Raw genomic sequence first — 144179 nt, 5'->3', positions numbered from 1 at the left:
AAGCAAACATCTCATAGCTGGGATTCACAGTAGGTAGCCTTATGCAGAACCTGAGCTTTTGAGTATCTTCAATGTTTACTCTTTTAAAAAATCTGTGGCTATGAGGGACAATTACCCACTCTATTATACCAACACATAGTAGCTCCATTAGTAAGCAAAATTACACTTCAAGATAAGAAAACAAACAAACAAACAAACAACTTTCTGTAATGTTAAGACAAAATCAAAACCAAACAGATAGAGTGGACTGAGAATTAGCCTTATATCTTTACTGTTGACAGCATGTTGTGTGTTGTTATTTTCCTAATCCAGCAAAAAATAAAAAAATACCTTCTATATAAAGGATCTCTCCCTCTGGTTACATGCATATGAGTTACATATCGCTCATTTAGGCTTCCTGAGATTTTCTTCTCAATGGCACTGGTACATAGCTGTGTTTTTACGCTTTGCTGGTTTATTTGGCTTTCCATTCATATGGTTTGAACTACCTGGCTCCTTTTCAGACTCAGAAGCCCTGCTGCTAACATGATACAGCAAGTTTACAATGCTCCAAATAAACATAATAGAGCTGGGAATTACATGCTCTCTTCCTCAAATAAAACCCCACCTCAGAATGGCCCTTCATTCACTCTCCCTCGCAGGCACATAGACACAACTGCACACAGTTAAGGCTCCTTACATAAAGTCAGCTAACTAAATAATTTGGCCCTTAAAGCACAAAGAAATTCTGCTTTCTTATAATCTTCTCTTTGCTGATTCCAGCATGTATGCAGTCTTTCAAGGTGCTCTGTGTTACCATGTTCTAGCGCTACTCTGCAGACCCCACCTGTTCCCAGCAGTTCCTTTGGTCAAATACATATACATAGATGTATATATACATGAAATCTCAGGGGACAATTACTTCCTCTCCCTGTCTGCCCTGGCTCAACCCACAAGAACACACCGTGTCTTCACAGAGCACAACACGGACTCTCCAGGACTATCCCACCCTGACTCACCATTCACATCATGTTCTTCTCCCAGATCCAGCACGTATTTAAAGGCAGAAGGACCTCCAACGCACCTAACCTATTTCTTCCCACCTCTCTTCCCCAGATACACTTGATGGTCCTCCACTGAAGGGTAGTATTCACTCTATGCTTCTTTTTCACCATTGATGCCAGGTAAATAAAAAAGAAAGGCAGCAGAGGGGAGAAAAAAATTGAGAGAGAAAAATGTAGTAACAGGCGGATCTAAAAAACACCGATTCACACCAATTTTCTCCACCTTCCGAGATTTAGATATTCATATACACATGATGCTCAAACACTGCTTGAAGTGTGTTGCACAAATACTGGAACAAACAGGGGCAGAAACGTTCAGGAACTAACCTGCTTTCATGATTCTGTACCATTTGGTTTTACTCTGGTCAGTAATATGATCAACATATAGAACTCTGAAAAAGTTGGATGGCATAATAATGTAACAACAATGGACTAACTTGTGAGCAATGGATAATTTAAACAATGTAAAACTTTTTAATCTCAGGAAAAAAGGTTTTAAACTAGAGCTGAATAAGGTCTTTCTTTAATATAAATAAGTTCCCAGTGGAAGTCGTAAGTGATTCGTGATTTCGTGTTGGTTTCAGTATGCCATTTTGACACTTTCACCATATGTCATCATTTATCACAAAATTAAATATAATTATAGATGAAACTCACATTTGCTTAAAGAGGAATTACAAAAAAAGGAAGAGGGACAACTTGGGTACCTTTACAATCTAATGTACTACAGGGAGGTTTACAAAGACTATGAAAAGAAAAAATACAGTTTTTAAAAAATGAGATTTTTTTATTACTGTAGTTACTTTCTTAAGTAGGTTTGTTTTTTCCATGACCAGAATGGAAAAACTAAGTTTCCACTAAGTCTAAAAATTTAAACACACAAAGACTGGGAAATGACAGAGCTAAGATCATTCCTTGAAAAGGTTTTTTTGTAGTTACATATTTTCTGGTTTTCTGAGCAAATAAAAATCTCTAGAATTGGATCATACAGCCTTGCATTGCCAAGACTGGTTATCCGCCAAACTAGGATCATTTGTTCCACTGCACTAATTACTACCATGCAAGCATATGAAGCAACTGATGGCAGCGGCAGGTTATCGTCCCCTAGGTCTATCGGAACTGGAGCAGAATGAGGCAGAACAGAGAGGTGAAGGCAGCCGAATCCTGCCCGAAGCCCCCGCAGCTGCCCCTGTCCCTGCTGCACAGACCCCATGGCACGGTAGTCAGGTCATTCCAAGCGGACACAGAGCAGGTGACACAAGCTGTGTTCCCCACATTGGGCTCCAAGCCTGGCACCATACAGCCCGATAGCCCAACAACAGGATCAGTCACTCCTACTAAAGACAACAGAAACTCTTTTGAACGAGCTCCATATAACACTAAGTGTTCTGAAAAATCTGGGATTGCAAACTGACTAGCCAAAATTGGTGAATTTTATTCCTTTTTTTTGCATCAGTTTTCCATCAGAATGTGGCTAATGCCATGTTTTACCTTACCCAGCTGCTGCAAGTGCTCAGGTATAACAGCAGCAAGCAACAGAGAGAAACTAATAAGAAAATTATTAATTTTGTCTTCAGTGGAAAATTATAGCATCTGTAGTTCCCCACATGTTTCTTCTTGCAGCTCTTGAATCACCAGTGACACTGGCTTTCCTCCAGACCCTCTCCCGGTCACTGTGACCCAACCACCACATGTGGCTCCCTGGTGACACCAAACAGGTCCCTGCGCACCCATGGGTGAATCCTGTCAGGCCCCATGGACTTCCGTCTGTCCAGTTTAAGTGCTACTAACCCCATTCTCCACCAAAGGTAAGTCTTTCTTGCTCCAGATGTTTAGGTTGTAAACAGCCTGATGAAAGAACTGCTTCCTGATAATCATATCTTGTGCTAATGCTGAATAAATGATGCATCGTTACAGCTAAAATCAACACGTGTTTGGGATGTTCTCACTGCTGCAACGGTACCACGACCTGCCCGAGGGAGCCAGCCTTTTAGCTCAGAAGACAAATGTCTGTGATGATGTTTGCCAGATTTCACAGCTGTATTTCATAAACGGGAAAAAGAAAAAAAATACTATTATTCCCACATCTTATTTATTATATTGCTCTTGTTGTTGTTGCAACATCTATGAATTTTATTAGGGATGAGAATCCCACTGCTCTAAGCATATATAATGCTATGAATTACCAGAAGTCTTAAGCATATGTCATATATTCAGTGAAAAAAAATAACTGATCCAAAGAACTCACAATTCACAGGTTAGAAGAGGAATGACAAATGTATTCAACTATAAGCAGGAAAAAGCAAGTCATATGAGAATTACAACAGTATTCATTTCTTCACAGGTATAAAAAAAATAGTTATTAAACTACTAAGAAAATACAGGAGAATAAGGAGTTCAGGAAAAACGAGAGACATACATTGGAAAAAATGGTTTGGCAAAAAAACCTTAAATGGCTGACAGGTGAGATGGAATTGAGGGGAAAAAGAAGGTTTGGTACACTAGATAAAGAAAATGTTTGTTGCATAGAAGACAAATATTTTTCAGATATAAATTTACTGCTGCCTCACACAGACCTTTCCTCTAATTATGATGATAAATAGATGACGTGAAAACAGGTAGCCAGAGAAAATATTTTATATAAGCTTCATACCCAGAAAACATTCAATCTAACGTTTCCTCTGAAATTCATTCTTGTTTTCTCTTCCATTTAGTTTCTTGGTCACATATTTTAAAGGCTGTTGTCACAACCGTGTTGATATTGGCAGCTTTACAGCTACAAGACCAGAAGCACTGGGGGAGTCAGGCCTGCGGTCCCAGGAGCGAAGGGAACCAGGGGCTGCTGACGGCAGCGCTCCCCATCACCCCGACACAGAGGTCATTACAGCCTTGGGGACAACCAGCCTTCTGGGGAATGGGGCTGGTGTGACACTGCGAATTGTACAAGTTGTGAACATAAGAACATTGGACATCTTGGTAAGAAAAAAGGCTACTAGGTCAACCACACCGATCGCTTTCGGTTCCTCTTGATTCTGTCATTTTCTGTTTTTCAACATCTATCTCAATATTCCTTTCTTCAGAAACAAATAAGCTTCTCTACATATTTTGCAGTATTTGCTTAATTTCTAAAGCCACTCTGCTTGTGTATTCCCACTTGTAGGCAAGAATCTGCTCAGAATTCTTTTGTCTTTTTTAGAATTCTCCCGTTTCTTGTGCTCCTTCCTGGTACCCACGTGTATTTTACCAATTCCTTTCATACTTCAGGAGTTATTGACTCAAATATTCATCCTGCCCCAGCTTAAGTGGAAATCATGTGAGCCATGTAGTCTCCGAGAAATACCTGCCCTCTGCACAGTAAAGCAAAGAAAAATTCAAACAGGATATTGAACATTAAAAACAGACTCCAAACATGCCATGCTCATTGATGCAGACTGCATACTTGAACACTGTGCTTCGTTCTGCCTTTCTCATCTAAAGAAGAGTACAGTGGAGAAACATATAACCCCAGAAAGGGCAATATGTTATGAGAACCCTGTTAATTCCTATTAGATTGTGGGAGTAATAGTGCATTCATTTCAGAGAGGAGATGGAAAAGACAGACCATGAGGGGTATGTTATTAAAAGTAGTGAGCAATGGCAATAAATTAAAAAAAAACCCTTTTGTATATCTTCATACTCAGTCCAAGGACAGGGGTATATTCCATAATGTTAAAATAGTTTTACAATGAATTAAAAGAAACTTGGAAAATAATATATCTATAATTGTCTCATTAATTAGCAGAGACCAGTGGAGCAGTCAAGACGGTGGCATTATTGTGCAGGCACCACACAAGTGGAGAGCATCAGAGAGCACTTGCCAGGAACACTGCGAGTCTGGAGAGAGGGAGCAGACAAAAGGCAGCCGGGGGAGCGAGCACACACACAGACAAAGTGCGATCACCATCTGGGTCCATTTAGGGGTGGCTCGCTACAGATGAATGAACTAACCGGGAGAAAGAGTAGCAAGACCGGACACTGAAAGAGATGAAAAGAGGACCGGGCAGAGCAGGAAAAAAGGCAAGCGCAAGCGTGGAGCTAAGCTGATGCAAAGAGTCTGTGCGGGAGCTGGGGGCTGTGAACACCCAGCGACAGCCACAGGCAGGCCACTGCTTGGCCGCTTCACAGCTGCTTCTACTGCCGGCAGCCTCCAACTCCTCCGCATTCCTCTCGGCCAGTTTGGGGCACTGGTTTCAGGGCACCAGCTGGGTCCCAGCACCCCCACGGTCAAAGGGCCTCCCAGGCAGGCTACTGAGTGCAACAGTGCCAGGACAGGGGTGACTGCCCTGTGGCAGCACTCACGGCCCTCAGTTCTGCATGTAAAACCTACACACAGCTTATATCTGCCCAGTTAACCTCTGCAGTTTACTGCAGCTAGATGAAGGGATTTTAACAGGTAAAAGGGACTATAGTTTAATGTGAGAGTGAAAAATGTCACATCACGTTATAGCAACTAGCACTAACAGTTGTCCCTGTGTTGTTTTTTAATAATTAAAAATTGTTCCAGGATAAAAGTGTGAGGGAGGTCATTTGATTCAATTAAAAAATACAGGCTTTTTTAGGCATGTAAACACTTAGTTCCTTAAGATTAAATCATAAGAGGCCAGTATCCAAAAGTGGTTACCAGAGTGGTTTGCACATTAATCTGGCCAGTTATAATGATTCCTATAATTTGTTTTGCAAAGTCAAAATGAACTTTTACAAATGACCAGAGAATCAGCAAAGCTCACCGCTATGTTTGGCAGATGTTAAACGTAGTGCTTCATTTATTCTATATCGCCTCCATCTTCCAATATGACTCATTAAATCTTCTTTCCTGTTTGTACTCCTCCTTTACACCATGAGGACTTTGATTGTTACATATAGTAAAATACTGTACAATTTCTTCATCACTCTATTAGCCTCTGAGAAAACCACTTATGCATAGAACAAGGGAATTAGCATTCAATAACTCTAATATTCTGAGTTCCTGCAGGTAGTATATTGAGTCATCAGCATAAATAAAGGTATTTTGGTCCCCTTCATAGTAGTCTCAGTAGACAGGTCTAATTTACAGGCTTTTTTTTTTTTAATTGTGAGTAGCTTCATCAATGAAATGGCAAACAAGCCCAGCTGGTGATTCCCCTTTTCTTCGTTGGTCTACTTCCATTAATCTCTGTATTACAGAGGAGTGGAGAAGTCTGGACAGAAAGCAGTAGAACGGTTTTCAACTAACACACCTACAATGATTTTGCTTTGGACCCTGGAACAGTTATCAATCTGTCCCCCTATGACTGCATGTCCAGTTATGAAGACCCATTAACCTTTGTGCTAAGTGACTTAGGTCCATTGGCAATCAGCATGGTGAGAAAGCATCCTGGGAATGCCTCTGACACATCACAGCCAAGTTAATGTTCCATTTAAGCTGCTTATCTGAAATCCAAACTGTGGATGTGATGAAGGGATTCAAGACCAGAGAAGGCATGAGCATACCCAAGCATGTCGACAGCTAACCAGCTTCTAGTACTAGTAACCACAGCCAAGGAAATGTTTAAGAAAGAAATGTGAAACACAATACTAATAATAGGCTGATCAATATTAACTCACATGCTGTTTGACTTGCTGGATGAATCTCTTCCTTTAGACTGTAACAGGAAAACCTAATTCCTAACTTTTTTTTTTGGAATATGTAGCAGTGATCTGTGCGCACAAGTCATGCAGCAGGATCACATCTGGAATGTCACATCACATGGATGGACAAAAGCCTGTGATTTTGTCCCGCAGACAGTGCTGATAGGGAAGTGGGGCAAAATTTAGCAGTAGTTCTTTGCATGATGATCCCAGTGTGATCCAGAGACCTACTTCAGACCACATCTTAAAGCATTGCAGATTTCAAGCTGTTCTCAATCCACTTATGAGAAATGAAACCAACGTGTTTTTCTGTGTAGTTTGGTCCAGTTTCTTCATGTGTGGCCAGCTATCTTTACTTTTTGTGGTGGTCTTCTAATGGAGAAAGCAATATTTAAAGAAATAATGTTAATCTTTGTTTTTCTAAACCAAACACCTGACATGCTACCAAAGAAAGAAGAAAACTAAGAAGACAAAAAAGAGTTTGAACTGATTATATTTCATGTGGTGGTTCTCCTTGGTACTTCAGAATAAAATTAATACAACCACATGGCAGATTTGTATTATACAAAACAATGTAAAACAACGATAATTGGAAAACTAAAATGCCAAACAAGTTTCTGCTCTTTCTGAACCTATCCATGCATACAGTGATAAGACAAGGGTTAATGGCTTTTCACTGAAAGAAGGTAGATTTAGATTAGATATAAGGAAGAAATTCTTCCCCATGAGGGTGATGAGGCACTGGAACAGGCTGCCCAGAGAAGCTGTGGGTGCCCCATCCCTGGAAGTGTTCAAGGCCAGGCTGGATGGGGCTTTGAGTAACCTGGTTGAGTGGAAGGTGTCCCTGCTCATGGCAGAGGAGTTGGAACTAGATGATCTTTAAGGTCTTTTCCAATCCAAACCATTCTATGAATCTTTGATTCTATTATAAAAACTTAAGTCTGGCAAATGTTCTACAAAAATAACAAGACATGTCTAACAATAGAAATTATATATTGGAACAAACATTACAATTGTATAAATATCTCCTGATCACTCCATGATCACCAGGCCATGGCCACCTGCCTAAGAACAATCAATACCATTAGAGAATGAGTGACATATTAGACTTTATAAACTATGTGTAACACAGTAAATGAAAATAAAATGCACTCCAGGTTAGTAAAACAGATATCCGTAACTCTACTCGGACTGAGTGTCATGCTCAGGGAATTCCTTTGGTGACTTCCCTGACTGCCACATGAATCAGTTTCTCATCTCATTCAACACTATTTTACATACAGGAATGTGCCTCTCTCCTCTACAGCTTACAGCTAAGACAAATATATGGCATTGGCCATCCACTTTTACAAGGTGAGTCCAAAATGCCTTAGAGCTTAGAGAGCAAAAATCTAGACAGCTGAACATTGAAAATATTGCCCTAATTACTTTAGGAATGAAACTCACTTCATATTTTAATAACCAAAGACTAAGTCTCTGACAATTATTTCTTTATAAATGACCTATAACTAATATGTTTTAACATGGAATATGAATATCAAAAGATTTATAAGGTAAATCAAAGTTGCAGCCAAAACACATGAAGCAGCACCAGACTTTTCACAGCTCTCTGCAAGTTCTAGAACTTTTCTTGTGCTTTTTTTCCTTGTTTCTTCCATTCAGATAACACAAACATTCTGCTCAGAACCCAACTCAGAGCTGACGACAAATCCTACATCTGAGTGGTTCTAGAAAGTATCCCCAGCTCCCAGTGTCTCCTGGCAGCAGCAGCTTTCCGTGTGTCTGGCTGCAGCACTGTTCTTCTCGCTTTGATACAGGTCATTACGCTGGGTCTCCTGTTGGAACTATCACTGAAATGGCAGCCCCCAGGGATTGTGCTGCTGTCAAATTCACATCAGAGGAGTGAAAAAACACATTTTCAGATCTTTTAAAAAGCTGCTTTTAAACTCCTTGTTCAAATATAGATTCTCATTACGGTCCTGATCCTGTACACTGAGTGTGTCGAGACGGAATCCAATAACAAGATTGCAGCTTAAATTCATTTTCCTGCAGGCACTCAATATTCCCTCTGAATATCCCTGCAATAATAGCACTTTGCATACATATTCCACATTTCATCCGAGGAATTCAAATGGGTGTTATAAACATCCAGGGACACATCCTGTTCTCCCTGCAGCAGTTAGAGCCTCCCCAGCTGCACATCTCCTAACACGCAGAGTAAAGAGGGCACTAATCTGTGGAGTGAGGCACTCGGCGTGACCTTGCACAATGAGGTGGAAAACAGAAACCCCTGCCAATAAAACAGAAGCTGTGGGAGTTCATGCAATTTTGGATCTGCAGAATAAGAGCTGCCAACCTGTTTTTATGAAAATGATTTCTTTTGCCACTCAGACCTCCTTCTGGGCCTGTCTATGCATATCCAGGACTGTCACAGACCCCAGCTCTTCTGCCCATGCCCCAGGCTGGCCAGACACAAAGCAGCTTTGGTCAGGGCTTAATTAGCTCAAGCAGAAGATGGTGCTAACCCAGCCCTGAGAGTGGTGGGCCAGAGCCAGCTGACGTCCGGTCAGCCAGGACAGCAAACAGAACCAGCCTGACCACACGGGCCAGGACTTGTGCTCAACGTGCAAGATGTGATTCACCGTCAAAGTACTACGTATAGATTATATGCTCATTATGTAGACTAAAAAACCAGTATCACAGATGTTAAAAGAAAACCCAGTGCTGACAGTGAGAGATCTGAGTATAGAATGCAATATGTGAATACTGCTCTGTGGGTGGATATTTGCTAATAATGATCACCATAGTCTAATGATTAATAACCACCTGAACTCCAGGCCCATTTTTTTTTATCAAGTGCTACAGAGACTGCTCCCTTCCGAAAAAAAAGGCTGGGTTTTGCACTGCTCCATGTGACTTCTAAGCAGCAAGGTGGGAACAGCAGGCAGATTTACAAGGTTTCTCAAAACTGGTGTCTGTCAGCAGAGAAAGGGTTCCTTTGTGCAGCCTGTACAACTCCTGGCTGGCTAACTCAATGCCTACAGCTTAGTGCTGCATAAAAGTTTTGCTGCTAATTGCCTCCCCATTTCAGCTAATTCTTTGCTACATGAGCTAACCGGGTGTGGAGCCAATTTTCACAGCTTCCAGGGTTTTACATGGCTTTCCACGCTGCAGAGCTACAAACTATCCTTTAATTGAATTAAACACTTAATTGTGCTCATGAATGTGGAAAGAATACACCCTCCCCACTAAGAAATAGGAATAAATATTGATCTGTAAGCTTGAAACCTCCTTATTCCCAATTTAGTAACAATGCTTATAATTTTGAAATTTATTTGATTGCCAGGGGTTTTCTTGTTGTCGTTGAAGAGATTTTGAGTAGCAGCTTTTGTCTGGGGCCTAGAAAGATACAAATAACTAATTGGTTTTCCATAATTTATTTTCAGTAAGTATTAAGAGGGTAATACGCAGATTTCAAAATATGTCATTTGAGTTGTATGACAGTTATTGTATCATGCTACCAGTGTGGTTACACAAAATGATACAATTAATTATGTATTGAGTATGCACATCATCATAAGCTGTTACTCAAAAGTCATATTAAAGCGAGGTTACTCTTTCCTTTCAGTGCTGCTGTATCGAGTTTGTAATACATCCCAGAACCTTACCCCAAGCAGAGATAATAAGGACATGGACACACACACACACACACACACACAAGCACACACACACAAGCAGAAATAATGTGAATGAAAGAGGCACAGTGGAAATAAGTTCATTCTTCTTCCCACTGTTTTTCGCCTTATTATTCTTTGTCAGGAAAAAGAAGTGAGAAAAACTTGAAATAAAAATCCTACAAAAGATCTCATAAAATTTCACACCAGTGAAGAAAATATTATTGCAAAGTAAAGAAAGAGAGGTGGAGGGATAAGGGGGAAAATTAATGAGACTTTTAAGGACTAATAGTATAAAAAAATCTCATTTATATGAAGCATTAAAGTCAGCCTGAATTATTATGAGAAACTCTCCTTGTGCCTTCAGGTGATTTACAATGTCTCTATAGTCCATACCAAAAGTTCTGGATGCTTTGTGTCAGAATCATATGCATTGATGAAGCACAAATTTGAGAAGACAGGCAAAAGAGGTCTATGTGACTAGGGACTTATAATGGTCCATAGGGCCTTTCACCTTTATGTTACTGGTTCAAATCCAGACTAGCTAAAGTAATGGCTAAAAATTGTCAAGGTCTGAGAGCTGTTCAGTGGCCTATGTGAAATGAATGATCTTCAGCCAGCTCCCTGTGGACTAGCAGTTAAATCACAACTCTTCCTCCTGCCTATTTTTTAGGGTGCGTCTTTAACAAAGAGGTGGGGGAAAAAGCCATGGGAACAGTATCTGCAGTCTACCTTCTCTGCAAGCAGCTAATACCAGAAGCTTAGGGCACTTAAACTTACCATTACTGAACAGCAATTTGTATTGCATTAGCACCAGTGGACCTTGACTGCTGTCAGCGTGAGCTGTAAGCATACAAAAAGATATGACTCCCTCTTCAAAAGGGTAGAAAATAAGCATATGAGAAAGGACAGAGGGACAGAATCAACTTTATGGATTGTATTTATGCTTAAGTACAACGCTCTGCTCTAGCCACGCCAGGCTGAATGGAAGCCTTCAGCACAGCCTTCCTGCCAGCGCTCCAGTTCCAAAACACTACCCTATGCTTAGACTATTTCAGAGATATCAGCAAGTGGTTTTACAAAGCCTAACAAAGCCAGGGCATTTTCCTGTCTTTGTTATAGCAATGTATATCAGCACATCGCTGGTATGATTATAAGGAATTCTACTACAGGGTTTTGAAATAGTTTCTCAAGACTATTTGAGGAAGGGGTGTCAAACTCATTTTCACCAGGAGCCACATCAGCCTCGTGGTCTCCTTCAAAGGGCCATATGTAATTTTTGGACTTAATAAATATAACTACTCTTACACTTATACAGTCCTCAAATTACATTCGGCCCTTTGAAGGCAACCACGAGGCTGATGTGACACCCCCCCCCCCCCCCCCCCCCCAGTGAAAATGAGTTTGACACCCCTGATTTAAGGTCTTGGAAATGGACCTTATTCATGGAAATCTCCAATGTCTGTCTGTGTTAAGATGCAACGGGATTGCAGCTCCACTGCTCTGCAGAACCGGACCAGAGAATCTGCAGATCAGCACAGCCTCACGTGAGCACCTTTGCTCTGAAACACATAAACCTGTAAAATCTCAGTGCCAGATGAGGCGACAACATCCAAGTCAGAGGAAGGCCCCTAATAAAGGGCACATTAGGAGAGCTAAAAGAAAAAAATCCCATAAAACCACAAATAAGTCTGATGAGTTTTAATTAAAGTCAGTGGATAAAAGTAATATAAAAAAATAATAATCTGGAGGCTTATAAAACTGAATGCAAGAGAAATGTCCATTTATTTAATATTTTGGATTTGCTTTGTGGTTGTTTTATCCCTCAACCCACACTGCCTTTGTCATTGCTCATATGTTTTCGGGCATTTTTGTGAGAAAAAAAAAAAACTGTAAAAGACTTAAAAATTATGCTAAGGGAATGAATACATACATAGTCTTTCTATTCTCATTGTATCTCAAATGGTCAGAGGTTTTTTGAAATGAAAAAGCTTTTCAAAATAAAAACAGGTTGGAAAGTGACTTCATGGTCCATCTCTTTATCCTTACTCGCTCCTGTCTTTCATGCAGCCAACTGTCTGTCCCAGGAATCAATACACATATGCTTAGACCACAATACAATTAAATTTTTTCTAGGCATTTACTTATGTTTCAGCAGCTCCATTGACTTCTAAGCTTGGAAACATTTTACATTTTTTACTATATTACTGGCATAAATGTTGACTTTGCTAAGCTTATTTTTCAGCCTCAGAAACATATTTAATCTTGTGATGAAGAGAAACCACACCAGGTGAACAGAATGCACATTTTACGGATCCTATTTGCCTTATGAGGAAAGTGAATTTTTACTACAGATTTAATGTGGCAACATGAATCCAGAGTTACATCATTTACTATTGTCTGTCAAAATACAGAAACCCAAAGCAAAGGATCCATTCTTAGTTTCTTCTGTTGTGCAACTATGTATGGTAACACCAACCTAAATTCAGAGATACGAGACATCGTGGATAAACAATATAGCAGTGACATAAATTTTAAATGCTGAGTGCAGCAGAAAGGCAACAATGAACTTAAAAAATAAAACTGTATTTGGTTACTTACTATGAAGCGGATTTCCTGAGATTAGTTTGTTTACTGCAGCTTTTCCACCTTTTACCCCAATTGCACCATATTCACATATACTTCAAGAATACACACATCATGCCATGTCCTTAGAATGTATGCTGTAATACACTGTGTAGATACACCATAAGAGAATCTCAACATATTTATCATAGAATCATAGAATCATTTGGGTTGGAAAAGACCTTTAAGATCATTGATTCCAACCATAAACCTAACACTGCCAAGTCCACCTCTAAACCATGTTCCTAAGCAACCACATCTACACGTCGTTCAAATATTAATACCTCCAGGGATGGTAACTCAATCGCTTACCCGGGTAAACATAAAACATATTGCAGGGAAAGATATGAATCAGCCAAAAACATCTCCTGCCTCACAGAATCACAGAATGTTAGGGATTGGAAGGGACCTTGAAAGAACATTTAGTCCAATCCCCCTGCTGGAGCAGGAACACCTAGATGAGGTTACACAGGAAGGCATCCAGGTGGGTTTTGAATGTCTCCAGAGAAGGAGACTCCACAACCCCCCTGGGCAGCCTGTTCCAGTATTCTGTTACCCTTACTGAGAAGTTGTTTCTTCTCCCTCTATGAAATGAGTGTAACACTCAAACTAAGAATTATGTGAAAATAAAAGGAAAAAAAATCCAAACACGTGGAAGTATGTGAGAACTGTTGAATCCCACAGCTATTCCAGGTCTGATTCAGTGAGATGCCAAGTACTCGGTGAAGACAACATTCAGGTAAGCCAGGTGTTATTCTGTGTTCTTACCAGAACACTCAGAATTTTGTATTCTTAGGTTATAAGCATCTTGGGACTACAAGATTACAGAGCTATAAATTATTAACATGGAACACCTAGATGTCCAGTCTCTTCTATCACTTTAACTGTCACACAAAGGACTGAAGTACTCAGCTGGAGACAACATCCCACAATCAGCTACTACGGCACCCAAGACCTTTTCATCCAATGTAACAGATGAGCAACTGGACCCATCTAATCACTTGGATTTATTTATATTTAAATGCTCACACTAAGACCAAGATAGAAATACTATGCTCCCTCATATCATGATCTCTGGAAACTTGTAGACGGGTGACCAAAGAGAACAGTACCTCATCTAAATGAGGGGGGTCTTCTCTCAACAAAGCCTAGGGGACTTTAAACTCTGAAGAGCTGCTGAAACAGAATAAAGTGACACACTTCCATGCTCCACCACGCTGAGATATTGTACCATTCTTACAATTCATTTCAGAGTCTTCATTCCCTACAGTATTAAGTGTGCGTTGTAACTCAAGAAAAAAAAATCACATTTCAAAATCACAGCAGAAGACAAAGGTTGTACTGACCTGTGACAATGTACACACAATGAAATGTTTCATGATTAACTAATCCATTACAGCCATGGTAAGTTGCAAGAGTTCAACAACTGCACCCTGAAATTAGCTGAGTTGACAGCAATTCAATTTTTTCTTCCATCCAAAATATTTAAAAGAAGCTCCAGATTTGCTGGTATGGGATTAAGAACCACATCTTAGATGTGTTATGAAGAAAGGAATCTGAACTATTTACATAGCCTTGATAGGAAGATCTGAAGAGGCCTGAATCAAAAGTAACATCTGTATTACTGGTCTCACAGACAAGAGGGTGACTGAGAAAACAAACAGTAAAGAAAATCTCAGAGGGAAGCCCTTTTTTAATCATGCCCATTTTGAGCTGCTATTATAATGTCTGGAGTACAGATATAAATCTGAGTCAGCAGCACCGAGATGTTAGTTGTATTTATTTGTGGATAGGACTGTAGAGGTGATGTGTAAAAGGAGACCAGAGATGGATCAAAAGTAAAACTCCTTAGGGTTTTGGCAGAAGCCAGATCAGGATGCTTCAAAGGATGAACGAGAGGAACAATTAAGAATTTAGGAGGAAAAAAAGTAAAGAATTGAGCCAAAGATACAAGGTATGATGAGATTTAATGAGATTGAAACTGACAGTGTGAGAGGAGTATGAAGAACTGGCTAAGAGAGAATCATTAGGTAATTTGATGAGAGGGGTTTTAGCTAACAAGAAGGTCAGAAGCCAGTTTGAAGAGGTTTATAATAGCACTGAAGATCAGATGCTTTTAATACAACAGAATGTGAATATGTACCTAGCAGAAGTGATCTTGGAGCAACAGCAGGAAGCAACAGAGGGGAAATGAAGTCAGGATGGTTTTCTAAGGATTAGGAACATTAATGAAGACTAATACACTCTTGAATTACAAAAGAAAGGAGATAGAGAGACATGGTCAAGAGAAAATCAGGAGAAAATGACAGCAGGTGTAAGAGAGGTAAGTAAATAGGGTAAAAAGGGATCACTGGGAAAATACAAGATTTAGAGAAGATTAAGAGATGAGGAGCATCTGCATCAAAAGACTGGTAGAATGCAGCATATCTAGCTAGCTGTATAAAAACAAACAAAAAAAATCAGAATGAGGGTGGAACAAGGTACACAGAAAGACAGAGTCTTGTGGAATCTGGAGCCTCCACCTTTGGAGACATTCAAAGCAATACAAGGCTCCAAGCAACCTGATCTACCTTGGAAGCTGACTCTGCTTTGGGCAAGAAGATGGACTAGATGACCTTCAGAGATCTGTTCCAACCTGAATTACTGGGTGATTCTGTATGAGAAGGACAGAGAGTTAAGCTGGAGAGATGGAATAATCATTTCACAGTTCACTAGTTTGGGTGCATGTGAAGAAATCACCAGGATTTTAATATGGCTTGAGGTACAACATGGGCCCTTAGGAAAGGAGTTTCAAAGGTACTTCCACATCCAAAAAATGTATTAAGAATCTAGTGCACTTTTGAGGAGTGCTTATATCTATGTCTCAGCAATGAGATGAGATGAGATGAGATTTCCTATAGAAGAAAGCTTAGCAGTTCAAGCCCTTTATAAAATCCCAGTCAGTACCGTACATATCTTAAAGAATGTGAAATCTTAGAAATCTGACCTCAGGATATCAAGATAAGTGGATCCAAACTGAAAACTAAAAGAAACAGAAGGAAAAACTAAACAAAAATAACAATTTAATAGCTATAGTTCATATAAAAATTCACTCAACTCATGCTTTAATGACTAATAATTAGTAAGAGAAATATAAATAGGTTGGAATCCTTTTACCATATTTGGACCAGAAGTCTGTGTTTTTTAAAGTATTATAGAATTTCTTTTATGAACTTGAAATATTCTTACCGACCACACCAAAATTTCAGAGTCCATTGGACCTCTGGAAGAGAGTAAATAGGCTAACAACATGTGATCTAGGGAAATCTTTCCTCAAAATTAGATTAACTTACTATTTTACATTAGAGAGATGTACTATGGGCCATGTGGGTAGATAAAAATTCCAGACTCTATCAGGATTTTGGAAGATCATGAGAAAGGAACTGTGACAGGGGCTATAACAGAATGTTAGATTTTGGGTTAGTTAACACTATTCTTCTTCCAAGGTGAGAACAGATGCAGGAGAAGACCTGAATTTCTAAAGGCATTTTTGCTAGTAAATTATACCTTACATATATGTGCTCCCAACCAAAATACACATTCTGAAGTTTCAATGTCAGGTGGATAGAAGTGTAAAACAGAGACACAGATTCCTGACTATACAGAAGAGAGTAAGGATCGCATTTTCACTGTAGGATCTTTTCTGCAGCAACATTCATACAGTTCAGAGCAGCTTAGGGGTTGCTCTCATCTCTTCCAACTGCTCACAACTGTCACAGAACTATTGTTGCTTGGTCATACAATAATGAGCACATTCCCTACCAATTATTAACAGTAGGTAAATGCAGGAAAAATCGTGACTGGAAGTGACTTTGTGCATTCCAGTGAATATCTGGCTGGAATATCATCTGCTCTTCTTGTAATTGAAAAGTCCAGTTCTTTTCAAAACATTTTAAAAAATCAAAATAAAAGCACCATTTTTAATGTTTAGCAACTACAGGTAGAGGTAGAGTATCAGCAAGTTTTACTGCTGAATATTCAAAAATATATATTCCTCAGAGCTACCTTGTAAAATAAAAAGGTCCCTGAGTAATAAAACAACGAAAACTAAGTGGCACATGATCTTAAACAAATGGCATACTACACATTCTGTATCAAAAACACAATCAAAGCTGCTTAAGCTGCTTATTTAGGTAACAAAAGGCTGATTTTCTAATGTTAACATGTTATGCCTTTAATAACTCAAGAATCAGTGCATGATTCCAGCCATCCAAGGAACTCCTTCTCACCAAATCATAGTAAGAAGAAAGGCAAGTATTGCATGAAAAATGCTTTTAGTAGAACACAGGCCTTCTGGCTGAAGATAGCACCTCATTTGTATCAATGTGTATTTCATTTTACTTTCCCCAACTCTAGCTTGGTTTGTGCTCAAGTACTCATTATGCATCACTCAAACAGAAACAAAACCAATAAGAATGTTACACATCATTAGGGAGTGTAAACTCAGTTATGAGGGACAAAGTCCCAAGCATCCTAAAGCTGCACTGAGAATTGGAAATAGATTTCCGGTTTTCAGTTTTCAGGAAATGAAAGAGCTTTCTGATCTTAGATATCCTTGATATTGACAGAGCAGTCACTGTGGGACTACACACATAAATAAGGCTGTAGAATCAGGGCCATCATTCTTAATTTAAAAACATCGCTTTCCAGACTCAGACCAAATAAGCAGAAAATTTGGTATGTTTTTGATTAAAAATGTAGAAGTACGAACTAAAACATATCTGTCAGCACAAAAATATTCTGTAAAAGAAAATTTCTATTTGAATGCAATAAAATCTCTTTCTCTAGTAATTAGACTCTATTTCAAAGAATCAGACAATGTCATCATTGCGCCACATGTGAAATTCTGCAGCCACAAAAGGTTCTTTTATGCCTCTTCATTTAATACACAGGTTTGTACAAACCTAGTGGGAGGACAGCATTTACAAGCTCCATGAAAACTTGTTACATTTCTGCGCTGATCATAATTCCTAGTTCACATCTACATTTTAAGCCATAATTTGCCAAGTATGGCCAGCATGAGGCTATGTCTCATTTTACTGAACTGTGTGTGAAGTATACTGATTTTGCATGCCTGTGTCTACTTTGTGTAGAGAAAATATTTCAGTCTTGGTTGTTATTTTTCTGAGAGCCCATTTTCTTGACCACCAGATCACATCAGCTGGGATCTACAAAATTCCTGCCTCCTGGAGAAGGAAGGGATCGATGCTGTTTGCCTTTGTTGCCTGGTGTGAGCTAGCACAGATAGGTCCTCAGCTCTACAAAATTGCTCTGAGCTATTTATCATGCCAGGTTAGCCAATATTTAAGATCAGTGTGAACTGGGAACTGCACAATGTGCTCAAAGCTGAGTGAGGTGGTGGTAGCTGTCAAGGCTATAATTGATCTAGGCTTTACATACTTTTAGTCACAGGAAAATATGTGCTTTGACAACACATAAACCTAAGCCATTATCCTTTGTGTGAACTAGTATCTGGCCATACTTCTATGTAGGTCATGAAGCAAGAAAAAGTATTTGACTCTCTTCCACAGTGGTTGAATTCTGCTGTTTGAACAATTTGTCCCCAGATGACAGATGGATATTCCCATGATAGAACTAACTTGGAAATAGTTTTAGAACACCTCAGCACAGACAGCTATGGAATATGTCCCTAAATACATGCACACACCTGAGTGACGAAGCAGTGAGGGCACAGTAATATCGAGCTCACATCTGCCTTGGGCTACTCCAGCTATGAAGACAAGCAGGACAGCATCAGCATAATGAGTACAGGCATGGTCAGGGCACAGCTCAGGTCCTCTCTCTTACAACTAGGCTGTTCTTAACTCCACAGGTAATTCCTCCTGAGTTAAGAACATGTCATTCAGATCAAAGAGCTACTTCGCACAACTCAGAGACACCTGCTGTGAAAACAGATGTATACACCTTCATCTCCAGAGAGTAGTTATATATTTGTACTATATTTGACTGTTATTTCCATTCATCTTCTCACCGGTATATATGCTCTCGATGACATCATCACCTTCATGCAGCCCAAAAGTCTCTCTGCACTGACTTGGGGTACATAGGTTAAAGGAGAAGGAAACTGCTGCACACAAAGTAAAGGGCTGCAGGAAATCATACTTAAAGTAAAAGGGCAAGAGAGAAGAATTTTGAAGGAACAGAAGCAGTAGTTAAATATGAGCAGTAGCAAGTAGCTGTGAGAAGTTCAAAGGTAATAAAAACCATGAGAGCATGAGTGTCACTTGAGGGGAGGACAAGAAAACAATGGTCAGAACTGTGCAAGTCAAGGGAAGGTTTGGAAAAATTCAGTTGCTTTAGGTTTAAAATTTCCCAGTCCATTAAGGACAGTGCTCATAACAGACATACTAACAATGACAGTATTCACACAATACTACACTAGTGGAGTGTAATCTATGTCTCTTCTTTCTGTGGTGTCTTTGAGGTAGCTATTTTAATATGTGCGAGACAGTGTTATTCTCATTTTATTAATAAGGAACTGCATTACAGAAAGAAAAGAACAGCCAGAACAAAAGAGGAAACTGAACACAAGTCTCCCATATTTATTCTAATCTATCTAACCATCATTACTGTCTTGGTCCAAATCCAATATTCTTGCCCTCATTTAAAATATTGCCCATAGACTCCATTATAAAGCTTAGGCTGTAGTGGCATCTTTTTCCCAAACCTCTTATTGATCATGTGCTCTTCCAAGTCCCTTGCCAGGAAAAGAATGAGGAACCAAGATGACAAAGCAAAGTGCAGTAGAGTGAAAGAGCCAGAAGCAGTGGAAGAAGAGAGAAGTATTGTGAGGCTTCCAAGAAATCGCACATTTTGAAAAAGCATGGAAATTAAATGCAATAATTAATCAATGCAAAGTGCATACTTCCCAGTACTACCTAGTTTCCTTTCACGTGGAATACTGCTTTTGCAAGAAAAAATTAGCTCAGTCCCCCTGTAGCTGGCTACAATTTCTAGAAATGTTTCAAAAGTGATGCAAAGCTTTACAAGTTATGGAGGACAGAAGTAAATCCACCACCTTCTTACATTTTAAATTCCAAGAATAAATAATGATTAGGCCATCTTTAGCTACAGAACAATACAGGAGTATGCAGATAAAATTATCCAGCCTATGTTAAGCAAGATATGATACTGGCTAAACCAGTGATCTCTTCTGGTTTCAAACTTTATACAAGTCTGCAGTAAGTAAACTGAAGTAAGTATATTGCACTCTACCATTTCCATATATTGGTATTGCAGCAGTTTTCTGCACAGGCTTCATCCAGCCTATTACATTACATTAACAGCCTGTTGAGAGACAAAGAGATTAACCTGCCCAGCTGTTACTGGGATGCATAGAGAGGTGCATCTGTAGCTCAACCAGCAGGTCTCATTCAGTACTGAAGTCTGTGGTTGCATCCATGCAACATCCCAAAGGTCTGGTTTCTTCCAGCAGAATCTGTCTAGTTTCAAGACTGATGATCAGACAAAGTGTGATCAGCAATGGAGAGAAGAAGCAGATATGCCTAAGTAGAAACGGACATGGTAAATATCTAGCAGGACTATAAAAGCTGGCTTGGAAAAGGGTCAGGTCTTGAAGACCAGTCATGGGTGCATCACTTCTTTTTCCCATATTTAGATTCAAGACGAAATTTTGAGCAAAACAAAATGAAACTCATGCAACGTGGTCCTAGAGTGAACAGAGGCTCTGCTCTTAAATTTACAACAAAACTTACCTGAAGAGAGTTCTGATCAGGGGGGAGAGTTCTGATCTGTCCAAGGGAAAATGAAGTGGCAGAGAGGAAAGAGAAAGGAAGAGCCAACATTTAACGGTAGCATTTGGAAGAGGCAAGCAAAGAGACAGGTGATGGATGGTTGGAAGCATAGAAATGGAAGAAAAAGAGCTTGATAATGGAGATCTGGCTGGAGAGCCAGTGGAAATGAGGACATAAAAAAGCCTGGGAATCCAGCCCTGGAGGAATGAGGGATGAAGACGTACAGACACTGACTTTAGAAAGGCACTGGAGATGAGGAGGTGAAGAACAAGTACTTGGGCTATGCTTGGGGTAAAAAAGAAGAGCAACACAGGACAAGAAGTCAGTGGGGCAGAGAAAACTAGAGCTTCTGATACGGACAGAGGATTGAGTTATACTCAGCGTTACAACAGACAGAGAAAAAAGGGGTAGAAGAGGTCATTGAGAATTTAGCAGAGAATCAATAATGACTAAAAAACCCTTTTGGGACTTCCGGGAACCAAATTTCAGTTTCTCAAGATTCCTGTGCCTGTCAACAAATATCTGTGGAGTCTGATGGTAATGAAATAGTATCTTGTATCTTATTCCTGCAGCAGAGGTTTTCACAGAGTATTATTCCATGCCATGTTCTTTAATAGAAGAACGATACAACATGGTGTAGGGGATTTTAAGGTTCAAAGCATCTCATAATTCAGATGGGGTTTAAGATACTCCTATAGGTTTCCAGTTTTAAAATGGTAAGTCTGTACTCTTCATCTTTCCCTTTGTCTGTCTCTCTCTTTCTTACACAGACACATTTATAAAATGACTTTTTAATATGACTAAATCAAGGATAAAGATGTCAGAAGTGCCAGGTTGCCTATATAACCTAATTTTTCCCCATCTTGTGAATGGGCATTATGATGGAGACTAATGGCATGACTCATATACCATTTTTCCCAGAATACACCTGCATCATACAGTGCACAAGATGGCCTTGCTGTAAGGATGAAGCAGTACTGTGTTCTGAAGAAGGTTCACTTGGTGAAGAATTTTGAAGAAATGCACTGAAAAATGGGACAGTACTGCAAGATGAGAAGGAATGCTTAAATTAATTGGATGTCAGAAAGTAGGATTCTATCTTTTCTTGCCGTAAAGTTCCTATGGTAGCATTACCAACCATTTTTTTTACGAGTGGTCACTGAAATTATATTCTTCATTTCCTATGACTCACTGACATGAGGCATTTGAATGTGCAGAAGTGACGAATGCACAGAGACATGGCTGGAAACAGGAAGACCTGAGCTGGAGAAGTTCTGCATCACAGGAAGGAGCCGAGCTGTTTGGACCAAAGCACGTCAGGCTGCTCTTGTGGATTAGTGGCACCTTTTGAACACAGTTCCTCTGGGCCATTGATCCCCAGCCACAAAACAGAAGTCACGTTGTCTTCCCATCTCAGAGGCTGGCAGTAAAGCAAATTTAATGTTTGTTCATCACTTAGATGCTATAGTGATGATCACTAGGAAAATCCCAAAAGGAAATTAATAATAATTAATAATTCTGTCATAAGGGCTTAAATACTCTGTAGTAAACAAGGTATGGGGCTGCACACTAAACAATGTCAAGAAAACAAAATATTGAACAGCTGCTCATTAAGTGACTATCATACATTCTGTGAGCTGAATGAGGAAAAGGTCTTGCAAAAAAAACAATGTGTGATCACGTAATTAAAGACGTTTTCATGATGCATATGCATGTGGGAAACTAAATTAACTTGCCCTAACAAAGTTAATTCTGGCATGCAGTAGCTTTTGAGTGTTTGGGCTATTTAATGTAGATTTGCAATATATAATATGAAATAACTGAAGATCTTGCTGAGATTTGATTAAAAGATATATATTAACCACCTGTAGTTCAAAACAGAATTTACTTTTGATTATTGGAAATACAATATTGGAATGAGGTATAACAACTGGAATACCAGAATGACTATTTCATTACCAATTATTCCTATTTTCTACAAAGGTTTGGATACATATTTTAGCCAAAATTTTCCTTTAGCATCATAAATAGCAAAAGAGGCAGGTTACAGTATAGGTACCATCCTTTATGAATGTGGTACACTACAGCACAGTAGTTCCTGCTGCCTACCATTGTCATTTGAATTAATTAAATACATGAGTTCAACAAGAAATTTATGACTGGTTCACACAAATAAAGAGTATATTCAGCTTCCATTAACTTCAATATGTTTCTCAGGACCCTGGAAAGTCAGTCTGCTGATAAATATATAAAAGGGAGGTGAAAAACGGTCAGCTTCAGTGAATGCCCATCAGCACAGAGTAAGAGAATTCCCCTATGGGCTCTGTATAAGACACTGGAATCCATCCTAAGGGAGACATTTGTCCCTTTCTACAAATTCTCCAAGCCTTCGCACCAAAGGGTACTTCACTGAGTCTTCATTATTGTGCTTGTTACTGGGCTCAAAATTCGAGCAGCCATGTAAGACTGTACATAACTACAGGAAAAAAAACACTGTCCCATTCTTGTTGACGGAAAGTAAATGCAGATCCTTTCTGGTGGCCATTCCCTTATTATACAACTTTCTTCTTTACATCAATGTTAAGTTTTATGTGGTAATATTCCCTGAAAAGAATCAGTGAATTAATCTCTATAAAAGAATTTTTAAAAATCATGTAGATTCTATCTGACCCTGAGGGGTTTTCCTGTAAGAATTAGCCATTGACTTTTTGCAACTCATCAACTGCTCTTTAAGAAAGCACAGCTTCTTTGAACTTAGTAAAATTGATTTAAATATCAGATATTTATAAATATTCATAGAGTTAGAAGGAAATAACCAGAAATACAAGCTCACATTTAATAGATTTCATTAAATACTTCAAGAAATTATTTACTTAACCCAGTTCAGTTTTCAGACAGTTTGGACACAATTTCCACAGCAACTTCTGTTCCTACCCTTAGATGTCCAATTTTACCTAACATTTTCTAAAATCTGAATTTTAATTCAAATACTTTTTAAGTTCATTGTCCTATAAAATCTAGAAGTCCTCTCTAACAAAAGGAACTATTAATAAAATATTTTTTAGAACGTAAAGGACAGGATAGATTGGTTGCATTACTTTCCTCTATATATAGCTTACACCACTCCAGACAAATCAGAGATTGCAAAAGGGTGATATTACAAAAAGGAAAGCTGAAGATTAAATTTAGACATGTACATGCTAGCACTGTCAAAACTTGCAATGTAGTCACTGAGTATCTAGTCAGCAAAGTCAGTGCAGCCTAGAAAGAGATTCAGCAGAGCAGTCACATACTGTCCCAACTCCATGTACTAAGAAGGGAGTAAGACACCTGCATGTAGACACCACTGTTTTGGCATCTTAACCTTGAAGAAAACACCACATCAAATTTTGAAACCAAGCCATTTGTTACACAGATGACTGGGAAAAAGATGCTGACACAGTCAGTAGGACCCTAAGAGATGTGGAGCCAAAACATGTATTTTTATCAGCCCTGTTCAAATACATAACAGATTAAGCCAAATCAAACCTTCACCTCCTCTTTTTCATGTGGATGACAGGTTTTGTAAAAACCACAGATTCCTTGTGTACATATGTGTAGATATATCTGTATATCGGATTAATTAAGTGGCTTCCATTTGAAATATTCAGTCATTTATGAATGACTGCATCTCTTATATCAGCATAATGAATCAGAGATCATTACTTGTTCTACAAGTTCATTCCTTGCTTTCATTTGCTCTCAAAGATACGACCCATCACATTTCTAATACATGGCTACATATTTAAGGTAACATCTCAGTTTTAAAAGACGCTTGCTGGTGCGTTTTGGCTTTTTTTTGCAGTGTGCGCTGCCTGGCCCACCATGGCTCAAAGGAAGAGCAACAAGATTGGTGAAGGGACTTGAACACAAGACCTATGGGGAGAGGCTGAGGGAGCTGGGCTTGTTTAGTCTGGAGAAGAGGAGGCTTAGCGGTGACCTCATCACTCTCTGTAACTATCTGAAGGGAAGTTATAGCCAGGTGGGGATTGGTCTCTTCTCCCAGGCAGTCAGCAATAGGACAAGGGGGCATGGGCTTAAACTCTGCCAGGGGAAATTTAGGCTGGATATTAGAAAGAAATTCTTTACAGAGAGAGTGGTCAGGCATTGGAACGGCCTGCCCAGGGAGGTGGTGGACTCGCTGTCCCTGGGGGTTTTTAAACTGAGATTGGACATGGCACTTAGTGCCATGATCTAGTAAACAGACTAGAGTTGGACCAAGGGTTGGACTCGATGATCTCTGAGGTCTTTTCCAACCCAGTTGATTCTGTGATTCTGTGAATTGCGCGCCTTGCTGATGACTAGACAGACTAGATGCAAGATTTTGCTTTTCTAATCTTTTCTGTAAAGAACACTGTCATTTTGTACAGAGCCAGCTCAGTGGGTACTTCAAAACATGCACTGTATACACATGTTCATAAACTTTGGAATGTTAAGTTCCTGTCTCTCCTGCATCATTTACCATACCTTAACTCTTAAACGTTGGATTCCTTGGCTATGCATTCATAATCAAATTTTATGAGAAAGTGCTTGTTACCATGGAAATATTTTTTCACCCTGAAAATTTTAGCACATGGGCATTTCTTTGGGTGTCTACAAACTATAGGACTCATCATTCCTCTGTCATAATTACTAACCTTTATTTCTTAGCAACTTGTACATATCTTACAAAATACACATTCAGCAGCAGATTAGCAAAGGGCTACAATGGCAGGAAGATTTCAAATTTAAATACAATATTTAAAAGGCAAATAAAGTTGCACACCTGTTTTTTTAAATCCTTGTCACCCCTGCCATTGTAGTTCAATTACATCCATAAATTGTATTGCATTTATCTTATTTTACCTACTAAACACACAGTACTGACTATTTCAATGAGTCTGACAATGTCGCAATGCATTTTGCAAGCTCAGGTTCACTTAGCACAGTTCTAGGATCACTGTCTTTAAAGTTAAATGCAATTCTTTAACACAGCCATTTAGATTTTTACCTATAGCAAATTCTTTACGGGCTGATCAAACAAACATGTTCTGTAGCTGTAAATTTACTTTTACCTTTAATAGTAAGATAAACCGATTTTACAACACTTAGAAAGCAATTTTTATTGCTGTTTACATATTTGAAGCTACTATAAATGAAGACAGCTGAATACTCTAACTCTGAAAGACAGGGAAAATGAGGTAGAGATATTTAGTAGACATTTGCATGTGATTCAATTTGATTTCATGTTTTCCTCTGCGGAATCCATGGTGGTTCTGCTCTCAGTTACTTTCAAAAAACATGCTATCTAAGTGGCAAAATACAGACTTTGCCCAAAAAGCACCTTTACCTCAACACAGCTCATCTGCTGCAGAGCAGAAATTAGTACACTGGTCTTTTAACTTTAAATTTCTCGCTCAATCTCAGACAGTTCTACAGACTGTATTTCTAAAGCCTGAGGGGTTTTTGCATTTATTTACTGAAGTACATTTGAGATTATTTTTGGCATCTTTACACTGGGTCATGAAACAGCATGTTTTGGCACCTGCTAGCCTCACTAGCAATCTGCTTACTCCCGGCTGTCATCCCTGCGCTACTCCTGGGTACGCATCTGACAAAAGTCTTGCAGGTTTGCTGGGATCTGGAGTTTTGCAAACAATGGGAGAAGAGCAGCATATGAAGAACCTGCAATGGTGTTCAAGTGTTTTAGATGGGTCTTTATTTGTTGATTTTGTATTTTAAATCTATAATAAACAATGTTCTTTGTTCCTGTATGTTTCATTTTATTGCTTATAGGTGATACTTGAAGCGAACATAACCAATATAAAGCAGAGATCCTTTCTATTAACACCTGAAAATATTCATCAAGGTGACCTCATCTATGTGTTCCTAGATGGCAGGGGGATTGGACTAGATGATCTTTCAAGGTCCCTTCCAATCCCTAACATTCTGTGAATCTGTGACTTCCAGGTATATTGCAATAAGCACCCAATGTACTGGGAAATTTAGTGAAACTCTGGCACTTACAGTAATAATTATGATGAGGAAAAAAATAGATTAGTCTACCAGCCCAAATTAATTGCATATCTTCACTTCTCTGTCTACTTGCAGAGATTTCAGATTGAGAAAAAAAGTATCCGGTTCTGAAAAGGTTTACAAGGACCAATCAAAGCCATAGTGAGATCCTGTACATATAGAATATTAGCAGAGACTAAACCAAAATATGTCAGTGTGGAACCGGTGGAATAACTGATGATGTATATAAATTACCTACTCACACAATGAAGTCTATTCAGTCTTCACACCTTAAAATACCAAGTAGGAGAAGGTAGGGTGTAATACTTTTAAAAAAAAATCACCTCATGACTATGACTATGAAAATGCACCCCGGTGCAGTGAAACCAGGATCTCTGAAGGAAAAGGTGCAAACAGAACAGTAGGATATTTTCCTCTGACTTTGAGCTCTGACTTAGTTCCTATAGAGTTCATTTCACTTAACTTTAGATATCTGCAATGTATCATCAATATCTAAGCTGATCCCTATGTTTCCTTTATTCTTATGGAAAATGCTGTTCTACAGTCTGATTCATCTGACCTATTTAGATGTCTACCTTGCGAAGAGATGAATCATGTCCTAAAAGTGTCTGTTTCTCTCCATTGACTATAAAGGCAGTCTAGCCAAAGACAATTTAGAAATAAAAGACATCTACATTGGGACAGATAAATCTCACCCTAGAAGCGATGAAAGGGAGCACAACAAGAGTGAATACTATTTTCAGCAATATTCAACCTCTGTACGATTTTGGAAGAGAAATCCATCCACAAGGTCATCTGGGGACAATACTCCTGTGAGCTGCTGAGCAATGCCGGTCTCTGTCCCACAGCACAGTGGAACAGATCTCTCTTGAAACGCGCAGGCTGGCCTTGGAACGCTAGCGTGTAATCCCCCTGTATCTTTCCAAAAATGTGCTTGGAAGAATAGAAAGAACTTTCAGAGTACCCTTTTTCCTTTAAATTTTGTTTGCAATACCATTAATGAGGACACACTACAGAGTCATAAACTGTATTTGTGTACGGAAAGGACTGTTGAGCTTGTGAGAATCTACACAGGCTTTGTCCTCCCGCCATGCTTTTAAAAACCTTTTTAAAAACAGCTTCTTGTTATAGCTTTGACTGGCTAAAATCATGTACCTTCTGTTGACTTCACCTACTTATTGGATAACATTCTTTGTAGCTTTTATCAAGCATACTCCTTTCCTTGGCATTCTTCAGTGCACTGAAGATGTTTGTATTGCTCTATAAATGTACTTCTGCACCTCTCTTGTCTCAATGTATGAAAGTCTTGTGTTTTTTTTTTCTTTTGTATGTAGGCTTTTTAATAAAAGCTTTATTTCTACTGTATAAAAAGCACATTCCTGACCTAAGTCAACCCTGATCCAAACCTTATTCGATCAATGAAGTCTTTTTCTTAACTCCACTTGGCTTTGACATTACTGTTCTGTGCCTTCCTTGGCTTCAGAAGTATTTCAGTTAGACATAGGAGCTAAGCAATGCATAGTCATTAGTCTGAAGTGGAATAAAGCAAAATGTGCATATGTGCTTAGATTATTTTTGCCTACCCAAATTTACAACCCAATATTCATAAAGACAATAGAAGCATTTAAGATCACATAACAAAGCTAAAAACTGGAAATCGGTCAAAATAAAGCTACATGACAAGCTTTCTTCATAAAATGCTAGAGTAGTAGAAAAAGAGGGATTCAGCCTTAAGAAGCTGTAATGATGCAGGAAAATTATTTTTAACTCCTCTAATCCAGTTACTCCAACACTTCCTAAGTGTTTGATAGAAACGTTATCAGCTCTGTCATAATCAGATTTCTCTCAAAAACCATCTTTACTTATTTTGTGTTTTCCCCTTGATATGGGATTGGGATTTTCACATGTAGCTGCCAGTGCAGTGAGGAGAGACCATGCCATTTGATAGTGGGTTTAATTTGATTCTATATCCCAAATAATTTTCAGGACTATTTAGGGATCAGGTATTCTGGCAGGCTGAGCTATATACCTAATAAAACACAAGAATATTTTTTTTATTCCTAATTCTTGTTGGTGATATGACCATGCCCTGACAATTTTAGCTTTAACATAACTGTTCTCTTCACCATGCTAACAGCAGCAGCAGCCTGTGATCAATCACAGTCAGCTGGGCCACGCAATATAAGCAACCAAGCCTGTTCAGAGGAACAGAGATGCTGCCTAGAAACTGCAATTTAAAGAGCCTCCTGCCTCATTTTTGAAGCTATTTAAGTCTGGAGAGAGACAAAGAGAAAAAAGCACAATTTTATGTGATGATTTCTACTACTTAAATTTACAGTGGTAATTTATGAACTGTAAATTTAGCAACATGTGACATCTTGATTGATGAACTTTGCTTTTTTAGAAAATCATATTAGGAAGACTTACACTGCCAAGAGCTAACATGAACTTGCCATCATGACAGTGTATTTATAATATGCTGTCCAAACAAACATAAGGCATTATTTTGCTCTCTCCATCCCTGTCATTCCATCGATACCCTGGTGTAAGGCAGTATGATAGAGAAGCATGGAGAATTCATTTCAGCTAATGAGGGAAGCTAAGATTTCTGACTACTCAGTTATTTAAGCGGGGTAAATAAGATACCGGAAACATGACAGGACACTTGATTCTGCTTGAAAAGCTGAGAAAATACAGTCAAAATCACTGATCCTTAGGTACTACTGAATTTTGCTCAATACTTAGCTAAGTGTCTTGCAGCAAGTTTGTGGAATAGACAAAAACTGAACTCATCTTTCCCAGCTCTAAGCTAATTCTCTAATTAATGGACCAGATTTTTCTCATTCCCCGAGGCACTGTAGAACAAGCAGGAAGAATATAAAGCTGGCTAAGATGAATGTTGTATATCAGGGATTCCTACACTGCCTAATTAGGGTTGCTTTACTGTGTCTTTTCAGCATGGTGGCAGTGCAAACTGGATAAAGCAGCAGAGATAAAATGCCTTAAAATCCCTAATCTATGACATAGTCTCTGTGGGTCTGCATCCTCTAAGGAAGCAGAGCATCCCTTGAAGATGTCAAATAAGGATACTAAAAAACGCTTAAGATTCTGTACCTTTGATTGGGTCCATCACATATTACAAGATGGAGCTTAATATCTGGTCCAGAATGATTTGTCATCAGCTGAAGTGAGCAATTCTCAGAAAGATCATTCACATATAGAACACAGCTTACATGAGGTTTTCAGGGGTCACTTCCTAAGCTTCAAACTGATTTACTCATCTATAGTATGTACAACTGTTTGCATGTCAGCCATGTCAGGTATCTGGAATGTAAAGATAATAATTAACAAAATGTATGTATCTGACATTCCTCTGCAGATATAAGATCAAGTTTTAAATAAATGTTAAGCAGGCAAAAAGAAAATAGCAAAAATCACACCAGCAGGGTTCAGTCTGCAAGGTTATGCCCTTGCAGAAACGCAGGAGTCGATAGACTGTGTGAAGTTCTATTTGTAAATTATCAAATGTAATGAAGGTAAATATTTCAATTCAGACTCTGGGGCTGTTGGTAACTGCTTATGAGTTATCTCTCTCTCTCTTTGTGTTGGGGCAGAATTGATTTTGGTTTTTTCCCCCTAGGCCAGCAGCTCCTTAATTGTCTTGTTCTGTGGAAGGCTCTACAACAGAAAGACCCTCTTGTGAATTCACTTAATTTTCTTATGTACACTCCCTCACATCTCAAACTTTAAAATTATTTTATTTAGCAGCCCACCAGAACAGACTACACAGATTTCTGAGGATTCTAAATGACAGGGCAAGAAGTTCTATGACCTCAACCTGTCCAGCTAAGAATCCCTTTAATCATGCCTTGTATATTCTTATCCCACCCTCACAGATTGTTTTACTGCTTTCTTCTTCTCATGCTTACACTTCAAATTACTGTTGCTTTCCACTGTGTCTCATCAACTCATTGCAGTCAACTGGGTAAAAATAAATCAGAGGTAAGTTTTCTTCTATATCTAATCTAAATTTTCCCTACAATAACTTAATTACTATGCAATGGAATTAACTATTCATTCTTCACCTTATTGTAGTATAGAATCCTGAGTCTAACTACATTTATAACTGCTGTCCATCACTATCAATAGAACCAAGTCAGTAGACCAATATATTGTATATGCGTCTCTATCCTATAAGTTATTCAGCTTTTAGCTGAACATTTTCCTGGGTTTCTTTTGAGAAGTGCAACCTATGACTATTATCAGAGTTTATTCCCCTAATGAAATCTGTATTCTAATGTTGTTTTGGGAAAACATAAGGGATATCCAATAAAATAATAGAACAATTGCATCTCGCTAAACTAGTTAATAAAGGTCTGTAAAAAATGGCTTCCCAACATCTGCTCCACATAGAACCTGATACCAGCCTTTTGCATTTCTGGGTAATGCATAGGTTTTCCAAGTAAGAATTCAGTAAAAGAAATAGGATGTAAAAAAACTCTGTGATGAACACCAAGGCAACACCATCTATTTTCTCTATATTCCATATACATGGAATGCAGACATAACCAGCATTTTGCACAAGTTTGCAAGCAATGCTTAAGAAAAATGCATTCTTCGAAACTGGAATCGGTTTTATCATTACCAGCCTCTGAATTCAGTTCATCCACATTTTGTACACTTGCACGCTTAGTTCATACACTCATTCGTTTTTCATATCAGCATATGATAATTACAGTGATTGCCTGGAGGTAGGAGGACACTAGGGGAAGCCATACTCTATGGATAAATATATATACAAAGAAACAAATAGCAAGTGTTCCAACCTATCCATCCTGCACAGCTGACACTACTGTTATAGTTTAATGAAATGAAACTTCCTATTTATTTACAATTAACTAGTACTATCTTTCTGATTTCTCAGTAAAAATAATTCCACTGCATCCAGGTCCAAAAGGATTCAGGCATTCATTCGAGCTCTGTGTAACTGCAGCAGGAAGAACTAATATATGCACCATCTAATTTAACTGCAAGTGACTCTTTTAGCATGAAGTGTCGGTTTAAAGATAATGTACAGCAGAAGTCTTAGCTGCATCCCACAAGTCAGGCAGCACCAGGCAGATAAGATCACAGTGGTTACCAGCAGTAGCAAATGGGAAAAGCACTACAGGAAATGAGCTCTTCTCAATAATCTCAAGAGAGTGCTATATTTAGGTCAATTGTACCTGAAATTGTTTGGTGGGGTAATTGCTCTTTGGTCCAGACTCCGCTCTCTGAGCGTATCAGAGTGCCTGTAGGTCCACTGGATTGGATTCACCAATTTTCTTCCAGATTCATTTTCTAAAAGAGAAAAAAAAAAAGAAAACAACAACAAAAAACTTTACTAAAGGACAGCAAGCTTACCAGGAACCAAGAAAATCACTAACATGTTAATTTAGATTTTAAAAACAGGCTTTAAATAAATGCAAATAATACAAAAAATTGTTCCAATAGCCAAATTATTTCCTCCATTTTCTAGAACAGAATTTTATTCAATTTTTCAGACTTTGTATTTGGTCTTGCAAAGACTTTCCATATCTGTTAAATATCTAAGGTGATTTAGAGCAATCCTTTTGCTTTTGCTGATCAGTTAATAATCAATGGAAAATTAGAACGGGTTTTAAATCCTATGATGCATCCCAGTGTAGCATTATTCAGGTTTTAATCTGAGTTGAGTCCTTGTCTGATTCTTGTTAAATAATTTAAGATGTTTTATGCACGTATTCAGAGGAACGCGATAAATTCAGTTTTAGGAATCCAATCTAATGAGCCACATACTGACCCTTTACAGCAGTTAGTTGGATTCATACAGGCATCAGAAAACAGCACCTAGTCCTTCTGTCTTACGATTTCTTAGAAGAAATACAATATTCTGCTTTGATAGCACAACGTCTCCAGCAGTACTATTCCTTCTTCACATTAAAGAGTCAGTATTAATAGGATGAATTTTAAAGTAAGGAAGAGCCTTCTCTAGCAGCTATTCAGCATGTGTTTACCTTCTACACAGACAGATACAGCATCGTATTTGTAGTCATTACTCAGTGCTTGTGATTAGTGTCTACCATAATTAAAGAAAATGTCATGTTGTAACTACAATGTTGAAGAACAGAAATTTACTTTTCATTTTTTAAAAATTACAAAGGGAATAAGATACTCTGCTGAAACTTGCAGTAGGTGCATCAGTTATTTGCGCTATTGTTTTTTGTGCAGAACTTCAAATTCAAAGATACTCATTAAACTGAGTAGATGGCAATAACAGACAAAGTGTTAATGGGGCAGCAGTGGAGTGTGTCAGGAAAATGAAGAGACCCTGAGGGGCTCACCATGCTGTTTATGCTCAGCTAAATTCAGTAGCATTACCATAAATCCTCTAAAAGATACTGTACTCAATTTCTTATATGCTACTTATCAGGGAAGGAGATATTCTATAAGATTAGAAAATGGAAACAAAAATATGATTAAAAACTATTTTATAATAAACAAACCATTTGCATGTGAATACACTAAGCAGTATTCTGTCATTACATTTTTTTTCAATTTCGTAAAAACAAAGAGAGGGTATTTCAATCTTCAAAATAGTATGTGAATCTAAGTGAAAACTTCTGAAATTTTACACAGGAACAGAACCTTTTAACAAAAGAATCATCATTTATTTCACAAAATTATTGTAGAATTTAAGCATCAGATTTCAATATCAATTTCTCATATGCATACTTCAACTGGCTAAAACACAATTACACATAAACCAAATAACTTCTCACAAGAGCCCAAAATTCTTGATCTCTAGGGTTTTTTTTTTTTTTTAATTAATTCTAAAATGGAATTCTGAGGGATTAAAATAATCTTAGAAGATATACTAAACCATTAATTCCTGTAATTTGCCACTTAAAACAAAGTATCTTCTGTGCAGTTCTGCGTGCACTTTCATGGTCACCTTTACGTTCCTCTACTCTTTGATGTTGGAAAAAAACTTTTCCTATGTAAGGACAGATTTATTGTTAACAAGAAAACGGCATTAACACACTGCGTAACTTCAATTATAGACTCAGCTGCAGGTAAGAAATAATTATTTACACAACAAAGCTACCAACAAAACTGTAAAATGCTTCACATAGCCTATTTTTCTGTTTGTGTTTAAACGCTGGGTTGATATTTACGGTTCAGGAGCTGGGCGCACAGCCTGCCCGCGGCGCCGGGGTTCAGCACCACGGATAGCGACTCTGGCCCCGCCCCCGCCCCGCCCCCAGCCTCGCTCTGCACAAGCCACAAACTCTTCCTAATAGCCATGAAGTTACGGTTTTCAAAATGAAAAGGGTTCGTTTCTCGAGGTAGTGTAAATATATGCATGTGCTCTGTAGATCCTAATTTACTGCTGAATTCAAACTACTTACAGCTTTGGATTATTGCAGACAATAAGCATTAACAGGTCTGAAAATGCATCAGTTGTTAACACACATGAAGACAAAGCTAAAGGGCTGACACTGCTGGTTTCCACTGCATGCTCCTGACCCTCCGTTTTGACTCTGAAAATTTGCTACCCAACAACACCCTTGTGCTTGCGAGGAATCCTGCTCTGCACGCACAAACCAAGTCTCCACATGTGCAGTACCCGGTCAGAGACTTGCCTCAATATCAGCATGGAAAATGTGCATGCAGTCACAGGCAAATTGCTTACCCCTGAGAACGCTGGAAAAATAAAGCCCCCCTAGTTTTCCATTTAAATTCTGCTAATGGTAAAAATGGTCTGTTTCAAGAACCCAAATAAAAAAAAATCAGTTACCCTTGCAGAAGTAGAAACACAGGGTACTTGTAAGAGGCTAATGTGGAGACTCTCCTTACAGCTCAGCACCTAAGAAAAGCCTATTTAAAAGACAGATTAAATACAAGGCCTCTGAGATGCCCTAAGCAATGCACTTAATATGAGAATGGCAAAAGCATCTGGAATAGATACTTCATCCTTACAAGCGGTAGACATTTTAGTAGAAGCCAAGAAAATTCCCACAAAAAGTTTAAATTCCAACTGATGCAGACAACCAGCAATTCCCACAAAGGTCATAAAGAGCTCCCAGTTGTTATTGCCCCTGAAGGTACAGAAGAAAAACTGAACCTGTGAAATAAAATCACAAGGAAGCATCCAGCCCTCCCTCACTCTCACGTGGACACTGCCTGCCTTTAAGCAGCTGTGCCCTTCCTCTAGTCCAAGTATTTCAACAGGAGTGGCTACGTGACCTGTTTCTTGCAGTAGTTTAATTTGCTTTACTGTTTTTTCAGGAAAGGATGAAATAATTACAACCATTTCCAACAGTCAGATAATTTTTTAAAACTGATTTTAAGAACTGACTTATCATCTACAAGGTATTTGTGATTATGGACAGATTTTAGCAGATCACAGTTGTGTGCATTTACAGACACTAAAGTCATGCTTCTGATTATTCAGAATAATGTGTGCATAAAAATACAGTGGGCTTAGTCCTGCTTCTGCTGGCATTAGGTAGACTTTGATCACACTTTTCAATTGAAAGAATATATAAAACCAACCTGTAGAACCAAACATTAAATCAAAGGTCAAGAAATATGAAGACAAAAATTAAGTTAAAAAACATTAGTTGAATAACAAAATACTTTTTCAGTCAGAATCTGAAATTCTGAATGCAACTGTGAAAACAGAGAACTTAAGGTGAAAAAATGTTTTCCCTATCATTACATATTTGATGTATTACCTCCTCCCATCAACAACGCATTTAAAACTACAAAGAAGTGTAAACGTTTGTGAGCCTTTACATTAACTTTTATGTAAATCCACCAATAAACAGTCTCATAAAATCCTGCTTTGAGATAAATGGTTCCTAGACTTACAAAACACTACTATCTATAAATGAAAAAGGATAATTAAGAAAAAGTCTTCTGAACTATAAAAATATAGCAAAATAAATGGCCTTCATCAGAGGAAAAAGTTGGCACTTAGTACTCTCAGAAAATCTTTGAATATGAGCATGGAAAGAAACAATCTATGAGCATCCTTATTAAAACTGGATGTCATGTTTTCTGATGTCAAGTGTAGCTTAGGTAGGATTAATGGTTCAAAGAATCAGTCGCTGTCAAATACGAATTTAAAACTAATGAGGAAAATACACAACTGGCACTGAGAGGAGTTTTTGAAAAGGCTGCACACATTCCTCAAACAGGGCATAGATGGTCATCTCCTGACTGTGAGACACATGGGAGAAAGTGGGAAACAGGGCACTAACACCTGAGTGAAACACCTGTGGACTTTCCTGATTGCTGAAGGCAATGAGGACGGTGAAAACACAAGAAAAGTCTTTGCAGCATCACTTGTGGCTCTTCCAAAGTGAGCAATGTGTCCAGTGCCAGGATAACATCGAATTTGAAAACTGCCTTAAGTAGGAGGATGGCACCCCAACAGGACTGGATGAGTCAGACATTGTCCTTTATCCCACATCTTAAAACCCTACTACAAAGCAAATTATCCTCAGAGAAAGGCTGTTACATTAAAAGCTGCTGATTTGGAGGCATTTGAAAAGCCAACAAATACCTTTTTGTGTTCAGATTGAACTCCTCAATATCGTGTTACCCAGAGAGCCAGAGCAGAAGACAATCAGGCAGGTAATCAAAACAGCTTGCCAATGATTAAGTGAAGTATAGGGCAGACAACTGATTTGCCTTTCTGCATCTTTCCTCCTGTTTTCTGAAGCAAACCAGAGGTAGTGATAGCATCTTAAATACAAATAACTAGATAAATGGAAGAGTAAAATAAGTAGCACTAACCCACAGATTATAGAGCTATACACTAGACACTGCAGACAATCAACTATACACGGCAAGAGTTATTAGCAGATCTAGTTTTACCTTCCTACACTGGCAATGGCTGGAGAAGAATTTCATTCTAAGTGATGTGGCAGAGGCATGTGCTACTGATGTGCAGACCATGCCAGATTTTGGGCAGAGCTCTTTACACAGTCTCTTGTGCACGAAGGTTGGAACTACCTAAGGGCTACAGGTGAAAGTGCCAAGCACCCTCTGCTTCCTCTGTGGACTGCGGTCCAATTTTGCCACCTGTTGTCACAAGTTAGAGTTTTTATTCTCTCACCTTTAACCCTTAACTGAAGTTATTTACCAGCAAGATCATCTTTTGAATAAAATGAAAGTAAAAGTTAAATACCCGGTGTACTATAGCATAAAGAAGCATGGAAGTAGCCTTCTCAGTACAAAAAAAAAGAAAGTAAGCCATAGAGCCTGGTCCAGGAAATGCACTACATTTGCACATCAGTTCCACTTCTTTTGTCTAAGTTTGATGGTGACTTAAAAGGTTCTACGATGTTCCTGAGCAATGTTTAAAAACAAAATTGTCACACATCTTTAAAGCCTAAAGAGCAAAGATGTATACATATCAAAAACAGACAGATGGGGAAATAGTTACTGATCTGTATCTTTTATACACCTATCTACTCAAAAATGAAAAAGGAAAGAAGGAAGCCTTACTACTATTTTGCCATATGCAAACCAGCTTGATTGATTGAACAGAGATTTTTTTAAATACATTACTCTGCTGAAATCTGTTTTACTGTTGTCAGAACAGAAAGGAGGCGTGTGGGGAGATCCTCTTTCCTTGTCACACCCTATCACCCAACAGCTGTCATTCTGAAACTGCAAGTTCTTACGCCCTTTGACCAACACATATTGATATATTCCAAGAGATTCCTCTTTAAAATAGCAATTTATATGAAGATACTTAATGTTAAGATTCTCAGAACCAAAGATATGTGTAACTGAACTAAATGCCAAAGAAAGTCTATGTTAGTGCAACACTTATTTCAAAAAATTGAATATGGAAATTAAAGCATTGAGTTTGTTTTGCAGTAAGTCATATTGCACATAAGTGTATTAGTAGTGAATATATGAGCAATATTCTTTTCAGCATGTTTATAGTACATTATACAAGCTAATGCTCAAGTACTACTCTGTACCTGAAAATTACCATCATGTATACTCCATTGCAATGATTTACATCACAGAAAGTATCACTGAGAATGAATCTTGCTGTTGATTAGTACGGCATTCAAAAGGATTTGTTTGAAATACAAATAATTGATCTTTTAGTGACACTTGACAAAAAGAAAAGTATAAATAATGTTTACAAATTAGTCTGTATTTACAATTATATTTAGAGGAAGATCAGAAAATGAAAAATAATATTCACTACTAGTTATTCCTTGCCCTTCAATTATTTTGTCATTTCAAAGACAGCCAAATCAAAAACTGAAACAATATGTCATCATTCAAACACTAAGAATAACTGTGTGTAAGTGTAAACATAAAGGGTAACTCTCCTCCAAGGATGACATTTGTCTGCATGAACAACTGGAAAATACTTGAGAAGAATTAATATGGTCCTACTGATTGTATTTCTTTGTAAATTATTTGTAAACAGGTTAGAGCACTAAATTAATCCCAAACTGCATTTATAGTAAAAATGTAGGCATGGCTGTTACTCTCTTACTTTAAAGCATTTTATGGTTTCAGACTATTTCTCAAGTGATGTCAGCTTGGAAGCCCAATCTTCTTTCCTCCCTGTATTTCCCTAGTGCTGTCAGGTAAGAGAAAAACAACTGCTATGACTACTTAAAGCAGTGCACCAAATGCAAAGCTGGGGTATACCACGGTTAGGTGGAGACAGAAGACAACTGCTACAGAACAACCCAACATACAACCTCTAATAGCAAATGAACAGGAAAGCAAAATATGCTTATGAACATAAGTGTGGAGAGCACAAAGCCTTGGTGTCCACTCATGCAGGTATAGGAGACCTCAAATGGGTGACAGGATATTTGTAGGGTAAGTTCATAGAATCAGAGAATCATAGAACAGTTTGAGTTGGAAGGGACCTACTTCAACCCCCCTGCCATGAGCAGGGACATCTTCAACTAGATCAGGTTGCTCAGAGCCCTGTCCAGCCTGGCCTTGAATGTCTCCAGGGATGGGGCACCTACCACCTCTCTGGGCAACGTGGGACAGTGTTTCACCACCCACATTGTAAAAAATGTCTTCCTCATGTCTACTCTGAATCTTCTGTCTTTTAGTTTAAAATCATTACCCCTTGTCCTGTCACAACGGGTCCTGCTAAAAAGTCTGTCCCCATCTTTCTTGTAGGCCCCTTTTAAGTACTGAAAGGCCACAGTAAGGTCTCCCCAGAGCCTTTTGTTCTCCAGGATGAACAACCCCAACTCTCTCAGCCTGTCCTCACAGGAGATATGTTCCAGCCCTCTGATCATTTTTGTGGCCTCCTCTGGACCCTCTCCAACAGGTCCATGTCTTTCCTCTACTGAGGGCTCCTCCAGGTGGGGTCTCACCAGCACAGAGCAGAGGGGCAGAATCAGCATCCTCAACCTGCTGCCCACACTCCTTTTGATGCAGCCCAAGGTACAATTGGCCTTCTGGGCTGCAAGTGCACATTGCCGGCTCATGTCCAATCTTTCATGCACCAGTGCCCCCAAGTCCTTCTCCACAGGGCTGCTCTATATCCCTTCACTCCCCCAGCCTGTATGGGGGTTGCCCCAACCCACGTGCAGGACCTTCACTTGGTCTTGTTGAGTCTCACAAAGTTAACATGGGTCCACTTCTTGAGCTTGTCTAGGCCCCTCTGGTTGTCATCCCATCCCTCAGCTGTGTCATGTGCACCTCTCAGCTTGGTGTCATCCACAAACCTGCTGAGCATGCACTCAATCCCACTGTCTGTGTCACTGACGAAAATATTAAACAGTACTGGTCCCAGTATGGACCCCGGAGGGACACCACTTGTTACCGGTGTCCATCCAGACATTGTGCCATTGACCACTACTCTCTGGGTGCATCCATCCAGCCAGTGCACCCATCGAATCCATACCTCACCAGTTTAGAGAGAAGGATGTTGAGGGGGACCCCATCTACAACAGAATGATTTCTAATTGTGTCAAAAGTAGAAAACTAAGTTCGGGTGTTGTACCAGCTACAATGTGAGCTACGTATCAAAGAGCTCAACCAGCAGATCTATAGAGCAAATGTAGAGCATTCTGGAATGAAAGAATAATTTGCAGATGCAGACACACAGGTGCACAACTTGTCCTCAAAGGTACACAAAAGAAACCATTAATAAAATTAGGTATCTTTAGAAACCTAATATATTACAGCATGCTTCACATCAGTGCTATCCAATATGTATGAAAAGAGAAAGTAAAAACACTTGACTAGCAGGTAAAATAGGCATTGAATAAATAACTTATGGATTAACAGATACTGCAAAGTAACACAAGCTGAAGTTCTCTTTAGATTTTTAAAAAGATTTCTGATAAGGCCATAGCAAATAGAGGTGCTGCTTTACAAGAAAATACAGGAATACTTCCATTTATAAATGAAAGAAGGAAATTTCCATCTGTTCATCATCTCCCTTGAATAATAGAAGATCTACTCACATACACTCATTGCAGTGTCCAAGAACTTTAAGTTTCTCAGTGGAAACAAGTAATTGTTGATGACTGACTGCAATGGCTGGAAAATCATGATACAGGAGGAGATAACGTAACATGCTATGTGGTGCCAGAGAATGTAATGGCCTTTACAGTGGGCACAGAAGCAGCGCAGTCAGGTAAGACACTCTTCCCTTTACTGTAAAATTGTTTGAGACTTAAGAAAGAGAGAGAGAAAAGGAAAAATATTTCAGAATAGTCAATGGTGTCACGCAATAGCCTGAGCTGTGTGTGATACACAGTCAGCTCCCTGCCACATGCCAAAAGTCATCTCACAATGAGCCTGAAAATACAGTATGAGACGGGCATCCTCTTTCCCACAGATGTGAAGGGCAGAAGGCAGTAGAAAAGACAGGTGAAACTAAGAGCAGGTGCTGAGATGCTGAAGACCATGTTCGTATTGTCAAGCAAAAGATACAAAGCAAAGTAAGGAGACAAGTGAGACGGAAAGAGGAGGGAAGAGAACAAGGTGTCTGAGTGTTGAGTCACTGAGGCACATAGGAGAAGTTTGATAAAAAGACGACAGAAAAGCAAGCATGAATGGCTGTTAGAGAAAACTAAAGCAGATCTTATTAACTTCCTTGTTGAGAAAGTTAATGAGATGTGTGTATAAGAGGTGAAGGTTACAAACAGGATAACAGAAGGATTATTAAAATAAGCTGAAGCTTTCAACTAAGTACCAGAGGTAGTGGCAAGAAGGTCACAGGAATGCCAGTTGAACATTTTTCATGACTTGCAATATTTTAACTTTTACAATAAAGTATTAAGGTGGTTCTCACCATTACAGCTGCTGTGTTAGATACTATCAAAAAATGGCCTACAAAATGTAATATTTGATTACCATGCCCAGTATATCTCAGACCGTCAACATAATTAAGGTAATGGTATCAGGCAGCTTCTTCTCTTCACCTCAGCAAGTTTCAAAAGCTTGTATTCACTGCCATATTTCACTCTTCTAATTCATGGCTGTTGCTTTCATCCTTTTCCTCATAGTTTATTGTTTTGCAACAAACTCACAAAATAGTTAAAATTTTTCATGGTTTTCTCAGCATGTTGTGCTTTGATCTAGGTCTCACTTCCACAAAGGCAATAATTTTGCATGACTAAGGACACAGAGGATGACAACCTGTCCTTTTTCTACTCCAAGCCCGGGACAGGTATAGGTTGTTTTGTTACAGGCACTGAAAGACAATGGCAGGTTCCCATCTTGGGGCTGAGTTGCCACTCAAATTTCAATGTAAAAGAGGGTCTGATTAAAGAAGCACACACTGAGAGCAGGAATTCACCTCAGAAGGCTGCCATAATGCACAGGGTCCCTAAAGTTTCACAGAATCACAGAATCATAGAATGTTAGTGATTGGAAGGGACCTCAAAAGATCATCTAGTCCAATCCCCCTGCTGGAGCAGAATCACCTAGATGAGGTTACACAGGAAGACATCCAGGTGGGTTTTGAATGTCTCCAGAGAATGAAACTCTACAACCTCCCTGGGCAGCCTGTTCCAGTGTCTGTCACCCTCACTGAGAAGAAGTGTATTCTCAAATTTAAGTGGAACCTTTTGTGTTCCAGTTTGAACTCATTAACCCCTGTCCTATCATTGGTTGTCACCAAAAAGAGCCTGGCTCCATCCTCGTGACACTCACCCTTTATATATCTCTAAACATTAATGAGGTCACCACTCACTCTCCTCTTCCCCAAGCTATAGAGACCCAGCTCCCTCAGCCTTTCCTCATAAGGGAGATGCTCCACTCCCTTAATCATCTTTGTTGCCCTGCGCTGGACTCTCGCCAGCAATTCCCTGTCCTTGAATCGTAATGTAGGATGTGGTACAAATGGTGGAAAATAATATATATTTTTATGCCTACACTAATACATAATTTTTTTCTATTAATATTATTGCCCTTTTTGTGAAGGTTTTCAATTATGTTTGAATAAGAATTCTGAGTAAACACTTTCTGAAAGTGATCAGCTGCATACATGCAGGATTGATGTATCACAGTATGTTCGGGATTGGAAGGGACCTCAAAAGATCATCTGCAAGAGGAGTATCAGAAGGTGCAAAGGTATCCGGCTGTGCCTCAGCTGCCTAGTAATAACTGTAAGAGATGTAATGAAGAACTACAGGCTTCTGTCCCCAATTCCTGAACCTTAGACCTTAAGTGTGATTCATTTCACAGCTTCAAAAGACAAGTGTCTCTCTGAGACCCAAATTCTCAAAAGTTTTTAACTGCCTAAGACTTCTGAGGATCACAACCTGAATGTGTTAAGTGAGTCTCCAAGGAACACTTAAGATTAAGAGCAGAACACTGTTACTGGAGCTATATTAGGAGATCTGCTATGTACAACTAAAACCAAGATGTATTTACAACAGGCTCCATCTTGTTTTCATTCAAGTCAACAAAAAAAAATCCTTTCTGCAAATGGCAGCAGCATAACATCCATAAATTTAGATAAGACACTTTAAAGGTCTCCCCCTGTGCTACCCAATTACCTGAGGACTATGGTATAAATTAAAAGAACTGTCACCAGTTTAGATTGATTCTCGCCTTGTTGCCATTTATTAGTATTGATATAGAGATCTATTACTGAAATGAGGGTAAGTTAGGCCCTAAAACAACAGGCAGTTCAGCGTCATCAGCTTAGACCTCAGATTTTTTTTCTGTGTATTTTAAATAATCAGCATTAGTCTGAATCTAGTATTCATTGCAGAAACTCAAAGGACTTCTCACCTAACTTTTCCTAGGGGTTAATCAATAAGTCTAATAAAAAACCCCTTGCAACCTTCAGCCATTCAGTTCCTCAGGAGTTTCAGTAATATCAAATGCTAGGAGAAAAGACTCCCTACTTGCAACAATTAAGAAACTTCAAGAAATATTAAAAGCTACGTGCAGGTTGGTGCAAATGGAATTGCTGTTTTTGCGTTGTTGAAATTTACCATTTGATATTGGAATACATTCTTAAATAAATGTGGTTATGTTACACATCATTTTAATGTCCTTTTCTTACTTTTTTTTTGCTACTGACTTATTACTTGCTTTTTATTTAATATTTATTTTAGACTATGGAAATTATGTTAGACAAAAAGCAAGTTTGAGTTACTTTCTTATTCAAGTTCAAAACGGGTCGTAAATTAGCGGAGAAAACACAACATCAACAACACATTTGGCTGGGGAACTGCTGATGAACATACAGGTGCAGTGGTGGTTCAAGAAGTTTTGCAAAGAATTCAAGAGCCTTGAAGATGAGGAGTGTAGTGGCGGCCACTGGAAGTTGAAAACAACCAAATGAGACCAGTTGTCAAATCTGGTCCTCTTACAACTACATGAGCAATTGCCAAAGAACTCAACATTGACCGTTCTATGGCCATTCAGCATTTGAAGCAAATTGGAAAGGTGAAAAAGCTCCATAAGTGGGTGCCTTATGAGCTGACTGAAAATCAAAGAAATTCTTGTTTTAAGGTGTTGTCTTCTCTTATTCTGTGCAACAACAACAGCAAACCATTCTTGATTAGGTTGTGACGTGCGACGAAAAATTGATTTTGTACAACAATTGGTGATGTCAGTGGCTGGACAGAGAAGAGCCTACAAAGCTCTTCCCAAAGCCAAACTTGCACCAAAAAAAGGTCACGGTCACTGTTTGGTGGTCTGCTGCTGCTCTGATCCACTACAGCATTCTGAATCCCGGCAAAATCATTCTATGCGAGAAGTATGCTCAGCCAATTGAAGAGATGCACCAAAAACTGCAACACTTACAGCCAACATTGGCCCAATTCTTCTCCACGACGACGCCTGACTGCACATCACACAGCCAACACTTCAAAAGTTGAACAAATCGGGCTACAAAGTTTTGTCTCATCCACCTTATTCACCTGACCTCTCGCCACCCAACTACCACTTCCTCAAGCATCTCGACACCTTTTTACAAGGAGAATGCTTTCACAACCAGCAGGATGCAGAAAATGCTTTTCAAGAGTTCGTCAGCTCCTGAAGCACAGATTTTTATGCTACAGGAATAAACTTATTTCTCATTGGCAAAAATGTGTTGACGGTAATGGTTCCTGTATTGATTAACAAAGATGTGTTTGGGCCTAGTTATAATGATTTTAAATCCGGTGTCTAAAACCGTGATTACTTTTGCACCAACATAATATTTCATCTTGCCATCCAGAGAGCAGTGTAAAAATATGTCTGAGTCACAGCAGCTATGAATCTTCAGGTGCAAAGGTTGGTGACAGCCTAAACAGTTGTGACTAAAGAAGGTCAGCAGGATTCAATCAATGTTTCTGTTGGTTCGGGTGTTGGGAAAGACACAACCACAGCAACAACCTACAGGACAAGAGAGAAGAGAAGCACCAGGGGCTCAGATGTGAAAATGGTGAATACAAGACAGGCACAAAGACTGTCAGATGGAGAGGAAAAGGCAGAAGTACTAAGGCAGAGGGAAAGAAAGATTACTCATATCATGGCATATGTTGCCTATAATGCAAAATTTCAGTGTGCAATTCTTATTTACAACACGTGAAATACCCTTCATTGAAATTTGTGATCTTGTCAAAAGTCATTAATGTTTTCTTTCTAAAGATCTGATTTATAATTGCAGAAGTATATTTGCATTGTAGAAACCTTTGTATTTCAAATGTACATACATTTTCATTTAAAATAAACAAAATGTGTTGTAAGCCAAAAGGCTGAGATAATAAGAGGATTTATATAAAAACCAAGCATACATTTTCATCAATAGGTTTCGTGAAACTGCTGACAATTTTTAAGCAGTTGAAAGCTTAGGGAAATGTAAAAATGTGAATACAAATAAGAAAACAAATTTCCATCTCCTTTGCTGAGGTTCCTATTCAAACAAATAAAAAATTACAAGAAAACATGCAAAAAAAAAAAAGTGCTAATGAACTTCAATAACTGTACCTAATCACAGAATCTAGTCAGGAACAGGCCGCTACCATAAGGTAAGACAGGTTGCAGACCGTAGTCCTTTATGTAAAAGCAAATGTCAAAAGAAAAGCTCTGATATTTGGTTGTGGGCTCCCACTTTTCACTTAGGCATTTCCTAAATCCATGTTTGATGAGCTTCTCCAGCTATAAATTCTGTAAATTCCCTCTGGAGCAGTGCAGAGTGTGCTTCATGAAAATGTCATCTGCCAGCGCTGCAATTACTCACACTCCAGCAATCATGTGCACAATACAGAATGGGTCGAATTCAGGTGAGAACGAGAACCAGCAATCAAGCCTCTGGAATTGAGAACAAAGCCATTTTCTTTCATTTGCCATCAACACAACCATCAAGGCCTTAATTACAAGGCAAGTGTCAAGCCTGGCTGCTGAAAGGCTTATTATTATACAGCTCAGCTTCAAATCAGTTTTGTATTGATGAACTGCAAAAACGAGGAAGCCAGCTTAGCCCCACAAGAAAAGAAACAGGGACTCACTGATTATGTGATTGGCAGAGAAAAACAAGGACATTCAAAAATACATTTTTAGACAGTAAAAGAATTAGTGAACAGCACACCTAAAACCTTACTGTAAACATATTTTCTATCTCAATAGCAAATCTGGGTGGTCTGATAATTCAAAGGACACTTTCCTTTATCCACAGAAGACACTGCAAAAAGACTCTCTTTAGGTCATGCATTCTGTTTTTCAGACAGTGATGCATATCTGAGCGCTCTCATTGCCGCCTTACGTCTGTCTATACCTTGAACATAGAGATACTAAGTGAACTGCACATGTATTCACAAGCCCTCTCCCAACAATTAGCTATTCACGTTAGATTAGTTGTCTTCATATTGAGCAGCAGCTGAGAAATCATCGTTTAGTAAGCAACAGGGTTTATTTACGTTGCTAGTACCACATTATAACTAAAAGTCAAATGCCTTCCCTTTTACCATTTTCTATGTAAGACCTTTAAGCATGACATTAAGGAAGCAACTGTTACAACAAGGCCTGAATTTGGAACTGGCTGTTGACATAATATAGTGTTACTGTCATCAAACAAGTGTTAAATCTTGTTTTGTCCTTTTGTTATTTAAACTCATATTCTGACTTGGCCTCCTCAAGTCTTGCGTGACTGGAGAAATATGTGCTTAATTCACTGGTCTGCCTTTTTGATATCTAAGATGAACAGGCGCATGTGTAGCGGGTAGGAAACCATTTAGGTCAATGAACATTTTACCATCAATTTTATGCATTTTACCAAAAACTATGACAGATCATAGCTCTTTCTTTACCCACTGTTGCATCCATTAGATACACAACACAAACTCATTTTTCCTCTTGCAACACACCACATCCTGAAAATTTCAATGGCTCACGCTTCAGGAGGATGTTAGAGAATTTGAAATCAATGGCATGAGAAAACAACGATAAAAATTAAGAAGATGAGGGGACATGACAGCAACATTCACATCCCTATTTTGTCATTCAGTTTCACAGGTTATAAGCTGGATTTATTTCCATGTGATACAGTTATTATATACAATACATACAAAAATCAAATACTCAAAAGTTAGGAAATAACAGAAAGGTAATATCTGCTGAAAAACTATCCAGTATATTTTACGGGGCGGGGGGGGGGTGAATGCAGAATAAAAATTGTGGAGATTTTAAGGGGGAAGACTTCCGGGCCCTGGGTTTGAAACATATTCAGGTAATTTCAATGGAGGTTAGGCAATTTTACTGTATCTGCTTGTACTTGCATATTTAGACACCTATTTTTTAACTTTTCAGTTTCCATTGAAGACAAAGAACTGAATTACTAATTCCCATTTTGCCATTTAAATACTCTAGATACAGGAATAGTGTAGAAAACTCTTAAAAGAGCTGCATTAATTTCATTTTTTCTCACTATTATTTTTATTATTTGTATTTATATAACTCCTTCCTTTCAAGGAATTTTAAAAGTCCACATGATTTGCTTCAAACAAGTGCCACCCCTTTCACTTACGAACAGGTCTCTCTCTCTTTGTAGCTCTGTTTATGTTTCTAAATCATAAGATACATTATTGTACCACAAATATGCATACAAACAACACTTCTCTTAGTCTTCTCTTATTTAGAAATAATGAGTAAAACAATGCATTACATCCTCAATGCGAAAAAGTGAAGAAGAAACTTTTAAACTTGTATTGTGTTGAGTGACGCTTAATATAGAGAATAACCAAGTATCAAGGATTGCACGTATAAGACAATAACCTTAAAGCATTGTGAAATGCACACAAACTGAAAGATTACTGAAAAATATCGTTCCCATATATTGTTAAAAAATACATGCTTAGGTATCCAGATCAGAAGACTGATGTACTATGTGTGAAATCTAAAAGTAAAAAATCAAAGTATTTAAAAAATTGTTGGAGGTAGCACTGGTAGCTATGTGAAGAACTCTGAGGTACCTAAAGACTAAGATAAATGGAATTGGTACCAGTGGCTTACAGAAGCTTACTGGCACAGTTTGATGTTCTTAATGTGGTTAGACTGCAGTAGCTTAAATCCTTGGTTAGGTAAGGACGGAACAAAGGCATTTCAGCAAAAAACATGGTCAACATTTGTTGTCTGGAAAAACGGTTGTGTCTCGTGCTCTGTATACTCAAGACACCCAGACACCTTATGGCAGAATAGAATGGGTCCTAAGAATAAAATGAAAAGTAAAATGGATACTGGCAACAGATTCTTATGTGGAACCTATCTCCAAATATCTTTTCAAAGCAAAAAATATTCATAATAATGGAGATTAATTACAGGACAAAGTTAAGATTTTTCTCAAGGAAACCCTTTAAGAAAGCAAATTAAAATTTACACGTGTAGCCAAGTGATTTAGGAGCCTACATTGTTTTCCTTCAAATGAATTGGAGGTCTTAGAAAGAGCAGGGTAGACTACATCCATACACTGAATTGCTGTGATTTCAGAAATATTCTGGTTTTGAGAGACTAATATGACAGGACAGCAAAAAAATAAAGGAGCAATATAGAAAGTTAATGTAACAGTGTTACTTATGTTCTCATATATTTACTATCACATGCCTTTCTTTTCTCTACAGACGTCTCCCCTCATTTCAGAGCTCCTGTTTTCTCCCACTTTGTCCTCAACAAACAAGAGCAGAGTTTTCTTCAGAAGTAATAGACTTCTGTTCTGTGCATATGTTGAGGGAATTACATGAGATAAATGTATTTATATTCCACACAATTTGGGGGATTCTTCATATATATTTGCCATTAAACATGTGCCTAAGAACCTTGTTAGACTGATAGGACGCTAACCACTACCTTCTGACCTCTGCCAATACAAGACTAGTTCTCTCTCACATCCAACATACAAAAGATTTTTTCCCAATAACATTACCTAAATACTGCCTCATAAAACAATTGCCACCCTTAGAAAATGAGTAAATGGAAGTAGTTCTCCAGCTACACAGTACAGTGGAAGAACAATGAACAAAACAAACCAACCCAACCTTTTTTTTTAAAAAAAAAAATAGTACTTTTCGTATGAATCAACATATTTTTAAACTTAGAAAGAACCAGAAAGAGTTGGGGTGGGAAGGAAAAAGGAAATCTTTTATATGTAATTTGAGGATACCACCTACAAAAAAAAAGGAATACTGCTTGCCCACATTAAAATTGCCACTATAGCAGAAAAAAATGTGTTTACATTGAAAAGGACAGTTGCTGTTCTAAAAATAACTTTTGTGAAAGTGTTGTTTATAATTATTGCAACAGTGTATTCCTACAATTAGGACTGCACCAACAACCACTTGGCAGGCAGCAGGAAATCATACTGAATATAGAGGAGCTGCAAGCCAACACCTCTCCTGAGCCAAGGGCTGTATAAAATTGAGTGAGCTATTGACATTCCTAAACTTGAGTTTTATCATGTATTGTGTATCTGAATAAAGGAAAAAGCTTTTTTTTTTTCCTTTAACTTATACAGCAAGACACATGAAAATGGAAAAGAAAATAAAAAAAAAAAAAAAAAAGGAGGATTAACTCTTAATTGTTTCCCAAAGTTTCCAAAAAAGTCTAAGAGAATTTTGGAGTCCACAAAGCAGATGGACTCAGGATGAAAGGAGAAAATAAACAGAACTAGAAATGTGTTACTTTCATTTGTTTGAAGGCCTTAACACAGATTTTTATTCTAAAAGCTCGTGATTATCATATGTGGCTTGTTACTCCGACTGCCTCAGTTTTGCATATTCAGTCAAAGACTTTATTACTGAGTTTCTGAGATAACTATGGGCTGCTACCATTCAAAGACACTTTTACGATTTCTTATGGTGGACATCAAAGGTTACCCATTGCTTTGGATAGTCTCAGTCATTCTGTACCCTCTAGTCCTTAGACACAAATGGGCAGCGAAGATTCATCTAAACAGGATGTTCTGGAGAAGATCCTGATGCCATCACTTAGGTAATGGCATTACCTAGATGGGGCAATGCTATCACTTCAGAGAAATTTTAAGGTAAAAATTCAGCAACGTGACTGACATACTCAGATTTCTAAATTAACCACCAGACTCATTCAGTCAAATTTCTCTCATAATTTTTAATAAGGATTTTATGGCCCAATTACAACTTTACATGGTAGAGCTCAAAAGGAGTTCTCATTCCAAGGGTCATAATTTCAGTGTGTAATTACTGCACGGACCAGAAAGGTTTCTATCAGATGGAGGTGTTTATGAAATAAGTTTACCATCTACCTCTGTACATACAAGACTTGGGTTTCTCTTTATAAAAAGCCTGAAATGTAAAGCAAAATACATCTACATCTTTTTCTCCACTCTGACTCTTAAATGCTGCAAATTAAGGATGGAGCACCCATCACATCTTAAAATCAGACAACATTTTAGGTCTTTCTTTGAGTATCACAACACAGTGTATAGTAATTTAACATACTCAGTTATTTAAAAAGGGAAAATAATAAACAATAACTATGGAGCTGCATAAGAAAGAAACAGTCATGTACCTTTTGAGCAGGTGGTACTAGATGAACTTTTAATAATATTTAATTTTGACATCATTATGATTATGGAAGTATTTCTCAAATAGGAAAATCCCACAATCTATGTTTAGAATACCTAAACTTGGGATAAATCCAATGGAGTTAGGAATTTCTGGGCCCCTCATCCCTGAGTAAAACTAACATCCCAGAGGACAAAGGCTGATGTAACTAAGCTCTTTTTTCTGCAGTCTATTCTCTCATCTCATGCCAACTTTGTTTTCAGACTTTTACAGCTAGATAACAGGAAAGAATTCAAAAACCTGCAAAGGCTGAAAAGCTCTTCAAAGATCATTACTTGCGCTCTTTAACAAAGGAAGATAAAGAACTGAATACATAGCCATAACTTTATATGGACATAAAGTAAGCATTTTCCCTTGTGTTCTCTGAAATCGATATTGGCCAATTTCCCAGCTTTTCAAATCTATTACTTCATAGGTTACTATCATCTATTCATGTTACATATATCTTTCTTCTTTATTAAATCATTCTCTTGACTCAGACATCTGCATAAACAGAACTGCACAGAAAAAAAACCATACGAGTTCATGTTAAGTGCAACATGTAGGTTCACATTTATGTACACTGTCAAACAGCAGAATATAGGCAACTTTCAGGCTTTGTGTCTGAAAGAAATGTCTCTCTCAGACTTCTAATGTACATTATTGGAGGTAGAATTGCTATTATGCTAACCTAAGGCATATAATTTCATAATAATTCCAGCTATATACATATATTTTCTACTTCGTACTCTGGAAAAATGAGAACCTCTTTTGTCATTGCTGTTTTTCAGGAACACCCATTCCTGTATCTTTTTTTCTACAGTAAGTGACATGTGCCTAAGTCCAAAAGCATTTTCAGTGTAAACTACTTCTTACCAACAGAGTTCATCCTTACTACTGTTCAATTTTTAATTCTTCACCCTTTACAAGGTGCAAAAATATCTGACAGGAAAAAATAATAAAAATAATATTTAGTTTTGACATTATGATGATTATGGAATTATTTCTCAAATAGGAAAATCCCACAATCTATGTTTGGAATACCTAAACTTGGGATAAATCCAGTGGATGTTAGGAATTTCTGGCCCACTCATCTCTGAAAGCTACTTCTTCCTTGATCTTTCCTGGTTGATTCCTGGCTCCATCCAACTGCACTGTTCCAAACCAGTGGCAGCCCTGACAGCACATGACTGGAGACTGGAAATACAACATATAGATCAAATGGCACATCAGCAGTAAAGTCAGGAACTGGCAGCACAGAGAGTAGAAAGCAAGGGAACACTAGGAAGCGTGCCTGTGGCAGGCCTTACCAGAAGGGTGTTACTCTCCGTGTACAGTATAGTTGTTCAATTACTCATACCTTAATCCTTAAAGACAGAAAATTTTGGTAGTCCATTATGAGGATGACACATGGAACTCATCTAATCTTTATCCAAAAAGAAATCGCAAAATGGCAAACATTTTCTAATCAGGAGGAAGCACTGAAACACATTTTCTTTACTCATAGAACAACATTTTGTGAAAAAAAGGATACAACTAGATTCTTTTGACAGAAAGTAAGCATCTTCAGTACATAGGAATTATCAGTAACCCTGTCTGCATAGAGGAATTACTTCTTTGACTTTACCATGGTTAAATTTAACTTTGCTGTTCTTCATCCAGCTGCTGAACTCTTGCTAGCAGAACTGATGAAAGAATGAGAAAGTCTCCTGTAATGTGCTATGATCAGCAGGTTTCCTGGAGACAAACTGATGGCTCTTGCCAGAGGAGGTACCACCAAATATCACAAGATGTGTTCTTGCTAAGAAGACTGGTTTAGGAATCTGGTATATGACGGAGAGCACAGACTACTGAACTGTGAATTTCTATGGAACAGCTTGCTAGCTGAGGCAGATTAGCCTCTGACTAATTCTAAGCAAATATTTTGATTTGACAAGCCATTTTTTCCTTGACTTGGTCAACAAAGCAGTAATTTTTCTGTTATAAAATCTAGATAGAAGCTTCCAGAGCAGTTCTACTTGTAAGTCGTCGTAGTGACAGTGAGCAGCATCTATGCAAAAATTAGATATATGCATCCTTTTTTACAGTGGATATTAGTCCAAGGAGCCTTCTGAAGATACGGGTAGAGAAGGAAAACATAATAAGGAAAACTGAAGCAGCTGTGAACCCTCTGGAGTGACAGCAATGGTTGTTTCAGGTAAGAATGTCACCTGTGCACCAAATGTTTTTAGCCTATGTCGAGAGCTACCACCGTCACCGACCAAACTGTAGAAAAAAAATTGTGTTTGCTCATTTAACGCTTCTGAAGTCCCTATTTAATAATTTTCTCAATTAAGTGTTCCTCTGGCTAAATCAGAGGTAATAACTTAGTACTTCTTTGCCTACTGTGATGTGATATCATTCAGCACACCACTAATCTTGGATGAGGTTACCTGCCGGGAATGATGTGTCAGAGTCATCTCTGATGTTGTAATATCACTCCCCACAGTAGGGACTTCATGAGGTGAAACCTTGGGGAACAATCTCAAAACCATTGTGGCTCCCTGCAGGTAACCTCAACTCTTTTTAAAAGCAGAGACAGGTTGCCTATTTAATCTTTATGGAATTCTCTAATCCTAACATTTCCCTTAATATTTACTTATTTTTACAAGCTCACTTTTTTTTTACAGGATCAGTAAATCACAGAGACATTCAGGATGAAAGGGACCTCCAGAGGTCTCTAGTCCACCCCGCTCTATGGAAGGTCAATATCGAATCCAGACCAGGTTGCTTGGGGTTTTGTTCAGCTGAATCTTGAAAACCTTCCATGATGGACATCCACAGCTTCTCTGGGCAACCTGTTCCAGTGCCAGTTTTCCCCTTTTTTTCTTTTAACATTCACATACATAAAGCTGAGACTTGCATCAAGTTCAGCAATCTGTGATCAAGACTTTGTCTGCCCACTTCAATAAACATTTCGCTTTTTTCTTTTTTTCTTTTTTCTTTTTTTTTTAATATCTAGAAAATTATTTGAACGATTACTTTTCCATCAGGATTTCATGATAATGTAGACAACAATGTTGGGATATACACAACTGTCACAATATATTACCTTCATTTGTTGGGTATTTTGAGGAATACAAGTAACTGGAACTTCTGGAACCAGTTAAACAACAAATTCCAGAGTAAGAGAATGAAGTAACTTAATTTATTCCAGTTTCAGTACACTTTTTGTTTACTTCTGACTTGATGTAATAGAAGTAAAGCATACACTAATACTGGAATAACACTAATTACCTGATTGTTACTATTATTAGAATTTCAAAAGGTCTCCTGGCAGAGTTTAATACTACTTTACTGCCTGCACTATCAAAACTGATTAAATCTATCATATTATACATTTAGCAATGGAATCATTTGTTGAGAAATGAAAAAAAAAGGATCAGCTCATTAGTCTGATTCAGCTTCTTTTACTGTCAATGAAAAGGTATCATGAAAGATGACTCAGTAACTATAGCAGATCGAACATTTCAGACACTAATGTAGGAGAAAATCTTACATCAGACTGCAAACTGGATGAAGTCCATCATGGCAGAGCCAGGATTTCACCCAAAATACTGTTTTCCTGGCTGTTTTTTTTATTGTCTGGTAAATAAATGTAACTACTTCAATGCACTAACCCCACCTCAATCCCTATCAAATGTTTTAGTGTGTTTTCATGTTTTCTTCTTTCACTAGGCAATTCTCCATGCATAAACCTCAGGTAGGTTTAAGTTTCCAGCTGTTAATAGTAAATCTATAAAAACTAACGTGTATGAAAATGGAAAGTGGTTTCTGTGGAGCAGCTGTAAACCTTTTGGAAAGTCTCTTATACTCTGATTTTGGCCATTACATTTCCTGTCTAGAATGTGCTTTAGAATAATTCACTGGGACACTGGGCTGCTGGGTTGGAGAGGAAGGTTACAGCAAACAGCTGGCCTACATTTAAAGGTTTTTATAGGCATCCTGGTTTTGTGCATCTTAAGTAGTTTCTGAATACATTCTGAAATGTTGTGAAGTGCTTTGGCAACCATTCAGGAGTCAACGAAAATAAACCTACCTCATTTTCATTGGAAAGAAACTATGAAGCCAGATTTAGCGAAAAAAAAAATACGACTTGATGAATCAAATTGAAATAAAACCCTTATGTCTGAGGAAACACCTCTCCACATAGTTATTTGTAGTTGCAGGTAGCAAATTCTCCTGCCCAAATTACAAGCTTTCTTGTCCAAATGGTGAGTGCAAATTTTAGAGTTCAGCAGAATCCAAGTGGTTTACTGGTTACCCCTGCTCAGAACTGAACTTCATCCTCCTGTGGAACATGCATTCAGTCAAAGCACTGTCAGTGACTGCTCATAAAGAAACACGCTCAAGACTGAGCAAAGCCCATTCAATGCAGTTCTAATCTGCACCTGCAGTTGACTATACCCTTAAAGCGTAAAACCCCATCATCTTTCCCTGGACTACGGATTAGAATGATCTCTGAGGAAGCTACACTGGAACACAGATGGCAAGAGCTCTCCTAAGACCAGACACTGCCTTGGTTTCTTCTTAATTGATTCTATCTGCTGATGTATTGTGCTTAAAACAAACAAACAAACAAAAACACGAAGAAAGCTACCCTCAACAATCTGTCCTTTTATTTTTTTAACCCCCAAGTCCAATAAAACAAACACTTTTTGTTTTCTCTTTAAAGTATGTCTTCAATTTCAGGCTAAACATCTCATATAAATAATGCTTGATCACTATTTTTCTAATTGTTAGAATTTTTTGAAAGTACTTTCATTGTTAAAAACATGTGAAGGGAAAAATGAAATCCCTGTTTCTAGTGATTTTTACTAATTAACAGAGTTGGGAGCTAAAACTTTCCTCCTAGCCCTAACAGCATTAGAGCATCATGCATGACACTATCTCAGTAAACAAGAGTAGCTTTTACTTGCAATGCACTGGAAGTCACTAGCCAGATGAAGTAAATCTGAGGGCTGTTTTTTCATTAGTTTCACTACCATGAGTCCTCAGGGTAAATTTTGTGCCCAGACTGAATATGATGTGGGGCTGAACAAACAGATATCATGCACGTAACTCCCTGTTTGATGTGGGGTTTACATACATGTATATGGATATGCTTCCCGCTTTTGTTCAGTATGATGCTGACAGAATCTAAAGATGAACAGCAAGCTTGTATAATTTAAAAGTGTTCTTTTAAATAAAGCAAAGCTTTGAGTTCATTTTTGGAAGTGTTTTTGCTGTTTAATAACTGGCAGGTAGAACTTGGCATAAAAACAGTCACAATAATTTATTTTTAATTACCACTAACCTCAGCAAGCCTGTTTTCCTTTGTGCCCATCCCCAGCAGCACAGTGAGAGCTCACATCCCGACGTGACATACAGGCCATCACGGAGCCCAGATGCCAAGCGGCTGAAAATATTCATCCAGCAGCAGCATGTGGCCCCTTGGTGGGCTCCACAGGCAGTGAAGCTGACAGCTCTGCACTTGCCTGTGGGTCTGTCATGTAGTGAGGCTGTGAGCTGACCTGACTTATTCTACTCACTGCCATTTTTCTTTGACTTATCTTTGATCCTGAGATATTTGCATATCGTTACGTGCTTGAGAAAAAGTTCCTCTGAAAATCTCTTACGAGCCCTCTGTGTTTGTGCATTCTTAAAGTAGGAGGTGATATTGCCCAAACACAGAGTTAGGATGCACATTACTTGTGATGTTGTCACGAGATAACCCTTCTCATCACTTGCATAACACATCCTAAGGTTAATAGAAATGGATACGCAATACTCTGAGAAATCACACGAGATCTAATAGCAGCCCTATTAGCGGCACAAGACATGACTGCAGGTAGCTTTCAAGATGCACATTAATGTATTCATGTGTTAGTCTCTTGAAAAGGCTGACTTTACTTTCTACCCTGATTACCATATGCATTAGCAAAGGTCTCCAGCACAGCCGAGTGCCAAGCAGGAAGAGTTGGCACGCTGCACGGTTGGAAGGAGGGGAGGAGAGCACATAAGAGAAAGAATGCGAGCTACCCAGCGTGGTAGGAACAGGGACTGGGAGAAAAATAGAAGAGACCAAATGATGATGAATCAAGTTCAAGGAGCATTACTGACAAGCCCAGCTCTTAACAATTCATCTAGCCTCCACAAACCATTCATTCCTAGGTAGGGGGCAGTTCCTATTACCTTTAAGAAAAATGAGTATTGTTGTTTCTTGACTCCCTGCTTCTTTCCTGGAAGTTATTTGTCCCTAAGGATCTCCTATTATAATGCATTTTGTGACAATAAAACAATGACCCTCTTTTTCTTCCCTAATTATATCTATTTGTAACTTCCAAATGTTATCAGGCTCTACAGCAATTTTTACTGTGAGGTTTCATTTTTTAACGCCAGAAGAGGTAACATGCCAATTCACTCAAAATCAAATTCAATTCTTGTTAAATCTGGAAGCAATTACCCCTAAAAGACAAAGGTGTTTTGATTTTTAACTGTTTTGGCACACAAAATGTTATAGGCTCCATTGCAAATCGTAGAACAGGTTCAAAAAGAGAACTTTTCTAGATTCTTCTATTCAGCAGTACCAAAGTTAGCCCCAGGAGAGACCTAACAAAACTTCAAACAACTTAACTGTAGCTATGGTTTGTCAAATAACTAATTGCAAGCCACGAAGTGTCTCCCTTCTTAAAGCAAATGCTGACGTGATTTGCTGAACCTTGCCCCATAGGGACAATGATAAACTACACCTGTGTCAAAATAAATCCTGTTGAGTATGTAAATACACAGATTTCTATTGGAAGGCGAAACAGAAACTGGAAATTGCAGAGTTCAGCTTGTCCAAGCTGACAAAACCTTGATGGCACTGCTCCTCCAGCATTTCTGGACGCTGCGCTCCAGCTCTCGTGGCACATGAGTCCGAGGCACAGGAAAGCAGGAGCCTGTTGTTCCTGCAGCCCTTCTGGGCTCTGCCTATCGTGACAGTCTGCCTGGGATGCTGGAAGGTAACACATAGTAAAAATTCATGTTTGTACATATGGTGTGGGACATGGAATAAAAGTGACTGACTTGCTTCCTTATTTGGACTAAATATTAATTGTCCAGAATGAAAAATGTGGGTCAAATCTTGGAGAGACTTTTTATTTTATTATGATTTGGGAGTCAATTTATGGAATGATCCACCTGCTTAGATTTCTGGCTCTAATATATTGATTTATGTCAACAATCGCTTAGTGCCTGGCAAACCTGGTTCAGGATTGCTTTAATTGCATGTTATAAGGTGCAAATGAATATTTTCACAGAATCGCATAATGTCAGGGACTGGAAGGGACCTCGAAAGATCATCTAGTCTAATCTGCCTGCCGGAGCAGGAACACCTAGATGAGGTTACACAGGAAGGTGTCCAGGTGGGATTTGAATGTCTCCAGAGTAGGAGACTCCACAACCCCCCTGGGCAGCCTGTTCCAGTGCTCTATCACCCTCACTGAGAAGAAGTTTCTTCTCAAATTTAAGTGGAACCTCTTGTGTTCCAGTTTGAACCCATTACCCCTTATCATACCATTGGCTGTCACTGAGAAGAGCCTGGCTCCATCCTCGTGACACTCACCCTTTATATATTTGTAAACATTAATGAGGTCACCCCTCAGTCTCCTCCAAGCTGAAGAGACCCAGCTCCCTCAGCCTTTCCCCATAAGGGAGATGTTTCACTCCCTTAATCATCTTTGTAATTTTCATATGCTGCAGCTGAAACTTTTGGGACTGACAACTTTACACATAGTTTAAAGTATTTAAAATAAATAAATAAATAAATAGCTACCATTCAGCAATCTGTAAAGCTTACTTGCTTTCTTGTCAAGTATCCTACAGCCAAAAGGACAGCTACCTCTACGTGGCACTGAAGCTACAAAAAAATTTTTAAGAAACCCCAACCATTCATGATCTTTAAATTACACATATCTTACTATATCAGGTTTTAGTGTAAAATATGTGCCCTTCGTGAAGGAGAGTAAAAGTTTCTTCCTATATCTTTTATACAATAGCTGAAATTTTACTATTCTTAATACATGTTAAATATATCAAAGAAAATTTTCAGAAGCGACATTTTATTTTATAATCTAACTCTGGTTAGCCCAGGAAACAGAATTTCAGGTCTTAATACTGGATCTCTTATCAATATAATACTTCCACATCAGATATGAGCTTATAATTGCATTTCTGTTTAATTAACTAACACACACAGTACTTTGTTTGTGTTGGCTTCGTGGGCTTTTTTGCTTTTCTGACTTTCTGACAGCTGCAAAGAAATGAATGTGATCTGATCCAACTAAGTTAGATGAGAATAATTTGATTCAGCATAAAGTCTATTTTGGACAAAGTTAACCATTCAAAATTATGTGGTCAAGCTGGAACCAGTAGAATAAGTTACCAATTCATAACCTCAAATCACGTATATGTTCGCTTCATTTTTTGATATTAAGTACTCAGAACTAGATTTTCTATGGGGTTAAAATTAAGCTCTGAACTTTGGGCTTAATACATAGATAGCATCAAATCCAGCTTTGCAGGTAAGTAAATACAGGCTACATATTGAGCTGTGAAACTGTTGAGCCTCTTTCAAAAAGCCAGCCTACAGTGTAAAAAAAATCAAGCACAAAGTATCTGAGCTACAGCCTCCCCTGTAAGTGTAAGCAGAATCTGGCTTATTAAGTAAATAACTTATGTCAGCATATATCAGCATTTTCAGTAGCAATTCATTTCCCTGAATACTGAATCGGTCTCATTAATTTAGTAGCTACTTAGAAAAATCATTAGATTAACAGTAACAAAATCTAATATAATAGTGTTACCCAAAGATGTGGCATTTCCCATCTTCTGAAATTAGAATTAAGTTTAAAAAGGCAATTATAATCACTTTGAAGCAATACTCAAATTTCCTATGCCCTCCTTGAAAAAACAAGTAAAGCGAGATTCCAGCTTCTAATGCCTTAAGGTCTTATTTGGCATACATTGCTAAATTTTCAAAAGAGCATATAAATTAATTTGCCTAACAGCCACTGAGTCACAGCTCTTCTGAAAATTTGGCCTTGTTTTTGTGTTATTATCCCTTTTGTGTCATAAGAGAAAACAATGTGTTCGACGATGAGACCATTACACTGGAAGGTTAATGAAGAGCAAGTTATAGCTATAGAATTTCACATAGGTGAAAAAAGCCTACAAAATACAACAGATGCCACAGCTGTAACATGTAACAGACCTTCTCATCACAAAGTGTCAGAGTCCTAAAGGTACAGTATTGAAAACAGTGTGAAAAAGCCTATCATACAAAATACTTGAGATGTTTTGCAAGTATTTTATAGTTTTTTCAGTGTTTCTGAATCAAACAATGTTGAATAAAATTTAAAATAAATTGACCAGGTCTACTACATCATCAAACGAAGTGCCTTTTGCCCTTTCTCTTTACCCTACAATACCCTTTTTCTCAAGTTGGCTGCAAAATGTTTTTTCTTCCCTGTAGCTATTTTCCCTCTCCCCAGGGTTGCTTCCTTCCTTCCTTCTTTCCTCCCTCCCTCCCTTCCTCTTTTCTTTCCTTCCTTCCTTCTGTCTCCCTTCAGCCTTTGCCCTCCCCATCTTCCTCCTGGTGAATTTGCTCTCTGCCTGCCTGCCTCCTCACACCCTTTCAGACAGATTCTTCGCTTTTGCTGCAAGGAATCTACATCAGCTACCACAGGTTTCTCCATCTCCTCCAAGTTCCCCCCTCCTGGCCCTGCAAATTCTCTCGTGTCACCTCTCTACCAGCTCTGTCACTGCAGTTTTGCTTCCCGGGGCACGTTCCCCTTACCAGAAATTTGCTCCTTTGCTTTTTTTGCTTTTTTTTTTCCTTTTCCTCTTGCCTGTCTAATCTAGTTAAGACTGGCTGGAGCAAATGAGATCCACCAGTCAACACCCTTTCACACACTCTCATCCAAAAGCTGCGTGTAAAAAGACAGCATTTCCAAGGAATTCTACCTGCAAATAGCTTATGTCCATCCAAAATTTATGACCCACCAATTCCAGTGACTTGTACATTTTCCATAATGGGGGCTTCCTTATGCCCAAATACAATCTATATCTTCTGGTGTAGTATCAAAGAAGCTGAGCTGGATGTGTTCCTTTGCTGTGTGCAGACAGGAAGATTAATCAAGTTCTTCAGAGACAGAATAATTACTCTATTTGTACTGCATTTGAATTTGTGATGCAAATAGACACAGTACATCATCAGAGCTTGGGAAAGCACCTGAATCATTCAGGGAAGCCCTGGTTACCACACACTCCTTACTAAGAAATAAACAAACAAAAACCCCCTGAACACATATCTCACTTTTAGGGCACTCATGTTCTTACACTCATGCCAGAGGCAGAAGCTGGTTACCTTTTTCTAAATAGCAATCCTCTCAGATGAAGACATTTCCTCTCCTCTCTTCTAGCATCACTTACCAGTTCTGAAAATTCGAATCTCACTTATAGCTACCATGATTTGCAATAAGAGAACGCATGGCAACTCATTTCACAACCTCATTTGTGCTGTTCTATCCAAACTCATTTCAGAAGAGGGATCACTATGTAAAATGAATAAAAAAGTAAATAATTCCATCCTGGCTGATTCATACACCTTAGACCTTTTTACAGTGAAGGCTCGGCCCTTGGATGCAGTGGTTACACAGAAGCACTGAAGGACAAATGCTAGGATTTCAAACACCACCGCCTTCTGCAATACACAGCAACTCTTGCCTATGCTTTATGTTGCTACAGGTAGTTGCTCATTTTAATTAGTGTTTCTGCACTGCTTCCTTGCAGTAATTCCCAACAGAAGTAGAACAAACCCCTGACTTTCACAAATAGTTCCTGCAGAAAGTTGAAACATTTGTTTATGCTGATTAGTGCAAAAGACTATTCCAGCATTATCTATGAGGAGAGGAACAGCTGAAGAGTATAGAAGCCAGAAATATTTGCAATTATTTTTATCTGGAAAGAGCACCCAACTTTACAGCCTTGCCACGTTCTGTCTCTGGAGTTGGAGATCTGTGTGTTTACTTTTCTAAATATCTGTACTATTAAAGGTATGAAGCGATCAACGACATGTCCTAGATTGACCAAAAGTACGTATAGGAGCAGATAAAGAGCATCAGTTATGGTATTTTGGGGAAGGCAATATGGTAGTAACTTCAACAGTCTGAAATCTCATAACATCCTGTTCATAGTGAAGGATTTTCTGTCAAAATCTAAATAATTTGAGATTTTCTTGTCTGTGGGACAATGAGGTTTAACTTGTGAAACTGAGCTGCTCCTGATACTCTGAAAAAACACTACCTAAAAAGATAATGCAAGAGTAGTAGTGGGATAGAGCTAAATCAAATAATATATCATAAATAAATCACTATACTATACAAGCCTCAATTTTGCTTATACCATAAGCAACGTATTTTTAGCAGAGTTGTCGCACAGCCTGTGTTTCTGGGAAAAAAAAACACAATTATCAGCATAAAAGAGATCTGTAGTTGCAAATCTTTGTAACTCCATCAACAACATGATTTTCACCTGCCATCAGGTTTTAATGTTACATCTCCATCCATTGTAGGTAAAAAAGCCTCCGACATATAATTTTGAATGCCAAGAGAGTCTGCAGCAGTGTAGAGTCAATAGTCTGTCTACACACATGCTTTCATTAATTCTTTTGTTCAGGTATCACTGTTCAGATCACCACACAGATCTTACAGATAAATAAATAGGATCTCAAAAGCTTTTAAAAATAATACTTTTCTATCAACAAGAGAAGACAGAGCTCCAATAAAGTAAAGAAGCTATGCAAGCATCTAACAAACTAAGTGCACTGTTTCACACTGACACTGTGTCACTTAACCACATAGTGTATATGCTTCTCTGAGAATAAAATTCACAGGCTGATTTCAACAACACGGGACTCTGACACATGCTAAAAAAGATTTTATGTTAGATATGAATAATATCAAACCACCACCCTTTCAAACTGCCATACACACTGTTCTGGACGGGTTATATAAACGGTGAAAAACACTGGAAAAGCCTATTCTACATGACATCCCCTGTAATCAAGATCTTCAGAGCAGTGGCCAGTATCTGAATTTTAGGCAGACTGAAATCAGTCACTACACTGCTGTTTGCAAGTACATTCACACCGCAGTTGTCAGCTGCAAACACAGGGAACAGCATCCTAGGATTTAAGTACCAACACTCAAATTTAACCATCATTTACATCTTGTTTCCCAGACAAGCCACTAGAGGGTGAGACAATTGCAAAATTGGCAGGATTTGAACAGGTCTGTCTCCGGCGGGCAGCGATGCCTGCACTGCTACGCGAGCAGGCAAGACAGCCTGAGGAAATGAATTCTCGATAGCTGGTGTGAGCTCACCAATATTTCATTTTACCAGCTGAGACACAGTCACCACAGACCATCACGCAAGCGGAAGTCTGAGTCTGATGGCCACGCAGCAGGGATTTTTCTTAATGTACTAGAGCTGAAAATTTACTATACATGCAGACAAGGTTATTTCAGTAGGTTGGTAATAGGTCTGTCTCCTTCAGGTCACTGACTCAAGCACTGAGCAGGTCACTAATGACTAAATGTTGTGAGTATTTGAGGCTAACAGCATACTTAGGGGTTTCCCACAAGGAGAACAATTAGATGTTTTCTGTCTCTGCATTTATTGCTAAAACCTCCATCACAAAGAAAACTCATGAACATTTCTGTTAGTTCCAGATTCACCAGACATGACAACAATAGCCCAATTTCTTAAAGAAATTCCAGCTTCTTGGTTGACAACATTTTCATCTCCGTAAAATCAATGTGACCTGGCAGAAGTGGTCACCATCTCACTGAAGTCCTATCTGACATCACAGTTGAACTGCGTCTTGCAATCTCAAAACAAACAATGGAAATACTTTTGATACAGAACCTAGCATTCTGTGTGCAACCAAATTACACAACTCCCAACTTTGGTTGAATATTGTACCTAAAGAACTTAGCATTTCTTCTATCAAGCCTAGAAATTTGTACATGTTAAGCAACACTTTTTGTGCATTTCTGCATTGCCAATTACATACAGAAGCTCTAGCTCAAAAGGAACGACAGAAAAGATTTTGCACAAGTCAGAAAAATCTCTGGAAAATTATATGGTGGCTATAGACACCTTCTTGAAAGGTCCGTCCCCTTTAGGGTGGTGAAGTGAAGGAACTGAAGTGCTTCTCTTGGAGCTTGACTACTGATCTCTGATTTTTACTTTTCCATGTTAACCACTGCAACAGGACCATCACTTGGAACACTTACATTAAGCGATTTTCCATTTTTATTTACGTTGAACACACATACTGGCATTTAACAAACTCAGTAAGCAGCAGTATTCACAGGTTCAAGGGGATTGGATACATAAAAAAAAAAAAATCCCTCTCACCTCACAGCATTTATTTTGTTGCACATTTGTCCAACTGACAACAAAAGAAATTTCATTTATGGCTCTGCCAACACAGGAACTTTCACAGAAGTTATGACACTTGGAAACAACCTTTTCAAGAAAGTTAACAAATGCATTTATTCTTGTGGTGTTTCCATTCTTTTCTGCTTGTGGGAGGTTCTGACATTTGTGCAATCTCTTCTGAAGCTGGTAGTTTTCTTATGGTGTATAACATAGATTATTTAAAGACAGTAACTTTCCTTTATGCTTTTACACTACTTAAAACATCAATAATTTACTTATTGAATAGATTATTTTACTTTTCTGTTTCACTTTTATTCATGTGTGGTCTCTAAACTTACAAAAAAAGAAAAGCCCACATGTAGAAGAGAGAGAAGATGATAACATTTTCAGAGATGCCACAGATAGAGATGGTGGGAACAACAATTCTCTGTGATCTGAATGATTAAAAGACAGACTCACATAAAGACAGGAAAACAAAAATCAAGCTCTGAACTCTACATGATGAAACAGTGGAACAAATTTCCATGTCAGCAAAGCAACGCTGTTGCAGCCAGTGAAAACTCCGCACAGGAGGTGAGGAATCCCTACCTGTACTTGCAGTGCTATTGTCTGAGATGTACTGTTGCTTAGTCATATTTTACGAAAGAATGATGCATTCAAATGTCTCAGTGCACTGAGCTGGCATGATGAAAGAGATGTGGTAGCTCTTATTACCATGGAGGAGCACAGGGAAAGCAGCAATGATGATTGATTACAATCTTTGAGAAACTACTTGCCTATGCGTGCAATGCACTCATCTTTCAATGCTTTTCCTTCCCCATGCAGGCAAAACATTTTCCATGTATATAGGTAAGACAGAAGACAAATATACATTTCATATCCTAAAATGATACTATAAACATGCTGGGAAAATCTTATCTGGAATGCCTCTGTACTTAGTAATTTTTTTTGCTGTGGTTAATAACTGTCAGGAAGCTCAAGATAAGAGAGATATATGCATGTACAAACTGGTGATGTAACAAAGGGAACACCAATTTATTTTCTAAGTAAATAAATTTACAAATTAATTATTTCTAAGCTTTTCTGATGTCTAATGACTATGAGCCACCTCTATTTGTACACAAGAGACTGTATTACATTCATAAACGGAATCTATTTGTGTCCATATTTGTACAAAATGTGATCCCACATTAGCAGCAGGGTATAAGAGTACCTGACATCTGTAATTCACGTTTTTTTTCCTAAAAGCAATTTATTTATTGTTCTTGGAACAGGGATCTCCCCCACCTCTCTAAGGATAAAGACCTCCTCTGCAGTTGGAAGTCGCACTTTTATTTCTGCTGCTCCATGTAACTGTAATTTCTTTCTCCTCTCATCTCTCTGAATCAGCTCCCTTCTGTAAATCCTTCCTTGAAAACATTCCTTTTAATTGATGCTTGTTGTGAAACATTATGTGGTGCTTTGCATGAAGGACACACTGTAGGTGCAAATAGTACTTCTTCACAGTAGGCATTCAGAACATCTGTATGCAAAACAACTTTCAAGATAGAACTGCTGCATTCAGGTTGGGGGTTGACCTACTGGAAAGTGGCATTGTGGAGAAAGACTTCGGAGCTCTGGTTGACAACAGGCTGACCATGAGTCAACAATGTGCCCTTGTGGCCAAGAAGGCCAATGGTATCCTGGGGTGCATTAAGAAAAGTGTGACCAGCAGGTCGAGGGAGGTTCTCCTCCCACTCCACTCTGCCCTGGTGAGACCACATCTGGAGTTCTGCGTCCAGTTCTGGGCTCTCCAGTTTAAGAAGGACAAGGAATTACTGGATGGAGTCCAGCAGCAGGCTACCAAGATGATTAAGGGTTTGGACCATCTTTCTTATGAGGAGAGACTGAGAGAGCTGGGTCTGTTCAGCCTGGAGAAGAGAAGGCTGAGAGGGGATCTCATCAACGTTTATAAATATCTCAAGGGTGGGTGTCAAGAGGATGGGACCAGACTCCTTTCAGTGGTGCCCCACAATCGGATGAGGTGCAACGGGCACAGACTGAAGCACAGAAGGTTCCATCTGAATATGAGGAGAAACTTACTTATTTTGAGGGTGCCAGAGCCTTGGAACAGGCTGTCCAGAGAGGTTGTGGAGTCTCCTTCTCTGGAGACATTCAGACCCCACCTGGACACATTCCTGTGTGATCTGCTCTAGGTGAACCTGCTTTAGCAGGTGGGTTGGACTAGATGATCTCCAGAGGTCCCTTCCAACCTCAACCATTCTCTGATTCTGTGATTTCATTATTCCCTCTTTGGCTAGTGATCTTTGCATAGATAAACCCCTGTGCATCCTCTACAAATGCCTTTGCAGAGCTTCAGAGGGTTTTAATACAGCTTTAAAGATTTCTGCCCGTTTGGCAGAGTCAGCACACTAGACTCGATGCAGGAGTCACACAGTCAGGAGTTCTGCCATCACTGCACTGCCCAGCGCCACCAGCTGATGCTGCTGTCAGCCCCGAGCACTGCAGGGAAAAGGGTTTGCAACTAAAACCAAAGCAAAGGCGTACAAGTACACATGCAAACATCTACCTGCTAGAAATCTGAAGACCACAGGCTTTCAAACACATTGCACAAAGAATTGCGTTAGTAGGAAGAGGAAATGGTGCAAGAAAGATGCATTAAATGTGGATTGCAGAGAAATTAATGACATAGTGATACTGATCTTTAGAAGATGTATTAATAGATACATATTCCTATATTCTTCTGTATTAATTAATTAATTAACCTGGTTGCTGATAAATATCTACAGGATTAATTAATTAAAACTATTTTAAAGATTTAGATTTAATACTTAAATACTATGGCTGAAAGATCCTAGGAACACTCATTTTTAATAAATAAAAATGGCAGAATCTTGTTCCCGCAGTCTGCCCACCTTTGCAGAGATTTCATCTCCAGTCCTGGACTCTGCTCAAAGAAGACAAACAAAAACAACAGGAAGCCTAATTTCACTTTAGCTGACTGAAATTCAAAAGAGCAGTCAGTGCTTTTTGGCTTACATCAGAGAATAAGTCTGTGCATAAATGGCCTTTGCATTCTTTTACAAACACTATCTCTGCCTTGGGTCACAAGCAAGGGGTAAAACACACCTCTCAGAGTTTACTACATGCTTTCCTGACTAGATGAGAAAGTGACATAAAGAAATATTTTCAGAAGTGCCTTAAATTGCAGTCAAATTTCTATTCTTTAAGAAAAAAAAATCCTTTATTGGGGCCACCATGCTTGCATTTGAATTCAGCCTGTTTTCTTACATGCGGCCATCTCCTTCAGCTTCTTTCAACCCTCTGCCTCTAAAAAGGCAGAGCAGAGTAAGTCTTGTTTGCATAACTGCATTTTGTGGGGATCACTTAGAAGCTGGGAAGTACAGCGAGGATGGGAAGCGCCACCACATCTCAGCGCTAATTGCTGTGTGGTGATGTGCAGAAGCAGCCTCCCTGCAAACACCTGTCTGCAGCATCCGGCAGCTATTTAATTTTCAACTCAGTAAAACTGCCAACAGGAGATTAAACCCTATCCCAAGCCAATCTCATATACATTTGGATTAAATCTGATCAAGACTTTCCATATTTTCAGTGACACTTAACACATTTTAATTCCCAGGATATTTCCTTTCTCTGCCACTTCTAGTGTGGACTTTGCAGCAATGGAAGTCTAAAGGTCAGATACTCGGGCTAAACTACTGTAAGCATAATGTAGATCGGCGTTTACACTTCAGATGTAAAGAAGAGCTTGAATATTTCTCTACAAATCTGGTCTAATACAAGATAGCTCTTCTTCACACCAGGCTTGGCTCATTTATGACCTCAAACTATGCATGTTGCAAAGTCAGATCCATGGTAAACTCAGCCAGACTAAAAGCTTTCCTCACGGTGACTGGAGAAGAGATACACACCATTACAGGGCTATTTAATTCTATCCTTAAGACAGAGGTTTAAAACTTTACACAATTAACACTAAATGAAAATTTTAGCAAGAGTTGCAAAATATGATTCTTTCTGAAAAAAATCACTTTGAGCCAATTCACAAAATACAGTTAAAGGGACAGCACCGTATTGCACAAGAAACTCACTCAAGTTACGGACAGTTCAGTACAGTAATCAAGCCACATTAAAGATGCCCACATTCAATTGGAAATCAAAGGCAGAGACAGAACATTTTCAGCAGTGTATGTATTTAGACTTGTTCTCTAAAAAGACTTCTTTAATAATTCTTATGACTGGTATATGAACAATACGTTGTACTGAAACATCCATGGTCAAAAATCCAATTTTTTTTCCCTTCAGAGCAGTGAAGTGCTTTGCCTTGGCTTACAAGTCTACAGAGAAATTAAAAGAATAAGTGTGCAAAAAATTAAGTGGCCAATTTAAAGTATTAATATTTCTTGCATCTGCTTTCAACTTCATCTTCAAACTTCCATAAATCCTGATTGTGCCCAGGGTATGCAAAATGTCCCTTTCTTTCTGTTTCAGTTTGGGTGTATGTTTGTGGCTTATTTTACAACCTTGGGTCTCAGTCCCACTTTTGAAATATGGGCATTCAGTGCTTTGTCAGTTTGGCTAGGATCTATTGTAGAGTCTGCATGGTGACTGAATAAATGACACGTATAAAACGGTGCCTGCTTGTATCTACAAGAGCTATATCAAACCCTTAGAGAAAGTCAGAAACTAATAGATGTATACAATGTAATGTCTTACTCACACATGCAAGCACATGGCAAAGTTTTCTCTCTTTCCAGATTCAAAACCTTTCTTTGAGAGTGGACCCAAACCAAAGTGTCATACTTCAGTGGACCTGAATTTTGCAGTTGGGGTCTATTTTGCTGCTTCTTAGAGTATGGAAATGCTTTTTTACAACTCAGCTTAAAACTCCTTTAGTATAATTTTTGTATGTGCTACACATTTTTTACCACATAAGAAGAGCCACTGATTTTACAGTTCTTTGTGTGAGGCATGAGGAAAGCACGAAGCCTCCCTTGCCACCGATCTGGGAACACAAACCATGACGTGTTGCTTTTTCCTTAGACTTAATGTGCTGCCTCTTTCTTATTGTGTTCTGTGTGGCTGGGGACCAGCAGGGTCTATCTACCTTACTATATTAATCTGTTTTTTCCACATTTAATTGCTACTTTTAGTTGTGAATGAAACACATACAGCTTCAAATCACACAAAAAAAGAAATGCAACGCAAATTGAAAGCTATAGTCTGGAACACAGTGTCCAATACTCGAATAAAAGCCAAATTTTCCAGGGCTAAATTGCACTGAGGACCATAAAACTAACACTAACTTTCCCACAGAACATGGCAGTTTTCAAAATCTGCAGCAGAACGCCAGGAAATCACAGGATTATTTTAAAAATGCAATGAAATTCTGCACACACGAAAACCTGTCATTAAAGTATCCTGTAACTATCATTACTAGCTCTGCTGATTTTAAGCATTATTCAGACAAGAAGTCTCCAGTCTAATTGATGAAAAATAAATGGGAAGATTATACACCTTGACAGGGCTTCATTTAATAGAGCCCTTTGGATCTGGTGAGACACAGAGAGCATCATTTGTACAAGTGTCACCTTTCTACTATAAATCCAGCTAATTTGGAGGTAACAGGCAAGTAGCACCGAGCATCGCCAGGTGCTCCCGCAGTGGCACTGGTGGCCTGATGGGATGCAGTGGTGGCTGGGGAACAGAGCGACACGCAGACTCAAACACCCGAGCAGGCTTCCTGCAGCACGACTGAATTCAAATTAGAGCATGTTAACATCTCAGCTTGCAAAGCGTTTAAATGAGTTCAAAATCAAACAAACAAAGCAAAAGTCCCATTTGAAATACAAAATTACAATAGTCTTTGTTTTGTCTATTTAAAATGGCAGCGGTTTGTGAAACTCAAGGAGTGGGGTCCAGGTGCCGATCACTGCATCCAGCAAGGTTTCTGCTGCTTCGGTGTGGAATGAATCCTCGGTCTGCACCTCAGATAGATGCAAATCCATAATATGGAGAGATTCTTACTAAAAAAACCCTGAATTTTCTAATTATTACTGCCTGTGTATTCAAAGCAGCTGATAATTTTAAAATAACTAAACCTGAGTTTCCTGAAACCCATCTACATTACTGACATGATATGTCCATAGTCAAAATCTCTTGTGTAGGTAGCCAAAGCAGCCTATTGTACTTCCATGCATTCAAAACATAATAATTTTACATTTGTTCTAATGTTGGTCATTCAGCCTATTCTAATGCATTTCTGGGCTTTAAACGACGCACATTTAGCCTGCTCTCTGTGTGGGGCTGATTTTCACCTCAGTGCATAAAACACTTAATTATAAAATATGCCAAGTTTTCAAACAAGAATCAGAAGCTCTCCAGAAATACCTCAGGATTGATTTTGAAGCACTCTAGCAAAGAAAACAAAAAGTGAATTGCATCCATCTAGCTCAGGAGCCTGAAATGGGAGAAGAATCTGCAGGTACCACAGCAAAGGAGAGTTTTAAACAGGCATTTGACAGAAATTAGCAGACAAAACTAAGATAATATTAGGATGGTCTCTCAAAATGAAAAGCACAGAAGAAAGTGCTTCAATGTTTCCATATGGAAGTCAGCCTTATGGTGAGTTTAGAGGAAGGAATCAGCTCACTGATAAACATGAGATGGCAGAGAAGATTTCCTATTAAAAGCTTTGAAAGTTGTGTGATACAAGTTCATGTGAAGGCTAGAGGACAAAAGAGAAGAGGCAGGTGACTACTGACTGAAGCAGCAGTGGTCAGAGAAAGTTTTGATACTCATCTGAAGCCTCTTATTCCCCTTTCTTTGAGTAAAATTCGTGGGAAATCAACTTGCATATGTACAAGGAAGAAGCACATAGTAAAAATGAGACATTTTCAAATTTGAGTCTGGAAAAGAAGAACCATAAAAAAGGCTTCCATAGGGCGCCTCCACTCTGATAAAGGTAAAAGAAGCAGAAGGCTGATGAGGGGAGTCTTAGCAAATAGACTGGGTAAGATGCTGTTCTGGCAACTCCTGCCTTCAGAATAGAGACTGAATAATGGGGAAATTAAGTCCAGAGAGACTCATTAAGACAAGTACCAAAGAGAAGAGACATCTGCAGCACAGATAACCCTAAGGACTTCAGGATCCTGCTTGGGGAAGAACTACCATAACCCAAGGGCACAGTTCCTCTACAGGAGCCTCTAAGCTTTAACACAATAGGTTAGTTTTAATTGATACTTGGTTTCAGCTAATGCTGCTAGGAAAACAAAAGCCAGGCTCTTTTCTAAACATCTGAGGGACATAATACATGCACATGCAAAAGGATGGTCATCACTGAATATCTTTTTGCCTTTAATTAGAAAATTTATCTAAGATATTTAACATATTCTCTGTATTTCCTTAGGGAATAAAATGGTAATGCGGCTTAGTTACAAAAGCCATTTGTGATCAATTTGTGTCCACACAAACTCAAACACACACACACAGCCCTTCATTAATATCTGTTTGTGATTGCCATGTGATAATTCTCTGGACCTAACTCCTTTCTGATTTATTGTATTGTGTGGAAACATTATTGGAATTTCCTGCACGAAGTTTCCTTCTAAGGAAGCCATAACACATAATAATAAATAAAATAAATGCTGAGACTGTGTGCTTGCCTGTCAGCCAAAGTATGTTCACACCGCCTCACTGAGGAGCATGGCACAGCCCATATCCAGCCCCTTTCTACCAGTGTCTGAGCAACAGCTTAAAAGATAAAACATCTCTGTATTTCACTACGGTGTGTCTCATCACTGCAACTGCAATACAGATACACTCTGGTCATGTCTCTATGTGGACCTCCCAGTCTAGCTATAAGCTTGTCAACATTCCATTTATTTCCTGTGAGGATATTCCCTTTGATTGGTACAGGGTGGCTGGTGTTTTGCAGGTGAGCTCAAGGATAAAATTTGCATGTTGGCATTTGTATATTGAAGTTTTCATTTTACACAGAGGGGACAGCGTGATATTGGCTGAACTAATAAACAACTACTTGAGTTTGGAATAGATCACAGAAGCAGACATTTTCTTATAACAAAGACACAATTCCTTTCCCCTCTCTAGAATGCAAGTGCGTGTGTGTGTGCATGTCTCCACGCACCTTTCCTCTTCTCCAGCGTTTTCTTTCATTTGATACTTGAAGTCTGGAAAGAGGTGCAGGTTTTTTTTCAAAGTACTTACCATTCCTGTCTCTCCATTCATTCTTTAGTGACCTACATCCTAAGCCAACTTCATTTATTTATTATTCTATATGAATGAGCAGTGGTGTTACAATGAATACTTCTCTATATTAAATTGTGGTTTTGCTTCTAAACATTCAGAAATACTTCCTTCGCTAAAGACCTTCACAGTACTTCTCAGTTACAGATTTTCCCTGAACCAAGATGTTAAATTCATTACTAAATGCTGGTATGATTACTAGAAGTGATGTTATTTGGTCTGATATTATAATTAGGCAGCTTGAATAAGTTTCACTTTCAATATGCTGCAGCACTGAGGAAAAAACACCAGTCCGAACACAATAAATATTGTTAGAGACAATATGTAAGGCCAGTAAATGGATGCACAAACACTTTTTACAAAAGGTCTATTTAAAGGAAGTAAACATACTTAACCCTTAGATTAACTAACTCCCACAGAATATTGTTTCATTTTGTAGCCAGTGACACACACCATGCTATGCTAGTACCAAAATATTCTTCAAGAACCAAGTTCAGAAATAAGCCACATATGCTGAGTGCAGAGCAAGAACTGCCTAATGCTGCAATGAAATTCTCACAAGACATTCAAAGCAACCAACTTTTTCAACAACAGAGGGATATACACCATGTTTCTATTTTGATTACTACTGCATAAGTGCTGAAAATATTTATAAGACTTACATAAGTAAACAACGTGTAAAATTAAGTACATGTATGGTTTTATATTTTGTTGCTAATGTGTAAAGCTATGATGCTTTTTTAATATGGGAAATAAAGAATTTATTTCATTCTTACTGAAATCTCATGTTTTCAAAATACTATTGGTCCTAAATGTTGAAGTTGTATTTATAAATAAGGTGAAACGTTCTCTAGAACATCCAAGAACTTAAATGCTCAGTTTTAGTACCTGAGGGATACAGATCCCTATTTCCTTATTAATTCTACTCAACACTGCATGATTCATGTTTTCTAACAATGAATTAGGAATTTTCATACCCAAGTCTTCACTTGATCCCTCTAGGTTTAAATTTCCAAACTTGTAAGACAAATAAGACAAATAAAACTGAAACTGAAGATATGTTAAAAAAAGAGAAGGAAAAGAGCATTGATTTTTTTTTTCTGTGCAGATTCCACATTCTGTATTCAGAATGAATGACGGACTTCAGAGAATCAGTGTGAGTGGCAGTCATCAGTGATTTAGTGAATCTGATCTTCAATACTGGGCCTTTAATGTCCCTGAAAGGTCAATAGTTAGAATTGAATTCAGCTACCTATGTGTCATATAACAAGGAAAGTCAACCTTGACTTTCCTTCACAAGAAATTAAGAAATTACTGCCCAGTGAAACCTCAGTAGATCCAACATGCTGGATTCCTTAGATTCAGCTCAGCTCTCCTGCTCTGACTTGTTCTATCCTTAACAATTTCCTCACTCTTTCAGTCAATATGGAAGAAAAAGCTATAAACAAAGCAAACATGTTCATGTGCATGGTAGCCAAATGGTTCGTGTCATTTCTGTTAGAATGCCAGCATTTACTAGAGTTGTTGATGTGTCTATGTGTGTAAGACAGAGAATATCGCTGAATACACTGTTGATATTTGCTAAGTAGGGCAGGTAGTGAAATGGGAACAGACACTGTTTTCATTTTCATTCTGGGCTGTACCAGGAGAGTTGAAAGGGTTAAGCAATGGCTAATTTAGGGCAGAATTTGACTCCAAGGATGTTAGAAAGCAGAAACTGTAATCAACATTTCCTTACATACAGCTTTAAAGCCATAGTCCTTACACAAGGCAACCCACAAAGTCAATTCTTTTACATTCACCTCAAATTTAAAAGCAACATTCAAACTGCATAACACTTAACAACACGAAAGGCAATGAGTGTCAAATAGCTGGAGCCCCTAGCTCTCCTGAAAGAACAAACTTGATGCTCCTGCTTTAAATAAGGTGTTTTTAGGAAAAGGATTAGGGTACCAGAGTCACTCCTGGAATTTACAAAAGGATCCACACTTTATTTCCAACTCCAAAAGTTTGCAAAGACCAAAGGCTAGGATTAGAGATGTTTTGCTCCCCTCCTTTTCTGTCCTTGCACAGTGTTCACAACAACCCTCTGAAGCCAGAGTGCACAAAAAGCTTCTTCTCCAGCCTCCTCCAACTTCTCATCTCCCAACAGGCAGCCTGGAATGGGTTTTTCCTCCTACCCTGGCACTGTACATTTACCAAAACACAAAACCAAAGCCATTTCCACCATTCCCTTCCTCCCTGATGTTAGTGTGGGTCCCACAAGATCATGTGCAGAGAAGAAGCACCTTCTAAAGTATGCACCTACCTGGGAGAGAAGAGGGAGGAAGGATCGGTAAAGAAGACAGGGACAACAGACTTACAACTCAGAAGTAAGCCAGGGAGGAAAACAGTGGGAAGACAGAAAATCTGAGGGCAGGGGAGAGAGAAAATAAATGCCCAAATGCTATTTACACACACACACACACACACACACGTATATATAGTTAATAGGCTAATAGTCTTATTAGTTGAGGTGAACTCCTAAACCCATTTCTTAGATTTCTACTAAATATTTTAATGGGAGAACTTATGGGAATAGGAGTTTTGCCTTTCTGATTATATACTACTCTTTACAAGCAGTTGTATGTTTTGGCATCTGTAACTCTACATAATGCAACATTTAGCCTATTCTTGAGCATAGAACCTCAGGTTAAGTTCCTGTGATCAAATCCTTCCTGATACAGTCCTGGAAGCACTTCAACTCATTCTGTCATGACAGGGTAAAACAAAAAAGCAAGCACACATTCTGGTGGGTACAGTCCATGAAGGCTTTTAAATTTGCTGTGAGTGAGCGAGAGGATATTGTTCATCTTATGTTGTCAGTAAAACGTACTTCCCCCGATCCAGAGGAAAATAGGCCTTTAGAGGTACTTTTACCAATTCATCAAAATGGAGCACTGAAAATGGCAACCAGACACATCGGTACAGAAGATGAGAGCAGCAATACCTGGCAGTTTGCACAACTCTAGGTCATGGTATAGATTTTATTTGGCTTCCTCTGCCTGCAATCCATGAAGTTCTATGCAGAACACCTTTCCTCATCCTAAATTGCCCACAATCATTGTGGTATCTCATATAGACACAATATATGACTATCACTATGGTTTCTTGTGAACTCAGGCATTTCATGAGCCTTACAAAAGCACTGAAAAACTCAGAATCTGACCTGTGTTCCACATTTTGCTTGTCAAAAATAGGATACACATCCTTTTCTTTTCCCCTGGCACAACATACTGAGATTACTGTTGTACAACAAAGAAACCAGTGACTGACACTGCAGGTTCCCCATTCTATAGCAAAAGTCTCTTCAAACTGAAACCATTTCTTCTCACACATTTGTGAACTCTGCTCACCACAAATTGCTCATAGCTGAGCAACACAATGTACTTCAAAACTTCGCATCCTGGTTTAGCACATTTTGTAGGGTGCGCTTTGATTCTGAGTGAAATTGAACTTATACTGCAAGTGGATTATTTTGGCAGCACCATGCTTCAGTAGACAATTCAAAAGGTGATGTGCCCATTCACTTTTCCAGGACTTTTCCAATATTGTAACATTTCATTCCTCCCACACATTTTATTAAGTAATAATACTGATCATATAGTAAAAAAAATGTTCTTTTCCATTACTATTTCTAAATCTGTTTTCTGTTCATGTGTTCATTCTCCTTTAGGGCATGCCTACCGCAAGAACTCTAGTACACATTTCTTACCATGAATATAAGTCAGCACACAAGAAGTATTTTGAATTAATAAACTTGAGTGTTTGCAATTAGGACAGCTATACTTTGCTGTATCTGTTAAAAGATACATGCTATGCGAATTATGTATCTACAAGTGATTCCCCAAACACAGGATATATTTCATCTTTCTTTGCCTGATTTTATAAACAGCTCTGAGCAACGTATACTGAAAAAAACAAACCTGCAGGCAGTCAGATACTCCAATGAATAAATGGTACATCTTACTTGCATAAGCGCTACTGGCGGAGAATTGTTTGCCAAAATCAAACAATAAAAATTTTGAAGGCAAATAGTCAACTGGCCACAGATACTTCACAGATATAGTAAGAAACAATTCACCAAATAAATTATTTACTGTAAATTAGTGTCCAGCACAAGTAAGTTGTTCTTGTTCAATTATGATATCTAAAAACATATTCCATACCAGTTATATGAAGTGACTAATAATTACAATGTATATTGATAACCCACTTTGAATCACCATAGTCCGATTTACATTAATATTGCATCATATTTTGAAAAAAGAGGCAGATAAAGGACATATAATCTAGCCACTTTCAATAGATTCTCCATTGTCACAAATCTACAGAGTCCCTGAATGCTAGATTTTATATTCAGCTCTCTGAGTTAGCTAAAATCTCTGTAAAATCATGAGTAGGCAGAAGCTCCCTATTGTCTGTGCCCCTGAGAAGGCAGATTGCTTATTCCACAAGTGCATGAAAGAGTTGCAATCATGAAGTGTGGAACAGCTCCAATGGCTTGCAAAATGTGTTTGAGTAACTAAAGTACAGGGCTTAACTCTTCCAATTTGAGAGACGTGTACACTGTGTGCACACACACATACTAATAAGATTTTCTATTTTGTGGGTGTTCCATACACCGTTGTATGCTTATGAATAGCACACACATGTCTGCGTTACATGACCTTGTTGCTTGGTTCTGCAATATATATTATAAACTATATTTTTAAAATTAGAATTGTTATAGCATGTATATTGTGGCTGCGATCTAGAAGTGAAGACATACCAATAGCTATACACATAAAAACACTCTATTTAAGACAAAACCACACACTTAGTTTAAAATACCTACTATAAAGCTACCACTAGACTGTAATCAAACCTTACCAGGAATATTATTTCTGCAGCACCTCCCCTAAAACCACTCCAGCAGGTTTATACTCCATCCCTGTAGTTTCATCTCAATGTCAAACTTCCTGCAAGGTTACCCTTAGCAGAATTCAATTTCTTTAAAATTAGCCTCAACTAGTGATTCCAGGATAATTTGAAGTTAAAGCAATCGCACTGTAGGATAAGTACTATATTTTCAATAAACAAATATTCAAAAATATAAATTGATTGTAGGAAACTGCAAAATTTTTACTACCACATCATAATTTAATCAAGGTACTATGAAATGCAGGTATCAACTGAGCAATGACTGTATGAAAAACTGGCATATTATTAAGCAGGAAAAAAAAAGGGAAAAAAAAAAAAAGCTTTAGTTCATTTATCTGTCTGAATATTCAACATTTATACATTGAAGTCACTGGTCCAGCTTGGGATCTGAGCCTTTGGGAAGTATCTTTCCAGTTGTGTGACTTTCAAGGACTCCTAATCCAGCCAGAGTTTCTGTCTGTCAGCACACATCAACCTTCAAAATGAGGGCTGCAATGCCTTGAAGGAGAAGTAAAACAAGCAGCAAAGTTACCTACAAAATCTACTTATTGTGTGGTTTTCCAAGACCTAAAACATGTATTTTGAATAAACTATACATACACATATATACAGACGCTTAATTTTCTAACAGTGGTATAGTGGAAAGGAGACAGAGTCCTCAGAGCTATTCCTGATAATGGACTGGGCATGGTCTGTGGAAGCTTTGGCTCCAGAGGAGAGGAGAAAGAGGCGGCCAGGCAGGTCTCTCCACCCAAATCCCACCCACAGAAGTGGCAAGACCACAATGTATGCAGTTAGTACCAAATTGTGCAGAGTGGTGTAAAGATTTGGAGTAGGTACTGAGCCCAAAGCAAAGCTCTGGGAGCCAGGCCTGGCAGACTAATGGTGGTGGCAGGAGCTGTGTGGGTGCAGGCACCACAGAGGGTGTTGGGTTCTTCATCCCACCCTGTTAGCAGAAGTTTTCGGTGCCCACTCACAACTCTCAGGGCAATACCTCCTGGAAGGCAGGGGAAGGGCCTCTTTTGCAAGATCACTAGTATTTTCTCATGATGGTCATGCTATTTTTATTCTTTTTTCTTCTAGCTTGCTGGGCTCCCAGGAGATGATATGGCCATGGATGTAGCTTTAAAGAGCAAGTCTGGGCAGCCAGGGCACAGGGTGAAAATCTACACCTTATTATTACCATTGCTATGATGTGTTAGCACATATGCCAGCCCTTTTCTTAGCAGGACACCATAAGGTACGCATAGCTTTAAACTATGGGGAATAAAATGTAATACATATATACATTAAGACAGCTGAACCTTATGTGGATCAGCCTCATCAGACATAAGCTGCATGTAAATTATCCTGTAAGGTAGCCTCAACAGAATCAAAATACAGATGAAATCTAGTTAACAACTAACAAATTACTCATTATGTGGGTAATCATCTGAATTATCAAAGGATCCAGCTAGGCACTCCAAGCCCTTTGTCCCTGAACTACTTCTTTTCACATGCTCATTTAAGTGTTGCTTTTGAATGAAACTGGGAACTGAAGACTAAAAAGACAAGCTTCTGACTTAAGATTGTGCCCTATTTCCCAGATCAGGGAGCTACAGCATTATAGAGACCTGGTACAAGACTTGTATTACATTTAATTTGGAGAGGTAAGGAGTTCTGAAAACTGCACAGAGCCTTAATCCTCATGTGCACCCACAGGCAAAATTCTGTGTGGGCAGATAAAAGCAAACTGCCTTACGTAATTCCTTGCCTACGTGACACTGTCACAGCATCCTTTACAAGCAAAAGTAACAATTTTTTTCTCCTGTGTTTCCCCCTACATCCTGAATTCCCTTCTGCCTATTCTTCATGGCTGGCATTAGCTGGTTTTGAACTCTGAATTTCTATCCACCCAGGGCAGTGCTCAGCTCACCAAGCATATTTCACCTGTGCTTTTGGCAGGACAGAGCTCTAAGCTGGTGTTTGACAGAGCGGATCAGCATACTAACACATGAACCCCGCTCGCGCTACGGCGAGATTTCCAGCCTCTGTCTGGCAGCCAGTTTGGGGAGCCTGTTGTTCCAGATAAAAGGTGCCGCTCTCAGAGAGATTATGCTGAGGCGAAGGGAGCAGCTCTCCAAACTAAAACTGCAGAGCTGCACACAGAGCGTTTTTTAAAGCTGTACAAAGGAGCTATGAACCTAAATCCTGTTAAAAGACAGAGTTGCACTCAGTCATCAGATGATGCTCTTCTACATATTAGCAACATCCTGGTTCTAATTGATTTCACACTTTTAAACACCACTACAAATGTTTCAAAGCAACATTCTGCATTTCTTTTTTATATTTTATTTTTGCTTAAAACACAAAATTTTCCCTGTGTATGCTGCAGATCAAATATTTTGCAGTACGACCAAAGGAATCTTTCTGAATGCATTTTATTCAAGACTTATTTATGCATTTTTATAGGTTTGTGAGGAACCAGATCTCCAATACAAATAGCTGAAATTCATTTGCAAGAATTGTTATTACTTTCAGTCTCATAATTGTAATACATTTCCCTTACATCAGTTCTAGTCGAGAGAAAGTTCCCTTTCATCTGAACAAAGGCAGTAGGGAATGCTACAAGACTTTGTGTTCTCCAGGTTGGTTTCAGTGGTGTCAGCTAGCAGAGCTAACAATGCCCAAACAAACAGGTGAGCTTGGAAGTCCAAGAAGTCTTTTTTATTTTCTTTTCTATATTGCATTAATTGGAAAATTATTAATTGTTTTCTTTCCCACCAATGCACGTAGCAAGAAGGCAAGTGTTAAGAGAAAATAAAGGTCTAATAGGAGAGACACAAGAAATCTGTTAGATGAAACAACGAGTATGAAAAGGTGAAAGTACTGCAACAAACCAGCTCTTTTCTTGTGGGTTTTTTTTTCCTGTTTTAATTACTGTCTGCTAAATGATTCCTTTCCTTAACTTGATTTTATTGTCTTACCTTTCTTTCTCATGTAGATATTAACCAGTCACTCGGTTGTTACATGAGGAGCATCAGTCCGTCTTCATTACATTCCTTTTCCAGTTCAGAAGTAATTAGGACTGCTGATGCAAGCAACAGTCAGAGGTAACTGATGACCATTTTGTACGAATTAATTTTGGCTTTTATGAAAAGTTACATACAGTACGTAATGGACAAAAACAAGTAAATAATTATGCATAGTATATTAAGAACTCAAATATTCCAATTTTCAAAACAAGGTTATGTGATCTGAACATAAGCACCAGGATGACTGAATATAGATACCTGAGAGTTACAGTATAGTCACCTCAGAACAGACCATTGCAGTTGTGAACAAAACCTATAAAACTAAGCAGCCTAGATCTTGCTCCAGTTTTCCTCAGGGAGCAATTCGTCTTCTGGTAGGGACAATACTGAATGGCTATATATGGGCCTGCGAGTGTCCAGACTTCGGGGTTTAGCTTACAGGGTAGCACCTCTTTGAACTGTAGGTCTTAAGGACATCGAGTAAGGAAACTACTCATAGTGGTATCACCTGGATGCCAAACATATTAATGTAAACAGCATGAAAAAATATTTATACATATGCATTTCAAATATATTCCTTGCCATTTCTCTGCGCACATCTGTGTGACAAGAGGTTTCTTGTTTGCTCTAAGCAACAGTAGAAATCAGGAACAACTAAACCAAAGCCACTGCAACTCCTTACTGAGTCTAGGGCTGTTCATGCGGGAACTGGTTTAATGTGAGTGTCAGGCAAGATACAGCATCAGGACACTTCACACAGGAAGAGATGCTGGTAGCAGCTGGGTCTGTGCAGCTCTTTGCGGCCTCAAAACTACTTCTTCCTTACTGCTGAACTACAACACGATCCTTGCACCATTTCCAAATCCTCTGGTAGAGACATGAAATAGCTCTCATTTCTTCCTGTAACCAAGTTCCTAATCAGACTATTCCCTCATTTAGAGGATGAAAATTAGGCTGCTTATGCAATTCCCATATTTAGATTTTTTTATTCAAAGTATGATTATTATTTATGTGAATCCAAATGTGAATGAGATTATTAATCTGCTCCAAAGTTCAGCTGATCACATGTATGTATATATCTGCATATAGTATCTACCAATTGCTGTTTCATCTGCACACAGAAGAATGAAAAAAAATATAACATAGTCTCTCTCTAATGTATATAATTGTCACATGCACCTTATGCAGGTTCAAACAAGATAAAGGCAAATCCTTTAGAGACAGTCAAACAGATCCCACAATCAACAATTCTATGAGACTAAAAAAGATAATAGATTTGTGAAAATACAGTAGCAAGAATGAGAAGAAAAAAGTTGAAATAAAAAGCAGTAGAACACTGACTGTGTGAGATCAGGGCTACAGTGATGAAGTTAAACAAACAACTTTTAAAGTTTGTCACAAGCTAAAGTGATTAATAGGAAGGTTTGACGTAGAAATTAGAAGACGTGTGACTGGAGCTGGGAGATTTTTAGGCATAATATGACTTATTACTAGATGTCATTAGGAAAGGACAGATACCCCAGATAAAAATAAAAAACACAAGCAAACTGTCAGGAAAAAAGATAGAGAGAAGGTCAGAAAGGAACAGAAAAAAATAAGCAGAGACAGGCTGGAGAAGAACAAAGAGATGGATTTGGGAGAGATCAGGTGAATTAGCCAGTGAAGGTGACACAGGATGCAGTGATACGGTCTTGTCTCCTGGAACAAGACAATAGTCTTGCCATAGCAGTCTGAAAACCTAGACAGTGTTCAAGTAGGCGGCTGAATTAATAATGAAGCTTTTAATCAGATAAAAGTAGCCAAAAGATATATATCATCTTAGAGCTCAATGTAGAAAACTTCAGCCCTTCTTCAGCGTGAGGTTCTTGTGGCCAACCAGGAGACAGCGTGCCTATTTTTTGGCTACTTCTAAGGATCAATATAAATTAGAGCCCCTTCCTATCATGAGGATGGCTTATAAATACAAACTCACAAGCAGCCTGTAAAACTCCTTCTGGGAAGGTGATCCAGAGCCCCACTCTGCTGGTCTGAAATCCTCTTCTGACATCCAGTTAATTCTTGTGCCAGTATTGCCCTTTAGCTCAAACAGCTCTTGTCCCTGCTGCAGGTGTGTATCTATATTCCAACGTATTCACTGAAGCAAACACACCGCTAGGTACCAGCTGTTGTGCAAACACAGGTCTTCTCAAGTTCCAGCTAGGGATGCCAGAACCATGACAACCATTTTTCCTTCTTCCAGTGAAGTGTGGCAGTCAGGGGGGTTGCAGCACACAGTTTCAAAGGTGTGAGAATTCAAGGCCTTGGAGACCATGTCTGAAAGCTGATCTGTTCCTCAGGAGCTGATGCACTCAAGTTAACAGTTCCTCTGATATACAAGAGATAGTAGAAGGCAGGGTACTTTCAGTGGGAAGGTGGTGTTAATTTAGAATTGCTTTGCTAGCTTAGTTCATTAACCTCTAAGTCACACCATGAAACCCTTTTGTTCTTCCTGACTTGCTCTTGGGTGAAGGATGAATGAATTGGAGATGGAGAGGGACATCTAAGTTTCGAGAAGGACCTGGGCAGAGTTCCCTTCTGATTTGTAATGCCATTTTACTGCTACCACTCATGCAGTCAGAGCTCTGGAAGGAGACTTGTTAATTAAACACAAGAAATAAACCTCTCTTATGAGACTACGCCAACTACAGGAATGGAACCCAGCACATGTGTCTGACAAGGGAGATCATCATGCAGCTCATCAAAGGCACAAAGAGGGTGTCAGGGTGTCCACAAAGCTGCACCCCACAAATATTCAATTGGCAATGCTTGAAAATCAGCTGTTGTTAGAAGAATTGTATTTTCTCCCACTTCGCAATGTATGCAGTTAGCTGATTTTTCAAGGATCTTCTTAGGTAGCAAAGAGCTCACTTAAAGCCAGTATGGCCATTCAACAAAGCATCAATGAAAGATCACAACCCAGATGTTGAAATTCTACAGCTCAAAATCAGTGAAACCAATATTTAAATCCAATAGAAGCTGGAGACTAATAGCAGATATAATCAAGTGGACATGTGTGAAACCATTTTTTGTGTGTCCACAACTGCATAGACAGTGGTCATGTACATCAGTCCTCTCTTTAGAAACAAGGCCTTTGTTCCTGTGGTTATTTGTATGACACATTTTACTTATTCAGATTAATCCTACTGGTTTATTTCCTTTTCCTGTTGTTTTCTGGCCATTACAGCCTCATGCTATTTTAAAATGTATTTTAAGTATTAGAATATTCTTTTGTTAATCTAATAATCACTGTAGGTTTTTAATTCTCTTTTTATAACCTTCCTATGCATTTTGTCTTCATAAATAAATGTACCTCCCCTGAAAACTACAAGATTGGCAGCACTTTGGACTCAATATTCAGCCCACATTCTATGAAGCCTGGGTGCCTCATGTGCGTTCTGGAGGGCACACCTCCAGGAGCAAGAGGCTAATTCATTCTTCATGCTTATTCAGTCCTTGGCCTTTCTACTGATACTTCCAACAAGGATGCCAATTAGCGCTAATTAAGTTAGTGGATTTTGTGATATGGAAGCCCTTACTAGAAACTGGACTGACATCATCTGTTCTTTTCACAAAAGACATGAAACAGCCATCAAATGGCAACTCCTAGCGGCACTCTCACACAGAGAAAGCCTGGGTTCAACTTGGGCACGGACAGACACCTTCAGAAGGTCTTTAGCTTGGCTTCAGCTTATGAAATGTGATTTTATAACCAAGATATCCAGCTTTACTTAAAAAAAAAAAAAAAAAAAAAAGGTTGGAAAGAGCTGTCAATGCAATGCTATGTAGTTCAGTAGTTCATACGTTTTATAAAATGTACTTAAAATGTACTTAATAAAACTGTGGTTATAAAAGGCTACAGAGAATATATAAACCTGTACCAATCACATGTATTTTTAAAGTAGTACCTATACAATTACATTAGTCTTATCCTCACTGAATTAAATACAAGTTTTCCATGTGAATGAAGTAGTCAAGCCTCTTGGTCAGCAAAAGTATGCAAGAAACTGCACAAGGCATACTTTTTTCTCTTGTGGTTGGATAAGATACACCAAAGGGAAAGCAATCAGTCCCTGTGCATCTATGCATGTGTTCAGATGTTGATGCTGCATTTCTTTTTCACATAAAAAATGTAGAAAAACAAAACTTTTCAAAATATTTTTACATACGTATGTCTGTATCTATCTGTCTATCAAACCAGCCTCAGAAAAGTCTAATATGTTTGTGAACGTGTATTTCAGCAGTTGGGCTCTAATTTGATTTACATGATAAAGGGGGTAGCATCTCTAATTAACTGCAGTTATCCAAACTTCTTAGCTCTTAACCTCATTCAACCTTTAAGAATTAGACTTCAGTAGTGTCAAATCAAATAGGGACAAAGGTAACCCATAAACACAACTCATTTTCAATCTTAATCATGTTTTCTGTGTTATATTTCTTTCTCCTTTGCTGTCACAAATTTTGCCGAGCCAAAGCTGCTTCTTCCTCTCACTCTCAACCCAAAGGGCAACATTACAGTGTACGTTAAAGCACAGAATGTATCCTTGAACTTGCCCTTTGAAAACACAACCTGTATTCCCACAGCCTGCAATCCACATTATAACCATCCCACAATGCCCATTCTTTTAGTTTGTTAATATGTGTATATTGTTAACACTGCTCTTCAGCACCAATACCTGATCCACTCTTTCTGATACATTACTTTCAAAGATATGAAATTGCAAGCTTTGGTAATATGATTAGGTGGTGGTTTGACCGTGGCCCATTGCCAGCCACCCACCCAGCCACCCACTCTCTCACTCCCCCACCCCAAAATGATGGGGGAATGAGATGAAAAGGCCCACGGGTCAAGATAAGGACATTGACATTACTTACCAATTACTGTCAAGGGCAAAAAAGACGATTTGAGGAAAATTAATTTAATTTATTGCCAATTAATGAGAGAGTTGGATGGTGAGAAACAAAGACAAAATCTAAAATATTTTCCCTTTGCCTCCCATTTCTTTCCAGGCTCAACTTCAGTCCTTCATTTCCTACTCCTCTACCTCCTGCTTCCCAGACTCCAAGCAGCACAGGAGGATGGAGAATGGGGGACTGGGGCCACCCCACAACAGCTCATCTCTGCCACTTCTTCCTCTTCATGCTTCTCCCCTGCCCCAGAGCAGATCCTTTTATGGGCTGCAGTCCTTCATGACAAACCTGCTCCTCCATGGGCTCTTCACAGACCAGAGATCTTTCAGGACATACCCATCTGCTCTGGCACGGGATCCTTCACAGGCTGCAGTGTGGACATCTGCTCTGCCATGGTCCTCTCCATGGGGTGCAAGGAAATATCTGTTCCACCATGATCTCCTCCATGGGCTTCAGAGGAATATCTGCCCTGGTGCTTGGAAGTACTTCTTCCTCGTCCTCCTCCTCTGCTCTTGGTGTTCACAAGGTTGTTTCTCACACTCTTTCCCCCATCTCTCCTCTCTGCCAATGCAGCACTTTTGCCCTTTCTTATGTTATAACAGGGGTGCCACCTTCTTGGCTGATAGGCTCAGCTGGGTCCTGGCAGGGGGATCCATGGTGGAGCCACCTGGAACTGGTTGTGGTCTGGCATGGCAGACCCTGAACGCCTCCCATGAGGACACTCCTGCAGCCCCCACCAACACCTTGCTACCTATACCACATATACCCTACTAAAGATGTTGATTGTCTCTGTTACAGGCTTTACTGAGAGATACTTGACATTGACTCCATTATGCAGCCTTGCCTTCAGTTTAGAAAGAAAGACCTAAGTCATTCCTACCTCCATAACAGCATACTTGGTAAGACTTGGTGAGGTCTCTACCGCCATCACAGTAAAACCCAGCTGAGTAACATTAAGGTTTTTACTTAAAAGAACTGTTCCAAAGACCTCAGTAACAATAAAGCTGATAACGTCTATACAGTATTTGATTTTTCTCCTTCGTATTTTTTGTCTTCTAACAAATTTTCCTCACAACGTCTTTTATAGAGAGACGTGACACCAAGCTAACTGCTAAAAACTACGTCAGCCTCTGCAATACTCCTACAGTAGCATCTGTGAGCTTAGGGCAAAAAAGATTAAACATTGTATTCTGGCCCTCTTAACAAAAGCAAAAAAAAGACATGTTAGAGTCGCCATGACTAGCAGTACTAGTATGGAGCTTCTAATACATTATTTGCATTTCTTAAATAATAAAAACTATGTTTGCTGTGACATGTGTTCTACACTTCCGCTAAAAAAAAGAAATAACTCTTGCTTGATGTTATTTTATTGGAATTAAACAGATGTGGTGAACTTGTTAGTTCACATACTTATTTGTTAGTCTTTTAACCATAGATTAGATGGATAATCACAGAAAACTAGTAAGTTGCCTATAAAAACTATAAGGTTGCCTACAAAAACAGTGCTTACTACTATAGTACTCACTGTTAAGCAGGTTGGGAGGGGTAGGAGAAATTAAAACAAGGGAGGTTTATGTTAAGCTTCCAGTAATCATTACATTTCTTATTGACTGAATTTTGTAACTCCATCTAGAGAGCTTTGTAGCATCCTAACAAATATTTTCACATTAAAATGCCAACCCAGATGAGGCCACACTCAAGAAACAATCCCTGGGCTGGAAAAGGGAGTCACAGCATAGACCTAACCATCTGCCAAAGTGGATTTACAGTATCTACAGATAGCTAAGTTATTCACTGCAAATATACTCTGTGTGGAAAAATGGACCCTTTTTTCTGTCATGTAAACTGACCTTGACCCTACCAACTATGTTCAGTATTGCTAAATCTTATCAGAGAGATTCTTAACAACAATTTTATCCGTGGATTGGTCTTGAAATGTGCACTTCAAGGAATAAGCAGCTGAGAGTGGTCACTTAGGTCACACGGCAGCAGCTCAGTGCCCTGAGCAGGGAAGGAACAGAACCGGTACTATAGGGCTATGGCCATTAGCCATCTGACAGTAGTCATGAGAACATGGTACAAAGAAAGTCCACCAGCAATGCATATGTTACATCTGTTCACAAGATACATTTCTTGAATAGTTCTGAATAGCTAAAAAATTGAGAAAAATCTGTTCATACACAATTCACGAAGAGGGAACAAGGACAAATTTGCCAAGCAAATTGTTTGCTATGCATAGATATCCCAGCTGTCCTCATTATCTTATTTATCCTGTTTAAATCTCCCTTGTACTCATACCTTCTTGCTTGGTTTCCCAATGTCATCCTTTCCTTTATCATGCCATGTTTTCTCAAAGCCACAGTCATGTCTCTTAAAAACTTATTCTTCCACGGACACTTATTTCAGCTCTCCTTTTTCCTTTCAGATAGTTTGGAACGAAATCACAAAACTGTTAAACATATAATAAAAGGTCATAGAAATCACCTCATTGAATGTGTGACATTAAGTAATAAGTGCCCGTAAATGCCTCTTCCTCTACAGACAGATACGCTGATTCAAATTTTGAAGGCACAGAGACTAAAGGCACCCCAATCTCCCTCTAAATTACAATATTTCTGCTAAAAGGAAGAAGGAAGGGTGAGTGCTGTGTCAACACCTATGCCAGTTCTGCCACAGTCTTCCTTTATGGCTTCGGGAAAAAGGCACAAAGGTTCCTCTCTGTAATATAGGGTACAAATATATGTATGTCTGGAAGGACTGGCATGAAGATAAACACCTTAAAGACTGCCAGGTGCACAGGAAAAATAGTAATGGGGATTACATTGAATATAAATAGATCACATATGAGAAGGCATATGTGCATGGATGTGCACATATACAGCGTAAATGAGAGGTGACAGAGGAAATGTGTAGAAAATGGACACTCTGGCATCCTTTACCTTTTGGTAAGAGGAATCTAGCTACGTTGGAAAATTAGGACATTTATCCCACTTGGAGGCACCTGTCCCATGGAGTAAACAATACAGCTGACCAATAGTCACATGTACTGTTGCAACTTCATATGGATTCATTGCAACATCCATGTTATATATCGCTACACAGCCTTTTTTCTACTTCTTTCTAGTATCGATATGGTTCTGACAAAATTACATTTTGAAAAAGGGGAAACGGCAGTAGTGCGTGGGAGTCAGACAATGTTAAAACAAGGAGAGCAGCAGGGGACAGAAGTCAGCAGAGACAGATCATGCAGGCTGCTCACCCCGCTGGGACTGGAATTGCTGCAAACACTAGAGCCACAACACAGGGCTTCACTAATTCTCGGCATATGAATAGTAAATGCTTTCAATTTGAGGCAACATTTACATGCAATTTAGCTGCATCAGTTCCAATCTTGCTCTTTTTTTTGCAGCTAGTCAGCTTTATTGTTAAAGAGATGTTAGGGCACAAACACGTAGAGCAAAGTGCATGTGCAACCTGTAAACAAGCCCTTTGGACAACCTCAGAATGCATCAAGCAGCCCTTGGTGAAACAGAAGCAAATAGCATTGCCCTGGATTAATAGCACAGGGCTGGAGAAGAAAAGAAATCACCTACTAAATCTTAGCTGCCCAGTTTCTTAAGGGAGGGATGAACATTCTGCACATTAAGTAGGTACCAACAGCTTGAAAATTACACTTCTGCTAGAAAATTTTATAACCACAATATTGCAAGCAGCCCAGAAAATTACTGTGACTATAAAAAAAACCTAACAAAATATTTCTTCGACTTTTTTTCAGGTTTCTTATTTAGAGCACATGACAAAATTTAGTGGACAGCCAGTCTAAGTCTATTAAGGTAAAGACAGTGAGTCCTAAATCTTTCAAAGACCAAAACACTCATCTTGGAAATCATTAATACTCTCTCTCTGTTCAGTGGGGCTATTAATATTTTTCAGGTTAAGCACATGCTACAATGCTATACCAGGACGTTAGATTTTTTTTCCTTTGGCAACTACATCTTTAAGTCTTTCAAATGTCAAATAAACAGAAAAGCAGTAATAGACACATTTTAAAGACTGAATCCCAAATTAATAAAGAAAACCACATTAAATATAAACCATCTTATCTTTCAAACAATATTGACAGACTTTTTTCTCCTTTTACTTACTTGACAAATCCAATTTCTGTACGCAGTAGACATATTATGCACGTGGATACTTGCGAAGACATCAGCTATCGGAAGTTAAACTTTGAGTCTATGTCTTCAAAATTAACTTAATGGCATATTTGTTATTTGACATAGTGTAGGTCAACTCATGACTGCCTCAACCCCAAAGTCATGGTTAGATACTGTTTTCTTTGCAGTCTACCACGTAAATCACAGATCACCGCTGTTACCAAATGCTTACTGCTCACTTGTAGTCATGTCCTCTCCTGACTGTCTGCCAGTCTCTAAACTCTCCTCCTCCTCAACTGCTTTGCCAAATCTAACCAGGTCACTTAGAAGCAGGTATGAAACAAGAGTATTCTCTCTCTGGCCTCTCGGGACCAGCGAGAATGATATTCTGTATCCAAAAACGTCCTCTAGAGGCCACTGTCCGCCCTGTCATCCATATGCGAGAGGTCAAGTACACCCTACACAAGCTGCAGGAATGTTCCTCCCTCCCAGTTCCCTTAGAACCTGGTACTCGCTGGGGTCCCCTAACATGAGGTGACCACACCGGTGGCCTGCTGCCAGACACCAAAATGCATGTAAACGTTTACAATCACTGCAGATTATTGTTTTCTGCTAATATTGCTTATTTTCAGTAAAGTTCAAAATAAAGTCTTCATAATAATACTGCAAAATAACCAAGTAACAACCTACGTTTTCTGTTCATCAGAGGCAACTTCTTCAACATCTACAGGGGCACTTCTAACTTTACTGACAGCATGTTTGTATGCATTAATGTAAAATTCAATGGTTTCGTGAAAAAAACAAACAAACAAACAAAAAAAGTAAAGCAAATTACAACGTCTTTCCAGTTCTCCCAAATGAACCGAAACAAAAATACTGGGCCAAGCAAGGAATTGCACATTATTAGCATCCAGGCTGCCAAAAGGTTTCAATAACATTATCACCCAAAATAACTGTTATATCATGTAGTCTAAGTTCAGGCTTAACATTGTGCCCTCAATGATATCAGACAGAGGATAGTATCAGATAGATGATGGTATTTCAACCTTCTAAGCTACTTTGTGTCACAGGAAAACACAAAGAGTATAGCTTTGCCACAAATCTGCAATGCCTTCAGAAATGGCAAGAAACTGTTCAGCCAGAACACACCAGATGATTCAGCAAGTGAAACAAGCCCCACATTCCAAAGAAATCCTCCAAACCACCATCACAGAAGACTGTTAATGACACTTGGAAAATTCCTTTCTGTTCACTTACTTGGCAATCAGTTTAACCTTGAGACTGTGAACATGATCCTATGGCCTGACCTTAGAAAGAAAAAAATCATGTATTTCTTTAGAACATTGCTCTGTCCTGTTCAGCATCTCATGTTTAACGGTGACCAATCATGGATATGTCAGGGACATTTCAGAAAATATTTATCTTAATCAATTAAAAAACCCACCAACATAAAAACAAACACAACACCCAGCCAACAATAACATACGAAGGGCTAACCAATTATACTAAGTCCCGAAGAATGCAGAGTTAGAATAACTTGAACATGCAGGATGGAACACTGACATCTGGGTCTAATCCTAGAAGAACATGAAGAAAAAAATTTAGGTTCGCCATTCTACACACTAGTCCATTATTATCTTTCACATTTTACATGAGTCACTGTGTGTATATGTATATATATACACAAGCCAGAGAATGTATTCTGAAATGATTATCTAAAGACTTCTTTCAGCTGCTCATATAACCTGCACTTGATTAGATTCAAGAGCATTTTGCTTTATGGTCACTATGACATCAGGTGATTCTGCTCTTTCTTTAGTAGTAATATATCCTCTGCCTTACTTACTAAACTGCTTTGAACTTTTTATCAATAAAATGGTTACTTATAACCATGGTTATCTGTAGCCATGTAAGAAGCTGGTATAAACATTAAAACATATCAGCATGTATCCCTTGCTTCCTCTTCCTTTCAATAGTTTATTATCCTTGGTGTTGCACTTAGTTTGTAATAAAGACATGTAACCAAGCCTTGACCAGAAATACTTAAAAGATACTAATTTCAGATCAGTGTATCTTAAATGAGACCCAAGAGTGAGGTGCACCATTTTGGCTGTAGGACATCTAAAATAAAGTATCTGCTAATATTTTTAAAATATTCTCAAGAATTTTGCCATGTCCAGAAGTTATCCTCCAAATTAAATCACCATGAAACACAATGTTTTTTTCTTTAGTCTATACACCGGTATTAAGAGATAATTTTATCAGTACTATATCTAGAATCCTTCATCTTCAGTGCAGGTCTTAGACACATGTCATAGATCACAGAGGATGCTTGAGAAAGTCTTTGATTATCAACCATTACAAGCTCCTGAAAGATTATGGGTTTAAAATCTACACAGTCACACACATGAGCAAGTTGCTCTGAAACAATAAGTCAACTTGATCCACTATAATTGTATGAATGTAAAGTTTTGTTTTATGGCAAATTTAAATTAAGATAATTCATTCCCTACTGAATAGGATGAGTCCTCAGTGAAGCAGCTAAGCTACCTGGATTAAACTCACAGTTGCCAGAGGAATTAAGAACACACATACGAATAATGCAGCCTATAAAAAAACTCCTCACAATTTCCTTTGATGGCTCTTTCATTGGCAGCAGAACTCTTTGGACACATCTCTTCCTTTGAAAATGATGAGGAATATGCGAAAGAAGTAGCAGCACCTGTTTCCAATGCAGAGTTATCTTATTGTTAAAATGATAAAGATCAGGCCCAGGTTCACATTTACTCAAAGGAGAAGGAAGGATGAGAAAAAATAAGTGGCCTGTAGTTTCCCAGTTGCCAGTGCCTGGAGTTCTGCACACGCTCCTACTCATGTGATGCATCAAGTGCTAAATGGTTACATCACTCACCTGCTCACATACATTAGCATTGCATCAGAATCCATAATGATGTTTATCACTTAAAAAAAAAGAAAATGACCTTAAAAGACTTTGACTTTTGACTAGTACAGTAGTTGGCATCTCCTCCTACTAATACACTTTTACTTCTTCCAAGGAAGACAAATAGTTTGATACATTCAGATGGGTAGTTGAGAAAGGTTAATTGCCACAGATTACAGGAGATCACTATCTAGTTAATAAGAGACCACAAAAACTAGCAAAACTCACTACAGCATTCAAAGGGATGAATTCATTGTAAGTATAGACTCATACGTATTCTGCTCCAAGAATTATAAAAAAGTCATGTGAAAGACTAAGCACAACATAAATTCCAAGTTATTCACTTAAATGCAACCATTTATCCGGTGCAAAACCATTGCATAGTACCTCGCATCTTCACTAGAACATGACAGCTCTGGAAAGCCAGTGAAAAGTACCCAGCTGGAACTTGTTGAGCTCAAAGCACAAAATATTAGGTGAGGATCTATGTTGTGTACTACACAGAAGACCAGATCTAGGTCCTTACTGCCTCCTTCTTGTCTTAAAATCTCTGAACTACAGCAAAAGGTTGAAGACTTGTGGGTGATCTCTGTTTCACGTGTAAAGAACATAGATTAAGATTTGCACTTTGAAATGAGCATTCCTGGAAAAAACTGTTCAGAGATGACGTATCCTTTGTATGATCAGCCACAACCGTTCCTCTTCCCCTTGAAAATAAGGAAATTTGTTTTCAAACTTACTGTGTCAGATGGAGATCATTGTGGGATAACAGTGAACAAGGCATAGATTTTTACCATCCCATAAGAATGAAGAATTAATCTCTTTGGCTGAGTGACGGTCTTGGAGATAATTAAAGGAATTCTGTCACCATCAGACAGTACAATTCCACAGATTTTACACTCTATGAAAGAAGGGAACCAATGAAACAAGAACAGGCTCTGCAAGGCAACTGAGGCCAGTAGCCTCTCACTACAAGACTGCTAAACTCTTCCCAATGCAAGATTATACTGAATAAAATATTAACTGAGCCTATTGGGGCCTCCTGCCAAGTCTAATAGCCTTTGCTGGGCCCTTGGTGGAAAACACACAAGAACCAGAATCCTCAGATATGTGCTAGAAAGCTAGATTCAAGAAGTCTGCTCTAGACTATGTTCTCACCATCCTACCTGAGACTTACGGGAAGGTTTCTATGAGGATATAGGTCTGTGCAAAGATTTAAAATTTGAACTTCCCAAAGTAGTCCTACTAGTAGCACTGCTTTCAAATAAAAAAATACTTTAAATTGAGAGCTGCCCTTTACTGCTAGAGCTGTTACCTCTCTCTTTGCCATTTTTTTTTTTTAAATCAACCATTCGTTCAGCACGTCTGAGGACAGAAGACTATATTGATGTGCAAGAGCATGCTCTTGCAGGCTCTGAAATCCATGCGGTGCAGAGTTTTAATGCATTGCTGTTTCACCTCTAAGCATTTGGTCCCTGTGCAGTTTAGGATAAAAGACAAATGTAAAGAACTTACTTAGTCCTCAGCTTTATCTTTGTCACAGAAGCACTACCCAGTTTGCAGCAAAATTACAGCTGCTATTCAAGTGTGACATAGGAGGAGAACTGCCTTGCCAGCACTACAGTGCCTGAGCAGTACAAGTTGAGAAGATTGCACACTCCCACCTGCACCAAACCTGGTTCTAACCAACACTAATCATTTCCAAGAGACATCTACTGAAGTGCACTTCCTCTCAAAATACTGACTAATGGTGAATATCAATACAGCAAACTGATAGGACATCTGAGTTGGATATGCCTATTTCACATAATGGAAGGAGTTAACTTTAAGGAATTTCTGACCTATAAAATGTTCTCTGCAATTAATGATTAATTAATTATAAAGGTGCAGACATTTGTCCCAATTACAGTCGTTATCCTAATTGTGGTGCTAAAGCAAAGCACTGGGCTTCCTGGTGTGGGATTTTTTTTATTATTTTTTTTTTAGTGGGAGCCAAACAAATCATTCGCTGTTTAAAGCTGATTTCTCTTCTGCAGCCTTTCTCACACATTTTCAGTGCCCCTTGACTTCACGCATCTGTCACAGCAACACCTCTGCTCCTAGCAGGGGAGAAGGTGAAGGACTTCATCAGAAGCAGATGCCAAAACCCTCCTGCGTGGGCTGGGACAGAGTGATGGTCGCTCTCAGCTGTGGTACGACCTGACTGCTGTCTTGGAATCTTCCCCAGCCCTAGGAGGTTCAAGGACAACGTGCTGCTCAGAAGATGAAGCCCTGATTCTGCTGATCGGTCTGTCTCCCACACTGCAGAAAGTGTTGATGGGAAGGTGATCACACAAGCTCGAAGGTTAGATTTTTCCCTCAGTTATCCTTATGTCAGCTCAATAACAGCTATTGCATTATACAGAGCAGAAAGAGGACCTATTTTTTATGGTTTCATGGGATCTTTTATTCACTTATTTTCAGTTTTTAAACAAGCACCATTGCGTAAGAGAAACACAATTGATATTTGCAAATAGTAGTTCTGATGAAGAAAAATAGATACACAGAAAATAATAATATATTTCCAACACATCTGTGTGAAAGACCTGATCTATAGGCCTTGGAGGTCTTTCCAATAGCCAGTGGCCACTGTATCAGGCTTAAAGAACCAAAACTAGGATTACAGACATCTTTAAGTCACCCTGTAAAGTAGAAAAATGCAATGCCATCAGAAGAAGAAAGGAACAGGAGAATATATGGAGAAGGGAGGATGTGAGCGCATGTGTACATGAAAGGAGAAGAGCTTAGGCAAGAAAAAATGTCTAACAAAGTCTACAAGCTTGCTTAGTAAACTGAACAAACCTTTCTGTACTCTGTGTGTTATTGAATTCTCTGTGATTCATACTGCCAAATTTTAGATAAGATCTCAATGCATTAATAAAGTGCTACAAAATTAATTTTGCTCTGTAAGCATCCTGGTCCATTAAGTAAATATCATTCTAACTCCTAAGAGTTTCTTTGGGCCTCTAGATATTCTTTACCAAAATTTACAGAAGGCAGTGGCAGTCCTTCCACTGTCTTCAACATTCTTTGAATCTGATACTGATGCTGCAGAAGCTGAACAACCTGCCAAGTGATCCTAACACAAACCGGTGGGCATATTCAGAATAATCATCATAAATTGGTCAGCAAAATATTTAAAAGGTGCTGGACTCTGGTGGTGAAATACTGGTACAGTTGAAGTCCATAGCAAAACTGCCTGTGACTTCCAGAGTTTCACTTGGAGTTTACCTGCCCAGGCCATTCCTGCCACATTGCTAAAGCCAGACACAGCTGAAGAGCATCAGAAGCACAGGTGAGTTTTCTGGGTCACACAGCTTTGGGTGTCTGAGTAAAGGAACAAGGCACTGGAGAGGGTTTATAACAGCTGATAAGATACACAGATTTCTCTATTTCTAATGCAATTATCTGAAATATTTAAATATGAATATGCAAATATCTGTACTCTGGTTGGCATAAAAATGCAAGGATTTATTTTTCCTGCATTGTTACCCAGCAACAGCTGCAGTCTTAAAATGACAATCAGCCTCCTGAAACCAATCAAAATGCAAAAAAATTGCACAACTGGGGAAAAGAGTTATGCAGTATTTACATACGCAGCTCGACAGCAGTTTGGTTGTCTGAGGCAACTCAGTTATGGCACAATTTAGACATAAAATTTCTTACAGTGAGCACAACAACCCATATGCAGGAAAGTTCTTGTCACTAATAGACTACTACTAAGCTAAATCACCATATTTATCTGCTAATACAGTTTGGCCACAGGATCCGCTATCTCATGTAACAATTGCTTCACTTGTCCTGAAGCTCCTCCTCCCTGTTGCAGAAATCCTTCTTTCTTTCACGTATTCAACAGGGCCAACTACCACCTTGTGTTCTGTCTCTCCTCATCAGACGAAAATATTTGCCTTCTCTATTTGTTTAAAGAATAAATGATCAATCTTTAAATACTATCAAAGGTGCAGAGTTTGCCAGTCTCTTTGGACACAAATAGTGGAGGCCCAAGTAGTGAACAGGCCAGCAGGCAGTGAGCTGTGCCACTACATCATAGAATGGAAGGGACCCACAAGGATCATCAAGTCCAGCTCCTGTCCCAGCATATGACAACCCCACAGTTCACACCATGTGTATGAGGGTGTTGTCCAGTCTCTTCTTGAACACTGTCAGGCTTGAGGCCATGACACCTCCCTGGGGAGCCTGTTCCAGTGCTGCATCACCCTCTGGGTGAAGAACCTTCTCCTAATGTCCAACGTAAACCTCCCATGGCACATCTTCCTGACATTCCCCTGGGTTCTATCACTGGTCACCAACTACTGCAAACATGTATATGTTATGAGATATGTTTCACTTTCAGATCTCCAAATTCCCATCACAAATATCTGATGTAAGAAAATCATCACTCTTTGCTGCAGCTGAAAGAAGCAGCCAGTTTAAAGATCAGTCCCCACAGACCCACAGTTCCTTCCCACACCCCTTGAGTAAGAAGTAGGAAATAAGACATTCACTTACCATACTTGAGGAACCTCCCCGTAAGTCCTGAATTGGTTGACACCCTAGGCACTACCAAAATACAAACATTCAACAGCCAACAGATCCCAGTGACTGTAAGTAGCTCGAGTATTTATGTGGAGATTGACCTGGGGGGACCATTGCACCATGCTTAAAATTTTCACACTTTCAGACCACAGCTGCTTCCTTTAACTTGTGAGGCCAAATAAATACCTTCCAATTCTGAATGAAGAAGAGCCTCAGTTTTCAACAATTTGTCTATTTTCCAAATATATTAGCTAGGCTAAACAAATAATGAAACATAGTTATCCTTCTCTCTAGAATTGCCCATTATGATAGTCCTGGACTACCACAGCTACCATGATGCAACTAATTCTGCCAGATGTGTACAAATCTGCGTATATTTTTATTAGAATTTTACTTGTTGCCTCGGCACATTATTTCCCTTTAAAAAAATTCTTTAGTTCTCAAAAATATTTGCTTTCCTAAGGGACTGACCCAAGCCAAAACATAAATTAGTCAGGGCTTAGACTTTTCTTTTCACTTTGCACCTTGATAAACTAGTTGGCACAAAGTTCCACACTGCTCTGACCAGATCATTACCAATATCTGCAGCAGCTAGATAGTCACTACCTGTTCCTTGTTCACTGAAAGCCAGATCAACCTCATTCAATAGCCCAATCTTTTAGTTTCACTTCCTTGCATTGCTTTGTCTTTTCATATTTCTCTGGTTTTCTCTTGCAGCCATGCAGTCACAGGAAACAGGACCTCAAAAGGCCACCTAGCCCATCCCTTTGACTCAACACAAGATCAAACATATGTGTATTGCCTCATTACTAGAGGTATTTTTTCTGCTTTTTAAGATTTTATTTTCCTATCACTTATCTATAAAACTGAGTAACCATATAGCTTTTCCTAGGGTACAAGAAACAAACAGTGTCACTCATTCCAAAAATGAATATCGATTGAAGCTTGTAACTACAGAGACTGACATATTCCTACACTTTCATTTCAAGAATATTTTTAGCAAAATCATATATTCAGGAATTTTATAATTAACTAACACTTCTGCTGAATTTTCAGCTTGCCACAGAGATGCACACCCATACATTACAAAAATCAAAGATGATTACCACTGAAATTGTCTAGAATCATGAAAATACACTGAGTCTTCGGTATGTGGTACACTGTATATCAAAAAGATGTCCTGGTTTGGAATAGCTTATCTTCAGCAATCCCCTGCATAGGATCACTTACATACCTGAATTTTAGGCACACAGAAATCGTGCCTCACCTACAGTTATAATAATGTATCTTATCTTACCAGTAGTGGGCCTGATTCTTCTCTTGAACATACTAATGTAAAACATGACTGATGATGGAGAGTTCAGTGGTATGGCATCAATATACAAGGCAACTATACAATATCTATAACTATACACAAGCTGATCTCTGCCAGTTTTGGCTTTGTATTAGTTACTGATATGGAGAACACAAAAAGTAATTATGTTGTTTGCTTATTTAAAACACTGCCCTGTAATTGCTTCCCTATGAAACCCACAGTGAGAGACAATGTTTAAGTTGTATTTCCCACAAGTCAGCCAGATAGGTCAGCACTGTGTTCTTCCCCCATGGCTGACCTTGACTCCCAGTAAAACAGCAGCTGTGTCTCTATAGGATGCCTGACATATGTATGTTACTGTTGCTGGGAGCTCCAGTCACGAAACTGAACACCTTGTGCTAAATGCTGTAAAAACACACAAGAAAAAGATGGTCCCTGTAGAAAAAGCACACCTGCTTTGTCAGTCGTAGAGCCTTAAAACACAGCTTCAGGTGATTCCACATCTCACTATCCCCTATGACTCCATCTTTATCTCTTCTTGACATTGCTGAGAACAATCTCATTTTGACTATGAGTGCAAAACAGATGTCACTGCATGTGTGATATCATGTGAAAAAACATCAAAACCGTAAGGGTGAGTGAAGATTCTATAAACTGCTAAATCATGTCAAACCTAAGAGTATTTTGCAGTCAGAAATGTGCCTGAAGGCCTGCTATAAACAGTAGATCTTTTTGTGAAAGAAACTCTGTCTCTTTAAAAGGACCTTCCAAATTTTGATTTTGAATTTAAACTATGAATTAGATTTTCTTATTTGTAATTAAAATGTGTAGCTCCAGTCTATGTTCCCACCCAACATTCTGCCAGGCATACAGTCCTTCCCAAGGTTTTCTTCTTGCAGAAATACCTGGATACTTTCAGAAGAGACAGTAAAATCACTTGACACACTGAATTTATACCACTGCTACAAAGAGAAGAGTTTGATCCTTAATGTCCTAGCTGTATCCAAGGTGGGGATTTTGTCTCTCTGAAGTGAAATGAACACATCTGTGGCCTATGCACAACAAAGGAAATAGAATCTTTTTTTTTTCCATTTTATTTTTGTATGGGGCTGCTCATTGTCACCTCTGATCTGTGAATCCAAGAATGCTTCAGGTCAACACCAATTAGCATAAAGGTAAGCAAGAGACAGAACAGCATGATGAAAAACAAAAACATTACTTGGTTTCACCATTCCACAGCATTGTTACATTCCTTAATAGAAAAATAAAGATTTATTAAACAATGAAACAATCTGAACTGTCATACCCCAGTTTTGTTTCTAAGTTTTATTTACTGAAGTGCATCGCTCACTGTTTTGTCCTGCTCCTCTGGACATTGTCTTTTTTCACACTTTTTACGTTAATTTCTGTGATTCTATAAAATAGCTTAAAATGAGAAGAACCTATTTGGCCAACCATGGTATCTCCCCACTGGTGCTGAATGGATTCCTATTGTACCTTTTCTAACTTGCAACAGAAGTGTGGCCCTATGATTAAAAATACAAATTCCTTTCCCAAATGATTTTTTAGAACAGATAAAGTAGATAAGAGGGGGTTTTAAAATATATCTTTCAGTGACCCTGGCGTTCAGCTTGCACTCTCCTCCCATCCTTCTGACTTGCGCAGATGTTGCGGGTTCCCTTTCAGCACCTCATCCAACAGGAGAGTTGGCTCTTGGCTCCAGGGGTGCTTCTGTTCCCAGTGGCATGTGGAGATGCCAGAAATAAAATTACCTCTACATGGCAATATCAGGTAAAGTCAGTATAGCTATAGCAGCGTACTCTGTCATAACATTTAAATAGAGTTAGAGAACCTGATTTAAATACACTACTTCCCTTTTTTTCTCGCAGCCTCTCATGTGCTTCCACAATATTTTCATACTATTGTACAGACTGAACTTTGGACTTTATTATGGCTCTATCCTGATTTGAACCCCTTTGAGAAGAGGATTGGACTGGACCTTCAGATATCCTTTCCAATTCGATTTCGCTACAATCCTGTAAATTATAAATGATATGGTCTTTATATCAAAATAAGCTCTTGGATGAGATGTTAACTGCAAGGACTAGCTGTCACAAATATGGTTTTATTTTTGTCATCAAATAAAACACTGTTACTTCTACACTTCTTTAATTCTTAGATCAGCATACACAATTTTAACATTTCATTAAGGCATATTAGGTACAAATATTTTATGTCACTTCATCATAACATGCTATCTCAGGTGCTTAATAATCAACTTGCTCTCAAAAAACCTGCTTGCAAAACACACAACAGAAGGGAAACATGAATTATGCTTTATTCAACCAACTGGACAGCTTATCTTAGTAAGTCTATCAGCCTTGTAAAATTTTGTGCTACATACTCTCACCAGGTTTTTAAGAAAAGAAGAAAACAAACAAACAAACAAAACTGAGGATCTTCTCAATGACCTTTCAGCAAAGCCAGCTCAGGTATATTTGCACACCCTGTACCCATACTTGACCATTTTGATGGAGACACATTCTTACTGGCTTATTGACAAACAAGAAGATGAAAGACAAGAGAGAAAACTCATTGAGTGGAATGAGAATGGACTCACATCCCTCCACCCACTTCACCAGGCAAAGGCTGGTAAAGACTCATCTAACCCCTTTACTCCTGTTACTCTTTTTCAGATTACTTCTCAAGTGGTACCATCAAACCAAAATCCCTTCAAGCAGTAGAATCTGTCACAGATCTAAAAACCATCACCATACCATTTCCCACCACCAAGGGAAGACTGTCCTTATTCCCCCCACTCACTTTCTTTTCCTTGCTGGCCCACAGTAATAGTCTTACAACAAACAAACAAACAAAATGCTTCCAAATTTAGTAAACAGCCTGGGTTGGAAATGTGGTACTGCAAATCTGCTCTCATGCCACACTGTGAATTTGCAAAATGTCTTTTGTATTAGAAAAGATGCAATAACTGTTACTAAGATCTAAAAAAGGGCAAAAAGGGCAAAAGGATCAGGATAACAGTGTACTGCAAAGCAGTGTACAGCTAATTCATATGCAAAGCTATCTATAATTCACAAAAGCATTTCACATGACAAAAGAAGTTGCACTATGTTAAACAAGCAATGAGGTGTATCCAATTCCATTTTCTATATTTCTGCCATACAGTGACAAACCAGGAATCTCTACAACTGTAAATGAACCCCAAGTGATTACAGTTACTTTGTTGAAAACAGTTTTTTGACCGTGCAGGCCCAAACACACATCTAATGTTGAGAGAATCCACATTTGTTCATGTCTCCTAACCAGAGAAGAGAAGGCTGACAGGGGATCTCATCAATGTTTATAAATATCTCAAGGGTGGGTGTCAAGAGGATGGGACCAGACTCCTTTCAGTGGTGCTCAAGATAGGATGAGGGGCAACGAGCACAGACTGAAGCACAGGAGGTTCTATCTGAATATGAGGAGAAACTTCTTTACTTTGAGAGTGCCAGAGCACTGGAACAGTCTGCCCAGAGAGGTCGTGGAGTCTCCTCTGGAGACATTCAAAACCTGCCTGGGCATGATTCTGTGCAATCTGCTCTGGTGAACCTGCTTTAGCAGGTGGGTTGGACTAGATGATCTTCAGAGGTCCCTCCCAACCCCAACCATTCTGTCATTCTGTGATTCTGAGACACACAGCTTTCAAGCAGTGCCTGCTGACAGCTTCCTGGGCAGAACTCAGGGATGCACACATCTCAGTGCCACCAAACTGAGTAAACTTATAAAGGACAGTGTCACATAAATCTTTCCAATTTCAGCTCCAGAAAAATTTTGACATATGAGGTTAACTTATTCATTCTTTTTAATCTAAGATGAGATGTTTGGCAAATAGAACACTAGTGAAGTCATATGAGTTCAACTAGATCATTTGATTTAACTAAAAGTATTTTGAAGTTAATTGTAGTTTATTTTGTAACATAAGTTAAGGAAGTATTAGAAAAGCTGTTTCTAATAGAAAATCAAACTATTTCATTCTGGAAGGAGAAATATTGTGATTTTTTTCCCGTTATTGTCCTACTTATAGGTTTTTATAACGTAACTGAAAAAGTTCTCCAGTTTTAGTGAATTTACGGTTTATTTTGCCTCAAAACTTCATTTAAGTAGTGAACTTGATCTCTCTCTCAAATGCTCGTGTCCTAAGTAGGTAAACACTGAAGTTTAACCTATGAGCAGCAGAAGAATAGACTTATGAAGTTCAATATCAGCACCCAGGTGAATATGTCATACAAGAATCAGGATTTTATTCTGCTATGTTCTGTCTATAAATAGGTATCTTGTTTTCTAAAGCATGAGATTCCTCCCAACATTCCTGCCAGACATCTGCAATTATTAATATATAATGTAGTTGGTTCTCGAGATTTGCAGCAATGCATTCAAACTTATCTATTGTCTTGTATGCTGCATATCAGAGTTTCTGTCTCTAAAGCTCTTCATTTGCATGCAGGTGTTTTTAATTATGTAAGTAAAACCTCTGTGCACAGTTCAAGGCAAGCAAAAAAGCTTGAAGGAAGATGAAGGAAAAGAGACAATAGCTGAATATATTTAAAATATTATTTTCCAGAAGCAGTAAGGATCTTGCCACAAACAATTATGAATGTGGCAGTTATATACTGCTTAGTAAAGAGAAAAGTTCGTTGATACAGATATCCCATGCCTTTCAATTTGATACTGTTTTGATCATTACTTTTTCAGGTTACCTGTAAACAGGTGCAGCAACCTGCCCTGGAGAGGACAGTAAAATACTTCTTGGCTTATGTCATGGGTGTGATACCTCTTGGGAAAGATTGTTTTCAAGCTTACCACAACCAAGGTAATGGTTGTTCTAGAAACTACTTACAGTAATGACATGCCAAACTCAAAGTTAGTATTCAGACCTTGGGCAAAATGATACAGCAATAAAGAATTCAATTGATAAAGCATGGGTTAGTTATTATATTTTAAATTGAATTTGTTTGAAAGCTGTACTGGAAAAGTAAGTTAACAGCTGAAAAACCTAGAAACTAATACAAAATGCATTTCTCCCCTAAGAAATTCTCAGTTACTTCAGTGAAACAGGATTAGGCCACTGGCTCTGTAAATGTAGCCATGCAAATGCATTGTCTCCTTGTACTAATATAGCTGTCTGGCAATTTCTTTTTGCTGTTACCATGGCTCTAACATTTTGATGTTTCAGCAGAAAAATCACAGTTAAGTCTATGTGTGAACAGTAACTGAGACACTTTTAGTCACTTTAGGGTTACAGTTAACTGTGAGGTCAAAATGTCTTCTTTAAAAATGTTAGGCTATGATATAAAATCTTTGATTCTTGTATATATGGAAAGTCTTAATACATATCAATGATAAATCTGTCAGGAAAGCTACTGATTTTGCTTCCAGTTTCCAGTCCTCAATTTTTTTGCTCTTCATCCCTCAGATGGCCAAAACACAGGAGAGGCAGAATCTCCTGACTTACTTTGCATTCTTACATCAAAATACTACAAATGAGTAAGAAAATGCCTCTATTTCTCCTATAGCAAATTATTTTAAAGTCCAGCCTACATTAGAAATGTTTCCCAGTAACAGCTGTGCCACTCAACAGCTCTTGGGTATGCAGTTTGTCCAGGACTCATGCTATCTTGAATCATAGAATATTTCAAGTTGGAAGGGATACGTAAAAATCATTGAGTCCAACTCCCTGCTTCTCACAGGACTACCTAAAACTAAATCATATGACTAAGAGCATCATTCAGATGCTCCCTGAACTCTACAGAGGTGCTTATGAAGGCCCATACAAATACAGTGTTGTCTATAAATTACTCTACTGGACAGATGCATTTTGGAATTGAGCATGGTTAATGCAATTTTCAGACGTTTGGAGGGAAAATACTCCACAATGCACTGTAGGACCCCAGAACTTCTGCTAAGGAATTTTAAGACTTTAGCCTCAGCTTCTCCCAATTCCTCTTTTCTTCTGGTGAGCCCCTGGTTCTTCCTTCATTCCCTCATTTTCGTGCTTCCAGTTTTCCATACTCAGTCTATGACAACCTTAGAAACATCCGTAGAACAGATCACTGGAGTTCTTATGTCTCTTTCATAGGGTAGTACCTGTTGTCCCTGCATGTGCAAAGCTTTAATTTTATCAGAAGATTTTTTTCAAGAAAGAAATAAAATTGAGGATAAGTAGACGATTGAGACAGAAAATAAAACTTGCCATGAAGTACAAGTATTCCCCAACTGATCAAACAGGGTAAGGCTCATGATATTTAGCCCTTGGAACAATCATGATGCAAATCTAGCACAGTCAATAGCAAAACCAAAGCTTATAGATCCAGGAGACTGTAACTCCAGTTCCTGTAATCATGTGCTGAGTTTATATCAACGGTTCAACGGAAATGCTTCAAAAACAAAAGCATTTATACCCTGGGAAACTAGTGGTCTACTGGCTCTGGGAACCTGTAAACCCTGATGCTAGCAGTGTTTAGCAACTTGGTGTTGAAACATCTATAGTGAACATGATTATTATAAAGGGGTAAGAACTGTGACTCTTGCAAAGTACAGGAAAACAAGAAAATTAGTAAACAAGGTATCCCATTTCCACTTCTCTTAACTCCCAAGTACATAAACACAAATGAGACTTTTGAGTAGCTGCATGAAGGGATGATGGCTCACTAACTCCTGTGCAGTTATGAAATCTGTGTAGAGCTCACATTTTTAGGAATCCTTTTGAAATACAGCAATGCAAAAAGAGCTTTCTAGACCACAATGTTTATAAAGATTACAGTTAATTTATTAGCTGTAATTCTTAAAAAGCTGCTCTATCTTTTCTTTCATAGTTCCTGAAGTGATTCATTTGGCATCTGGAAACAAAGACATAAGAATTGCTCAGTGGCTTCTGATGTATATTTGGTAAATTAAAAACACCTCTAAAAACAAAAATGAAGATGCTTTCACTGAGAGTAGAAAGACTTGTGATTCTGAACACAAAAGAGCAATTATAGGAGTCAATCTGAATACAATTTCTGGAAGCCTCAGAAGCATGCTCTGATATGTGTTATTGGCAGTACTGCTTTGATTCTGCTTGTTCTGCTCTTTGAGTAAGCTATACTCACAACTGCTAAAAAACTGAATTTCAAGTTAACCACATTTTACTGAATTTGGCAAGAAGTGCAGGTACAGGAAAAGAATGTTCCATATCAGCTCTTTAAACAGAACAAATACATCACAGTTTTCACAAAATAAAAAATTTATTAACTGTAACAAACATCATATAAAACAACAAATAAGAAGTGCAGGGTGCATGAGTCATTAACATATGTGCACTCTTGTCATGTGCCCTTATTTTCCACTGGATTTGGCTGGAATTAGCACTGTGGCAATCTGTGCTGGCTCTTGAGGAGGTAAGAGGTAAAGAAAGAAGGTATTTGGGATGAGACCTGCTCCGCAGAGTTCTCTGTGAAGCACAGTGGCTGCTGCAGTGAAATGACTCGGTGTTTTGTTCCATGCTGCTTTGCAGTGCCCATATTTGCTACATCAGGATGCTCGGTCTTCGAGGTAAACTATTCAAGTGTGCCTTTTCTCCAATGTGTTGTGTCACAAAGGCCAAACAGACCTATGGAAAAGATCTACCCTTTTATTTCTTTTCTTTCTTCTAATCATCATCTGCTCCTTCTCGGCCAAGGTCACTGATAAGCAACAACAAAACAGAAAAAGCACTGTTAGATTAGAAAGGTCATAGAATTCCCCATCCTTTTCCAACATATATTTTTTTTCATAAAATATGAAACAGGTCAGCCTCGTGGTGGGCTGTTCAGAAAATCCGTCAATGATGGCTACTTTAAGCCTATCACTTTTTGAAGAGCTGGCGGACAGGACACGGTCTACCATATATACCAGCTGTAAAAACACGGCAGTAAATATGACTGAACAGGCAATGATTTGTTCATAAAGTGCAGAGACCCTTGAGAAAGTTCCTCAGAGCAGCCGGAGTTAACCCAGACACACGGTACCAGCCCTTCTGCAACAAGTGCTTCTCCAGGACTAATAAAAGTGGGGCAGCAAAAGGGTGTAAAAAGAGAAGTAAAACAGGCCTTCCTGGACACGGACTCTCAAAATCTAAAGTATAGATGCTGAAAAATGCTGTCAGTGTACTGAAAGTAAAAGGGGATGTTCATGCAGAGATCAACCTGAAAATCCACAAATGGAGATGGCAATGGATAGCTGCTATTGTTTAATTCAGTGAGCAGGTTCTCTAAACCAATAACAAAATGTTTCAAATTTGGTTTCCTCTCAGAAAGCAAGGGACTGTATGTATGAAGGTTCATATATTACACATTTACATTTTATTCACAGAAAACACAGTTTTGGCCACCAGTTACAAGACTGCTTGCAAAGGGTCTTTTGTTTCCTATTTGTTTTAATGTTGTACTAAGGTATCTGTTTCAAGGCCTTTGGTTTTGACTCTGCATGCAAAGAACTGTTATTTAGTCACAGAAATTCTACAAGTCTATATGCATTTATGTAATTTAGCACGTATTTATGAATGGTGGGTGTAGTCTGTTATTTTTTTGTTTAACTTATGATTGACAGTGCATATAGGATTGTTGTTAAAATAATTGGCTATTTGAAAGGTATTTTCTTTGTTCCCTGGCCCCTCATAATTAGATACCATTCTAAGAGAGGAATGAAGGAACTGAAGTGAAGGGATGAGTTCTTAAAGCTGTGAAAGTTTAAACAAAAAGAAAGCAAAAGAAAAAACAGACCAGAGGAAGCAGCATATGCAAATAAACCTACCTGAGTTTCTTTTGTGTTTCCAGCTGGCCTTTGGGTTCACAAAGTACTCCTGACTTCCATCCAAGTACGTATCCTGGTTCTTCTGTGTACCTCTTCTCAACAAGCTTGTCCATATCAGGTTCTGAGATTCTACTGGTTTTTGAGGTCATATGTCCAATAGTTATGGAGTTCTAATCTTCCTTAACATCAAATTCTGTATACTGGTCAGCAGAACCTCAGGTTTTCCACTGGCAGCTTCCTTTTCATTGAATGTTTGATTCTTTCTCCCTGCCGTGACATTGTTACTTACTCCTCTTACCACAGCTAGTTGCAATGTCCACAAATCCCTTTGTTTCTTGTGAGAATGCTGCAGCCTGGCCTGCACCTACTACCCCGGAGGACTGAAGTCTGCTACTGTCCTGGCATATGGAGGGTCAGTAACTCCACACAATGTAATGCCCTTAAGCTCAGGCAGATTCAAACATGCGGAGTATTTTAAAAGGCTGAGATTTTTTTTTTCCCCGTCACCGGAAGTGATGAAATCTGGAGTTTGATGAATACTGGAGTTTGAGGGTGGGAGCAGAGTGGTCAAAGGCAAAGGGGCAGATGATTATGAAATTCCTGATGAACTGAGTACATTTGTTTCTCATAGTAAATAAGTAACATACCACCTGCATAGGCATCTTACTGCTGCTGGAACAGATGACTTGTTCTTTGTGAGAGGATAGTTCAGCTTGACCTGTGTAAACTCTGAGTGTTTCCTGCCAAGACCCAGAATGGACTTTGTGCGTGCCCATGCTGAAAAAACACAAGCATTATTTTGTAGTGTCAACTCCAAGCCCAAGGAGTTTGGTTTTGTTTTTTTAATTAAACTATGCTGCATAACCAAGACACTGCAGAAATACCATTCTGAATTCATAACAACTTGTCTTAAACATACTATAGAGCACGATAAGGATACACAGAAAATAAAATGCCCTGCACTCAACCTGATCATCTTCTATCACATAACAGTTTAATTTCTTTCTAAATATGACCATATCCAAAAAACAATCCTGAATATTTACGCATGGAACATGACAACCACGATGTATGCAAAGTTGTTATAAACAGTTTCATATTTAAACATGGGTCTTTTCCTCTTCAGACAACAGAGGAATTGCTAGTATCTCTGAAAACATTCCTAAAACAAATTGCCAGTGCTGAAAATTAAGACATTTGATTTAACAACTAATTCTGGGGAAGAACATAAGAAATAAAGAGATGAGCCACTGATTCACAGTATCATAAGAGGCCTGGGGAACCCCTTTCAAGGGTATTCCTTATGCAAGAGAATGCCCTGCTGCAGCACAGGAAGCAATGCGAGAGCAACTGCTGTAAGAGAAAGAATAAGCAGTTCCTACAGTTTATCCTCATAACAAACCTTGGCTGTCTTCTCTTACTGCATTTTGGCTATTTTGTTTGAACCGAGGAACTGTTCAGGAAGTTACAAAGATGGACTAGGTTAAATGCTGTAACATGGTACTTATTCACACCACATTAGGCAGAAGAACACTAAAATTAGGCATAAAATTTTATTCCCTTGGTAATATCCTCTGGTATTGGCTAGAGAAAGGAGGAGAAAGGGAAATTTCCCTTGGAAAAACAAAGCAAAGTATTGACATGTAATACAAATCTTGCATCATTACATCTTTCAAGTAAATATCACCATTTTTAAGGGGGGCTGGGGAGGTGAAATATCATCAGAGACACTGGAAAAAATTAGCCATTCACTGGGTACTTTAAAGGCTCTTTTGAATGGTTACCATGCCCTCCCTTCTATTTTGTCTGTAAACAACCTTATTAAGTACAAAACCATGAGAAAGTGAGGAGATTATTTCTTTTGATTTTACTGGAGCTGCATGAGAAACATGTTTGCCCTATCACTCTATAAAGAGATATTACAGGCCTGATCCAAAGCTCACTGCTGTCTTTCCTTTGGACTCAGGAGCAGGCTCATGCAAAGTAGGAACAAACCAGCAGCCTTCTTAAAATCTACCATGAAAATAATTTGTAAAGAATTGCTGCTTTGCACTGATTCTCTTCACCACTGCACCTAGTGATGGACAGCACTTGCTGAATTCAGACTGAAAAGCTGAAGTTTTGCCAAGTGAACATACACCAGTAGTATACCAGCCCTTTTTCGTCAACTTCCTAATAAAAAATGCCATGCTGATATAAGGTATGAGACATTTAGACTTCTAATACTTCACAAAATAATAGATGCCAGAGCTGGTTTGGTTGAAAATCTGTGATCTTAGAGATGTTTATGAGTTTCCCTGGTGCAGAGCTATAATCAATTTGGTTATGATGGACCCTCAAGACATGTAAAATTTATCCTGGGGGAAACTGGTTTCTGAAACCAACTGCTTTCAACAAACCGAAGGGTGTACTGGTAGACGCAACACTGATTTCTTAACGTTTAAAACCTCCCAGATAGTTCCATACCAGACCAGGTTTGATGGATCTCTATGGGGCACCCTGCAGCCCTGGTTATTTCCACAACCAAGTTGGGTAGTTTCGGTACTTGGTGACTGTGTTCCACATCTGCAGCTTCAGTGCAAACATTCTGAACTACTACATACACTGCAAGTCTGACCTGAGATCAGATTTTAAATCCAAGCTAATAAAAATGTTTACTGTTTTCATGACTAAAACTACAATGCCTTTTGAGGGATCAAAAATCCTATTGTGTTTTTTGTCTGTCTGTCTCCACGTCCTGCTCCCCCTCCCAATACAAGACATTCCCCCTTCATTTTAGTTTAATTATGTTTTGCTGCTTTTTCCTCTATGGTCAAAATAGACAGAGTGGTTCTAATCAAAGCAAAATACTGTGAAGGATTCTAAAGAGATAACCTTTGTCAACAGCCTACAAAAGCTTTGATTTTCTCTCCTTGTGACTTTTCAATCTAGTATATGTGGAGAAGATGATGCTATTTGGTCTGCACCCATTTTAATTCCATAGAAAACTGGTTGCACTTCTGTTTAAAACATCACTGATAATCTTATTAGGATTTCTCATCACTCCTATTATGAGAAAGAAAAGGTCAGTAAGTGATCTACAGTCATAAAGTTTTCTTGTACTGTACTATCAAGAACTTCATATGTTTATTGAACGTTGATCAACATAATGCAAACATTTATCAAGTTCAGGCAAATTGGTTTTATATTCATTATTTCCATAAGGATATTCGGTGTTGTATACACACTTCGTATGAAAGTACTTTTCCACTGCTGAATCTTTCAACAAAACAATGACTGTACTCAGAGTTGATCAAGAAATAGGTTCTAACACAGAGAACTTTGTTTTATAAACGTGCTTGTGTAATGCACTTAAAAAGAAATGCCCATGCTGATTTCCCATAGAAATGCTGATGGATGGGAATTTTATTTTCATTCTTTTGGAGTCCACATAAAAGCCTGACTGGCTCAGAAGAACAGTTTTCAAAACAGCACCTTTTTCGCCCTTCATATGGCAAAGTTTCTATGCTTAGGTAATAAATTGCCGCATATGTGTAGGCATGTATGTGTACGTAATCAAAATACTCCTCTGCATATCTTATTAATCTCAACATGAAAATTAAACAAAATATAAAAGAACGAGAAAAAAAGAGACCCTTAGAAATTATCCTTAACAAACGTGGAGAAATAATACACCTATGAATACACTGAAGTAGCTCCTCTTCTTTCTTAATTGTCTTTGTCTCCAAACACACAGTTGCTCAATTCTATAATATGTAAGATACCACATTGTAGAGTAGAACAACAACGCCAAACTATGAACTAGGAACTACTGTGATCAACCTGATGTCCTTTTTGAAAATGTGGGCATATAGCTGAGTATTTGAATCTAAAACAAAGAAAACACTGCAAATGCTAAGTATTTAACTGTTGCCCTTGTTGGTTAAAGGGGGGGCTAGGGGGGAAAAACATTCACTCTCCAGAAAGTTCAGGCTGTAAAATACATACAAAATTGAATCTTCTACATTATTTCAAAATGTACCGAATTCTGCATTTACTCATTGTAACCGCTTACTCTTCTCTTTGTTTCATTTGATAAATCAATGTGATTTTTAGAAAAATATAATCATTTCTTTTTTTTCTCAGTGAAAAATCCTGTTTTACTGCATACAGTCTTACTCTGTATTTCTTATGTTAGGAGTGTTATGTTGCCATCTCAGTTGTTTTTAAATGTGTCATATTGCACACAAGTATAAACATACATATTCACCAGACTACACCACAGCAACCAAGTTTAACCTTATCATTTCAAACTTGAAGAACCCTGATAAATCCTCAGGAGTACCTGCTAACTGCCTGCTAAGGGTTAACAGTTTGTGCCAATATTTTTTTGTTTGCTTGCAGAGTGACATGACAAAGACTTTGTTTGGTAATTTTTGAAAATAAACTATCACACAAAACTGAAATGTCAATTTTTTTTAAAAAGGAGAGAGGTAAAAACTAAATATCATTCGGAACTGTGTGCTGTTGTTCTCCAAAAAACCCCATAATTAAAGGTAACAAAAGCCCCATACCCCTCAAATTAAAGTAAATCATTCATTAAACTGTTCTACAATAGTCACAAGAACTATGTAAAGACAATTAAAGGATAATAATTTCTACTTAACCCCAACCTTAACTGCAGTTTCAAAATTAGGTCAGTTAAAATGAAAATCACCATTTTCAAAGAGATTAAGAATCATTAAAATTGGATAAAAATACTCCTAAATGACTACACGAAAAAAGCCAAATGTAAATAATTGTTAAAGCCCCCCACATTTTATACACAGCATCAGAATTATATAAGAAATGCCTATCAATGGATGCTCTGTTCGAGAAGTGGGATTCCAGTCTGACTCAGTGTTATTATCTGGCAAAAAAAAAAAAATGTAATTCAAAGATAGCTTGTTTATTTTCTTCTTTTGTTTTCTTCTTTCAGTAAAGAAGCCTTTATAAGGACACATATATAACGGAAATATTTGGAGCTGAGACAATCACCAGTAATTTGTCAATCAATAACTTTAGGTTTTAGCATTACTAGTGAGTTTGCGTTAAATAAGCTTTTTTTTTTTTTCCTTTCAGTCAAGAAAATACATACCACACCAACCAAAACTAACCACATCTGGGCTTTAACTGAAACAGTAGTTGCTAATTTTACAGGTCTGCTCGCCTTCTTCTAGAAAATAGGATGCAGAAATCTGGCGTTTCGAGCAGCCGTTATTAAAACAACAGCCACTGAGAGCTCGATCCCGATTTCACTGGGAGCAATGTCAAACTCCCCGTTGACTTCAGGGAGAGCGGGATCGGGCCCTGAGCTGCTCAGCCTCCTCCAGCTCCGTGCTCAGGAGGCTGTACTGAGGAGCTGGGGTGGGAGAAGCGCACAAGTACAAACCCCAGCTATTCCTTTGTTAACTGCCCGGAGAGTTGAACTTTCCATCACTTTGTGAACAACAGCAAAGTGCTCTGCAAACAACAACGGTGATAAAAGGACATATTTACCTTGAGGGAATAGCAAAGGGAAAGCCGTAGATTTGCAGAACAAAGTAGTCCAAATGAATTATCTATGCATGCAGTCCAAACGTGCACCTCCAAGTAGGCCACAGTCTGTCAAGCAGTCGTCTCGGCACCAGCCACCCTGCCTTCCATCTTACGAGGTTCACCCAGAAAACTGACAAACCTGCTCCACGACAACAAAACTCTCCTAATGCTTTTGAACGCCCACCATTTGTTCTCCATTCATCCAATCAACTTTCCACTGCACATCTTCTCCTGCGACTGAGGCTCAGAGGCAGGATCCCTCCTCATCTGTATGCTAATTATTTTGCCACATGGACAAAAGTAATAATGCTTTCAGACACGAAACCAACGGGCCTGAAGTCCAAGGCAGAAATTAATAAGTTGCCACCACTGAACGCTGAGATGGGCATGCGTGCAGTTCTGTGCCTGATGGATCAGCTATAACCTCCATTTAAGAGCAGCAGAGAGGCGACGGGCTGGAGGAAGCCTAGCATGCATCGAGCCCGAGTTCCCCTAGAGACCGCACTACCGCAGCCGAACAGCATCCGTGGCAGCTCGCTGACTTACCCTGCCTCAGCCCGCATCCTCTCGGCAGCGCCGCGCACAGCCATGTCCCCGGCCCCGCCGCGGGTGCCGCTGCCCTCCGCGGCCGCGCACGCCCAGCCCCGCCGGCGCGCAGGGGGCGGGCAGGGCTGGGGCCGCGCTCCGCGCCCTCCCCGGCACCCCGGGCCGGGCTCCCCGGCGGCGTGGGGCGCCGCGGCGGCGCTGTGTTCCACCGAATAGAGGGGAAGCGAGAAACGCCGCAGCCGCCCAGGAGGGGAGACCGCTAAAAATACTCCCCTGCCGCTGCTGCTGGCGTAAAATGGTGTCTCCGTTATGGAACACTCCCTCCCCGCTCTGCCCCCCCCCCCCCAAAAAAAAAAAAAACAAGCCACGAGTAATTAGACCTCTAACTGCATCTTTAAAATAAAATACTTATTGAAAACTATCATTGTTTTACTGCTGGGGTGCCACTCCAGGGTTTAGAGAGTTAATTCAGCTGGATTGCTGAAGTCTAGCTTATTTTACCTGCTCACACCATCGTCTCCCTTTTGAAACAAAAGAGATGAACTATTTCCACAGGGAAAGATCAGCAGTCTTCCACCATTAGCAACTTGCGCTGCTCAACTTTATGTGATCAACAGCCCAAACATAAACAAGGGCTCGCATACAAAAAGGGCCAGATCTGCATATGCCCGTTAATAACGTTTTCCTCATCAATTTGATGTGGATTTTGTGGCTCTTGCTGCCTCCACTTAGCCAGGGACTGCGTTACTAAACGTGTCACACAGACAATAACTGGGAAGAGGCATCTCACCCCCCTGAAACGCTGTTGCGGAGGCTTTCTGCCGGCGTGCGCCCGCCCCCGGGCAGCCTCCCTGCGGGGTTCGCCCCCGGGCAGCCGGATGCCCCTGCGACGGGAGCGGCTTGCCAGCGGGGAGTCACTGCGTTTAAACCCGTCCCCGAAATGTCATTTCGGTAGCAGCGTGACAGGCTGTGATCTTTACGCGGAGGCGGCGGCACCCCCCCGCATTGGCACAGCTCCGCACCCCCCCGCGGGCTCAGCCCTGCCATGCCCCGACCCCTGCCCCGGGCACCACCGTTGCTGCCCAGCTGACACCCGCCCTCAGCGTCCATTCCCGCGGGCACACTGCGCTTCGTTTGGGAAGGACCCTGGCTAGCGCACGCGGGCAGCTTATGTGCCCTCCCTATAGACACGCACGCCTGCCGGTTTCGTTGCCCTCCTTATTGCCATTGTGCTGCTGCAGCCCCCTCCTCGCCGCATCTCTCCCCCCTCCCTCCCCGCCGCGGCTCGCCCTGCGCCGTGATGCTCGGTGCGGGCAGACCCGCAGCTGGCAGGGCACCGCGGGCAGACCCTGCGGGCTGTGGCTGAGGCGGGGGAGACTGACCCAAAAGTCACAAGGAACACCCTCCTCCAGCCCGCGGAGGTAATCCCGCCCGAGCCCGCTGCCTGACGTGTGGAGGCCAGACATGTCGGTGACTGTAGAGGTTACCCTTCCCTTCCCATCCACCCTTGCCAGGAATCACACTGCGCTCTGAGGCGAAGCCGGGTCTCCGCGTACCAGCCCTTCGCATCCCGAGCCATCACAGCAGCTCCACAGCCGCGCTTTGGTGGCAGGAGAGGGGCTTTTAGGGGGAAAGCTTGTCACAGGGATTCAGAAGACAGTCAGTCTGCTGAGGAAGGGACTAACAATAGCAGAGCCCTCACGACTTCCACCTTTTGGTGGAAAACGCAGTGTTTCCCTCAGAAAGCAGAAAAGGACTTACGTGTCTCTTCCCCCGCCCCCCATCTCCACCACCTCGCTCGTGGTTTGTTGTGTTGTTTTTTTTTTTTCCTTCCTTAATTTTTCTCTGTCATCTCTGATTACATCTCCCCGCACTCGCAGGGCTCTCCCGGGGCCGAGGCGCAGAGCCCCCGGGAGCGAGGCCGCGGCCGGGCCGCAGGTGCGGGCGGGAGGCACGGAGGGCGCCGCGCAGGGCGGGGCGGGGGGAGAAAAGCCTCCTCGCAGCGGGGAGAGAGAGCTTTTTGTTTGTGTCGTAGCGAGGGCATGTCAGTTTGGGTTTTTTCCACCCAAATCAATGCAGCCTGAGAAGCACACGCACACCTGGTGATGAAACGGACCTTTTGCAAGTGCACAGGGGTATCTGCGCCGCTACAGACAGATCTCAATCGTTTTCTAACGTAGGGTTTACATGCAGAATCTTTGGATGACAGTATTCGCGTTTCAAAAATAAAGACGTGTCTTTTCCCTCTGCTAAAGCTAACCTCCTATGTTAGATCCTGGCTAGACTTAGTAAGATAGCGAAGGCGACCATGTGGCATACATATCATGGCAGGTGTTTTCAAAGTTTTTGAAGGCTATTTAGCTGGGAAATAAATAAATAAATAAATAACAACAACAAAACACCAAACAAACTCATCACTTTGTCCAGCCTTCAGGATGACATAAAGAAATGGAAGACAAAAACAATACTTGTTTTCATGGGGACAGAATGTATATAAACTCTGTACTGGTGAGACTTAAGATGTGAGGGGGTAGGGGGCATGTGGAGGGAGGGGAGAACTGCATAAATTAGAAACATTTACAAAAAGACCAGTGTGGGGAGAAAAAAAAAAAAAAAAAAAAGACTGGTGATTCATTGGCCTAATTATCTTCCATAAGACGTTAGGGTATGGGTTTAATGTTGTGGGATGGATTCTCCCTCCCCCAGCCTGTGTCTCGTCAACGCACATTATCCATGGGGAAAAGGAGATGCAGGTCATGTTTAAGCAGCGTTAATGAGAGCACGGTATTCTTCCTGAAGGTTAAGTTAGCCAGGTTAACAAATTTCAGGTAAAGTATGCTTGAAAACCTTCGATTTATTTTACTTTCTTGCTGATAGCAGTTTCTAACAAGACTTGAAACGTTAGACAAACACAGAAAGCAGAATTTAAGCATCAGATGAACCCACTACTGTCAATAAGGGAGTACAATTTCAGCTTGACAGGAGTATTACAAGAATATACCCGCTAACGAGCAGCCTTAATTGGCCTGCATATTGTGGCTGTCACTGTTAAAACCTGTTCCTATACAGTCCTATTTTATACATCATTTAAACGTATAGTTCTCTAAAGCAGTTAAGGAGACAATTCTTTACTTACTGAGCTTTTGATTTGGAGTGGGAAAGAAATAGGAATAAAAATAAATGAAAATAGGAAACACTAGTAAGAATATGACATTAGTGACTGAAAAACTACGTGAAATTCAGATGTATGGTAAAAAAAAGAAAAGTAACAGACTTTTCCAGTTTCAGTGTACTTTTTCAGTTATGAATGCAAATTATTATTAGCTGAAGAGGTTTCACTGATATACTACTATACTGTTATTTAATAAATCCCACCTTTTCCTCAGCAAGACACTTTGTCTTAGAAGTATTTTTAATTTAGTGATTTGCAGGAGTTCACTGCTCATCCTGGCAAATCCTTCACACAATAGAGTTTAATGTATGGTTTCAGTTTCCAGTACAGAGCCATGTTCATAAAGAATACAAATGAAAGAGGATATTATTATTAATAATAATATTAATAAAAATAATAAGTTACCATGTATGTGCAGTTGGTAGTTATTAAATTATTACAATGCAACTTCTAGATAATAAAAGTCAAAAAACCAAATAGGGCAGATCATGCCCTAATGCTATGTAAAGTGCCTTACTTTAGATAAATTATTCCTAGTCTGATTTTAAACTGCCTAACCTGCAAACTTGGATATAAAACAGTGCTGGAACTGAAAACTGCAAAAGTCATTTATGTGTACGATGAAGCCTTAAAAAGTTCTTCGACATCAAGTTTCAATCAATAAAATGATTTCTATTGTCAAACTCCGGAAAACGGGCATTTGCAGTGCAGACGCAGGAAAGACCCTGGGCACAACAGCGGTGGTGAGGGCAAACGTCATTTTGACGAGGTGAGCTGGATACGTTGTTTATTGGGACAGAAAGAAGATAAATGCAAGCATTTAGCTCAACAACGCTCTTTTACTAGGATGAAAAAGTCTGGCTAAGTATGGCAACGCCTGTAATGTCCCTCACGTTCTGAGAGTTCAATTGCACGGCTGCAGGGAAGTGCTGTTTAACCTACCCTGCCCAGTGGATTTCTCCGAGAAAACAAAACGCACACGAAGACGGCTTTTAAAAGAAAAGGAAGAAGCTTTCCCACAGCCATCTTCGCATCGCCTAGCTAGGAGGCACAAAAGCCTCTCCTGCGCTTCCCTCGCTGAGCAGGGTCGTGGGGGGATGAACGCGGGTGGATTCCCGCCGCCGGTGGAGGGGGCGCGGACAGCTCCCGGTGCTGAACGGCGCGGGCCGGCCCGCCGCACCCCGCCGCGCCGCACCGCACCGCACCCGCGCCCAGAGGGGCGGCGAGCGCTGGAGCTGAATGGCGCTGTCTGCACAACAATGGCAGCCAGCTCCAAATCCTCCTATAATCACATTAATGAGATTAATCAGTGAATTAGCAGCAGTCAAATGTCAGGGTGGCAAGGAGGAATCCAGCCAAGCTTGGTAATTAACTTTTGGGGGGCAGGGGAAGGGAAACGACTGTACTATCTCGAAGTTTACCAGGTTCTATTCAGGAGCCTTTGGAAGATGCTGACAATTCAAGTGGAGAGGGGAGGAGGGGACAAGACGGAGACCTCAACCTTTGGGCACAGTAAGACAGCTTGCTAATACACAGAATCCCATTACTTCCAGCTGAAGTCCACTGGGGAAACCGGTACCGTTTCAAACAGCTCACCTCAACGGCCAGAGCTGCACTGCACTGAACTCGAAGTGCAAAATTTGCTCTGGAATCCGATTGCCTTCACAAATTCCAATAGGCACGATAAACATGGCCGATGCCCAAGGAGTAATAAATCTTACTCCTTTTTAAAAATCTATGAGAAAGACACTCTTTCTGAAATCAGAGGGGTAGGAGAAAAGAATACCCTTTAAACATCTATGAGCAATAGATTATCACAAGTTAATGCTAGATCTGTTGCAGAATATTTTCTAAAACAAAGAACTAGAGAGGAATTTTAATCAAGTAATTTAGAGTAAGTTATTTGGCATAGACAAATCAGAGAACTGGTCTCTAGCTGACCTCAACAAAAGTGAAACTTCTCTCCACCTCAATTTCATCACCCACAACCACTTACAAGTACAAAATAGAAAAAGAGATTCCCCATAGATTGTAAATAAAATCCAAATGTATTTATTTTCAAGAGAGGACTGCATATCTCCTTTTCTGTCTTTAAAAGGAGTGTTGTCAACATGCAAAGCATTTCTTGTGTAAAAACTCTACTTTTATGCACACGCTACTTCTTCAGAAAACAAATAAACGTTAAAAAAAATCTTCTTTTTGCCTAGATAAGGCTGTGCACGTTGATCAGCACTCAGAAGAAAATGGCATGCTTCTTTTCTGTTAAGTTTAATCTTTGTTAGTGACAAATAAAAGAAGCAAGCCTGTCTAGTGTCTCTTCTATTAGAATCTAAGTCGTTTGTTTTTTACTAATATAAGCCATTTTTTATACTCTTCAATTACTTTTAGCACTATATTAATCATATTAACAAATTTGCACTAAATGTGCATGGACCACAGTCCTAATGATCTGAACTATTTTAAAATTTAAGTATTGACTATGAGGTTTTCAGAGAGTTAACTGAATTAACCATCCCTTATTTACAGCCTTTTTTATCTTTAAAGAAAAACTGTTATGGATAAGAAACATTTTGATAGTGTTCTTCCAAAATACTACTCTTATACGAGTGTTCCCCTTTAAAGTTCAAATCCAGTGGTTTCAAAAGTCATTTTAGTGTAAAAACGTAGTATCTTATAATCTTTTATTTAATTGTACTCATCTGTCAGGAGACTTGAGCATTCCAATCTGTGAAGTTTTTGTCTCGGATTCTCCATATCAAACAAGTACCTTCCAACATGCAGCAAGTTTATATAAACAACAACATGCTTAATGCATGCAACACTATGCGTTTGTATAGTAAACACACACTTTAGGATTTTTTTATCATCTGTTCTACAGCCCAATACAATTTTGGCTGCACAGCAGTATTGCCAGAAGAACTTGAAAAGAGCAAACAATGGACATTTAAGTACAAGCTACGGAACGACTGCAAAAATCACAATAATCTTTCCAGTTCGCTACAAGCATCAACCCCCACCCTGCACAAAACACAGCCCCCACCTGTGCCGTTAACCACTTACAAGTTAAACATAAACAAGACATTTCAGCATGGCTAAGAAACACCCTGGCTTACTACAACTTTGAAAGGATGAGGAGTAAGAAGCATACCACAGAGACCCAGAAAAGGCTGCTTTTTTCTTCATTGAACACTGAAAAGATACCCCATGTTCCAGGGAATTAAAAAAATATATATATTAAAATAGACCCACCAACACCGAGTAAAAAAATCAGGGGGGCTTCAAGAAGATTGCAGGGAAAAAGCTCTCACTCTCTTTAGTGTGCAGAAGCTTAGGGGGAAAAAATGTCGCCCTGGCAGGAATGACAAATGCAGTAGGATAGGCTAGCAGGCCTGAGGGATCTGTTTTACTTCCACATACATCCTCTAATGCACGCACTCCCACTCATCCTCTCGAGATGCCTTTTTTTTTTTTCTCCACTTTCTTTTTTTTTTTTTCACCAGCTCCAAATCCCCGGCATATGACCTTCTGTTAAATAGATAAAAAAAAATTTGCTTATCAGTCATGCAAATGAGGCTGAATTCATTTTCCACAACAGATGGCCTCATAGATAATGATGATGGAAGAGAGAAAATTGAATGTCTCTCACAAGGTGGTCATGGCAACCGAGAGCAGAATAATATCAATAATAAGCTCACTGCATAATAAGGTTGTCAATCCCACAAATCAAAGTCTCCAGCTAAATCAGGTATCCCACCCCCAGCTAGTTATCAGGTAAATAGAGAAATAGAGAGCGTCCTTTTTCTTTTAAACGAGGAGCTGTGAAAAGAAATGGTAGCTGCAGCGATTCCAGGGTACAAGGGGAAGGAAGGAGCAGGAAAGATTTTGCTCCGCTAATTGTGTTTTATTTAATGAATCGGGGGGGGGGGGGGGGGGCGACGGGTTTTTCGTTTTTTTTTTTTTTTCCCCTTCCCTCTTCTCTTTCCACGGAGTTTTTGTTTCTTTGTTTGTTGTTGTTTTGTGATTTTTTTTTTTTGGGGGGGGGGGGAGGTGCTGGTTTGTTTTTTAATACCGAGGCTGGTATTTGGAAGTCGATCTGCTGTCGAAGCCTTGTCTCCCCTCCCTGTGTCTGATGTGGAGTGCTGCATTGATGCAATAGCAGCTCGCCTCAGGCTTCCACCTTGGCTCCCAGGGGGCCATCCCGCAAAATGAATCAGCAGCCATCCTGAGCAGACTGATTAAAATGAAAATGGCAAGGCACATGTCTGGGCGGAACTAGAGCTGAGCTGCGCTGCCTGTCTGGCAAGCATGCTCAATATAGCTTTTGCTAATAATGGCTTACCGCCTTTCAGTTTTTTAAAGGTATTACCGTCGCCCCTTCCCCCACCCCTGAGCAGATAACGGTGCTGGGGGGTTCCCCCCCTTTCACTGTATACGGCTCACAGCTAGAGTTTGCCAGACTGACATGCAGTGATCGTGAAAAGACACACTTGCTTTGCAGGGATTTTCTTCGCAGATGTGTTGAAATATGAAAACAACATATTAACATTCAGCTATAAATTATGCCCAGATATTAGTTGGGAGAGAAACCTCAGAGGAAGAGGAAAGCTCAGTCACTACAATAAATATCATTTTTTCCTGCGTTTTTACACCTCGGCTTGCAATGGCACCTTGTGCATTATGCATCACGAGAAAATGACTGCCAGTAAACGCAGAGCGCCTCCCTGGAGCTCTCCGTGCCCGGTGCTCGGCAGACTCCGAGCTCTATTTCCATCCACCCTCTTCCCCAAGCAGACAACTGGGTGCATAGAGAAAGAGCCATTTAAAGCGCGCATCTCCTGTAGTCCTTTGATGAAACAGACACATTTTCCGGACAGCTTCGGTGTGGAAAAGCAGCACCGAGAAAACATGCACAGCATCTGAAACCTGGGCGGATTGTTGTTTTGTGAGGTGTGGGGATTGCTCTGCCTGGGGACCTCTTGTTGGTGGGGTTATTTTTAAGCAAACAGCACAGTGGTATAATCTCTGGAAACCGACATGTATGTGCTGTATATATGCACATACATCTCGACGTGCCTTCGGTTAATTCCTGTTTTTAAGCCGCTGGGATTATTTTTTTTCTCTTGCCTTTTTCTCCCCCTCCCTGCACTCCAGCCCTGCTACTGCAGTGTGAACCAGAAATCAATAGGGCTGCTCTAATGGAGGTTCCAGCTGCAGTTGGCTGTGCAGACACACACACACACACACACACAGACACTGACGTCTGTGCAGCTTTCTCAGCCGATTGGGCACCACATCGGATGTTCTGTGGAGCAAAGAATAGGAATCACTTACAGTCTGCTAGAAAAAAAAAGGTACCTTGCATTTCGCTGTCTCCAAGAGAGCCCGGCTGGGCCGGCCGTACCCGCTGACTGCGGTGCGGGAGCCAGAGCACCGCCCGGGGCTGCGCGGTCCCCGCAGGGTGCCTGGCGACACCCCGAGGTCACCACAGAACCTGCCGGCACACAGGACCCCGCAATTCATAGGGGATATTTTTACCAGGTTACCAATTCGTACCGTGAAAGACAAGAAAGTAGGAAAATAGGCACGAAAAATCAAAGTGGTTTAATTGATAGATTAATGGGGTTCTTGTGCCCTTTGATATGTTTGCAAGTATTTCTGAGCTCTAAAGAGTATTTTAATGAAAGCTTTATTTTTAAAAGCTTTATTAGAAATTGTGCACTGAACATTTAATATTTCAATATAAGTTGCTCACTTCCTCTTCCTTTAATAGAAAAATATTTAATTTGTTGAAGATTATCTTCAAGTTTAATTCCCTATAGTCTTTAAGTATACATATATATATGTAAATATGTAAAGCTACACCTTGTTACTAAAACATATTTGGATTTTTCCACTTTTAAACAATAAAACTTAGGCTCTGTTGGTTACCTGATGTTGTGGCTGTTTATTTCTGAAACAAGAAACAACGGTGTTGGTGAACCTATAAAAAATTCTAACTCTGTGCTCCCAGGATAAGGTATTCCCGGGATCCGCAGTCCTGCAGAACACCTCCCCCACCGCTTCGTCAATGTATTTCTACTCTGGTGTATTGACAGCAACTGCCCTAGCCTCAGTCTGGCTCCAGTGAAGCATTGCTGTTCCTTCCACTCAGCCCTGTGGACCTTTGCAGGACTCAGGATGCCAACCCAGGACCCGCTCTGGAGAAATAAAGTCTGGGAAAAATGAATGAATCATAAAGCCATCTTGCATGGCACAGTTACATCCCAGCCTGTGCTCTACAGTTTGTTCTTATGCAAGCTTTAAAAAAACATGGTTAAAACCCTAAAAATGATGGCATGTGGCAGGCTACTAAGTAATGGGCTGTAAGAAACCTTAGAACAAAAGGGCCAGGAAGCACAGAAGTCCATGTCTCCTCAACATTAGCTATTGCACGATCACAGTACCCCTCCCCAAATATTTATCTAATCTCTGCTTTAATTATTTATACTAGTTGCTCTTTTCTGCTGTCCTTGGCAGTTTGGAGCACAAATTAACTGCTCTCTGTTTCTCTGTGTGGAGACATTCTGCCCAGGGTTTTTTCCCTTCCTCCTGCACAGTCTTTATTAAGTTTTAACCCCTTTTCTACTGGACAGAAAGCTCAGGCTGTGCGAATGCTGTAATTGCTGTCCATTTAAAATGTCTATGCTTTCATGAGCTACCAGGTATATTCCCCAGCCTAGCAGCAGACTGTTTACCAGACTGGTAAACATAGCATCATAGGCAAAAGTTAAAGCATACAGTGCAGCTGTTGTCCTGAATATGAAATTAGAGTCTGAACTCTAACCTATATGCTAAAATGTGTTTCTTTCATATTTTTTTAGGAAACAAGCAGATTTCCATATAATGAAGCTATTCGGGTGCTACTGCTTGGCTCATGCTGTATTTACCAATATCAGTGAAAATGAACAGTGACAATTGCCCAAGTATAGAAAACGCTTATAGTGCTCACATTCCTTCATCTTCCCTTTTTTTTCCTGACACTGGCATTTAGCATTCCCAGAAACATCAGGCCCGTGCATTATGATGGCCGCTAATCCTGACAGTTTCCTGAGTATTGTGTGCATCAGGTAACTAATTTTTTTTAATCTGAAGTTGAGCAACCCTCTGGTAATTAATGGCTGGCTCCTATGAAATCTGTAGTTGGGAAGGAGACTGGCCACCAAGGACTGGTTGGCTAAGTAAGTTCTTTGCAAGGATTAACCCAAAAAGCTGGTGCTAAGTGTTTAGCAGATACTGGCCATTCCAGAGCTCAGTCCCCACCTCCACATCCATGAGAGTATCTGAAAGATAGTCCTTCCTAGTCCGTAAAAGTCTTGCCAAATTACTGATAATCTCTGATATTTTCCAGTGACTTTTGTTAAAGCAGCAGGTTGGTATTGATCATACCATATTCAGTAAGGGGGTATAAAGATCATTTTTATAAGACTCAGAAGAACATCTCACAAATACTGCTCCATCACAGGGACATGGTAGAAAGTATACCTTAATAAGCTTAAGTGGGCTTCATGCAGACAACTCAGCCAAAACATAACCCTAAGGCTCAGAGGAAAATAAAATATTTAATTTCAAGCAAACCTTGTCTCAGTCATAAGGTTATACATAAAATATTGCTCACACTGTAGCCAAACTAGTAATTTATGGACAAGTGGGGCATAAACATTCTTCAGTATGTGTAAAGTGGTGGTGCAATACCTTATTCTTACAGCTTTGAAGTTTTTATACTGAAACTCCCTAGTGTCTGGCTTCTATGAACCACTGAGTAAAAATACATGTATAAAAATACATGAGTCCATCCCTATGTGCAGAAATTCCCTAAAATGTTAAATATCTGCTTGTTGTTATCCCTCAACTATCTCTGTTTCTCAAATGCACTGTCCCAAATGTCAACAACCATTAGAAATGAGGAAAGAAATCTCAGGGATCGAACACTCAGTCCCAGACAAAATGCTGGTAGCTCCGTATAAACACTGAGCCTGAGTATTCTCCATTTGGAGCCATAGATGTGAGGGAAATATTTTGCTGTCTAGGGTGCTATGAACACTTGGCATTATTTTGGAGAGAAGGTACCTAAAGTGACCGGTATCTCAAGTATGACAACTTCAGCACGTTCACACTGTAGCTTTCATGTGAATATGTAAGCAGTACTTCTGACATCTAGCAAAAGACTAAATAGTACTTTCGTCAATGTTGCTGGCCTCAGATGCTCAAAATTACTGATTACGTCCTCAAAGTGTTCCCATGCAGGCACACGGAGTTGCAAGCAAATTTTGCCCATGTTTCGAACTGCCAGAATGCAAACTGTGTCTGGTCTGGAAGTCAGTCAGACACAGTGAAGTTAATACAAGGCCTGCCAGCTAGAATTATTGGTTGAACTAGGTGATGATTATGTGGACTCAGGACAGACGTAAGTTCTAGTCCCATTATAGGGAAACTGCAAAATACTAATAAATTTGAGTCAGCTGAAGGGGAAAAAACAAAGAAAGAAACAAACAAAACCTACACCAGACAAACAAACAGACCTCCAAAACAACAACAACAACAACAAAACTTGTTATGGAACTAGGATAAAATTTGCAGGAAAGAGTTCTGAGTACTAACATGTGCCTTCACTTTTTCCAATTGACTTCAGCAGGAAGGAAGAGCAGGCCCACAGAGATAAAAATAAACTGGAGAATTCAGTAAAACAAACAAATAAACCAATTAAAAAATAAGGAAATGGAGGAAACAGCTTATGGGAAAAGATTAAAAACTGAAAACATAGAATACAAATAAAAATTGAAAGAAGAACAGCTACCTCAAGCAAAAGGTACCCAAAAGGGATACCTCATACCCGTATATGAGAAGTCAGGGTAAGTTAAAATTGTCATAGTTGAATTGCAAGGGGGTATGAATGGCAAGGAGACACTGAATATTGTGGTAGTGTTCTTAGGAGAACAGTGCAAAGAATTAGAAGTCATTTACAACTGGACCAAACAAAGGACTCGAAATTACACTATAGGGAACAATCCCAAAATGTCAGGGGAGGGGCTTAAACAGTGTAACAGGTCTTTTCAGTTTTTATTTTTCATGATTCCTAGTTAGTTGCTGCCCCTGTTTAAGTTATAGCCCTCGTTGTAAACACTTTCGACTAAGTAAGAACCCCTAAAGGGAGTCAGAAATCTCAAATGGAGAAAAAAATGAGATGAACAAATCCCCTTACTAAATGTTCAGATTTTTTCCAGCTTAAAAGTGAAAATAAAAAAGAGAATAAGTATATCTAAACTCAACAGAAAGCAATTTTCTTCTTTATTTTACAAGATTAACAATCTTAAGGCTTTTGCAGTTCTTGAAAAACTACAGTCCAGGGTGTGTGTTAAATACAGAGGAGAGCATTTCATGCACATGTACAAAACAGACATGAAGTTTTAATTTTAAAAACCTGTTACATGCTTGTCAGACTTGCATGCTTTGTTTTCTTCCAGTGGGGACTTGAGTGCAGAAATAAGCTTAAATTCTCTGCTGAATCAGGACCTAAGCTCCTATTGCTACCAATACTTGAGCAAAGGAGTAATTCTATACTGATGAAAAGTCCTGCTGCCTATTCATATATATTATATATATATTCATATATATATATATATAAAAATTATTTGCATTATTGCAGAATTTCAAAGCTTCATGACAGACTTGACAGGCACTGGAACATTATCAGAAAGAAAAGTTCTGAACATCTTAAAGAAGATGATCAATTAAATAAAGGATAGCTAAAGAAGCTTGTGATAGAATTCATAGACTCAACATCGAGCTTAGAATTTATTTCATTGCTTCTACTGTACTTTCCACAGTTGTTTATAATATGTTTTTTCCATTGTATGACTTAGGAGAACAGACCTCCTGTAATAAGTGTGTCTTTTAAGTGATGTGAGGTAATTAAGGGAGAAGTAGCAGAGTAGAACAGGATGGGGCATAAAACAGCCACCATGGTAAAAAGGTTTCAGAGGAATGGTATAGAGCAAGAAAAAGCCAATGACTTGTTTGCCAAGAGCAGTAATTGAAGGCAGGATTCACTTCAAAGTTAAGACATATACTTGTAGGTGGTAAAAGTCCCATTATAGTCAGTGGAGCTCTAGTTGAGACAGTTAACATCACTTGAGGGAAATCAAGGTGGTCAGATAGGACATGTCTACTTCAGGGAGATTAATAGCTCCCCAGGCTCCAACACATGCATTTCCCACATCTCATCTTGCTGTAAGAGGAACTAAGATGCTGAGTCCATGTCTAGGACACATAAATCAGGAGAAAGACTCAGTCATAGAGCCAGACATGTAGATGTTTTCATCTCACCATGAATATTATTTTTTCTAGCTGATTCACTTTTATATACAGGCATCTACTGCTACCTGACCCATCCCAGTTTCCAGTTGCTTCTTCAGAGGCCACAGGTTTTCCTGTAGGTCTTCTTGGAAACTTCTGCCAGCCCTGTGCAATTTTCTGACAAAGATGCCATTTTGAGACTGAATTGAGGCACAGCCACTAATGATTCTCTGAGGTAGTTTTGTACTTCTTAATTAGGAATGAAAAAACAAAGGCTGAGAAGTTCCGCCATGCTTTGCATTTTTTGTTTGCTTTGTTTCTTTCCACCTATCTGAAATATCAATGGTTTTCTTCTTTCAGTACAAGAAATGACCATATTGCCAGGCATATTTTCATTAAAATACCTGCTTAGTTCATACAATACCTTCTTTTGAAACATTTATGGTTTAGTTACTAAGCTTAGATAAGTCTCCAAACTATTCAATATTGCAAAAAATATTCAGAGGAAAAATATTTCGGAAACTTTAGTCAGGACACAATGTAACTCCATTACATTTATAAGCCTAAGAACTATTTGATCCACTACAGTCAACACTTCAATACACAGTTAGGGAAACTAACCAGTACAGATACTTGTCACTTCCCTGGCATATTTTCCAAGGCCCAGCAGCTTGTGTTGTATTGATGTCCTAAGTCAAAGTTTACATGGACACCGTTGTGCTCAACACCTCAGTTGATATTCTTCCATATTCTTCTTCTGATCAGTTTTCGTTTGAACCAATTAATTCCTTTCCTGTCAAATGCTTTTAATGTCAAAGAATTGTGCATGTGTTTGTGTATTGAAATATATTTACTATTTATATCACAGTGTCTTTTTGTTTCTTTTAAACCCCATACCTCGTAATTTCATTGGGAATCTTCCTCTTCATGTATTGCATGGTCAGTCTTTCCTTGTCCATTCTCCACACCCTTCCTGCTTTCATAGATCATCACTCACATGTCTTCCCTTCCACTATTATCTCTATGCTGTAGAGATAAGTAGAGTAGTTCTAGCTGGGAAAGTTCTTGCACAGAAGCTGCTGCTCACCTCTGACTCTTGTTGTTGATTTTTTTTTTTTTTTACCAATTTACTTTATCTTTTTTTGAGACAAGGTCATCAAACATGCATGTAAAAGTCAAGGTACGGACATGGTTTATTTTTAGCTATACATATATATAGATATCTGTCGGAGGGACATAACCAATCCAGGAGGTTACTGGAATGTGTTGATGATAACTTCCTCCTCCAAACAACAAAGGAGCCAATGAGGAGATGTGTTATGCTGGACCTTGATCTCACCAACAAGGAGAGGCTTGAGGGGAATGTGAAGCTCTAGGGAAGCTTTGGCTACAGTGTCCATGAAATTGTGGAGTTCAAGATCCTTAGAGCGGAGAGGAGGCTGCGCAGCAAGCTCACTACCCTGGACTTCAGGAGAGCAGACTTTGGCTTCTCAAGGAGGCTACATGGTAGAATACCATGGGATAAATCCCTGAAGGGAAGAGGGTCCCAAGAAACCTGGTTAATATTCAAGGATCATGTCCTCCAAGCTCAGGAGTAATGCTCTCAACAAAGAGGAAATCAACCAAAAATGCCAGGCAGACTGCATGGATGAGCAAGGAGCTTCCTGGCAAACTCAAACACAAAAACGAAACCTACAGAGGGTACAAGCCAGGACAGGTCCCCTGGAGAGAATACAGAGAAACTGTCGGAGCAGCCAGGGATCATGTTAGGAAGACTAAAGCCTCTGCACATGAGGTGGGGATATCCCAAGCACAAATACAGCCTGGGTGGAGAATGGATTGAGAGCAGCCCTGAGGGAAGGAGCTGGGGATGTTGATTGATTGGAAGTTCAACACAAGCCAGCAACGTGCACTTGCAGCCCAGAAAGCCAAACATATCCTAGGCTGCATCTAAAGAAGTGTGACCAGCAGCTGCAGGGAGGTGATTCTTCCCCTCTACTCTGCTCTCATGAGACCCCACGTGGAGTACTGAGTTCAGCCCTGGGGTTCGCAGCATAAGAAGGACACAGACCTGTTGGAGCCAGTCCGGAGGAAGCCACAAAGATGATCAGAGGGCTGGACCACCTCTCCCGTGAAGACAGGCTGAGAGAGTTGGGGTTGTTCAGCCTGGAGAAGGCTCCAGGGAGACCTTATAGCAGCCTTTCAATATGAAAAGGGAACCTACAAGAAAGCTGGAGAGGGACTTCTGACAAGAACATGGAGTGATAAGACAAAGGGTAATGGCTTTAAACTGAAAGACGGTAGATTTAGATTAGTGTTTGTAGCATGGAGAGTGTTGGTCTTTTCTCCCAGGTAGCAAGTGACAGGACAAGAGGAAATGGCCTCAAGTTGCATCAGGGAAGGTTCAAACTGGATATTAGGAAAAATTTCTTCATGAAAAGAGTTGTAAAGCAGTGGAACAGGCTGCTCAGGGAAGGGGTTGAGTCACCACCCTTGAAGGTGTTTAAAAAATGCATAGGTGAGGTTCTTAGGAACATGTTTTAATGCCAGAGTTAGGTTATAGCTGGACTCGATCTTGAGGGTGCCTTCCAACGTAAACAATTTTGTGAATCTATGATTCTATATAAGGAAGAGATTCTTTCCCATGAGGGTAATGAGGCACTGGAAGAGGCCTGTGGATGCCCCATCCCTGGTAGTGTTCAAGGCCAGGTTGGATCGGGCTTTGAGCAACCTGGTCGAGTGATGTGTTCCTGCTCACAGCAGAGGGATTGGAACTAGATGATCTTTAAGATCCCTTCCAACCCAAACTATTCTATAACGCATATATACATATTGCATATGCTTATACAGACATTCGTACAGTGGTAGAATATTTTCAATTTTATTGAATTCATTAATGTGACATTTAGTTATTTTGTGGGGGAAGTTCGGGGCACAGCATTACACACAGGCATACAAAAGATCACACTTTATTTGTGATGGAATTTAATCCCATTTACGTTACATAAGACAAAAAACGCCATCCCCAAACCCACCATCTCATCTTAATAAAAATCTCAGCATCTTCAGGCACTCCCTGTTTCGTAAGAAAATGTCGCTTTTTACCAAAAGCTAACATTTTGATCATGCATAGAATGATCAGATTAGAGTAGCTAAATGGCTTATTCCAAATGAAACCATAGTGGGCTTCAGAAACTGGCTAGGACTGGAAGGATCTGGTGCAGATTGCATGAGCCAAATATATTTAAGTAACCCTCTGTCTTCCCTCCTTATCCTCCCGACATGCAACTGCAACCATATTTTTTAAATGAAGAAGCTACATGAGGAAGAAGTGATACTCATCCTTATGAGGCAACTTACTACGATATTTTCCCAGGGTCTAAGGGTGCCCATCTAAGCTTTGAATGTCAGAAAGCAAGACTTTAAATCCCAGGTTTCGAAACAGAGATTTTGGTGAGTTTTAAGAACCACCATGAATAAGTGATGTTTTAAAATAGGCAGTCTGCTTTAATCATCATTGGGCAGCAAGAGCTCTTTATACTCAGGCTGCATGAAGCCATGTTTGGAAACTCTAAGCAGAACCATGAGAATGAATGCATTCTGGGACACCCAAAAGTTACTTGGTGCTGTTTCCAAAACTAGCAACCATCAGAGACAAAAATTAGCTATATTATTTGTTGTTCCTGTTAAGAAGTTTGCTTCTGCACAGATATTTGAAAAAAAAAAATAAAAATCACAAAACAGAAATATGTTAATAACTCCACTAGAGTTTTTAAAGAAGGTGAAATAGAAAGCTGGCGTGCAAGTGGCACCTGTGACAATGTTACTTCATTCACCATCTAATCCACATCTTTACCAGTTCTCTTCCCACCTCCTGCTCTTTGCTATCAGTTTGTCAGCCATCATGCTGAACCTGGATAGCAGGCTGACTATAATATTTTTAGATTAATTGCTTCACAAGAAGTAAAGGAACATGCAGTTTCTTGCCTCCTCTCCTCTCCTCAGCACAAGGTCCTGCACCTGGGAAGAAATAGCTCTATTCAATAGTACAGGATGAGGGCTGACAGCACAAGCTTGGCAGAAAAGGACTTGGGGTCTCGGAGGACAGCAAGTTGAATATGAGTTAGCAGCATGCCCTTGAGGCAATGAGGCCTATCTGCATACTGGGCTGTACTAGATAGAATATAATCAGCAGGATGATGGAAATTATTTCCATCTAATAGGGATGTCTGAGACCATATCTGAAGTAGTTCAGTTTTGGGGTGCCCACTGCAAGAAACACATTAATAAACTGGAGCAAGTCCAGAGGATGACCACTGACTTACAGACCTGGAGGACATAACATATTGGCAGAGTGTGAAAGAGGTGTGTGTGCTCAGCCTGGAGGAGAGAAGGCTAAGAGGGGATTCAGCTGCTATCTTCAACGATATTATTGGTGGTTATGTAGAAGACAGAAGCAGACTCCTCTCAGAGGTGCAGAAATAGCATGGGAGGCATTGGTTGCAAGTTACAACAAGGGAAATTCCTATTGACTATAAGGAAAATATTATTCATCATGGGATCAGTCAGTCCTGGGAAGACTTTCCCAAAGGTTGTGGGATTTCTAGCTTTGGAGATATTAAAAACTCAATTACGCAGGCCCTGAGCCTGTTGCTCTAACTCTGAAGCTAGGCCAGCTGTGAGCAGGGTTGTGGAACCAGATAACCCCCCCAAGATCCCTTCCAACCTAAATTGTTTGGTGATTCTAATCACATATTTAAAATTACAGTGCAAGGGCATTTTCAAAGTTAAGGTTCAATTTCCAGTTTAAAAGCCTTCATGTTAAGCTCCAGAAAGATGTATAACCAATTCTAACAATAATGCACTTGCTAGATTACAGGTAAGTAGTAATAATGTGTGTAAAAAAAAAAACCAAACAAAAACACTATGTCTGTGCAATCCCAAACTAAGCATATATGGTCAGAAAAAAGAAGGCATGGGTCTGCTGTAACTTGACCAAGTTTTTATATATGTACAGATTATATAGCACATAACTCATATGTTTGTGCACAGAATACCCCAAATGATAACTTGTTAACGAAAACTGAATTAACACAGGAATATATTGCTTATGCAATTTATAAACAATGATGGTATGAAATGTAGTGAAATGTAGTTTTCATAGTCAAGATTCACAGGCAACATAAACCTGTAAAACATAGCATATTGCCTGAAAGAAATCAGGGATAAAAACCTGTGAACTTTAAAGGAAAAAAAGATCTTCAGCATTGAAAGTGGAAGAAAAATTAAAGGAAGTAAGATAAAAGTGAGACAAAGATAGTATGCTTGAAGAAATAATGAACATTGTGCTCTGGGTAAGGATAAAGATTCCAATGCAAGCATGGAATCCAAATGTAAAACCTTCAGGTAAAGTGAGAAGTATTTTCCAACTGTTTCTGTTGTTGAAATGGTAGCATTTGAAAAACAGAAGAAAACTACAAGTATCACATTTGTATAAGACATTATTAATTCTACTGGTTAGACTCCTGCTTTTAACTCATCTTCAGTGTGATAGGATCATTTATTCTTCACTGACTGCCCTGCAGAAACAAGGACCAGAAGAGGGTAGAAAATAGCTGCTTTCTCCAAACATTGGAAATAAATTGGGTTTAGCCAGATCTACGCAACACACAAATACAATATAAGCTCAAACATGAGTAGTGATAGCATCAAGAAACTCTGTGTTTACCCCTAGAATTAAATAGAAGCAGAATGCAATGGAAGAAAGATACAACTCCCTAAATATTAATACACTGTTGTGATTTAACCTGAGCTAGCAATACAACCACAATAGCTACTCTCTCACCCCCTCCCTCACCCCCCTCAACAGGGGAGAGAATTGAAAGAGAAGGGAGAAACTTGGATTTAGATAAACACAGTTTAATAAAATTAAAAAAATACTAATACACTACTAGTATATATATATATATATATATATGTATAAATCAGAAATAAAAGATACTCAAGGCAATTCCTCACGAGCTCTGTCCACAGCTAAGTAGCCAGTCCCAGCAAGCCACACCTGGTCCTAAAGCTAATCCCAGAGAGAGAAAAGAGACGAAAAGGGCAGAAAAGCCCAGAGGCCTCTGCAAAATGGCAAGAGCCAGGTCAAATGTCCCAACCAAAACTCCCCCAGCCCTGACAAAAAAGAACAAAGAGAAGAATGGAAGAACCAACCAGAAGGTCCCAATTCCCAACCCTCCTTAAATAATTAGCATTATGCTAATGGAATGAAATACTCTCAAGGATCAGTCTGGATGTCAATCAAGCTCTGCCCCGTCTCTGCCCCTCTTCCTTGATGCCTCACACCTGTGGACAGAGCTCAGAACATCCTTGGCTCTCAGACCAGAGCTATTAAAAACATTAACTCTGTGCTGAGAACAATCTCTTGTTCTCAAACTAAGTTCAAATAATGAGCATGTTAGCTATGAAAAATAAACGTTTCTAACGACACAAATAAAATTAACTGATTTTCAGTCAAACCAGCACATACACTAATTCTTGTATTCATTTAATATTTTCTGTTGGAAATATAATATGGTAGAAAGACATCCAAGTCTGATGTTATTTTTACTTACAAACAGAAAGTCCCAGTTCCTTGAGGAATAGTTGCTTTTCTGTCATCTAAATGCAATTTACCATTATTTTTCAATCTGTAACAGAAGGGGACTAAAGAAATTCTACTAAGACACCTATAGCTGACCTTTAGGTAATTCATTCCAAAACCAACTGTTAAAAAAAGCAATATGATTCTAACAAAATAAATAGTAAATTTGCAGTGGTAGAGGATCAGACTGTTTTCTGTTCCTTGGATGTTATCCCTATATTTTCAGAAAAATATGAATGATAATTGGACAGATAGAGACAGCACCATAAGAATTGGTGCTCTGATTGTATTTCAGTATATATCAGATCAAAACTTTTAGCAGATTAAAAAAATAGTCTTACTTTTTACAGAATTGAAGTTAATCATGAAGACAACCATTTATATAGGCAGGGCCTAAGAATTTTGATAGTCAATCAGAATTGGGTACCTAAGTAGTACCCTGGGATTCTGAAGTGCATAAATAATTCAAACATATAACTCTTAAGAAAATAATAAAACTGTGCTGTCAAAAAGAGGAGACTCTGTAATGGATATCAGTGAGACTACACCTGTTGCAGAAGTCCTGGAATCTTGGAAAAAGCTGGATTTTTAAATGCATCTCACACAAAAAAGCCCTGAAGTTGTCTTGTGATGTACATATGTGACATCACCTTCACAAAGTTCAAAGTCCTGATTTGATCCATCATGATTTTCAATGCAAAATATTAGCAAAAACATCTACCTGCCTATAGGAGTATAGTCAGACCACCTAAAATTAGACTGATACTTTAAACCAGGATCAAGTAGATTGTTTACGCACGAGTGATTTGGGAACACAAGCTATATTTTTATTTAGAAAAAATATAATTAGGCAACATCTTCTGAAGAAAAATAAGTTTCTCTGATTAAATAAAGAGAAAAATATTTAAGAAATATTCTACTTTGAATTATGCTTACTTATAGTTTAATTGGTTAAGAAAAGCATTCTAACTTATAAAGTTAAATTAACTGAACTTAAAATTGGTGCAGATTTTAGTTAGAGATGGCCCATTATTAAAGAGTCTGTAGATTAAGAGAAAAAGCTGATCAAAACTGATCATGCTACCATAGGCAAATGAGTTACCAGCCATGAGCAGTATTACAGTAATTTGCCATGTGCTCTCTTCCAACTGTATCTAATTAGCATTTTATTTCAATATTCACAGTAAGTTATTATGACATAGCTTAAGTGAAGTGAATACATTTTACACCCCAACAGCAAACTGAAAATACATACACAGTAGATTATACCTCCGCTGAGGTCCTGAAGCTCATTACTTTACAGTAACCTAACAATTTTCAACATGTTCAATGTTAACACAAGCCTGATATCTTTCTTCCTCAGCATGTCCTCTTCTTCTCCTCTTCCTCCTTCCTACTTAGACAGATTTTCAGGACTGGGAAAAAGAAAGAGGAGAGAAATCACAAACTGGCTGTATGACCAGGATTTCCAGATGCCCAGGATAAGTGGGATCTGGACAGGCCTTGTGGAGTTGATCTGCGCAATTGCTGACCATCTGTGAAGTGTGTGTTTGTGAGATCAGATGTGCGCATATGTAGCAAGTTCAGTGCATGGCACACAGCCCATATTTCCCTCTGAGATTCCCTGGATGTACGCCCACCCCTTGATTCTATATACCTCAAAATACTCCTTCCATTCCGCTTTCTAGTGTCATACAGAAAGTTAAGGAAGTTGTCCTATAAAGTAAAAAGCATAGTGAGAGAAAGACAGCAAACCCTTTTTAAACTTCATCAAGAACACTGTCAACAATATTAGCTACAAACTATTTATTGCAAACAGCAGCAACCTTCTATATACATAGAACAGAACAACCAGCTGAGAACAAACACCGCACACTTCATCACAACGAGTATTTACATAACATGGTGCAAGCACTCGGTATTATGTCACTAATGTGACTGTAGTCCCCTAAGTGCCTCTGGCTTTGCAGAGTACAGCCAGCAAAATAGCACTTGTATGGCCCCAGGACATACACCGTCTGGCCTCCTGCAGCCACTGCTCAATTGAATTTAATGGAGTCCTGGTAAATGACAGAGCCCTCTGTGTGGTGGGTGGATGGGGCAGGCACAAGCACAAAGAATTAATCACGCAAGCCAACTCTAAATTGTACAAATTTTGCCAAGCAAATATCTATAAAATATTCTGTCACTGAGACTGTTAAAATGCAATAACTCCTCAACTCAAGTGAAATTAGTACAGATATTCTAAATCACATTGATGATGAGAATATCTGCTAACAGAAGTGGCTGGCTTATTTTACAGGGTTTTTAAAAACTTGATGCCACAAAGAGGCTTAGAAACCACAACTTCTGCTTCATACTCTTTCCTCCATTCACTGAGCTTCGTATTTCTGCACTTTTGAAAGCCTCTGCTTTTCTGGCCAGGAGCAGAAGCTGGTCCTGTCCTGTTCTTTTCTGGACTGTCAGTGCAGTGCTAACTTTGTCAACAGCTCTGGGAAGATTTATTCCTTTACTTGTACCCTAAGGCTGTGCAAATGATCTGTAGCAAGTAGCTGTCATTTATTCTTCTCCTTCTCCTGCTTCTGAAGTATTTTCACTATTTGCAATTTTCATCAATTTCTTAATTTATATATTTTCTGTAATTAACTCAAGTATCCAGCATAGCTATATAATTATATATTAAATAAAAACCACATTCATTTGATCAAGAATTTGCTGTACAAGACGAATGTTTAAGTGTTTTCTGCAAAGCTGAAGCAATTAGATTTATTTCATACCGCACTGTTCCCCACTTCAAAGAAATTAAGATAAAAAATAAATAAAAGTTTACACCTTTTTTTTTTTTTTTTAGGTGGTGTAATGGAACTACAAATGTTTAGTTTATGTAACTGGAATAAACAGCCGAAAAAACCTAGAAAATTTTAAGATTGTAAATTTTCCAATGGAAGACAAGGAAAATTTTCTAGAGTCCAGATCTGATCTAGGTATAAGTTGAAAGTGAACAGATCAAATTATAACCTTGTCTCTGGAACTATATTTTTATGCCTATGAATGGGGAGTTTATTTCCAAGCTCTGCTTTATTATTGACTATCTGTAAAATGGCATATAATTTTTTTTAATAGTATAATTCCCACTGTTTAATTAACAAGTTTTAATAGTGGCATAGGTGCTAATAAAACTGTCTTCTTTTTGTTGTCACAGCTGTTCTCAATCTACCACTGTATTGGCATTGTGAAAGGAAAACCATGGTATACCCCTTTCTTCAATTTTGAGAGCACACAGAAATGAATTAACATCCAAACTGGATTTCTGAGGTCCCCATATATTTTAAAATCCTTAAGGAGCAAAGTAATCAGTTATTACTACCTAGCTCAAAAGACATAGGACAAGTTTTCTCTGAAGCTAGTAAGATCTAGACTGCCACCAGGTCAGAAGTTTGCAGCAAACTGAAGATGCAGATGAACATAAGCAGCTTAATGTCACAAATACCATTTTGAGTTTACTGTGGAAACAGAGCAAGATAGGATGTGCTTGTACAACAACAAATAAGGTCAGGCAAATATACTATTACATGAATATCTTGTGTAGTGTCCTTATGGTTAAACTCTCTTCATTTTGTTGCATAAATATCTTGGTTACTATTCATGCACCTGTCTTGTACAAAGCCAGCTCAGGAGGCGTGTTCCCTCTGAGACAGGTGCACAGCATGTGACTCTCAGCTGCGTTAAAAGAAAAGCGTGCATATGCATGTTGCTGAGAGAGGGAGAAAGGAAAATGGATGGAAGTTGATCTGATCCAAGAGAGAAGCATGAAATAGAAGGACATACAACACATGGAAAGGGGACAGATGCATGAGTACACTAAATAGAAAAGAAAGTTTCGTGCATAAAAATTCAGAGTAAACAAAAATTAATACTCCTCTACTCCCATATATTAGAAAGATAATTTTGTTTGAAAGGAATTACCATTGTCAATAGTTTATAGGGCATAATTTTTCTTAAGCAAAACTGGAATATTCCAAAATAAGGATGCTTCTGTGAATGAACTGAAAGACAGATAAAAGACCTGAACTCAGAAGGAACCCAAACAGAAGATGCAGAAAAAAGTTAGAACCAAAACCCTCTGATACTTCTTATTACTTCATCTTCAGCAAAGTTCATCCATACAGGAGCTCTCATATCTCTACTAAGGAAGGATTATCCAATGATTAGAAGTGATCAAATAAGTAGAAATCCTACAGTGAATCAGGATGATTCAGCGTTTTCTCAGCTTACTTGAAGGATTAGGAGTGAATTTTCAAAAGCACTGGAGAGATTAGAATACTTCTACATTGTATTCAACTGCCTTTTGTTTTCTAGATATACTGCCTTTATTTATCCATGTCTCATAGGCGGGACACAGTATTTTTTCTTATACATCGCAGTGTATCTTTCAGTGCTTAGAGCTCTCTGAAAGAAAATTAAAAACCTGTGGCTTAATATGAAGATAAAATTGACCTTTAAGTCATATTGTGTCCCATCTTCATAGAATTTGATTAGAATCCATGGAGAAATTGATCATTTTTCATTTCACTGTCCTGTCCAAAGTCTGTACATCATATACAAGTCTATAAAAAGCATAAAAATAAAAAAGTAACAAAATAAAATATTTGCTAAAGCTACCACAGGAATTTAAAGAGCAAATTGAGCTTCTTTATCTGTTTTTAGAATGTACATATTCTGAAAGCAAAGACTGATACAGTCTCATATTGAAGAAATATTCTCTATCTGCAGTCCTTTGCAGCTGAGTTGCAATTTCATATGTTTTAAGCCAAACACAATTTAAATCAACAATTTACAGTTAGAAAAATGCAACTACAATAAACTGTGAAGCAAACTCCTACCAGTATGTACTTTAAAGGTATATCTAAAACAGAAAATATCAGGTATGGACTCCAAATTCTCTCTTTTAGTTACTTCCAAGTGCAATTTAATGTTAGCATTATGGAAATGCATAAGGAGTTTGAAAGAAGCTGAGATGTTCACCTGTTTTCAATTGTATGCTATTTTCTGTTTGGGTATTAAACTTCAGAATTCTACCCATAGTTAGGCTGATAAAAATGAAAATTATTCAAGCAAACATTTACTAGTTGTCTCTATTCTGGAAAATTAAAAGGATTCTTTTTTAAATAAACATGGTTGCTATTGATTTATTGAAAAGCCATTTTACACAAACAATTTTTTGCAAAACAGTACAGGAAAAAGATTTACAGCTCTTTCAATTAAGGTGACCTTGTCATTCTAGGGATGGAGTGGCAGGATGGCTCTTCCATCTAACCACTTCATTTTTTTTCACAGGTCAAACAGAATCTGTATTTCTTTTTTACCTTCAGGGTATAGAATCATAGATTCTTACAATCATAGAATCATTTCAGTTGGAAGAAACCCTCAGGATGCTACATATCTTGTCTCTAGGTGACCATGCAGGTGAGAGCACATGACCAAAGCTCGTGGATGTTGGATACACACAGCTATTAATTTCAGCAGTGGTCTAGTTCCAGAGTAAAACATACTCCTTCTCCATTGCCTTCTGTAAACCCACACTCTACTCAACCCCACTGCACACTGAAAACATGTAAGTTGATGAAGACCTACTCAGCAGATGCAAGTCACTCTGTATTCTAGTGCAGAGACAATCTGGATATGAAAATATTCCACTTTATCCCAATTGCTACATCGTCTTGTGGTTTGTTTACAAGTAATGGCTTTGCACATAAAAAAGCATAAACAATAGCAAGGTGATAGAAACTTCTGTTAGGAAAAGTTACAAAAGTTTATTATATTTAGTGAATTAGTTTTTTGGGGTTTTTTGAGTTCTAACAATTCATATTATGTAAATTCACTAATTTCAAGTAAAAAAAAAAAGACATCCAAGCCAAGCAAAATACAACTTCTCCAATGCAAAATGACTCATGAGGAAAACAGAAGTAATCAGTCTGGAAATCTGCATGTTTAAAAAGCACAGTCTACATGGCATAGATCTACATGGAAAGAGGTTCCTACTGGGAAGACTGTACCCTCAATCATCTAGAGTATGAATTGTAATACCTGACATATGAAACTGATTTGAAACTGATTTGTAACTCCATGCATCTGAACTCTGACATAATCTAAAACAAAATTATCAACAGGAACTTAATCTCTGTTTTCACAGAATGCAAAGTACTATTGGGCGGGAAACTGGCCACAGGGAAGACAAGAGACACGTGAAGCAGAATGAGCGCAACTGCTCTTCTCCTAAGAGACCTATTACAGAACTAAGCACTCACATTAATTAGTCACATAGTACGTAGAAAAATAAAATGGAAAGGCATAATAACTGCTATTCCCATTTTCTAGGTACTGGCATTTTTCTATTTTCATTTTCCCTTTCCTATCAATATCCATGTCTTTCTTTAAGCTCACCGAGATCTACTACACACAAAACCTTCAACTACCAAGGACCTTGTTGCTCTCCTGAAGGAAGGTTGTATCACTATTTCATTCACAAGAATCAGCTAACTGTGTCAAATTGACTATACAGAGTCCCTTTACCCCTTTAAAACTATATCCCAATTTATTTTTTAAGAAATTAAATATAAAAGTGCAACATTTTTCATTCACATAGTTTATAATGAAATGTTGAAGACAGCAACAAAGGAGGGTGATTTTGCAGGAGGCAGGGAGAAAAGGCAAGGCAGGTGGGAAATGCAGTGTAAAATAAGAAGTCACTTTTTTTTTCCTGAAGTTTGCTGCAGAACTTTTTTTTTTCTTCCTTTTTTGTGATCATTTTTCTAGGCAGCGTCCAGAAATCTACTAGTATGCTCAAAGAGAAAACTTTTGACTCATCTTTTCCTGTTATTTTCATTCTTCATTCTTTAAGATGACTAAATACTCATTTGGGGATTGGGGTGAAAGTGAAGGACAAGTGGGAAGTCTATTTCAAAGACAGGAAATCTCATTTCGGACAAATATGGACAGTTTAGGGTACAATCTGAATGAGGAAACAGAAAAATAAAGAACGATATTGGAGAAGAGGAGGCACTGTCTTTGTAGAGTTGGGAAGAAGTACACAAAACATGAAGGTAATTCTCATCCCAGATCATTTCATTACAATATAAAAATCTGAAATATCCCATTTTGAAATAATTACACCACAATCCAATTTACAACTTGGCCAGAGGAAATGATGTTAATGAACAAATGAAGGCAGCTTTATGGTTGGAATTGTAACCAGCACATGCAATATCAACAGCCAAAACACACCCTATCACACAGGCCTGATGATACTTTCTCACTTCCCGTTTAAGTCTCTCACATTTTAACTCTACTGTTTCTGCCACTGCTTCTCCCCCTCGCAATGAATTCCAGTGATTCTAAATTCTACATACTTCCATACTATTTTAGTTCTTGACTTCCACAGATGAATGCAAAAATTACATCTGGACATCATTTAGGCAGGTCTAGTTTCAGAAGTAAACCTGACCATAGAGTGGAAAAGATTAAAAAAACCCAAACCAACAAAACCAAACAAACCAACAAAACCCCAAACCAAATAAACATACAATAAACCCTCAAACAAACAACAAAAAAGAACAAAACAACAACTTATTTAATATTATTTACTTATTTACCTGGGTAAATACCTGAGTGACCAGCACACAAATCTGCAGTCAGTAATGAATTGGTTGCTGAAACTTGAAGTTGGAAGAACTTCAATGTGGGCTATCAAGTCAGATACACAATATAATATTTATCTAAGCATCTCTACAGGCAGACAAAGGTAGTGACAACGTAGGGCTGTTAGTAGTGTCCTGAACAGAGTGTGTTCCTTTCAAAGAAAGGAACTGGGCAGCTAAGAAAAATGCAGCTGTTTACTTTGTCCTGGAGCACAGAACCCTCTGGAGTGAATGGGGGATACCTGCTTCCCCCCAAAAATTCCAGGATACTCTGTACAAATAAGCTTCTGACACAGCCAGGGCAAAGACCACTATGTCCACAACAAAGAGGAATAGGAGAGCAGGGGCAAGATGCACAAAAGCAATCAGGCTTCGGGGATGATGAGAAGAAAGGTATTTTCCCAGGGATCAGACAGGATCATCTATAATTTGCTATAACCCAGGGAGTCTTTGAAAGTTGCTGAAATAAGACCAAGACTGAATGTAAAACTTGTGAACACACAGTTGGTGAGAGGAAGATGTGCTGTGCTCTGTTTCAGCCAGCTGATGCAATTCTCTCTGCTTTACTTACCTTGTTCTAAAAATAGGTTTTAATCAGGATAAGAAGCAGGTTTTAAAGACCTTTTTGTGTATATCCACTGTAAGAGTGGGGACAGGCAGAATGATACCAAAGTACTGACCAAGTCAGGAATCCCATCAGAATGAAAAAATATGCCAGTGTCCAGCATTTACATTGCTGAGCACGTTAATAGCCCTGAGTTATTAGCAGTGACATGATATTCCATTATAAGACATGAAAATTGTGCAGTTTATATCACATTTTAATAAAGTGGAAAGAATAATGTTACTAAAAACCTTTAAAAAATCTATTTAGTATTTTTTTTCTTCACAGTCAACTTTCCCAGTTTAGCATGGTCCCGAAACAATAGTCAGATGAAACTTTGACATGAGGCTGTCACAAGGTTAAATATCTTGTGAATCAATGTGGTTAGAAATCAGACATTTGGATTGTTAGCTTCCATATGCAAAACACTATGTACAAACATACATAAGAAATAAGTAAGTTGGATATTTTGAAACTATAAAATATGAATCAAACCACATAGCAGGAGTGCCCACCCTACATCCATGTATGATTAGGAAATGGTGTATGTCAGTGTTCATAGCAGAGACACTTCGTGCTTCAGTATTTTTATTCTCTGCACTTCATAATACCATTTAATAGGTTAAGGATTGAGAGTCAATCCCCAAAATAGTTTTACCAGATAGCATGCATTGGTCTTTAGATGGCTACAGCTATTGCACCATCCCAAAAGAGGAGAGAAAATACATGTGTACTTTCAAAAAGGAGATTTACAATAAAACAGTATGACTCATTGGTCTGTTTGTATGTTTACATTTAAAATATTCTTCATATTCAGGTCATAACTTTCCATTTTTAAAGCCAGTTTTCACTTAATAATGATAATAAATAAATAAAAAAACCAAACAAACAACCCACAATCCAACAAACTCACAAAACACCAAACCATTCTACAGGACCTGGTGGCTCCTTGTGAGCACCAATCTGCACATGACCCAGCAATGTATCCTTGTGGAAAAGGTCACAAATGGTATCCTGGGCTGCCCTAGGACAAGCGCTGCCCACAGGTGGGGGCACGTGATCCTTGCCCTCTCCTCTGCCCTGGTGAGGCCACCTCTGGAGTGCTGGGTCCACTCCTGGGCTCCAGGGAGACATGGACATACTGGAGACAATCTGGCAAAGTGCTACAGTAATGAAGGGCAGGAGCATCTCTTCTATGAGGAAAGGCTGAGAGAGTGGAGACTGTTCAGTCTGGAGAACACTTTGGGGGGCATCTTATTAATGTATATAAACGTCTGAAGGGAGAGTGCAAAGAAAACAGAGCCAGGCTCTTTCCACTGTTGTCCAGTGACAGAATCAGAGGCAATGGGCACAAACTGAAACATAGGAGGTGCTGCCTGAACATCAGGAAGCACTTTATTACTGTGAGAGTGACTGAGCACTGACACAGGTTGCCCAGAGGGGTTGTGGAGTTTCCTTCTTTGGAGATACTAAAAAACCATTTGGATGTGGACCTGAGCAACATGCTCCAGGTGACCTTGCTTGAGCACAGGGTTGGACCAGATGACCTAGATGAGGTGGCTGGACTAAATGACCTTTAAAGTTCCCTTCCCACCCAAACTAATCTATAATTCCATGATTCTATGACCTCCAGAGGTCACTTCCAATCTCAGCCATTCTGTGATTCTGTGATACATGGAGGATTCCTTCTCTTTACAGTGTTAATCACCTGCTGAACTGTACCTAACACTTCTATTTGCAGTTTGGAACTTATTGCTTGGAATCCCATTTCTGGGGGCAAAATTTTTAAAAGAAATAGAGATATGTTTGCCTTTTAGGTTATGTCTGCTACAAAGTAATTTCTCTACAGAAGAACCTTCCTTTATAGACACCTGAATTTTCTCACAAAAATGCCTCTGCTGTGCTCCTTTTCCCTGACAGGGGTTTGTTCAAATGTTATTGAATATAAGATTGCAGACTTCACATATTAGGAGACCTTTGCTGACTGGTGAATGTCATTGTAGATTTGTGTGTACATAAAACCTGAATTAGAAGACACATTGCCTTTGTTTTATATATGTGTGCAAAGGAGGAGCAGGTCAAGGATTTAAAACCTATTTCAAAGAAAGAGAGGGACATAAAAGAAAGATAAGTGGCATACAGAGGAGGTGAGTATGATGTAGCAGATTAATTATGTATCTGTAAGGGAAAGAAATGGACTTCTATATTGGTTCAGTCTCAAACTACAAAATTATTTCTTTCTTTGGGGTTAGAAATATGCAGAAAAGGTCAAATTGCAAAATCCTATTTTCAAAACAATAAGATGCTTGAGTAAGGGCACCACATGCAGGAGGAGTGAGATCTTCACTGACATCACACACTGTAATAGACTGAGTAAGACTCCAGCAGCTCCTTTCATTCTGGTTGATCTATGACTTTACCCATGCATGGACATAGTTGCTTGGATGCTATATAACAAATCATCACATAACAATCACTGGAAAGGATTGTGTGAGAAAGATCAACCCTTTTCCTCCATTGAGTAACATGTTTAAAAACATTTTTTTTTTTTCTTTTTAATGACAAGTATCCCTGTAGAGCATAGTCTTAATGCCAAACCTAAGTCTAAGATACCTTGGAAAGCTTTTTCTCTCGCTTGGCAGAAATATTTTGGAAGCCCTGTATGGATTCCTTGAGACTTAGA

The sequence above is a fragment of the Nesoenas mayeri genome, assembly GCF_963082525.1.
Source record: "Nesoenas mayeri genome assembly, chromosome: 3".
In the NCBI taxonomy this organism is placed as follows: domain Eukaryota; kingdom Metazoa; phylum Chordata; class Aves; order Columbiformes; family Columbidae; genus Nesoenas; species Nesoenas mayeri.
The sequence above is the reverse complement of the archived record's forward strand: the minus strand, read 5'-3'. Positions refer to the sequence as shown.